Raw genomic sequence first — 115,565 nt, 5'->3', positions numbered from 1 at the left:
GTTTTGTTTTGTTTTGTTTTTCACAGAATACAATGAATAGACCTGTGGACCTCAGGAAGGTGTGGGGTTGTGTTTTCCTGTCACTATGGTCAACAAATGAAGGGACTTATTTTGTAATGATTTTCCCAGAAGTTGGTAAGGTTTCAAATGGCTTCTTTGTCCTTGCCACATCTTCCCCATCCCAAGACAGCAAAGGTTCTCAGATAAAAAATATGTGTTGATTCCTTGTACAGTAGCCTTGTTACTAAAGGAAGCCAAAGGACAAAACCCTGCAGGCCGCTCTGAGAGCTAAGCAGCTCGAGATCTATACTAGGTTATTGAGTTCAGCCTGGGGCTCAGAGGGCACACAGGATGGAGAAGATGGGAACTTAAACACAAAACTTTGCAACTGCATATCCTCAGAAGAACTGGTTTTCAACTACACAGAAAGTCAGCTCACATACCGTTAGCATTTCCTATAATATGCTATGTGCTCTGTCACATTTGATTGTTTCCCTGGGTTAAACCTACCCTCTCCCTCAAGTAGAAGGCTCAGAGGTGAAGACTAAACCACGTCTGATAAATATTCAGAAGAATTGGCCGAGTGTGTTCATTCCTAATCTCCTCTGAATTATCGGTGTTCTCTGAACTACATTCGTTGACACAATTAGCTTCCAGTCCACGGAAGTTGTTTAGCTCTGCTTTGGTGGCTGGGTTTTCAGTAACAATTGTGGTGAAGTAAGTCTCATTTGTCAGAGAGAGGCAAAAGACTTCCCCATTTAACTAACACATCTTTCTCTGTTTTCATATAATAATTATGTCCCTTTTATGCCCTTCTGAAGTTTGTCATTCGGAAGACATAATTAAATGAGCATCTGGCCTTTCCCATGGCAAAACCTAAGGAAGCTGTGAGGAAAAAAAGCCAGAGCAAACAGTGGGAGATAAAAGACTGCATGTGCTCACCTTCATGGTAGTTCACGTGCTGCATTTTGTGTGTGCCAGAATTCCTGCAGGGGCTTTCAGCTACAAGTAATAATGTAGCCGTTCTCTTCAGTGTGGCTTAAGAGCGCACTGGTTTAATGCTGTGGCGTGAATCATGCCCTCCTTCCTCCCATTTCTATATTACAGTTCAGTGTGACTGCATTAGGGGGAGTATTTTTTCTTTACAGAAATAATTAAAGTTTCATGAGATTAAAGCTGCTGGATTTGATCTTGGACTTCTCAGCTGCAGCACTGAGATACTAAATTCCTGGTGTTGTGGAGAACAAGCCTGTCCTTGGTCCGCTAGTGCTCTCATGGTGGACTCACACATTGCCACTTGGCCTCAAAAGAGGATGATATGCTGACCAGTGAAATTTTCCTATCATAGTAATATTTGCTTGATGAAACTACTTTTATATGAGTTAAAGTATCCAAAATAGTTTTAAAATACTTAGATATTTTAAGCTTTTAGAATTGAGTATTATGTGCGCACATTTAAAGTCACTGGCTTTTATAGAAGTCACATTAGCATAAGAAAGGCAAAATATTTCTTAAAATCTGAAAATAAGTCAAAGATGTCTAGGTTTGTGACATGAGTTTTCTATCCAAAGACAGCAGGTACAGCCTCTCTCATTGTGTGACCTTCCTCGTACCAAAGTGCAGTCACCTGGAGTAGAGTTACCCCAAATGATGGAAGTATATGCTATGCCTAGACTAACTGCTGAGGCCAGATTTTTGCAGATGCTGAAAACCACAGTAAACATGTAATTTGTCTTCAGTGCGGCCCAGGGCAGAAGATGCTTGAGGCCCGCCACTAGGCTCACATGTCCGGTATTATTTAGGTCACCTCACTTCAGCTTTTCACATATTTAGACAATCTGGTACATGTTCTACTAAGATCCACACAGCATAACTCTAACCTCATCCTCCTTTGGTTTCCTGAACTACTGATGTCCAACAAACTCACCCTCAGTTTCTCAACTTCCTTCAGTCGGGTTTCTGGATATGAGCTAATATGTAAGAGGAACTGTCATCTCATTCCAGTTTCATATATGCTGGAACATAATACATCATTAGCCAAACTTCCTGAATGAGCAACTGTAGTTAAATTTAAAAGTCCAAAAGTATGCCTAAGTGTCTGGTTGTCAAGATCATTTATTATATACCCCATAATTCATAAACTGTGGCTACACCGAAAAATAAGAACTTGACCCACCTTCCAGATGCTCTTTACTGGTCAACAAAGCTTTTGCTTAAAGATCTTAAACCCTAAGGCTTTCTTCCACTGGTGTGATCCATGCTCACTTCAGCATCTCATCATTTGTTACACCAGAGCATGCTCCAATGCATGTGACAGGGGATGTCAGAAGTGGCATCTGAGGTCTCTGTGACCCTGGTGCTCTAGATATTTTCTGCTCCGTATCTTAAAACCACTATCATATTGTTTTGGGTCAGCCTATTGTGTCTTATAAGTTTGAATGACAGGCCAAACTGGAAGCTTGTTCAAAGACCCTTGCACTTAGGTTCTGCCAGCCACATCCACCAGCAGGAGACCTGGAGGCTGAAGTGAGCACCAGGAGGCATGCCTGTGGGTAAAGCCAGCAAATCCTCTAGTAGACAGGATGGCAGAAGTATTTGGATTTTCTGGAATAATCTCAGTGTCTTTCTGCTATCTGGCCTCTAGCCTCATAGGTGTGATCAGCAAGCCAGCACAGGAAAGGATTCCCACTCCCCACCCCCGTGCCCTGCCCTTTATAGCCAGCTCTGTTACAGCAAGATGCAATACATGGAACGGTTTAAATGTTTGCTTTTGGTGTTGTAGATTCTGGAGGCCAACCAATCAAAAAGTTACATACTGCCTAACTTTGTTGAGGGGATTCTTTTCCTGCTGCTAACAGTCTTAATCAAAGCCAGGCAGTGGTGGTGGCGCACGCCTTTAATCCCAGCACTTGGGAGGCAGAGGCAGAAAGATATCTGTGAGTTCAAGACCAGCCTGGTTTCAAAGCAAGTCCCAGGACAGTGAGGGCAATACAGAGAAACCCTGTATCGAAAAAACGACCCCCTCCCCCCATAAAAGAATCTTGATCAATAGAGTTGGAACTTTTGCTCTTTCATATTGAAGCAACTGTTGCAAGAGTTTCTATAGTCTTAGTTTGGCTTTCCTGTCTGTGTAACGCTCTGCTGAAGCTAACTACCTAGGGACTACAAGGTATAAGATTTGTTTTTGCAGGCTGTTGCCTGAAAATCAAAAGCCCTAAAGGGCTGCCTAAAATGTGTTTATGATGCTGACATGTACATGCTAGTGATGAGACAGGAAAACCAGTGTTGGGGAGTGCTTCCTGTGCCATGCCAAAGTGAAAAGGTTTTACTCTGACTTATTGGCCACTGCATGTCACCTCAGCGGGGTATAGGCTCCAACACCCAATGGAGCAATTAACAGAAGTGTGTTTATGGACCAATATGTGTGTGTGTGCACTAAAACCTTGTGAAAAGTAAAGAGAAAGGATGTGGCCTCATCTGGGAGAAGACAGGGATGTAGGGGGCGTCATATAATCACGGGAGAAACAGGGTGAATGGACAAGCATAAGCCATAAGGAAACTGACAGCACTTACTTGCAGAAATAGTGGTGATTATATGGATAAAGCACAGATATGTACAGTGAAATATAAAAGGTCTTAAACAGAGACTCCTAATCTTTCATTCCACTATTGTTCTGCCAAATTTCTTCTGAACCAAAGAAAATCTGTAAAGCAATGACTAGAAAGTCTCTTCATTGTGCAGATGCCTACAGATGTCTCCTGAATTTAAACACTCAAATTATGTGGCTACAGATGTCTAAGAATAGTCTGTGAAGTCACAGCTGACAACAAAGAAAATGTGATATCAATAGAGGAAGGAGATTATAAACTAATTGCTTTGCAACCTGTTATAGAAGTAGTTACAGAAGAAAGAACACACACACACACACACACACACACACACACACACACACACACACACACACATTCTTCTTTGCCCATTCTTTAAATGAGTGTGCATCTCTCTGTATGTTTAAGTTTATTTTCCTCCCATCTTTCTCACTTCATGAAAATTTTGTCAGTGATATTTGTAATTTGGTCTTCAGATGACTAAATATTGAGCTGGAGCTATGACTGATTTTGATGAGTAATTATTATTGCACAGAGATACTTTGGTTGCTTATAAATGTTGGTGCATTTGTGGTTGGGATTTTGGAGTTTTCATTTTGAGAGAAGAATGAACACATGTTTGTGTGTATAAGGCAGAGCTGCATGTCTAGGTGAGCACATGAAGTCATATGTGTTGTGTTTAGCAGCCATGCATGTAGTAGTACATGTGAACATGAAGAGGAAGCAAAGGGGAGGACCCTGCCAATCACTCTAGCTCAGCTTCAGCTTCCCTTCTCCACACTGCTTTTCCATTCTCAGGCTGGGGTTCTTCACATCACATTTATGCATTGTCAAACAGTTTTGAAGGTTTTACTTTGTTTGGTTTGGTTGCTGTATTGGGGGAATGAACCTAGACCCCACACACGCTAGGCCAGCATTGCAGTCCTGGACATATCCCCCTGCCCTGTCAAATGGTTTCACTAGGCTCTGCCAACAAGAAGTGCTGAAGGAAAGCTATTGGCTGGAGGAGGAAGAGGCTGGCTCTTCCCATTATCATTTGTCTCTTACTCTCAATCAGCATCACCCAGTCTCACTTCTTTGTTCTACAAGTAGCAGCCCATTCTCGTAGCAAGTTTGAAGGAAACTTTCTATTATCACTTACAAAAGCAGTTCCATCATGGTCTACCAAAGAGATGCCTGTGTGAGCCATGCCCTGCCCTTCTCAGAGGGACACATTTCATCTGTGCCAGGCTTGATAAGCTTCACAAATTTAGTCATTTCAACACCTTCTATTTAGTTCCTCCACCCTTGAGCTGATGCTTCCTATAGTTGCTGGCCCTGTGGTCTCTCACGGTCCTTTTTTTTCTCTATCAAATTTTCAATTGTCAACTTTTTCATGCTAAATTCTGTTGGTTTTTGTCCTGTGACTGGACTCTACATGATAAAAAGCATGGACTGGATCATGGAGCATTTACAGTATCAATTAAGGGTTTGTATTTACCCCCCAAATAAGATAACATTGAAGGATTTTTAAAACAGAGAAGTAATCATATTCCAATTTAAATTTGAGAATTATTACCTCCATTGCCCTTTAGAGAATAGACTGGAGAGGTCAACAGCAGTGTCAATCAGGAAAGGACTGCCAAAATATGAATGATTCGTGCATAGGCTGGTGGCCGCTCTTCTTGCAGAGGACCTGTTCCAGCACAGTGGCAGCTCACAACTATAATCAATTTCAGTTCTGGGGTGTCCAAGTCCCTCTTATGGTGACCCCCAGGCACCACATGCACATGGTGCATATGCATACATGCAGGAAAAACTCTCATACACATAAATAAAATAAACGAATCTTATAAAAAAGGAAATACAAATGTGATAATAACATGAACAAAACAGGTGAAACTATAATAGAAAACCATATTAATAATAGCTACTAGAATCCACAGGACATGGGGGAGGGCTGCATAAAGGTAAAAAAGGCAAAGGACTTGTTTCACATGGAAAAGAGAAAGGGGTACTTTTCAAAGATGACACTTATCATCTGGGAATGTGTGGGGCGTTTACCCAACCACCCCCACAGTTCCCCAGAGTTTTCTTGAGTGCGAGCAGCAGGAAATATTAGATAGAAGGATTTATTGCGGAGAATATCGCGGAGATAAACAGATAGAAAATAAAGGATAGCCTCGAGAGGGCCTGGAACCTATTCCAACGGGCCCCGACTGTCTCTGCCCCAGGGTTTTTATAGAGACGCCAAGGGGTGGAGCAAAAGACCTCCTCCCCCAGCACAGCCAAGTGCAGACCATCTCAGACACCTGCACTCAGGCCCGTGGTCTAATCATTCTCTATGTGAACCTGCTGGGTAAAGCCACGAGGAACCCGAGAACGGGCTCCCACAGGTCCCCCTTTCTTAATATATAAAAAAAATAACTATTAATGGCTTACAGCAATCTCCATAGCTGTTATACCTCCCAATATGGGAGTAGAGGATGATAAAGATGGCATTTCTCTTTTGAATTAGGTTCAAGGTGACTACAGCAGTCTTAGCTGCCTCAAGCCCTTACTAAGCCAAAAACTCTTAAGGCGACTACAAAGTTAAAGAATCCCTTAGCTTCATCATTACCATTAACAGGTTAACATAAATATTGCTATACATAGTCACAATTCTCTCAATCTTACAACTCAAAGCAAACTCTTAACAGAACCATTTGAATTAGCATATATGGTGCTATATATAGTTAACAATTTTCTCCGTCTTACAACTTTAACTCAATCATTTGAATTTTCTTGTTAACAGAACATAGGAAAAACTTCGATGTGTTCACATCAAACTTAAATAATCCTTAACTCCACAAAACCAGGGTGCATTAATATCAATAGGGTAAATATAATTTCTGCAAACAATTCAACCTCATAACTCCTCCTTTTCTTTATAATTTTTTAAACAAAATCTCAAACCTAGTTAGAAGAAACTCATACAATTCCTACAAACCCATATTGAAAGGCAATCTTCTCAATCTAACCATTAACACTTTGAAAACTTAGCAAAACATCCAAAAGCAGTTTCTTAATAAAACTCTTTATACTTTAAAAGTAGTCTCTTAATATACCCCATTTGCATTTCTTACTAACAATAACATGACATTAATCCACTCAAACAACTTTTGAAATTAGACTAAGGAATATTAACTCTCCCCCTTTTCTTTATAATTTAAGCAAAATCTCAAGCCTCGTTAGAAAACCCAAACTTCTGTTTAAACAGTTCCGTTTGTAACACAAACCAGTTCCATAAGTAATTCCATTTTACATAAACAGTTCCACAAAACAATTCATGAATCACCAGTTAATAAAGCATATATGCATACACAAAACTGCATCTTGATTCTAGGTAGAAATAAATTTCTTCATTTAAACAGTTCCATTTTTAACCCAATTCCAGCAAACAGTTCTAGGTCATTACTATGAATAAACTCAAAATTGTCCCATTGCAATGAAATCTCTACTGTTCATTTCATTTCTTAAGTCCCAAAATTCACATGATAAATTCTGGTACGAGCCTTCCAAATATGAAGAAATCCATAACCAAAATCTTTGTAGTTTTATCTCATTTTAAGTTCAAAAAGTTCAAACAAGAAATAAATTCTAGTATCAGGCTTTCACTTCCAAATATGAAGAGATGGTTTTCAACCAAAACTTTTTGCCGTTAACAATTTTACTTCAAACAAGCGTCTCTGCAACTTTTGTTCTCACAGACAGAGATCTTTTTAGGTACAGTAGTATTCTAAACCGCACCGTTTTTGATGTTAGCTCAGGTTTTTCTGTGTTGCGTTGATTTTCCATGAATCTCAGCTGCGGATGCCTTGTGCTAGTTCTGGCGTCCGCCATTCTTAGCTTCTGGAGCTTTTGAAAAACCGCTCAGACTGCCTGCTTTGCAGTCTGCTAGGACACTAACTTCTGTATGTCTCAGGTTCTTTCACCATATACATTAAGAATAGACTCACACTTAACATTTACACTTTACAAACTCACATATAACCTTTTGCCTTGCAAAGCATTTAGACTCACATTCAACATCTACATTTTACAAACTCACATATAACGTATTAACATCTACTTATTTATACTCCTTAAGGAAACTATAGAACTACTTTAGCAAATATATTTCTTATTACTTATATATTTCTTATATTCATTCCATCTTATTCTTATTTAAACTTACATTTACAGCTAACATCTTTACTTCTTACAAGCTTATCACTACATGTCTTAAGACTACCTTAGATACTTCTTTCAAGCTTATATTCTTAAAAGATCTATAGATCTATTTTACAAACTTATATAGGGCTACCATTAGCATATATTTAACTTATCAAACACCTAAAGATTTTTTAACACAGATCTAACAAGAGAATTTTTATAAACTTACATATCTTATTTTCATCTTTTTCTATTTCTTACTCTTAATTATTATCACTATCTCTATTAGAAAGATTCTTAACTAGACAAGAAGTACGTACATCATTTCTAAAGTTTAGAGTTTATAGTCAGCTTTGTTATAAAACACTGGGATTTAGTGAGTGTTGTTGTTATAGAATTGTGATAGTTGTTGCTAGGGGACTGTAACCTTCCCAGGATGATGCCACACTCCAAAGTTGCCAGTTCTCTCAGCCGTTCCGGACCCAGCAGAGATGCACTGTCAGCGGTAGACGGTGTTTAACTAGAGGCTGTCCCTTCACCCAAATTCATAATAGTTCCCCTAAGTGCTTCAATTCAGACAAATGTTTCTATTACAGCAGTACTCTTGGTTTGTTCTACCGAAAAACTTCCCTTCACGCTGACGGTGAAATTACCGTATTTAGCTGCTGTAAGCTCTTTGCCAAATATCGCACAGTTATTAGGTGATATAAAGTATTTTCCCAAAGGAGCTAGTAAAGCCAAAAGCGGCACAGCTCCGAACTCTATTTCCTCACTGTTTGCATTAACCAGTGACAAAACCTCAGAAACACTAATTGAGCCACTTTCATTCTGGTTCCATTGTAGGAACATCATTGGAGCTGACCTTTCTTAGTTCCAAGCTCCTTACGAAACGCTCCGGTAATCACCGAGCTTCATTCTCCTCTTGTGAAAAAACACAAACATGTCCTCAACCCCATATTAACACAGGATCGGGACCCTTCCACAATCCCGAGCAGGGATCTTTCCATTTCGCATTACCCTCAGCTAAAGGACCAGGAAGATTGGAGTGAACTCTAATATGGCCCACAAAGCATGGCAGCTTTCTTTTGTAGATAGCATAAGTTTCCTTCATATCTAAGACAACGTTCAGTGTATAAACTGCTTTCCCTTGTTTTAAGGATTTTAAAGTGGCTTGTTTGCTCTTATAGGTAGCTTTCTGTCATCCAGCTACCGTAAAAACTTTGCACAGCTATTAGGGTAAATAAGGCATTTTACCAACGGAGCCCCAAACCGCGAAGCACCTAGTTCCATATCCTTTCAATTTTTCATTGGAACTGACACTTAAACTCTTAGACGATTTTCCTCCTTATTCTTTTAAAGGCTGTATTTTAAGTTTACCATGAACGTATTTTCGAGCTGACAAAAGTGTTTCAGGGCAATGTCGCCATCTTTAGTGGAAAAACTACCTTCCCCAGAATGCATTTCCCTTATATCAGTCCATAATAGTATCAGTCCCTTAAATCAGTCCTTTATATCATTTCCCTTATATCAGTCATTTCCCATAGTTCTTTTTGGGTCTGAGAGTCAACTTTTAAGTTCTTTTTTTTTACCAGACTTGCTTACAAATTCTTGCCCGGGAGGTTTGAAAAAGTTTTTTGCTTTTGCAACGGGAGATTTGAACAGGCATTTTACATTTTCAGTTATGGCACGTTGGGAGATTTCTATTCTCGCCTCAACTGGCTTTAACAGGTGTTTCTCCTTCATCCGACACTGGCCCCAAATCAGAACCACACTGCCTCGTTAGCCGGCATTGAGGCTGGCATTTCTGATAGCAACTTTCCTAGGGGCTTGTGTTTGTCTTAGCCAGTCAGTGAAAAACAAGATCATGCACTACAGCTTTTCCATAGCTCTTTCGGAGAGATTTTCTCCCACTGATCTATCTCATTTTGCTTGTTCCTTCCTTCCCCAGATGCAAAGCTTCAAGTATCTGCGGCTCTGTACCTCTGCTAGCTGCCCTTGGAAGTAGGGGCTTTTTTTTCTCCCCCCCCCCCCCCCCCCGAATCTGCCTCAAATTCTAGCAGCTTTTTCAGGTCATATTTTTCTGGGGAGGAATCGGTCCCTTCTGTTTCTTTAGAGTCTTTCTCCCAGACAGTTCCCAGTTTGGTCTCAATTTATCCCCTCTACCCCAGAAACAGTTTCCGACACTACAGCGGTGGCTTTCCCTGCTACTGAAGGTAGGGGCTTTTTGTCCGTTTGTTTTCTGGGTCTGTGTGGTTTGCGTACAGACTGAAAATCTAACAAGGGAGGTTTTTGCCATTTCTAAACTCCCATTAGGACAGGTGTTTTGCCTTATCAGACCTTCACCTGGCCCAGTCCCCCAGTGGGTTGCGTTTGCTTGTCTGGGTGCTCAAGGACAGAGCTTATGCCAGAGGCAATCACCCCTCAGGGCTACACTCCCTCATCTCAGGGAGTCAGTTGAAACAAAGCTTTTCTCTAAGAGGTGCTTTCTGACAGAAAAGAAAGCTGTACTAGTTCTGTTCTGCCCTGGCTGGGCTCTTTCCCCAGACAGCGTTCTGACTCAGCAGCACAACTGCTTCAGACACAGTTCAGCTTTACTGTTTTCCCAGAAAGGTCCTTACTCTGATAGGAAAGCTTTTTTCTCAGATGTCTTTTTGCAGCTGTGGACCTATCAACCCAGGACTTGTAGGAAAGTGGACAACTGTGCCATTCCCACTGGTTTTAGCTTTGTTCATTGGCAATCTTCCCCTGGGTCCTGCACCTTCCTGCCTCAGCTCTGTGCTCCAGGAAGTTTGAACCTGCAGGAACCCTAGTATCCCCGAAACGCACCCCAACTCAGAGACGCTGGCCAGTCGCCTCTGGGTTTTTGGTCAGAAGTGAGGATACAATGCTAACATTTTGCACTGCTTCAGGGGATCTTTGCATTAGGACGATTAGGAGCACCTTTTCATTCTGAAACGCTCAACTCAGAAACAAAACCCTTGATGCCTCAGCTCGGTTGTAACTGAAAAGCTTGGCTTTTTTGCTTTTCTCAGGTAAAGTTTCTGGCCCTTTTGGGCTCTCTGTAGCTCTTTACCCACACTCTCCCAAGCGTTTCCCTCAGGGTGCTCTGACCCACTGTCTTTTACTAGCTTGAAGAAACAGAGCTTAGAAGAGGTTTTTAGAACTTGTCCCTGCCTCCTGCATTGCAGGGAGGATTGTTAAAGCTTGAAAGAACTTAGGTTTTGCTGTCTTAAGAGGTTTGTTGTTTTCCCTTAGAGCTAATCACAGGTGGTCTCCATATTAATATCTTCAGGTGATTCTAATTTTTGTCCTTTTGAGAAAGTTAAAGGCTTTAGTTTTTAAGTTTAAGAGAGCTTTTGAGAAAGATTAAGGCTTTTTAGAGAGTTCCCAAGTTTTCCAAGAAAAGCTTTTAGTTTAAGAGAAAGATTTTTTTCCCCAGGAGAAAGACCAACTTTTCCCAAAACTTCCCAACTTTAAACTTTGACTTCTTACACCCCCATTTTTGCCTCAGGGAGAAATTACTTTCTCCTGCCGCTTGGACTTAGCATTTCAGCTGTCCCCAGGTCAAAAGCTTCCATAGGAAACTTTCTTCCCCATAAGCTCAAAGAGCTTTTTTACTACCCAAAAAGCCCAAAGATAGATTTTTTTTTCCCAGTTTGCGTTCATAACCCCCAAAGTTAGAAAATTGAAGAGTTTTTCTGTCTAGTTGCCTATTTTTTTTCCTACACAATCTTACACTTCTAAGTTTTTCCTACACTATTCTATTACCCTATGCCTTATTTTTCACAGATAGAAATTGAGAAAGGGATAGAAGATAGAAAATTTTGACAGAAGAGAATTTCGCTGCAGCATCGGACATCCTTCCAGTCCGCTTTCCTTTTCTCTCGAGGATAAAACCCCTGCCTCTCAAAAATATATATAAAAAATATATATTTTCCATAACACCGGCATGCCTCATCCACTAGCAGGGCTGAACTCAGCACTTTCGCCAAAAACTCTGTAATAAAACTATTATTTTCCTTTATTTTTAGTCCCTATTACTTTGTCTTTATTCCCTGTTCATTTGTCTTTAGTCCCCCCTTTTTTTAGTCCCCCTTTTTTTTCTTTAGTCCCTGTTCATGGCGCCATTCTGTGGGGCGTTTACCCAACCACCCCCACAGTTCCCCAGAGTTTTCTTGAGTGCGAGCAGCAGGAAATATTAGATAGAAGGATTTATTGCGGAGAATATCGCGGAGATAAACAGATAGAAAATAAAGGATAGCCTCGAGAGGGCCTGGAACCTATTCCAACGGGCCCCGACTGTCTCTGCCCCAGGGTTTTTATAGAGACGCCAAGGGGTGGAGCAAAAGACCTCCTCCCCCAGCACAGCCAAGTGCAGACCATCTCAGACACCTGCACTCAGGCCCGTGGTCTAATCACTCTCTATGTGAACCTGCTGGGTAAAGCCACGAGGAACCCGAGAACGGGCTCCCACAGGAATGATATCTGGGTCATCCAACACATGAAGAAAAGTCCAAACACCCAAGGATGATCAGAGTTAGAGCTCTTGGATGGACTGAGTATTAAACTGTGGTCTTTGGAGCTTGGGATAGCTTCCAGTAGATGTTCAATGGACAGATGGATTCACAGATGTAGAGCTTATAGGAAAGACTTTGGACCTAGAGACAGAGATCTGGGGACAGTGAAGATACATGTCACATCAGCCAAAGGAGCTTGAGGAGTATACAAAGGGAATGGAGTGAGAAGAGATCTGTGGGCAGAATCCTAAGAACAAAACAGGAGAGAGTGGACATAATTCTTTGTAACATGAGTGTATTTTTCTCTCTTTTTTTTTTGGTCCAGATTTAGGGTCCATTTCTATGATCTCAGGTCCTTAGGACCTTAGATTATCTAATAATCTCCTTCTTTTGAAAGAGTTGTTATCTATCATTTGCTAACTAGCCTTCTATGCCTCACTACACAGTAGACTCTGGTACAGATTTTCCTATCTGTAGGCATGACTATTTAGATGACAAGAAAGGGGTACTTCATGTAGAACTGAGGCAGAGGTACATAAGGGAATGCTGAGATGTGTATGAACTACATGGAAGCCTCTGAGTAGGGATGGGTTCTGCAAGCAAGTGTCTACAAAGCTGCGTGGTAGGATACAGGCAGTAGGCACTGACCAACTGATCATCTTTACTAATCCAGTTGCATTGTTCATTTGGGAAAAAGTATAATAGAATAACAAACCAAAAGAAGTGGAATCCCAGCTATTTAACTTATAACAAGTATTTCACTGCTCATTTATAAGGTAGAAAAATCTGTAGTGAACAAATCTTAGGAAGATGATATTAAGTAATCCACGTAGGGGCTGGAGAGATGGCTCAGAGGTTAAGAGCACTGGCTGCTCTTCCAGAGGTCCTGAGTTCAATTCCCAGCAATCACATGGTGGCTTACAATGATCCATAATGAGATCTGGTGCCCTCTTCTGGTGTGCAGACAGATACTGTATACATAATAAATACATCCTTTTTTTAAAGTAATCTATGTAAAATAATCTACGTAACAATGAAGTAGAAACTGTATAATAATTAGATGAATTCCAGTGACTGGAATATAAGCAATCGATGTTAGTTGTGTGCACTGGATATTGGCATATGGCTACTGCTCTCCAGTATCAGCATTTCTATGGTAATGGAGACTTCAACATTTCTGTTTTGGAATAAGCACACTATTAGACATTCTGTGGAGAGTGCTGGAAGGTCATTGCAAAGCAGAGTTACCTCTCTGATTCCTATGTGCTACTATTTCATGCTGTAGGATGTCTTTCTATACACTGTGAATATGTGTTGCTATGATTGGTTAATAAAGAAGCTGCTTTGGCCTATGGCAAGTCAGGTTATAGCCAGGCAGGAAATCCAAGAGAAAGACAGAAAGAAGGCAGAGGTGGAGGAGACGCCAGCCTGCTGCCCAAGGAGGAACATGCCAACAGACCGGTAATACCACAGCCACGTGGCAATACATAGATTAATAAAAATGCGTTAATCTAAGATGAAAGAGCTAGCTAGCAAGAATTCTTAGCCATAAGCCATACAGTTTGTAAATAATAGAAGCCTCTGTGTGTTTACTTGGGACCAAGCAGCTGTGGGATACAAGTGGGAGAGATTCATCCTGACTGTGGGGCCAGGCAGGACCAGAGAAACTTCCGGCTACAATTTCACTTCTTTTTTCTCCTGGTGCATTGTGTCCAAGAGCACATGTTAGGATGTTCTCTTCCCTGGCTGCACACGCGGAACGTACACTTGTTGCCTGACATGGATGAATGACCACAACCCTGCTGACATGGATAGTGAGTATCTCAGGCTTTGTGACATCCTAACCCACTTTTTGTATGAAACTACTACCAGCCTTTATCCATCTGCACCCCATAACTGACTCTGTAATCATATATATTTAGTTGGGGGTGGTGCAGAAATGTCACAGCATTTGTGGAGTGATCAGAGGACAACTTGAGGGACCCAATTCTCTCCTTCCCCTATGTGGATCCCAGCTTTTGAACTCAGGCTGCCAGGCTTGGCAGCAGGTACCCTCACCGGCTGAGCCATCTTGCCAACCCCCATGCTTCTTGTGTCCTCTGAATATAGACAACTTATACTCCAAACCACTCATTTCCTGAGGCCCTACCAGCCATAGCCCTGCAGACTTCATACTACTACTCCAGTCTGAAGACTGCCTCACCAGCAAGCAGGATCTCCAGGCCCAACTTCCTCTGTAAGCCTACCTGCCAATGCATTTGCCAGAGAAGGCATAACCTGGCATGCACAGCAAATGTCTCTGCTGGGTGCCACCCTGTCTCCACTAAGACCTTCACAAACTTGTTCTTCCTTGGCTGCTGTTCTAGTTTGCTCTCTGTTGCTGTCTTAGACACCACAACCCAAAGCAACTTGGGGATGAAAGGCATGGTCCATACGTGTTCCAATCACAGTTGGTCACTGAGGGAAGCCAAGCAAGAGCAGAGGCAGGAGCCACAGAGAAAGCTGCTTAGTGCCTTGCTTTCTTATACAACCCAGAACCACCTGCCAGGGGTCACATGACAAAGCTCATGGTGAGCTAACCTCCCACATCAATTACAAAGCAAGAAAAATGCCCCTCAGACTTGCCTTCAGACAGTCTGATGGAGGCAATACCTGGTGAGTTCTGCCTGACTGTTGAACAGTCTTGAAGGGAGGAGTGAAGATTAAGTAATAATAGGTATAAAGAATAGAGATGTAGACAGCGTAAAAGAAAAAGACAGAGACACAAAATAGCATCGGGAGGGCTCTGGGTCAATACTACAGTGGCTTCAAGTTTATTCTTCATTGGCTTTTTATACACCAGCAAGGGGAGAAGCAAAAGACCTCTCCCTCTCAAGGACACCATGGTTCAAGGTACAAAGTACAGACAAGAGTAAACACCTCCTTAATTCTCAAAAGGTCTAGTAGCCATGCCTTACGGCAAAGCATCCTGTAATTAGGCCTTGAAGTATAAGACACCTGGTAACTACACCTTTGGCCAAAACATCCTATTATGCAGCCTTGCAGGGCAAAACAAGCTCAGACTTTCTGACCTTGAGTTAACATGGAATAAGGCCACACTATGGAGTCTCTGTGGGCCCCCATAAACACCTCAGCTCAGAGTCTCTCTTCCCACATGTGTCTCCCTTTATGCCAAGTTGACAAAATTAGCAAGGACCAAGACCATCACCCTGAGAATGATATCCTGCACAGTTCTCTTGACATCTTTAGCCACTTTTCTACTTGAGACTTTCCAAATTATTCAATTTTCTATGATTCCTTTCCAATTCACAATTTTAGACATTATTTTATTAAACATATATTTATTGAGAACTTACAATGTGGTCAGTGAACAAATCAAAATTCTCACCTTTAAAGAACATGCCTTCTCTGTAGGAAAACTGAGACTGGACAACAATGAAATGATGTGGGGTATATCTTTGGCTCCAAAAGACACAAGGCTAAGCTTGAAGGTCAAACTCCCATCTTTTCTGCTCTAAAGAAATTTGGTTTTGTTTGCTTTTCTTTGGTTATTTTTGTTGTTGTTTTTATTGTGTGTGTGTGTGTGTGTGTGTGTGTTTGTATGGAGAGAGCAAGAGCACATGAAGTTGGGTGGACAGGGAGGTGGGAAGTATCTGAGAGGAGTGGAAGGAGGGAGAAAACATGATCAAAATGAATTGCATGAAAAATTAAATAAAAATAAAATAAATGGATAAGAAATTGGTATAAAATATCAACTAATCTAAATCTAATTCATTTAGATGTGCTTTTAGTTTGATGTTTAAATCAAATGGCATTTGAGCGAGCTTGTCTTACATGCTCATTATGACATACATTTTACATGTAAAATGGTATTGTTCGTGGAGCTCCATTTTTGATTTTCCAATGTGAGTATCAGCCTGAACTGGCTATGCATTACTGTGAACTTCATTATTTTCTTCAAGTTGCTTGGCAACAATTATTCAACTTTCATCTCTGTTCAGCTTTTAGGCTAAGATAATTTGAAACCCTTAAAGTGTACAATTTGCGGTATCTGACATTCAACCCTATTTTATTCCTACTAAACCAATACAAGTTAATCTTCTAATTTGTTCAACAACAAAATATTTCTTACAGGCTCATAATTATTTCTAACAGATCTCAAAGATTTCCAAATAAGAAATTAGGCAAAATGAATGAATTTTGTTTAAAATTCCATAATGTTGAGAGTCAGGATATGTTATTTGAATAGATGGCAATCTGAAAATGAAGGAATTGGAAATGTGGTGAGAGATACCTGTTTGTCTTCTTCATATAGACAACTCAGGAACTGTATATGAAGCTAATTCTCCTATAAAGGCTGTCTACTCTTTCTTCTACCAAGTCTCCCAAGAGAATAAATAGTGATTAGAAGGAAAATTTGAAAAGCCATCAAACATTTACTGAAAAACCAACTTACATTTTTTTCCTTTTATTGAAAATAGTTTGTTTTTTTTTTTTTTTTTTTTTTTTTTGGTTGTGAGCCTAAGCTTTAACAGCTGAACCATCTCTCCCTGGCAATAGGATCAGAATCCATCCCTGGTGCATGAGCGGGCTATTTGGAGCCCACTACCTATGATGGAACACCTTGTGCGGCCTTGAGGCAGGGCGGGGGGCTTGGACTTGCCTCTACTGGATGTGCCTCCCTATGGGATGCCTTGTCTTCTTGTGGGGAGGAGTGGGGGTGGGTTAGGAGGGGGATGATAGGGAGATGGGAGGAGGGAAGAGGGGCATCTTTGATTGGTGTGTAAAATGAATGGAAAAATTTTCTTAATAAAAAAATACTTTCAAAAAAAGAAAATAGTTTTTTCCTATCATAATATATCTTGATTATAGTTTTCCCTCCCTCTGCTACTCCCAGATCCTGTCCACCTACCCACCCATCCAGATCCACCTATTTTCTGTCTCTCAATAGAACACAAACAGGCATCTAAGGGACAATGAATATAATATAATGTAATATAATATAATAATATAAAGATAAAACAAACACTAACACATTAGAACTGGGTAAAACAAACAAACAGAGAGAAAGGAGCCTAAGGAAGGCCCAAGAGAGATGCACAGGTTCACACACTCAGGAATCCATAGAAACACTAAAATAAAGCTATGATGTACACACAAACGGACTGGTACAGACCCAGGCAGGCGCTGTGCACACTGTCACAGTCTCTGTGAGTTCAGATGTGTCGATAATGTTTATTTTCTTAGTGTCCTGCGTCCCCTCTCAATCTTACCCTTCCTGCATCCTCTTCTGGAAGACTCCCTGAGGCCTGAGGAGATGGACTTGATGGAGATGACATCCCATTTAGGGACGAGTGTCTCAAGGTCTCTCACTTTCTGTATAATGTCTGGCTGGGGGTCTCTGTATTTGTTCCCACCTGCTTCAAAAGGAAGCTTCTCTGGTGATGGCTGAGGAAGGCACTGAGTATAGCAGAATATCCTTAGGAGTCATTTTATTGCTATGTTTTTTGTTTGTTTTTGTTCTTAGAACAGTATTATTGGGCTTTACACAAAGTCCCTGGGCTATCTAGTCTCAGGTTCTTGGTCACCAAGCACTGTCAGGTATGGTTTCTATCTCCCAGAGCGGGGCTTAAGTCAAATTAAATATGCGTTGGTTACTCCCACAAGTTTGTGCCACCATTACCCTAGCATATCTCGCAGGCAAGATCTCACTCTAGGTCAAAGACTTTGTGGCTGTGTTGGTGTTCGTGTTTCTCTTTTTGTAACATGCAGAGCACCTTTCTGTACCAAAGAGGCTGGCATGTGGGGGTGAAGTCTCCATGTAGGTACCAGTCTATGTAGGCACACAGTCTCTATGTCAACTTCTCCATGTTTAATGGGTGGTGTAGGTGTTGTCCTCAGCAGTGGGGCCTTGCCTTTAGTTTGTGGAGAGCAGCCTATACTCTAGGCAACTGGCTGGGTGGCTTGGGGATTCCCATGGGACTCCTTTGGACAACAATTCAAGAAAATTGAAATAACACCCTGCATCCTATGTGAATAGAGCAGATTAAAGCTGGATATCAACAGCAACAAAAAGCTTACAAACTCACAGAAACTGAACAACTCACTATGGAATGAAAAAATGGGTCAAGAGAGAAATTAAAAATAAATTAAAAACTTTTCAAAACTGAATGAAAGTGAAAACACAACATAATCAAACTTATGGGACACAGTGAAGGGGGTTCTAAGAGGCAATATTCTATCACTAAGTGCCTACATAAAAAACTGGAGAGATGTTGTTCCAATAACTTAACAGCACACCTGAAAACTCTAGTACAACAACAATTTTAAAAAAAAGAAACCAGACCCAAAAGAAATAGATGGCAAGAAATAATCAAACTCAGAGCTAAAGTCAGTACACTAGAAACAAACAACAACAAAAACACAAAGAGTTGGTGAGTTGGTCCCTTACGAAAATCAAAAGATTGACAAACTTTTCACAAAGTACAAAAATAAAAGACTAACATGGGAACATAACAACAGATACCAAGGAGATTCACAGAATCAGAAGGAAACACTTTAAAACCTGTACTCCACCACATTGGAAAATCTAAAAGAAGTGGGAAATTTTCTCAATATATATAACCTACCACATTAAATCAAGATAAGATAAACAATTTAAACAGACCTATAACCCCTAATGAAATAAAAGCAGTCATTAAAAGTCTCACAGCCAAAAACATCCGAAAGCCAGATGGTTTTAGTACAGAATTCTACCAGACTTTCAGAGAAGAATTCATGCCAATACTCCTCATATTATTCCACAAAATAGAAATGAAGGAACATTGCCCAATTCATTTTCTGAGGCCACAGTTACCCTGATACTCAAACCACCTACAGACCCAACAAAGAAAGAGAATTATAGAACAATTTCCCTTATAAATGTTGATATAAAAATTCTCAATAAAATACTTGCAAACCAAATCCAAGAACACATCAAAGTATCATTTACAATGATTAATTTGGCTTTATCCCAGAGATGCATGGAAAGTTCAACATATGTAAATCAATAAATGTAATCCAACCTATAAACGGAAAGACAAAAACCACATGATCATCTCATTAGATGTAGAAAAAGCCTTTGACAAAATCCAACACCCCTCCATGATAAAAGTCCTGGAGAGATTAGGGATACAAGGGACATATCTAAACATAATACAAGAAATATACAGCAAGTCAATTGCCAACACCAAATTAAATGGGGAGAAACTCAAAGCAATTCCACTAAATTCAGGAACAAGACAAGGCTGTCCACTCTCTCCATACCTAGTCAATATAGTACTTGAGGTCTTAGAGCACCAAGACAATTGAAGGAGATCAAGAAGATATAAATAAGAAGGGAAAAAATCAAGTATCTTTATTTGCAGATGATATGATATTATACATGAGTGACCCTAAAAATTCAACCAGGAGACCCCTACTGCTGATAAAACACTTTCAGCACAGTAACTGGATGCAAAATTAATATATAAAATTTAAGTACCTTCTTATATACAAATGACAAATGTACTTAGAAAGAAATCAGGGAAACAACACCTTTCAAAATAGCCTCAAAGTTTTTAAATTATCTTGTAACTATTATATGGAAATACATATATTCATACACAAAAAGGATATGTAAAGCAATCCTGAATAATAAAAGAACTGTTGGGGGTGTCATCATCCTCGATTTCAAGATGTAATGCAGAACGTGTAAAAAAAAAAAAAAAGCATAATCAAGGGAAAAGAAATGAAGACCCAGAAATAAGTCCACACATTTATGGACACCTGATTTTTTATAAAGAAGCCAGAAATACACAATGGAAAAAGACAGCATCTTCAACAAATGGTGCTGGTCAAACTGGATGTCTGCATGTAGAAGAATGTAACTGGATGCATATTTATTACTGTGCAGAAAATTCATTGCAAATGGATCAAAGATTTCAACATAAACTAGATATACTAAGCCTGATAGAAGAGAAAGAAAGAATAGCCTTGAATTCATTGGCACAGGAAAAGACTTTCTGAACAGAATACTAATAGCATGGGCATTAAGATCAACAATTAATAAATGAGATCATATGAAACTGAGAAGCTTCTGTAAGGCAAAGGAAACCATCATTCAGACAAAGTGGCAGCCAACAGAATAGAAAAAGATTTTTACTAACTAAACATCCAATAGTGACTAATATCCAAAATACATACAAAATTAGAAAACTAAATATTAAAAAAACAAATAACCAAATTTAAAAATGGGGTACAGATCTAAATAGAGAATTCTCAAAAAAGGAAACGCAAATGCTTGAGAAATACTTACAAAGAAAGGTTCAACATCCTTAGTCATTAGGGAAGTGCAAATCAAAACTACTTTAAGACTTTATCTTACACCATTCATAATGGCAAAGATCAACAAAACAAATGACAGCTCATGCTGGCAAGGATGTGGAGAAAGCACATCCACCCATTGCTGGTGGACATGCTAACTTGTACAGTCACTATGGAAATCAGTGTGGGAGTCTCTCAGGAAGATGGGACTCAATATACCTCAAGATCCAGTTTTACTACTCTTGGGCATATACCCAAAGGATGTTTCATCTTACCACAGAGACATTTGTTCAATCATGTTCATTGATGCTCTACTCACAATAGCCAGAAACTGGAAACACCTAGATGTCTGTCAATGGGTGAATGGATTTAAAAAAAGTGAAATATTTACACAAGGGAATGTTACTCAGCTGTTAGAAAGGGGAATAGATATGAATGGATGAAGTGGAATAACAGGGACAGGAAAATCAAACTGGGTGGGGGGGAAGAGGGGAGGGAAGAGCAAGTAAATACAGGGAGAGATAGCTAAAATTAAGGGCCATTGGAAAGGTCATGTGGATATCTGATATAGTAGAAGCTTCCTAAAATGTATACATATATGAAGTCAATCTAAATGAAACCACCAAATAATGCAGAAGACAGAGTCCTAACTAAATGTCTCTCATCACCAAATGGAGTTTCCAATACCAGGATGGGTTACATCTAATTGAGCTGTTGGCCAAAGAAGTCCTAAAGGAATGCCCAAACAACCCAAGATTTTGCCAAAGCTGTTGGTTGATCCCCACCAGCTGACAGTGAAGCCTTATTACTGAAGACAACACTCACACAACTCATTAAACAGAGCAGTAGAGCTGGTGCCTACCTAGAGAGCCTTCACTACTACAGATAGTGTTCATCATGGTACTAGAAGGTACTCTGCAGTTTAGCAAAGGAGAAAGGTAAATACCAACCCATCTACAAACCCTTTGATCTACAATGATGACCTGCCTACAAGATATGTTTGGGCAATAGTGGCACAAGGCTTATGGGAGTAACCAACCACTATTGGATTTGACTTAAGGCCCACTGTAGGAATGGAACCCATACTTGACCCTGCTCCAGTGTCTCGTCCAGGAATCTGAGACTAGATAGGCCAGGAACCTACCAAATACTATTGTTCTGCTAAAGAAATGTAGTTATAAAATGACTTCCAAGGACATTCTGCTGTACTCATAGATCAGTGCCTTGCTCAGCCATCTTCAGAGTGCCTTCCTCCGGCAGCAGACAGGAACAAATACAGAGCCCCACAGCCAGACAATATGTAGAGAGTGAGAGGCCTTAGAACACTCAGCCCTAAATGGGATGTCTCCATCTAATCCCTTCCCTCATGTTTCAGGGAACCCTGCTGAAGAGATGCACAAAGTGTTAAGAGCCAGATGGGATGCAGGCCACCAAGGAAACAAAGCCTTCTACATACAGTGCAATGGATGCACATATGAACTCACAGAGACTGAGGCAGCATGCATAGGGCCTGCATGTGTCTGTCCCAGATAAGAACCTAGAGCTAAAAAGAGAATTGGACACATGCCCCATTCCTAACCTGGAAGTCATCTCCAATTGATAGTCATTTCAAAATGAAAAGTCAGTTTTCTCCAAGGGAGTCTCAGTGAGAACAAGCCAATCTTAAGGATATGCTCTGTGCCCAGTAGTAGATGGCCAACACAAAACTAACCCAAAGGCATATTTGGAGGCTCTTTGTCTCATAATGTCATGTCAGGGCATTTTTTTAATCTTACGGGTCCTTTGCATACGAATTACAGTTTCCAGCTTTTTTGTATGGGATTCTTGTGTGTGTGAATATATGTGTCTCTGCATCTCTATGTGTTTCTCATGATTTTTCTTTGGCTCTTTTTCTTCTGTTGTTTGTTTAGTCCTATTCTCATTTCTTTGGTTTCATTTTATCTGATTTTATTTTATTATTATTCCTTAAGGTGCCTGTTTGTTTTCTAAGGAGAGACAGAAAGGATGTGGATTCAGATGGGAGGGTCATTGAGGAGGAACTGGGAGGATTTGGAGGAGAAGAAACGATAATTAGAATGTATTTTATGAAAAATCTATTTTCAATTAAAAAAAATCTTATTTTTAAAAAATGACTTTGATATTCCTGGTACTTTATACTTTTATGTAAAATTTAAGGTAAAAATCAGTTAAGAATGAAAATGTTTGCACTTGTTGTAATTAATGTTTTGAAAGTATACAACATTTGCAGACAAATTGAGATGCTTGCAATGTTCAAACTTCTAATCTTGAGCACTGAGCACCTCCAAGTCTGCAGATCTTTAAAGAAACTTACACAATTTCCTCCAGAGTTTTGGATATCTTTTAGTCTATTTGTTGACAGAAATACTTTTCCATATTTGCTGCATTCTGGAGCAATGCAGTTGATTTTTGCAGAGCAATATTTGCATCTAGCAAACATTAGCGCCTTATTCATTCTAATAACTTGTAACTGTTTAATTTTCTACATTAAATCTCATGTTATCAGACAGTGCTAGTTTTTGACTTGAAAGTAATGATAAACATGCTTGCCTTTCCCTCAATCTCAAAAGTGGTGGCTGCCAATGACTCATGTTTGATACAGCTATCTGGAGAAATTCTCTAATTGGACTCAAGTGCCCTTCATACCCAATTTAAAAGATTTTTTTTATCATGTTTAACAAACGCTTTTTCTGTACCTCTCAACTGATCATGATTAACTAGCCTTTCATTATGTGGGATATGATAGTAATGATTTTCTAATGTAGGTACAGCTTTGGATTCTTGGCACAAACCTGACCAGGTGATGAGTTGTCATTTGCTGGATTCATCTCGATAATAGGATTTTTGCATCCATCTTCCTAGGTGAAATTGGCTGCTAGTTTTCCCTCCTCATTCTCACTGGGTGTGTGATAAAGTGAACCAGGGAGTCTGCCTCTCCTTCTGCTCAGTGAAAAAGCTTCAGTTTAGGATTGTTTCTTCATACTTGGCAGTGCTCATCCCAAAATTACTTAAGTGTGGATTTTTCTTCTGGGATCACTGTAAACTCTTGACTAAATGGCTTTCATTGCTGTAGCAACAATTTTTTTTTGTCTGTGTGTGTATCTATTTTAGTAGGTTGCTTTTAAAAGTTTGTCAATTTCTTCTAGATGTTACAAATACATTGCTTTTAAGTTCTTTATAATATCATACCAACAGAAATAGCTGTATCCTCCTTTGTTCCTGTATGAGTTACTTTTTCTTTCTGTTAACATTTCTAGGGGTCTACCAGGTGATATGATTAGTTGTAGATTGTTTTAAAAATCAATTTTTTAAATGTAAACCTTTTAGTTTAATCCTTATTTCCTTCTGACTTTGTGTTTTTCTAAATTACTAAGATAGTTATTTCCTTTTAGTTTTTTGAGACAGGGTCCCTCTCGTAGCCAAGGCTGGCCTCAAACTTACCTTTTAGCTGAGGATGACTTTGAACTCTTGATCTTCCTGCCTCCACCTCTTCCCAAGTGCTGGAACTACAGGTGTCTGCCACCCTGCCTGGCTGAGATACATACTTCTCATATACAACCTTTTTCTGTATCTGCTAGACACGCTGAAGTGGATCAGCTTACCCCAAGTGCTGTTTTAGCTGCAGCCCTTACATCTTATTGGGCATTTTCACTGGTAAAGAGTTCCAGTTACACTCCTGGTTTCTTCTTTGACACGTGAGTTATCTGGAATTGGGTTAACTTTCTAAAGTATGGTTGGTGCTGCTTAGTCATTCTCTTACCAAGTAAATGAAACTTTGCATTATCTTTCTAGTAAACTTGTAACAGTGTTTTTGCTATAACTTTTACCATACATATGTGCACACACACATATATATATGTACCCACATATGTGTGTGTACATGTGTATATTTGTACATATTTCAGTTTTCTTTTGGTTTGTATGATGTTCAATCTTCATATTATGCTTCTGATGCAATTTTCATAATAGGATAAATTGATTTCACTCTTGAACCACTTAAAAACTTCCTTTAACTGGATAATTTGTCCTTTACCTATAACAAACACAATTAATGACATCTTGAGTTGTATCGATCACTGTAGTCCTTTCCTGTGGCTAACATCACAGTATCAATGTGCTTATTTTTAGAGATTACTTTGGCTCACAGTCCTGGTCAGAGGTGGAGGGGCTGCATCTGATGGTGGATGGCCTTCTTACTAACAGAACCCAAGGCAGCTGAGGTTATCACAAGGAGGACGACGCCTCGTGTCCTGTCTCTGCCTCTTCTTATAGTCACCAATATTCAGTCATGGGAGCTCCATCCTGCTGATTCTGTCTAATCCTTGAGGCCCTCCCAAAGGCATACTTCTGGTTCTTTCTACCTTCCAGTATCTCACAAGAATCAGCCTCTAACATAAGTTTCAGAGGAGACAACCACTATCAAATCAGAGAATCTATTTACTCTTATTTTGTATTTTTACTATTTCATTTTCTCTGCTATTAGCTACAAATTTATATACTAATTTCTGAATGGCCATTTTAAATGGTTATGCTACAAGTCACACTCATACTTAAAATTAACCAATACTGTGGTGATATTTTATTTGTGCTGAAATGTGATTTTATTTGTATGTTAACAAAGTTTGCCTGGAGATCAGAGGTCACATAGCGAGCCATAAATAGAAGTCAGGTGTGGTAGCACATGCCCTTAATCCAATCACATGGAAGGCAGAGTTTCTGTGTGGTCAAGGACACAGCCAAGTGTGGTGACACACGCTTTTAATCCTAGTACCCAACCATAGAGACCTGGAAGTCTGTATAGACAGGCAGTGACAAAGAAGTCATGTGGCTAAGCTTAGAGCCAATGAGAAGGCAGAACAGGAAGGCAATAAAGGCACAGGTTGGACAGGAAGAAGCTCTCTCTTGGGAAGCTATAGCTTGGTGGTAAGTTAGGGTTAGTCAGTGGCTCTTTGCTATTTCTCTGATCTCTTCGCCTGTTACCCCTGTATTTGGCTCTGTGTTTCTTATTTACTAAGACTGTTTAGAATTTTGTCTACAAATACTAGTGCTCTCCTTTCAAATATCCAAATTTACACTGGCTGCATTGTTAACCTATGTGCTATTCTCCATGTCTATTCAAAGCCTGGAAGTGTGCCAGGCTTTAGGGTCTAGACCATACATCTGTTCTTTTGAGCAAATCAAGTTTCAGGGCCAGCTCAGGTAAATGTGGGAGGAAGGAGCTACAAAGTTACTTACAGACAGAGATGGCTATCAAGAGTGGCAGAGAACTAGGGCTACTTGGCAACCCTCCACATAGTGCCTCAGAATTCCTAATAAGCAAGAGAAGAAAAATAAGTTTAATTTTTAATATGATTGGAAATATCACATATAATTTGAAAAACAGACTTGAATTCTAGAAATAAGGTTTAGTTCTGTGTGAGAGGCATGGAGGTCCTTGTGCTCAGATAAGCACTAGGTGAACCTGGAATGTTAAACACACTGGGTTGTTCCTTCAAAGGAAGAGACACACAACCTGTTATCAGCCTAGAAGGCTGGGATCGGATGTGGTTAATAGCCTGGTGACCTAGACCACACCACATCCTCCCCCAGACACTTATCCTCTACAGAACCTATCTTACAAAGGTGTCACATGTAGTCAGTCTATAGAACCATCCTCCCCTTGATCTCTACTTTTTGAGAGAAGTCTCTCACTGAGCTGGAGCTCACTGATTCAGCTGTACTGACTGGCAAGCCACAGGGATGGGCCTGTCTGCCTTTTCATTCCTAAGATAACAGAGGGGCAGTACCATGCCTGCTCTTCACGTGGGTACCAGAGATCTGCACACAACAAACACTTTACCAATTGAGCTAGCTCCCTGGTCCAACTTCTGTCACTCCGGTATCCAATAGGTTGCCTAGTCTACATGCAGGTTTTGATAGGTTTGTAAGTTTATAAATCAACATAGTACTGTTCATCTCCCCAACCTTTAGGTAATAACTGAAATTCTCAAAAATTGAATCTTAAAGCTTTTCTTAAAAATTTCACTGTGAGTGACTCAAAAAGGATGTTCTGAGTGATAGCCAGGAGACATGGTGGGACTTTCAGAATGACAATATATCTAATATGAAACTTACTGGAATTCCACATCTATATTTATTTAACTGATAAAGCTAGAAACAAACCACAAGCTAATGCTTGATGGGAATAAAATTTAAAACAAATTCATATACAAAAAAGAAATTTTCAGTGCAATTCCAAAGTGTGTTCCTTTTTACATCTTTTAGTCCAAAAATTAAATTCCACAAAATTACATTCCATACAGCAAATATGTTATTCCAGTGATGGCACAGTGTGCCATTTGTGATCTTGATCCATATATCATTCCTACTGTCCAAAAATGAGGCTATACCATTAAAGCTGAAGGGATATATTTAAAGAGCCAATGATAGAAGAGGTAAGAAGTTATCAATTTTACATGCATTGTTAAGACTTATGAATCACAATTTTGGTGTTGTAGACTCAGTGATACTAAACTGCCGGTTGGGTTTAGTAGCTTCTTGCATCAGCTCTTGCAACTGTCCAATCTGCTCATCACGGAAGTCATTGAGTTTTTCTTCTGGGAGAGAGGTGCCAAAGCAAGCTTCTCCTGTTGAACTTTGTCTGCTGTCCTTAACTTGTTGCTGTAACAGCGCTGCATATGCCTAGTAAAGAGAGACAGGAGCGGTTAGAGACTGAAAACATGAAGGCTCACTGAGTCATGGATTACTGAAGTTTCTACATTCCAAATCACCAGTTGGGCTCCATCACTAAATTTTCTGCAGTTGATTAAAAAGATACAAAGTCATGGTTTTATTCTTCAGACATGATTTCAAATAGATCTTATTTTTAGCCTTCCAAAGGTTTTACAGACATTTAGGAGCATCCTTGATCTGCAAATCAATGACAGAGGTCTGCTGTAGAAGCATGCTTTGCTGCCTTCTGGCACATGCTTTTAATCCCAGCACTTGGGAGGCAGAGGCAGGTGGATCTCTGGGAGTTTGAGGCCAGCCTGATCTAAGAGCGAGTTCCAGGACAGCCAGGAAAATACAGAGCACCCCCCTCCAAAAAAAAAAAAAAAAGTATGCATTGCCATCAGCCAAGACCATGTACAACATCATGCACACCTAAGTACACATGTTTCTGGAGCCATAACATTTCTTCAGATTTCAAAGGGGCCGTAAAAGCTCAGAAGTGGGCCTTAAAATCCAGGGAGAAAGCTAGTCCTCTCTTTTCACCTAAACATTTTAAGCACTACACAAATAGAAACCTTTTAAACAAACTTTAAGTATTTAACATTCATCTTTATGGAGAATAATATCTTTACATCTCATGGTATAATTTTGCTTTTAGTGTCACTATCTGCAGTCTTTTTTAAAAAAGACTCTTCCTCCAAAGGGAGGCGGATGCACCGACATTTTCCAGTTCACAAAGTTAAGGATTTGGTGCTCACAATGGATAAGTAAAGGAACTGGTAAAATCTGCTGCTACAGCTGCTGCTGCTGCTACAGCTGCTGCTGCTGCTGCTGCTGCTCCTCAACCTGGATGAGACATTTGAGTTGTTCACAACTATTACATTGCCAGCATCACTGAAGGAACTTCGGTTTGCATTCCACACATCTCCTTACATTAGCAGTATTTTCTCCATACTTTACCAAAATTCACCTCATAAAATGCCACATAACATAAATGTCATCAACTCTACTAAACAGGGTTTCTCAATTTGGGCTCAACTAGGGCTTTTGGATAATTTGGTTAACTCTTTTGCTGTGCATGACAGCTTTTGTCTTATATTGTTGAATGTTTGGAACATCTCTGGCCTCTACCACTAAATGCTAGCAGCATTCATCCCCCTAATCAATAATGTCTGTGTCCCAGGCAGGTGAAACCCACCCATGGTTGAAAGGGATTCTGATGAAGCTTTCAGTCCTGTGAACAAACAGCACACACAAGAATGTTCAGAGAGACATCACTGGTTAAAGAAAAACACTAGAAACAGCCTTGCTCTATTTCACGAGGAGAAAGTGTATTCAAACAATGGACTGTGAAGAAGTAACACAATAAGGTAAGCAAAGAAGTACAGCTATTACAGGTAAGTTCTCTGTACCAACATGGATTAATCTCTTTTTAAAAAAGGGGGGAGGGAACTCTAAAGAGCACACTTAAGGAAACAGAAAAGGTTAAACTCACATGAAAGGGGCTTTGAATAGGCAAAAGAAACCTGAGCAAAAATTGGAAGACATCAATTTTCAAACTCATTACAAAATTACAGTAAATAAAACAGCATGGTATTGGCTTGAGAATAGACATGTCACACTAACGACAATAGAAATGAGATAACAGTCCATAAATAAACCTTTCAGACATGGCTCACTGGTTTCTGACAAAGGATTCAAGTCTATGCAGTCAAGTACTTAGGAGGAGGCAGTCACTTAGATTCTACATTTTCCAATTTTCTGTCTAAAGGAAGATCACGTTTGGTGCTGTAGGACTAGAATCTGGATAGTGACCTGCAGTGTCATCAAGGCATCAGAAGACAATTTGGGATGCCCACAGCAAGTGAGAGAGAGAAGGGGAAACAGTGGGGAGCAAAAAGGGCTACTGAAGGGCATGCTTAATCTGCAAGTAAACTTCAGAAGTCACTGGCTACATGTTAGCCATGCATGCTCGGGATGGAGATGAGCTGCCTGGCTAGAGCAAAGGGACACAACAGATGCTTCAGCTGTTGCTTGTCAAAGGGCAGAAGGAGTATGGAATTCGAGTTCTGCCATGTTAACAGCCTGGTAAAGTGAAATCAATAGGTATTAGTAAGACAGAGGAATGTTTTAACAATGCATTGCTTATAGTGTTGGGAGCACAAAAGGACACTAATGAACAGAAAAATGTGATTCAAACAACAGAAAAAAAGATCTTCTTACTTCTGCTTTCTGAGAGAGGGTCTCCTTCTGTAGCCCAGGCTGGCCTAAACTCCCTGGTTGCCTTGCATGGCCTTCAGCTCCTCATACCCCTGACTCTGTCTCCTGAGTACTGGGACAGAGGTATGTATGGCACACCAGTTGAGAAACAGATTTTAAAGGAGCTATTACAAGTATATAAAGGAGAATATGGTTTTAGTAAATAAGTGTGTAAGATCTCAGCAGACGAGAAACTAAAAGAATTCTAGATCTCCAATATAGCACCCAGTTTTTGAAATATATTTATAGCAAACAGGGAAATAAAGACTCATGATCTTGAAAATATATTAGTTATTACTCTGTTATAAAAAAAGGAAGAACTAATGCAAATGAATAAATGATATGTGGGGAAATGCCAAAAGATACACTTAATTGGAAATCCAAAAGAGAATGAGGCAGAAAAACGAACTTTTGAATGATGTATCAAAAATAAATAAATGCAGGGACCAAAGAGATGACTTAGCCATTCAGAGTGCTTCCTGCTTTTCCAGAGGACCCGAGTTTGGATCTCAGTACCTAGGTTGGGCATCTCACTAACTTCAGTGCCAGGAGGTATAACACCCTCTTCTCGAATTCTACATAGCCTCCCACATAATTAAAAATAAAATAGATATTAAAAACCCAACTTCCAAAACAGAGGAAAAGTAAAAAAAAATTATGCTTATGAAAACCGTATTCTAAATGTTGGAAAAGCAAAAATCTTGTAGAAAACAGTAGTTATTTACAATTATGAACACTTATACAATAAGCTGGGTGGTGATGGTGGTACATACCTTTAATCCCAGAACTTGGGAGGCAGGTGGATCTCTGTGAGTTCGAGGTCAGCCTGGTCCACAGAGTTCCAGGACAGTCAGAACTACACAACAAAACCCTATCTTGAATTTGCCCCCTCCAAATGTATAAAATAGAACAATAAACATGAGGGGGGGAAGATAGCAACACCAAGATACAACTGCCTTTGGAGGGACACAGGGGAAAAGACCAGAGTGGGAGTTCAGGTGCACTTTGAAGAGTGATCTAAAATGTACTGTAAAAGTCAACATCTTACTTGCTCTTTGATAGGTTTAAAATTTTCATAAGCTTATGAACTTAAGTACCTGTAATTTCAGAATATTTCACTTGATTTATACTTTATAATAACACTCTAATGTTTACATTTTTAAAGCATTATTCTTGGGGACACCAGAAATACATTTCACATATAATAAATATGAATTTTTTAGATTTATGTGAACATGTGTGTCAAAGTTCATGTGTGTGCACTACATGCATGCAGAGGCCAGAAGAGGGCATCAGAGGGATCCCCTAGAAATGGAGCTACAAACAATTGTGAGCTGCCTGACAGCTGCTGCAAACAGAACCCAGCCCAAGAGCACGCAGTAGGTAAAGTGTTATAAACCACTAAGCCATCTCCAGCCCCTCAGTCGAAATTTTAAGTAGAAAGGCTGTTTCCACCAACAAAAAAATCAGGACAGCAATTTAGAAGTATCCAGATACAGTTTTCAAGTATAAACTTTGTAAGCAGGTTACCACACCAGAGAAATCTACCTGAAGGGCAAGAAAAACCCTGCACATGAGCTACAATATCCTTTGGTCCTCAGCTCCAGTCATTCTAGAGTCTAAGAAAAAAGCTTACTGAACATTTAGATGACACCAATGACTGATATCTTGAACCAAAGAGAATCATAGTTCTTCCTCAGGTAGCAGAGCGATCACACACTGTTGACAAGAGTATAAACTAGTGCAGCTATTATAGAAGTCAGTGTGGAGGCTTCTCAAAGAACTCCAAGTAGAAGAAGTACATTACTCCTGAGCATATACCTGCTGTGGAATAATCCTCCTGTATTGGCCAGTAGCCAGGCAGGAAGTATAGGCTGGATGACCAAACTAAGGATGACAGGAAGGAGAAGGGCAGGGTCTGGAGTTGCCAGCCATATGCAATGGGAGTCAGAGAGTTGATGGCCAATGCAGAGAAACAAGATGAGCATGCCATACTGAGAAAGATACCAAGCCATACAGCTAAACATAGGTAAGAATTATGGGTTAATTCAAGTGCAAGAGCTAGTTAGTAATAAGCCTGAGCTGTCAGCCGAGCATTTAAAATTAATATAAGCCTCTGTGTGGTAATTTGGGAAGCAACTGCCAGGTATTTGGGAACAGGCAGTTGGGACAGGAAACATCCAACCACATATACCCAAAGTGCTCTACATCTGACTAAAGAGACACTTGCACATCCATATTCATCACTACGCTTATCACAATAGTAAAGAAAGGGAATCAGTATAAATGGCCATCAACTGATAAATGAATAAAGAAAATGTGATACACATACCATACATTGCTTTACCAACAAAAAAATCATGGCTCTCATGAGTACACATGTGTGCAAGGTTAAATCTAAATTAATTTCATGAATCAGTAAAGAAACAAGGCAGTATTTTGCTCAGCTTCAAATCTTGTCTGTTCTTGTCTCATCTTCTAAAATAACCCTCAGATAGTTTTTCTAGTGGGTTTATTAGGGTTCAAAGAAGAAAACTAGTTTTGTTGAGATCTCTTTTCTCAGCCACAAACCATTTATATTCTAATGAGAGCAGAATGACAGCCTGAGTGACAAACCTTTGTCCTTTACTAACTCTTGCTATTAATTAATCTTGTTTGGTTTTTTTGTTTTTTTGTTTTTTGCCCTCTAGTTAAGCATTTCACCGTTTCTTCCTAGCTTTCTGGCCAGTGCTCACCAGAGAAGACAGCAAGAACACCTGCATGTGCCAGTAGTTTTCTTCTTAAACACCTTAGCATAATTTCTTCTACCTCACACATTTTAAAACCTAAGTAAGACATTTTTAAAGCAGACTGAAGAGAAATTTCCTCAGTAGGGGCCCAAGATTCCAGATCTGTCACTTTAGCTGGTGAACTTTGATACTTTTTCACTCACTAAATTAGAACTTATATCCATAGTGTGAAGTACTAGGTGGATGCTGCCTTGCCCATAAGCTAGAAGCACAGAGACATAAAATTCCTCATAGACTTTCACAAACACCAAGACTGGTTCTGAAGAACAAAGCTGGGCCACAATTTTCTAAGATGCCAATAAGATCAGAGTTTAAGACAAGAAGACATTTGCGGGTGACAGACACCAAGCACAAGGGTCAAAGAGCAACAGACAGGTCCAAGAAAACAAATCCATGACACACGGTGAATAACACACCAGGGGGAAAAAAACTACTGGATTTTTTTATTTTTGTTCTTGTTTTTGTTTTTTGAGGCAGTGTGTTTCTTGAGGAGCAATGTCAACAGAAACACGCCCCCCTGGGAGAACCCGAAAGTTACAGACTAGAACTGCCTAACTACTCAAAGACACTTTCGGGATCTGAAGCTCCTCTGCCAAGTCACTAAGAAGGACCATTTCAGTTCCACACAGAGGATCATTTGTATCTGTGATAATAAATGTGAGTTCTGGTTCTTTTTCAAGTCCCCGACAGAATATTCTTTCTTTTTACAGCATGTGCTAGGATAAGATGATAACATACACCATTTCTTCCTTCCTAAACTGCACTGATTCACAGAACACAGGCCAGGATGTAACACCAGTATCACCATTGAGTGTGTTTTTCAGGCAGCCATGAAGCTGGGCCCCAGGGCCCTCTGTCCAGTGTAGTTACCCAATTCCAGACTCACAGCTGAGAAAGAGATGAGAACAAGAGCAAGAGCATGGGAAGTTCTTTGTCAACAGCATACGAAGGGAATGTTCGAGAAGAGATGGTTCATTCGTCTATCGTGAATTCTATGTCCGTGGCATTAGACATGTACAAATGAAAATGCTATAGCATCAGATACAGTGCATCAGAGCCAATGAGTCAGCATGTTCTTGTTTATGAAATTCACAGAGGTTCCCAGAAGCTTAATAACAACACTGTTCTTAAGGTAAATAACACACGTAAGAAAAATATGCTATGTAATTCATCTATAAATATAATCATAAGACTAATTTTGAAAATTCATCTTCTTGGTTATTTGAAAAAGCCATGGTGCTAAATGGATTATCTGTATGCTTTGTTTTATATAGCTACTTTTTCTTTTTTTAAAAAACTATTGCTACCAGACATCATGACACAGGCCTTATATTTATTCGTATTATTTTATGTGTATGGTTGGTTGGCCAGCATGTGTACCACTGTGTGCCTGGTGTGTGAGGAGCCCAGAGGAAGGCATCAGGTTCCCCGAAACTGTGGTTACAGACAGTCGATGGCTACCCTTTAGAAGAACAGTGGAGCCATCTCCCTAGCCCCAGAACTCTCTCTCCAATGGCACAACTTCATCAATAAATTTTGTAATATCTCATTACGTTATTCATACCTGTGTGAAATGGATCACAATGTTACTGAAAAGTCGTAAAACAAATAAAACATCAACCTGTTATTCAGCACTAATTATCAAATGATTAGGACATCTTTAATTAGAACTGTCAAATGTTTATAGCATGGTGATGACACCTGCACACTTACCTCCTGTGACTGTGATGAGAATTAAAATGGTAAATGGTCAATATTTTAACAGGCATTTGTATCCAGGCTGTAACAGTGTGGACTCCAATTCTCTGGGGTTGTGTCTTTGTAAGTACTCTCCCGCCTACACGGTTCCTCTTAAGCTGGTGGCTGCTCTCTCTGGGTATAGCATAAGCACCTTTCCCTTTTTCAAAGATTTGTTTATTGATTTATGTGTTTTATATATATGTGTGTTTTGTCTACAAGTATGTCTGCACACCAGAAGAGGGCATCGAATTCCATATTAGAGGGTTGTGAATCGCTGTGTAAGTGCTGGGAACTGAACTCAGGGCCTCTGGAATAGCAGCCATCTCTCCAGCCCCCATAAATGTCTTTCTTGAGGAGGCCTTCCTAACTTATGTAAGTCCTGTTACTCTGTCTGCCCTGCTCAGCACTTACCCAGATACAAAATATTCTATGTCCTCCACAGTAAAACATGGAAAACAACAGTTGGAACGAAGACATGGCTCAGGAGTGACTTTTTAATAATAAGGAAATAAATAGTAAGTGATTAACTCTTCTGGATTTTTACAAGGATCAACAAATTTAACATGATATTTTATTTGTAAAGCGTATAGAGCTGGAAATAAATTTTCCAAAATTCTGTTTTTTTTTGTCCAGATGAAATAAGAATTAAAGGACATTGTACATCAAACAGACTTAACAATTATCTGCAGAATACTCCCCCAAACAGCAAATACACACTCTACTTAGCAGCCCATGAAGTTTCTATAAAATGGACCACATGCTGGGGCATAAAACAAACCTTAACAAATATAAAAAAACATTAAATTGACAGTAAATAAAACTCGGAGTGTATAAACTCACGGAGACTAAACAGCTCATTACTAAATGATGAATGGGTTAGAAGAAATCAAGAAAGAAATCAAAATATTCATGGAAGTAAATGAAAATAAAACACAATACAACAAAACCCCCTGGGACACATTAAAAGCAGGCCTAAGTGAGATGTTTATAGCCCTAAGTGAGTGAAAAATCAAAAAGAAAACAAATAAATGACATACTGATATAACTCAAGAATTTGGAAAAAAAACAAAAACAAACCAAATCCAAACCCAGTGAATGGCAAGAAGTAATAAAAACCAAAACAGAAATTAATGAAATAGAAACAAAGAAAACAATAGAAAGAACAAATAAATCCACGGGCTGGTTCTTTGCAAAAGATAAGATAGCCAGACCTTTGGCCCAATAAATGAAAAGAAAAAGATGACCAACTCAAATTAACAGAATTAGAAATGAACAAGGAAACATTATAATAGACACCAAAGACATGCAGAAAGACATAAGGGAATAATTTTAAAACCTGTACTTCACTAAATTGAAAAATCTAAAAGAATGGATGAATTTTTGATTCATGCAAACTACCTATGTTAAATCAAGAAAAAAATCAACAACAAACAAGCCCATAACAAAGTAGGAGACTGAAACAAAACCACCTTCCGACTTAAAAAAAAAAAAAAAAAAATCCTGTCCAGATGGATTTATAGCAGAATTTTATCAGACTTTCAAAAACTCCAACCAATACTTTTTAAACTTTCTTTTAATTTATTCTTTGTGTCTTTCACATCATGCATCTCGATTCCATTCATCTCCCCATCCCTTCATTTCCACCCTCTGCCCTGGCAAACCACTCCCCCCCCAATAAAATAAAATTCAGAAGAAAAAGAAAAATCTCACCGTGGAAGCTGCAGTATGACACAGTGAGTCACGCAGTAAACCCTTTTGTCCATATATCTTTACTTGCAAACGTTCACTGCAAAGAGTCACTGGTCTGGCTAGAGGTCTCTGGTTTCTGCTAAACCATCAATACCAGGCCCTCACTGGGACTCCTCTTGGGACATCCCATTATTGCCCTGCAGCTTTAGATCTGTAGGACCTGCCCCCTCACATGCTCAAGCAGATCATTGATGGGGTAGATCAACTCATAATCCTGGTTCTAGGCCTGGGTAGTTGCAGGGTTGGTCAGCCCACCAGCTCTTCCCTGGCCCTGCCACCAGGGCGAGCTCTCCAGCATTGCTCCAGCTAGTTCAAATTATGGACCAAAGGGAGGGACCAGTTCTGCTTTCATGCCATCAGGGCCAGCTCATCCACACCTACACCACCAGGGCCAGCTCTACTGTGTTGCCCAGGTGAGGGGCAGGGCCCACTTTCCTGAGTGCTGCAGCTGGTAAAGGGGGAGGGTCAGCTCCCTAGCCTGCTGGCAGGTGGCAACAAAAGAACATAGAAAGACATCTGTCCCTTGCCCCTACCACCATGTGGCAGACAAGGGAGGCAGGACCAGCTATGCCACTCTCACACCCTCAGTGCCAGCTCACTCAACAACAGGTCAGCTCTACTGTGCTGCCCAAGCAAGGTGCAGGGCCTGCTTTCCCAAGTGCAGCTGCTAAGGGGGAGCATCTCCCTTGTCTACCACAGGCAGCCAGGGGCAAAAAGGGGGGCATCTCTCCCTTACCCACTCCACCACGTGATAGACAGTAGTAGGGCCATCTCTGAAGAGATTGAGAAAAACATTAGAAAACAGAAAGACCCCTCCCCATATAGAATATTGTGAAAATGACTACCGTACCAAAAGCAATTTACAGATTCAATGTAATCCCAATCAAAACACCTACAATATTCTTCACAGAAATAGAAAACAGCAAGAAAAAAAAAAAAAAATTTATATGGAACCCTAGATAGCAAAACCAAACCTGAGTGAAAAAAAAGTAATACTGAATGGATTATCATTCCAGACACCAAGATCTATTCCAGAGCTATAGTAATAAAAGCAATATGGTACTGGCACAAAAACAGATGAGTAAACAAATGGAATAAAATAGAAGGCTCAAACACAAGTACTCATGACTACAATCATCTGATATTTGAAAAAGAGGCAAAAAAGCATACACTAGAGAAAAAAAATCTTCAAAATTGGTGTTGGTAAAAACTCATGCAGAATGAAACTAGACCCATATTTATCACCCTGCACAAAAATTAGCTCCAAGTGGATCAAAGATCTCAATTTGAAACCTGAAACACTAAAAAACTACTAGTAGAGAACTCAGGCTACAAGGCACCACAAGGCAAAACACTGGCAACACTACAAGATTTAGGTGTATGAAAGGGTTTTCTGAATTGGACTCCATTTGCCGAGGAATTAAGGCCAACAATTGACAAGTAGGAAGTCACAAAATTGAAAAGTTCTGTAGAGCTAAGGAACTCATCAGTCTGGTAAAGAAGAAACCACAGAATGAGAGAGAACCTTTGCCAGTTACACAGCTGACACAGAATTAATAGTCAGAATACAAAGACCTTAAAGGCAGAGTCAAGGAAACAAATGATCCAACTAAAAATAGACTGGGAGAAACTGGAAACAGCCAAATGTCCATACACAGATGAATGGATATGAAAAGGTGTGGTACATCTACATAATGGAATATTACACAGATGTTAACAAACAAACATGACATTCACAGCTAAATGGACGGAGTAGAAAAGATTATCCTGAGTGAGGTAACCCAGACCCTAAAAGACAAACATGGTGTGTATTCTCTTATATGTGAAAGTTTAGCTTCAAGACTTTGATAGGCATTCTACAATCCATATACCCACAGAGGTTAGAGACAAAGGACTGGGGAGGAGTGAAGGATCTCTCAAGGAAGGGGAAACAGAATAGTTATGGAGACACAATGAGGGTGACTCTAACAGGAGGATTAAATGGATTTGGGGGACAGAAGAGGGGGTTAAGGGAGGAAATATGGGGAGGAACAGCTAAAGGTCAATTTGGGGAGTCATATGGAAATGTAATAAAGTGGGAGTTTCTTAAAATATATAAATATTTTAAAAAATCTAAATGAAATAACCAAATAACAGGAGAGACAAAGCTCCAACTAGACCATCTCTCAGTACCAAGTGAAACCTCCAGCACGAGAAATGGATTACATCTAATTGAGTTGTTAGCTAAAGGGGCTCCATGGAAACCCCCAAACAACTCAGGCAATTGGTTGCTCTCCACAAACTGAAGGTTAAGGCCCTACTGCTGAAAACATCTACACAACTCATTGAACATGGACCAGTCAAACTGGTGCCTACATAGAGCTTTCACTCCTGTGGACAGTGTTTATCATACTGAAAGGTATTCAGCAGGCTACCAAAGAAGAAAGGTAAATACCACCCCAGCTACAGATCCTTTGATGTACAATGGTGATCTGCCTGCAGATACACTGGTGCACCAGTGGCACCCAAGTTGTGGGAGTAACCAATCACTATGGATTTAAAGCCCACTCTACGAGATGTAACCCATGCCTGACACTGCTCAGGTAGCCAAGAACCTCAGACTAAATAGGTCATGGGCCTAAGAGAAAACCAAGTACTATTGTTCTTATAAAGTAATATAGCAATAAAATGACTTCTAACAATATTCTGCTATACCCTAGATCAGTGTCTCACTCAGCTAGCATCAGAGACGCTTCCTCCTGCAAGAGATGGGAACTAATATAGAGAAGTGGACAATGTGCAGAGAGTAAGAGACCTTGGGACATTCAGTCCTAAATGGGATATCTTCATCAAACCCCTCCTCTCAGGGATCAGGGAGCAATGCAGAAGAGGATGCAGAAAGACTGTAAAAGCAAGTGATGGAAGCCACCGAGGAAACAGTATCTTCCAGACACAGCAGGCCTAATGCACAAATGAGCTCACAGAAACCGGCAGCATGCACAGTCCCTGCAAGGTTCTAGGCCAGAGGGATCCCACTGCTAACAGGGGACGTAGACATGAGCTTCCATCAGTAACCCAGAAGCTATCTCCAACTGACAACCACTCACAAAGGAAAAACTTGTTTTCTCCAATGGAGTCTCACTGGGTATACAAACAACTCTTAAGGGAAAGCCCCGTGCCCAGCAGTAGATGGGCACGACAAAAGGAACTCAGTGCTATTTTTAGTCTCATAGAGCCTTGTTTGGGCATTGTTTTTTTAATCTTGCTAGTCTTTTACTTATATACTGTGGTTTGTGTTTTTTATGGGTTTGGTGTGTGTGTTTCTCATGCTTTTTGCTTGTTTTGTTTTAATCTGTTTTGTTTTGTTATTGCCTGTTTCCTAAAGAGAGAAAAAAAGAAGCCATGGAATGGGATAGGAGGGAAGGTTGGGAGGATCTGGGAGGAGATGTGGGAGGAAAAACAGTGATCAGAATATATTGTAGAAAAAATTATGTTCAATAGGAAATAAATTTAAAAATGGGCTAGGATCTAAACAGAGTTCCCAATAGAAGACATAAAAATGGCTAAAAAATACCTCAAAAAGTGCTCAACATCTTTAACAATTTAGGCAAATGCCAACTAAAACAACTCTGAGATTTCCTCTCACCTATTCAGAATGGCTAAGATCCACAAAACAACTGAGAACCAACACTGGTGAGGCTGTGGGGAAAGGGGAACCCTCATTCACTGCTGGTGGGAGTGCAAACTAGCACAGTTACTCTGGAAATCAGTATAGAGAAGAAAGTCAATCTGCCATGTGACCCAGCTCTACCACTCCTTGGCAAATGCCCCGAAGACTTGACACCCTACTCCACATCCTACTGCTTACTCAGCAATGTTTATTGTCACCCTATTCAAAACAGCTATGAAACTTAAGGATAATGAAAATGTGGTACATATATACCAAAGAATACTATTTAGCTATAAAAATTAAATCATGAGCTGTGCAGGTAAATGGATGGAACTAGAAAAGATCACACTGAGTGAGGTAACAGAGATCCAGAATGACAAATGGCTCTCTCCGGTCCCCTTAGACCCAATCCCCCAGTCTCATCCCCAGCTCTGCAGCAGAGCAGCTGTGACAGCCTTCCCTGTGCCCCTGTTCCATCTTCTGTGGATCCCACAGACCTTCCCTTCTAGTCTCCATAACCCCTTTTGTTGCTTTGGCCCAGCCCCCAACCACAGCAGGCACCCCCTGCTAACCCAAGAGCAGCTCCTGCCAGGGCAACAAGTAGGCTGATGGTGGATCACACCTCTCCTCTGCTCCTGCAGATCCAATCGCCTCAGGCTCATGCCCAGCTCTGCAGCAGAACGCCTGCTGCAGTCTCCCTTTTCTCTCTGACCTTATGCCCAACAGAATCAATCAAGAAAACACAAACTGAAAGAATTGTGGAAATGGAAAATCTGGGTAAGTGAACAGGAACTACAGAGGCAAGTTTCACCAACAGAACACAAGAGATGGAAGAAAGAAGCTCAGGCGTAGAAAATACAATAGAAGAAATCAATACATCTGTCAAAAAAATGTTAAATCTAAAAATTTCCTGACATAAAACATCCAGGAAATCTGGGACACTATGAAAAGACCAAACCTAAAAATAATAGAAATAGAAGAAGAAGAATCTCAGCTCAAAGACACAGAAAATATTTTCTTTTTTTTTGGGGGGGGGCGGTTCGAGACAGGGTTTCTCTGTGTAGTTTTGGTATCTGTCCTGGACCTCACTCTGTAGACCAGGCTGACCTTGAACTCACAGAGATCTGCCTGGCTCTGCCTCCCGACTGCTGGGGTTAAAGGCGTGCGCCACCACTGCCCAGCCTGGCAAAAAATATTTTCAATAAAATCATAAAGATTTCCCTAACCTAAAGAAGAAGATGACTATAAAGGTACAAGAAGCATACAGAAAACCAAATGTATTGGACCAGAAGAGAAAGTCCCCCCAACACATAATAATCACAATACTAAAAGTGTAGAACAAAGAAAGACTATTAAAAACCACAAGGAGAAAGACCAAGTAACAAATAAAGGCACACCTATAAGAATTACACCTGACTTCTCGTGGAGACTCTAAAATCCTAAGGGCCTAAACAAATGTGCTGCACACTCTACGAGAGCACAGACTACTATACCCAGCAAACTTTCAATCACCATAGGTGGAGAAAATAAGACATTCCGTGATAAAGCCAAATTTAAGCAATATTTATCTACAAATGCAGCCCTAGAGAGGGTGCTAGAAGGAAAACTCCAACCTAAGGAGGTTAACTACAACCATGAAATCACATAGAATAAATAATCTTAGACCACCAAAATCAAAGGGAAGCATGCATGTGCATACATACCCTCACTATCACCAACAACATTGAAAATAAAATAACAAGAATAAAAAAATCACTGGTTATTGGTATCTCTCAATATCAATGGACTTAATTACCCAAGAAAAAAGACACAAACTAAGAAAACGGATGTGAAACAGGACCCATCCTTCTGCTGCATACAAGAAGCATACCTCAATATCAAAGATAGACATTACTTCAGTGTAAAGGTTTGGAAAAAGATATTCCAAGCAAGTGGACCTAAGAAGCAAGCTGGTGTACCCATTTTAATAACTAACAAAATAGACTCCCAACCAAAATTAATCAAAAGAGATGGAGGAAGGACACTTCATACTCATCAAAGGAAAAATTCACCAAGATGACATTTCAGTTCTTACATCTATGCCCCAAAGACAAGGGCACCTGCATTTGTAACAGAAACACTGCTACAGCTTAAATCACACATTGACCCTCACACACTGATAGTGGGAGACTGCAATACCCCACTCTCACCAATAGACAGACCATCTAGACAAAAACTAAATAGAGAAATACTAGCACTAACAGATGTTATAAAAACAAATGGACCTCACAAATACTTATAGAACATTTCATTCATCCAAATACAAAAGAAAATACCTTCTCAGCACCTAATGGAAATTTCTCCAAAACTAACCATATATGCAGACACAAAAAAAAAGTCTCAACAGATACAAGAAAACTGAAATAACTCCCGCATCCTATTAGACCACCATGGGTTAAAGCAATAGAAACAACAGAAAGCTTACAAACTCATGGAATCTCTCCACTGAATGAAAAATGAGTCAAGACAGAAATTAAAGACATTGTAGAATCCAAGGAAAATGAATGCACAACATACCCAGACTTATGGGACACAATGAAAGTGGTTCTAAGGGGCAAATTCACAGTACTAAGTGCCTTCATTAAAAAAAAAAAATTCGAGAGATCTAGTACTAGCAACTTAACAACACACCTGAAAGCGCTAGAAAAAAAGAAGTAAGCACACCCAAGAGGAACAGATGACAAGACATAATCAAACTGTAGTTGCAATCAGTAAAGTTGGAAAAAAAAAGAACAGTACAAAAATCAATGGCACAAAGAGGAAGTTCTTTGAGAAAATCAGTAAGATCAACAAATCTTTATCCAGATTAACTAAAAAGGCAAAAGATGGAGAAAGAATATGCAAATTAACAAAATCAGAAATGAAAAGGGAGGACATAACAACAGACACCAAGGAAATCCAGAGAATCATAAGGCCATACATTAAAAAGCTGTACTCTACCAAATTGGAAAATTTAAAAGAAATGGCTAATTTTCTCAGTATATACCATTTATCAAAGTTAAATCAAGATCATATAAGCAATTTAAACAGACCTCTAGCCCTAGTGAAATAGAAGCTGTCATTAAAAGCCTCCCAACCAAAAATAGTCCAAGGTCCAATGGTTTCAGCACAGAACTGTACCAAACTTTCAAAGAAGAGTTAATGCCAATACTCCTCAAATTAGTCCACAAAACAGAAAAAGAAGGAACACTGCCAAATTCATTTCATGAGGCCACAGTCACCCTGATACCCAAACCACACAAAGACTTAACAAAGAAAGAGAATTACAGACCAATTTCCCTTATGAACATAGATGTAAAAATAATAAAATACTTGCAAACTGAATCCAAGAACCCATCAAAAAGATTATTCACCATGATCAAGTAGGCTTCATCCCAGAGATGCAGGGATGGGTTCAATATATGAAAATCAATAAATGTAACCCACTATATAAACAAACTGGAAAAAAAAAAAAGCCAAATGATCATCTTATTAGATACAGAAAGGCATTTGACAAAATTCAACACCCCTTCAAGATAAAAGTCCTAGGGGGCTCAGGGATACAAGAGACATACCTAAACATAATAAAGGCAGTTTATAGCAAGCCCGTATGTGATGATACCTAATAAAATTTGCCTGAAAATCAGAGAACAGAACAAGCCACTAGATTAAACATATAGGGCAGGCAGTGGTGGCACACACCTTTAATCTTAGCACTCAGGAGCAGAAATCCGTATGGATCTCATGAGTTCAAAGCCACCCTGGACTACATGAGAATGACTCAGTCTAAGAGAGAAAACAGAGCCAGGCAGTGGTGGTACACACCTTTAATCCCAGTACTAGGAAGCATACACGCCTTTAATCCCAGGAAGTGATGGCTGGACATTAGGTTATTTAATTGCTCTGAGAAGGAGTTTCTTCCACGATGATAGGAAAAGACTGGACGGAATTTGACATGGGGGCCCATAGCCAACATTAACTTAAATGTAAAGAAACTCAAAGCAATTCCACTAAAATCAGGAACAAGACAAGATTGTCCACTTTCTCCACACCTATTCAATGTAGTACTTGAAGTCTTAGCTAGAGCTATAAAGCAACTGAAGGACATCAAGGGGATACAAATTGGAAAGGAAGAAGTCAAAGTATCTTTATTTGCGGATGATATGATAGTACACATAAAAACTGACTCTAAAAAATCCACTGGGAAATTCTTACAGTTGATAAACACCTTTAACAAAGTAGATGAATACAAAATTAACACACAAAAATTAGTACCCCTCCTATATGCAAATAACAAGTGGGTTGAGAGAAAAATCAGGGAAATAATACCTTTCACAACAGCCTCAAATAATATAAAATATCTTGGATAACTCTAATCAAGCAAGTGAAAGATTTGTATCATAAAAACTTTAAGACACTGAAGAAACTGAAAATATCAGAAGATGAAAAGATATCACATATACATGCATCAATAGGATTAATATAGTAAAAATGGCCATCCTGCCAAAAGCAATCTACAGATTCAGTGCAATCCCCAACAAACTTCCAACACCATTTTTTTTTTTTTTTTTTTTTTGGTTTTTTGAGACAGGGTTTCTCTGTGTAGCTTTGCGCCAACATCATTCTTTATAGATCTTGAAAGGCTATTTTCAGATGAAAACACAAATAACCCAGGATAGCTAAAACAATTCTGAATAATAAAAGAACTGTGGGAAGTATCATTATCCCCGATTTCAAGTTGTACGACAGAGCTACAGAAATAAAAACAGCAAGACACCGGCACAAAAACAGACCTATGAAAAACTGAAGACCCAGACATAAACCCACACACATATGGACACTGGTTTTTGATAAAGAAGCCAGAAATACACAATGGAAAAGAAGACAGCATCTTCAATGAACGATGCTCGTCAAACTAGATGTCAGTGTGTATAAAGAATGCAAACAGATCCATATCTACCATCTTGTACAAAACTCAACTCCAAATGGATCAAAGCCCTCAACATAAAATCAGGTACACTGAACCTAGCAGAAGAGAAAGGAGGGAAGAGCCTTGAATGCATTGGCACAGGAAAAGACTTTCTGAACAGAACACCATTAATGAAGGCACTAAGACCAACAATTAATAAATGGGAACTCATAAAACTGAAAACCTTCTGTAAGGCAAAAGAAATCGCTAATCAGACAGAGTGGTAGCTTTAGGGTTGCTTTTATCTCCTTGCTTTTCAAAACTCTCAAGTTCATCACTAAGTTTTTTATTTGTGTTTTCTGACTTTTTTATGGAGTTTCTCTTTTTGGACTGCTTTCCTACCCCAGAGGTTTTGGTATGTTATATTTTCATTTAATTCCAAGAAATTTTTATTTCTGTCTTAATTTCTTCACTAGCACATTCCATCTCCATCACCCACTAGTATCTTTTTAATCTCCATGTGTTTGAACATTTTTATCTGTTTCGTTTGCTACTGATTTCAAGCTTTAAACTGTGATTAAATATAATACAATCAGATATAATAACTAAGATAATAAGATCAGTAACTTAAAATAGGTCTAGGATATAGAAGAATAAATAAATAAACAAACAAACAAATAAATAAACTCTTCCAACTGAAAACAAAAACAGACAGACAAAATAGCAGCTGAGCCCCAGATGCATTTACAGTAGAATTCTACCAGACTTTTGGAGATCTATAATCAACATTTCTTCAATTATTTTAAAATAGAAGGAACACTCCTAAACCCTTTCTATGAAGCCAGTACTACTTTAATATCAAAACTAGATAAACACACATACATACAACACAAAACAATAGAAAACTATAGATCCATGATGAACATAGATACAAAAATTCTCAACAAAATACTTGCAAACCAAATATAAGCACATCAAAAAGATCATTCACAGTTATTAAATTGGCTTTAATCTCAGAAATTTAGGATTGCTTCAACACATGCAAACAAATATAATAAATCATAGAATGAACAAAAATCACATGATCATCTCAATAGATACAGAGAAGGCCTTTAACAAAAAATCCATAATCTTCAGAAGCAGGGAGTTTTCTTTAAGGATATGGTCCTGGTAGATAGATCATGCTGTAATGGATGGCCCCACATACAAGAGTATAAGAACAATACAAATTGGACTTGCTGGGTTATTTTTTAAAAAGAAAGAGATGTGAAGTTGGTGGGAAGGAATGGGAGGTAAATATGATCAAAATACATTGCATGAAATTTTCAAGGAATCAATAAATATATTTTTAAAGCTAACATAGATCCTAGGCTATCAGTGGAATGTCTCTAAGGGAAAATAGTAACATAATTTAAAGGATTGTTGCTTAGTGCCAAAGTAAATTTCAATAGAGACAATGAGAATTTATGGGTAATTTTACCTTTAAAAAATTATCAGCAATAATTAAAATAACTATAAACTTCAGAGTTTTCTTAGCAAGTATTTTGTAATTTTATTCTATTTTTCTATATCTTTATTTTTATCCATAATTTAAGGATTTACTGTTTTTAATTTGGTGTATCTTAAACTTCAAAACTTTGTAAAAACATTTCATTTATTCTGTTATTATTAGTGTGTGTGGTGTATGTGTGGTGGTATGTGTGTCACTGTGTATGTGTGGAGGTCAGAGAACAACTTTGTGGAGTCAGGTCTCTCATTCCCTTTACATGTGTTCCAGGAATCAAACCCAGGCTGCAAGGCTTGTGTGGCAAGTGCTTTTACCTACGGAACCCTCTCACTGACCCCACACTGGTTAGTTTTGTTTTGCGTTTTTCTGGGTAATAGACCTAGATGGTATAAAGTACTTAGAGTGAGGTGGCTCTCCTCAATAAAGGACTTGAAGCTAGACTAGTGGCACAGACTATATTCCTAGCATTTGGAAGAGAGAGACAGGAGGAACAAGAATTCAAGGTCAACCTCCGGTACAAACAAGACCATTCAGGACTATGGGAAATCAAAAAGCAAAGAATTCAGTACCTTAGCTGAGTGTGGTGGTAGCACATGCTTGAAATCCCTGCACTTGGGAAGCAGAGGTGAGATGAAAGTTTGAGGCTAACCTGCACTACACCAGACCTAGTCTCAAAAACAAAACCCAAAAAAACTAAACAAAACAAGGGGCTGGAGAGATGGCTCACTGGTTACGAGCACTGGCTGCTCTTCCAGAGGACGTGGGTTTGATTCCCAGCACCTATGTGGTGACTCACAACTGTCTGTAACCCCAGTTCCAGGAGATCCAACACCCTTTTCTGGCTTCCACAGGAACCCTGCACGCACATGGTTCACACAGCTATACATGCAGGTAAGCACTCATACATTTAAAACAATAATTTTAAAGGCTAAAAAAAAACAAACAGGAGTCGAATATATTAAAATAGAAATTCAATGTATGTAGTATCTCAAGATAATGATAAACTACAATTTATTATCAGCTAAAGAAAATACATTCTGTGTATGTAGTTATGTAACTATTTGCTTATATTTATATATAACTATATATTTAGCATAGTAAAATTTTTAGGAAATTCATGTGGAGTTATACATTAGGTTTTAGTAAATAACTTCATTATAAATAAAAAGTGTAGGTGTTACATGCATTAAAGAAAAACTGGGCAGATTTCCATTGTGGTCAATTTCTGACCATAGATAATGCATGTGCCAAATGGAATACATCAAGCCCGCCTGTAAAGCACCAGTTTCTTTCTCATAAATGTGATACCATGCTTCAATATAATCAGCTACAGAAGATACATGTAGTTACAAGACTGCCATTTCACATTGAGCTCTATCCATTCTTTTAAAATATAGTAACTTTGCAGAATTTGGAGTATATTAAATGCTCTTAAATACAATTTAAAATCCTCTGATTAGAACATGAACATTAATTTCTACAAGTGCTCAGTTACCATCATAATGAGCACACATGGTTATAGCTACACACTCTACTCAGCTGAACTGGACCTTTGGATCTAGCTGCAAAAGTCCTCTTAACAGCTAGACTACAGGACTTAGGTTTTTTTCTTGTGTGTGTACAGCACATGAGACCTAATTGTACTATACAGTTTTAACTCTAGGTACAATGAGCTGCAGATCTCCAGTACATAGCCACACTGTTTCCCCTTACTCCATCATGACAACCATCATTCTGTGTTCCAGTTTTATGAGTTTAACTATTTTATACACCTTATGTAAAGGCTCAGGCAGTGCGTCTGTCACCTGTGCCTGGTCTTTTCATTTAGCACACTTCCTCCTGGGTCATCTATGTTGCTATTCATATCAGATTCTTCTTTGGAATGCTGAATACTGTGAGATTCTAAGCATTTTCTTATCTAGTCACGATTGTTACTACACCTTGGCTCTTCTGAATAGTCTGCAGTGGACACAGGACTGTTAACGTCTTTTCAAGAGCTTGCTATCAGTTCTGAATAAATGTCTATAACTGAGATTTCTGGATAGTGTAGCATTTTGCTTTTAATTTGGGGCACTGCTACATCATTTTCCACAGTGGCTATACTTTTTTGTCTTTGGAATAGTGTGTTCTGATTTTTGTCTTTGGAATCAAATGTTCTGATGACTTCACATTCTCACCACTATTTGCTATGCCTTCCTAATAATACCTGTCGTAACGGGTACAAAATGAGCTCTCACTGTGGCTGGGCTCACATTTCCTTAATGACCCTGATGCTGAGCTTCTTCTCTTACATCTGCCACTTGTGTATTTTCTTTACAGAAATGTTGACTCAAGACTTAGTCCTATATTTTTAATTGGGTGATTTGGCTTTTTTCTGAATTATAGGGGTTCCTTACATACTTTGAATATAAATCCTTTATGAGAGGAATGGTTTCTATGTTTTCTTCAACTCCTTGGGTAGTCTTACCATTTTATGACTGTTTTCTTTGCTCTTCAGAAAGAAGCTTTTGGTTTTATATTGTTCCACTTGCCCAATTTCAGATTTATTGTCTGCACTTTTAGTGTTATGGCCAAACGTTCTCACTACCTTTACTTCTAAAAGTATTACAGTGCCTGCTCTATTGAAGTGCCCAGGCTACTGCAGAGCCTAGTCTATTACAGGGCCTGGTCTACTACAGTGCCCAGTCTAGCTTGCAAGTCTTTAACCAATTTTGAGTTGGTATTTTTTGAATAGTGTAAGATACCAAGTTTCATTCTTTCCTATGTAGATACCCAGTGTTTCCCAACACCAGTTGCCGAAGACTAACCTCTTCTTCACTGCATGATAAATTAACTGCATGGTGGATTCATTTCTGGATTCGATTCTGTTCCTCTGGTCTGTCTTTATGCAGTACACACTATTTTAATTACTGTATCTTTGTAATGTATTTTGAAATCTGAAACTGTTATGTGTCTGGCTTTGTTCTTTTTCAAAAGTGGTTTTGGCTACTCAGGCCATTGTGATTCCATGAGTTTTATTATTTTTCTATAGCTGTAGAAAGTCATTTACAGTTTTAATGTTTTTATAGATTTATTTATGTATAAGAGTATTTTGCCTGTATGTGTGCCTAGCACCCTCAGAGGTCAGAAGAAGGCATCAGACCCCTTGGAACCAGAGTTACAAATGGTTGTGAGCCACCATTCAGTGCTTGGAATTGAACCTGGTAAAGTGCTCCTAACCACTTAGCCACGCGTCCAGCCCCATCACTGGGGTTTTAAGAGGAATCAGAGTGTAGCTTTGGGTAATAAGAACATTTTTCATATATTAATTTTTCTAGTCCATGAATGTAAAATCCCTTTCTGTTTATTTTTGCTTTCCATTTCTTTCATTATACTTTTGTTTTTCAGCACACAATTACTTCATCTTCTTAGTTTATCTTCAAGTATTTTCATTCTTTGCTGCTACTAAATGGGCTCAATTTCAGGCAGCTGTTAGTGCATAAAAATGTCTGGTTTTTGTATGTTCATTTTGTGTCCTATGACTCTGCTGAATTTGTTGATTAGTTCTAATAGCTTTTTGGTAGGGTGTTGAGAGTTTCTTACGGTCGAAGAACTTCATAGTTAGAACCACACAATACATACTCTCTTTTGTATGGCTTATTTCACTAAACAAAATGATTTTGTTTCACTCATACTGCTGTATGCATCAATTGTTATTTTTATTACCAAGCAGTGTGCCAACGTGTGTTAATATAGTCACATATTGGCTGCTAAATGCTTAACTTGCTTCCAGTTATTATCAATAAAGCCACCGTGAATTTTTTAAAAAATCATGTCATCCTTAAGTCAAAATGATGTTCCTTCTTCCATTCTGATTTGGCTGTCTTTTTCTTTGATTGTTCTGTCTAGGGGGTGAGAATGATCCTGTTCTTAGAGGAAGTACTCAGAGTTTTTCACTGAGAAGTATTCCTTGTTTCATACATTGCCTAATTTATCAAGGCAGACCTGCAGTTTTAAACCATTAAAATGATGCTGAGGAATGCTTTTGTACACTGGTTTAATAAAATACTGATTGGCCAGTAGCCAGGCAGGAAGTATAGGCAGAATAAGCAAACAAGGAGAATTATGGGAAGAGGAAGGCTGAGTCAGGAGACGTCAGCCTGCCGTCCAGGGAGCAGCATGTAATGGTACACAGGTAAAGCCACAGAACATGTGATGACATATAGATTAATAGGAATGGGCTGAGTTTAAGTGTAAGAGCTAGTCAGTGGTAAGCCTGAGCTAATGGCCAAGCAGTTATAATTAATATAAGCTTCTGAGCGATTATTTTATAAGCGGCCACAGGACTACAGGAGCTTGACAGGACCAGAGAAACTTCATGCTACAAAATGAGAACCACAACAGGCACCAAGTCTCATACAGGTCCCTCCAATAATGGTACAAATGCAGTACAAGCTGATGGTACACCAAGAACAGCCCCATCAGGACTCACGAGCCCACACCCTTCCTACTCCCTCATTTTTAAGGTCCTGTAAAGACAAGAGCATGCAGGAAGTAGAGTGCTAGAGTACATAAAGCTCATGGTGCTTACCCCATAGACGTTTCTCTATTTCACACAGTTTAATCTACAGTGTACACAGGTACTATGTTATACTAATAGTCGTAATAGCATAAGAATGTTTTAAATACTATTAAATATTGAATACTCAGATCTAAGTAGAGTTTCCTTAAAATCACCATACTTCTTAGTAGTCATACAAATCACTAACATTCTCTAAACCAACATGCTGGGAAGCATGCCTCCCACATCTTTCCTTGCAATGAGTAGTCTATACACTGTCCTCCTTTCACAATTAAAAAAAAGGAAAGTTACTTTGGTAAAATACTCTTAGGGAGCAATTAAGCTACTTTGATCATAACTTTCTTTTTCCAATCAATTATGTACAGATATTTAAAAAGATAATAATTTACACATCACTAGATGAAATATTTTCAAATTGCCTAGAGGGCTACATTTTTAAAATACACTTTTGAAATTGTATTTTAAAACATAGTGGGATTTTTCAGACTCCCAAATAATGAAAGCCTCTAGTATGGGAATTAGCAACATGCTTGGAAGTTTAGATACATTACACCTCACTGCCTGTCCTTAGTGTCTGCAAACCTGGACACACAGTGTTAAATGAGAGATGTGGTGATCAACGGGCAAGGGGAACGTGATCAGGAAGCGTCAGAGAGCGGGTAAGAGCAGCTTCTTCTAAGGCTCAGGACTTAGCAATGGAGAGGGAAACTAAAGGCCATGTTGACTACAGGCCCTACTCTTAGCGACAGAACACTTAGATGATTTCTATGTTGTTCAAAGACCACAGATGTACTCACACAAACTCATAGAGCTACATCACTAAGTAACATAATCTTATTGGCCCACTGTGACGTGTGTAGTTCTCTACTAACATGTCATAATGCAGTACATAATTACACTCGGTTCTTTTTCATTTCTTTACTACATATATACATATCCATTTGCATCCTATATTACATATGAAAATATGTTTTCAGATTCTTTTTTTTTAGACAGGGTCTCACTATGTAGCTCAGTATATAGACAAGGCTGGCCTTGAACTTACAGAGATCTGCCTGCCTCTGCCTCCTGAGTGCTGGGATTAAAGGCATGCGCCACATCTGGCCTCTCATTTACTTAGCACAATTAATAGTTCTCTAATACAACCTAAGCAAAAAAAAAAGTACTGTTTTAATTATTCCTTCCTCTAAGGCAGACCAAATGTGAGGTTGAGTCTCACAGACAACACTTGGGTCTCTTCCCTGAAGAAATCACAAATTCAGCTGAGGTTGCAGAAGACCACCCAGAATGTACCAGGCCCCGGGAGAGAGGAAAGATGGACAGGAGGGGAGAATAAAAAGGAGGACTGGAGGGAGGGAAGGAGGGAGGACAAACTGGAATCCCAGGAAGCAGCACTGTGTCTGACCCTTCTCCAAGGGCGGGCTGAGGAGAGCATCGTGACAGTGAGCTGGAATACAGAAGATCCCACTTCACAGCCACTGAGTGACCACCTGTGTCTGACCTAATCCTTACCACTAGGGTAGATTAACTCAACAGGCTCCTTGCCAACCCACAAACTAAGAGTATGTCAGCAGCCGAGGCCTACAGCAGACACTACCCCCATGCTGCAACCCCTCTATCTGACAAGTCAGTGTGTATGAAGTGTCTTGTTTCTTACTTTCTTTTTCTGTGTTCTAGGTTGCTTTTCTGTTGTGATAAAACACTAACCAGACTCAGAGCATCCTGACCTAAATGGAACACAGATAATACACTCCTTCCTCTAAAGCAGTAGCTCTAACTGTGGTGATATATTGTGTCCCCTAAAAAAATTGTGCACCCTAATAAAGCTTATCTGAGAATCAGAGGAAAAAGCCAGCCACTATATTAAACACAGAAGTCAGGCAATGGTAGCACACACCTTTAATCTTAGCATTTGTGAGGCAGATATCCATCCAGATCTCTGTGAGTTCAAGGCCACACTGGGAACAGAGTCAGGCATGGTGACACATGCCTTTAATCCCAGCACTAACCATAGAGGTCTGAAGGTTTGTACAGATAGACAGGAAGTAATGTATCTGGGCAGAGAGAGGAAATGAGATGCAGAACAGAAAGGCATATAGGCATGGATATACAGGAAGTAGGTCTCTTTGGAGGGTAAGGGTTGGTAAGGTGAGGTTGGCTGTGGCTTGTCCTATTCCTCTGATCTCTCAGTTTTAAGCCCAATATCTGGCTCTAGGTTTTTATTTATAAGACCATTTAGTAATCTTACACTCAATCTTTCTAATGCAGTTCCTCATGTTGGGCTGACTCCAACCATAAAATTATTTTTGTTGCTACTTCATAACTGTGATTTGCTACTGTAATGAATCATGATGGAAATATCTGTGTTTTCTAATGGTATTAAGCAACCTCTATGAAAGGGTTGTTCGACCCCCAGGTTGAGAACCACCTCCCTAAAGGCTCAGAGACCACTGCAGGAGGTGGAAAGAGTGTAAGAGCCACACGAGGTGGCTGACTACATGGGAACATTGTCTTCGGGGCACAGCTGGGCAGCTGTACTTAAGAACTCAGCAGCTGTGAAGCTGGCACAAGACCTGTGCAAACCTAAACCAGACTACATCCCAGCATGGAGAGGGGAATGGGACACAGTTCTGCCCTAGCTGAGGACCTACTGACAGGTCAGCTTCCTCTGAAAGTGGACCCAATACAGTGACCACACTCCAGTGGAAAGTCACACTTCCAAGACCATTTGGGCAGCATAAATTGGTCTTGACATGTGGGGAGGACACAAAGTTGGGTGGGAAGGGAAGTGGGGGTGAATCTAGGAAGATCTGGGGGAGGAAGGGTGAATATGATCAAAACATGTTGTACAAAATATTCAAAGAATTAAAAAAAAAAAAGTTAAAAAAAAAAAACAGTCTGACCAAAAGCAGTTTAGGGGAGGAAAGGGTTTCTTTCATCTTACCACCTCCGAGTAATAAATAACTCACTATCAAAGAAGCCAGGGCAGGAACTAAAGCAAAAACATGGAGGCATGTGGCTTGTGGCTTACTCTGTCTCACCATCAGCCAACTTTCGTAGAGCCCAGGCCCACCTGCACGGTGCTGCCTGAAAGGGCTGGGCCCTCCCACACCATCACCAAGACAGGCAGAGCCACAGGCAGGGCCACGGGCCAGTCCCTCAGATGAGCTTTTCTCTTCCCAGGTGACTCTAACTTGTATAAAGCTGACAAAAAAGCCAGGACATTCTTTTACTATAAAAACTTCATGAAATTAATATCATGTTGGAACATGAAATTGGGGGTGACCTACAGCTGTTTTGGGGCCATGGTCACCTCATATTTGGCTCCATAAAAAGCTCTCTCTTGGTCTCTTTGAGGCAAGAGCTGTGGGGTTTTATTTCATTTCTTTTGTGTTTGTTTGAGACAGGGTCTCTCTATGTAGCCCCAGCTTTTCTGGAACTGTCTATGTAGACCAGGCTGGCCTTAAACTCAGATCTGCCTGTCTCTGCCTCCTGAGTGCTGGGATTAAAGACACGTGCCACCAAAACTGGCTTTTTGTGTTTTCACATCATCAGAAGAGAAGAGAAGAGAAGGGGAAAGAGGATGAAGATTAAAAAGGAAGACTTAAAGCAAGCAGAAATTAATGTGTTAATCTACAGTAAATTACAAATACTTTTTTGCTTTAAAAAAAAAAAAAGGTCTTGTTGAGGTAGCAGAATAGGGCAGAAAGTGAGATACAGAGGGCCTGCTATAAACTCTTACAAAATTAGTATATGAAAAAAAATGCAGTTGGCAAAAAGCTGGAACCATCTCCCCATCCCTTACAGGAGGCTAGACCAGGCTGGAGGCACTGCACAGAGGCCCTCCAGAGTCTAAAGATGCCTGTGGCTCATTGCTCATTATATAGTAACACAAAATACACAGCCCTGAGTGAGGATTTAAGATGGTAATTAGTCATATGAAACATGAAGTTGCATGCAGAACTACATGTAACAGATATATACATGCAAGATAAAGCCCACACTATACAAATGAGCCCCAAAGCCCAAGCTATGTGGCATAAACCCAATCCTGTGTACAGTGGGGCTGCCTGGTTGCTAATTCTTTCTTCTGGGGCCTGCTCCTCCTTTAGAAACATACGTCCTGTCCCTGCTCAGTTCCTTGTTCCGAGACACAGGCACTTGGACAGTCATCTGGAAGTGCCCGGACACCAGCAGACACAACTATTTCACAAATTTCTTAATATTCCTTGACTATTCCTGTTTTCCAACACTCAGTTCACCCCACCCCTTGATTATTTGCTCCAGGAGACCACCTACAAATTCAAATGTCTATTCAAACACCTAATTTCAGAGCCAGAAACCTCCCTCCCTTTTCTCTCTAATATATTTACAATTGCCTACAATGACTCTCCATTGGATGCTTTTCCATTAGCCAACTTTTAGCATATCACCAAGACAGAACCATGCCCACACAAAACCTCAATACTAGATATCAGCAAAAATGGCAGGGTGGAGGATTTCACTGGGCTCTCTCCATAGAGCAACAAGTAAATTCACTTTCCCATAATTCTAGAAACTGATGGCCATAAACTGTCAAAATTCACTTTCCCATAGTTCTAGAAACTAATAGAAGCTAACCAAATCAAGTATTCAGTCAAGAGAAACAGCAGATTCTTGACCTGAGTGTTTTGCTACTCTAAGTCTCACTCCATCCCAGGCTCCCCAGAGAAGCAGAGAACTTCAAAGACCTCAGCCCAAAGTCCAAACACGGGTACCAAGCACCAGGGAAAATACAACAGACCTTACTCTTAAAGAACTGGAGTTGTCTGTTCTGACCAGTACAGTCGCTGCATGGGGGCAGCATAAAAGGACTGCCTTTCTCTTCCTTTCGTGGAACTTTCCCAATGCTGAGGGGAGCCACAGGGCAGTTTTGTGAGAAACATGTCAAGCATATAAAGGCCACTGCTACCTGCAGCAAGGGATAACTGCTGGGAGCCAGCCCCAGGCTAACCACGAATAATGACAAAAAGCCGCAGACCAGGAGGCATAGAGTATGGGCGTAGAATGCACCTATGTTTCTGCAATCTGATGTCATGCCGCGTAGAATGCACCTATATGTTTCTGCAATCTGATGTCATGCCGACATCTGTAAAAGGGCTTGAAGGAGTTGAGTCCAGTACCACTGCTTAGAAAGGATTCCTCACAGAAAGGCTACCTAAAAGGAACATTTACAACGTGCTTTTTAAGAGTAGATTAAGTCGGGCAGCGGTGGAGCGTGCCTTTAATCCCAGCACTTAGAAGGCAGAGCCAGGCGGATCTCTGTGAGTTCGAGGCCAGCCTGATCTACAGAGCGAGATCCAGGAGAGCCAGAACTACACAGAGAAACTCTATCTCGAAAAACAAACAAACAAACAAAAAAAGAGTAGATTAATTATTTATCATTGTAATCCACCCAGATATTGGGATGATTAAAGAAGCTGGAACAAACTACATAGTGTACAAGAAACTGAAGAACCTGGAAGACAGGCATGCTCTTTAGCTAAGAAAGAAACTTATTTAACGGAAAATGGGTGACTGCTATATACTATGTTCTGTTAGTACTTCAGCAAGCAGATTTCTTTATACTGCTGAATTAACAAAAACATTAAAGGAAAACCATATATATGGACTTCATTTTTCCAATGAATTATTTTTTTGCAATACATGTTGGCCATACCCCATCAAATCTTAAATTTTTAATATAAACCAAAAGGTAATGGAAGTATACATTCAAGTTTAAGTTTCCTAGAGTATGTTTATTTCACTAAGTCAAGAGTTTTAGTAGCATATATGAAAATTTACTGAAAAAAATAACTATGGAAGATTTTTAAACTACAAATAAACACACAAACCAGCCAATAGAAATCTATGCAAATTGTATCCAAGTCTATGCAATTATTCTTCTGAAGGCTAATGCCTCTAGTGGGGACTGTGAGATAAGAGAACAGCCTTGGACAATAAAGAGAGTCACTTAAAAAACTAGAAAGGTAATCGAAAGAAAAACATACCATTTTGAAAGCGTGAAGAACAATGGGGGAAGCCCTACACTTGCATAATACCTAGGCTTCCACAACCAAACAGCAGCCTCACAAAACGGCTAAAAGACCACATACACACACACACACCACAAAGAATCCAGGAAGCAAACATACCAAAATCTGTCAAACATAAAATACCAACTTTCTTGAACCATGTTGCCACGCCATACCATAAAATACAACATATTTCTTCACACACAGGCTTCATTAAAATGTCAGTTACTACACTAGCATTTAATAGGATTTAAGATGTTTTCAATTTTCAGAATGTTAAACAAGTAAGTCTATAGACACCCAAAGAAGTAAGGCAATGATAAAATAGAGCCTAAACACATACAGTGCATGTCTTCATTTAAAGATTATAGATCCCCACCCCTAAAACCACAACAAACCGGAGCTGAATCCCTATCACTAGTTACCACACACTTAAGTGTAGTAACACGTGAAAGCCCACACTATCCAAGCACTGCTTTATAAAAAATCCACTCACTAATATAGTAACACAGAAATCTGTCAAAAGCCTAGATACATGCCCCATTTATAACAATTTTCAGAAAATCCTATGAATCAAATCTCTACAAGTTTAAATAACACTGCAGAATAAAATAATTTATTCCTAAAAACTTTGTCAAAGTTAAAAAGCTCTGTGGAAAGGGGCCAAGGGAAAACCTTAGTGGAAATAAAACAATTGGTCTTAAAGGAGTCCAAATGGGTTAGGGTTAGGTCGCAATCTGTACACTGTTTCCTAACAGAAATCTCTTCATATGGGTAGCTGGACAAGTGTCTGTCTTCTGTTACTTTTTATTACTGCTTATATTAATTATAGCCATAGACATGGCAATGTGAATGTGTTATAAACTGGCAGTCAGTTAAATGACTTACAACTCATACTACCTAGGTTAATTAAACTAACAACAAAATGAATAAAAATCTTAAAAGATGCCTATCAGAACAATCTGCAGCACTAGAAAAGCCGAGACACACACACACACACACACACACACACACACACACACACACACAATCTTTTTGGTCAAAAATGATATGATTAATATAGGCACTAGATACCAATATAAGCTTATCAACCATTAACAAGGTAAAAACAATGGCAATAATTGTTCCTTGATATAATATGAAGAGAATGACACTTTGTATCTGTGGTCTCCTCAAAGACCACACTTCCTTATGATTATGACAAAAGATGTCAGAAAATGCCAACAAGGGGACAGTCTATAAAATATAACTGAATAGTACTCTTTGATATTATCAAAGTCATCAAACATGAAAAATCTGAAAAACTATCACAGTTCAGTGGAGGCTAAGGAGACACAGCAGCTAAATATCCTATGGTCTTCTAGATGGGATTATGAAGCAGAAAGAGGTCATCACATAAAAACCAGGCCAGTGTGAATAACAAACTTTAGTTAGGAGTAATGTATCAATGCTGCGTTAATACTCTTCACATGTGTACTGGCCTATTTCAAAAACGGCTACATAATTAGATCTTTAAAAGACTCCACGTGTCTCCTGGGGAGATGGCTCAGGTAGTAACGTGGGTTTTGCTCATGCATGAGGAACTAAGTTCTATCTTCCTCAAAATCCATGGAGGGAAAAAGCCAAGCAGAGCAGCACATAGCCAGGACACCAGTCCTGCAGAGGGAGAGGCAGGAGGATACCTGAAGCTCAAAGGCCAGCTAGTCCAGCTGAATGGTGAGCCCCAGGTTCAGTCAAGTCCTGTCGCAATAAAAGTGGTGGAGGGCTGCAGAGATGGATCGGTGGTGAAGAGCACTGGCTGCTCTTCCAGAGGACCTGGGAGATGGCGACCCACAACCATCTGTTTCAGAGGATCTGACGTACTCTTCTGGCCTCCAGAGGCACCACACATGAAAGTAGTACATAGACAGACATGGAGGAAAAACACCCATACGTGTAAATAATAAAAATCAAATTAAAAAACCAAGGTGGAGAAGTGGGAAAGGCATTGTGATACCCACTCTGCCCTCCAGACAGATGTGCATGTGCACTTGCATAAGCAAGTGCACACAAGCTACTATCCAGCTGTGTTTACTCAGCAGAAAATCAGCCCATTCTGAAACATTTGGTGTGCAAATTTACATTCACTATTGATAAGAACTCTTCCCTTAAGTGGATATTAATTTTTGACATTTCAGAATTTATAAAACAATAAATGTTCACATAAATGATATATGCTTCAAAAGTATGGAGATTATAACTCTAGAAAATAATATTAGTCACCATAAAATTGAAGAGTTATGATGCTTACTGTTCATACATCAGCAATTATTTACTGTGTGTACTCTCAATGTCAGATGTGAGGCATACAAAATGACCTCACAATTTCTGGCTCAAAGTAGCTTATAATTTATTGGTGCAGCAGACAAAAGGGAAAGTAATTACCACTGAGGAATAATGAAAAGAAATGAGTGTATAATAATTGCTATAAATAGAAATGAACATGGAGTTCAATGGGAACAGTTCAGCTGAGACATGAGACTTGGTGCAGGAAAGGTCTCCGGAACAAAGTACCATCTAACCTAAGTCTAAAGGGGTAAGGAGAGGGTAATAGAAGGAATCAGCGAGAGGGAGACAGTGGGCATGGGCTGGGGGAGTGTGGACTGGGAGGGAAGAGATGGTAACAAGGCATAATGACACATGTGAAGTGTCATAATGAAATACATCACTTCATATGCATGCATGCTAACCTAAAAATGAACTTAAAATTCAAAGATAAGGAGTGGACCTAAAACAGAGATCAGTACATAGAGGTGTTGCAAGCTACCTTGTCCAAGGGAGTGTCCACAACCAATGTGAGTACTGAGTACTTAACACACAATTACTGAGACAATTAGAGGAATAGGATTCCTTTTGCTTTGTCTTAATTTTACTTTAACTTTAAAACTGGAACATTTCGACATAGTAAACTTAGAAACACATCACAAATTGACTGAGCTTTCTACTAAGATACAAAAGCAATTCAATGCAAGAGAAATGCCTTCCAACAAGTGAGACTGAGGAACTGGACATCCAGAAGAGTAAAGCAAAAAAAAAAAAAAAAAACAAAACCTTGAACTAAACCCTGCACTGCACACACAAATTAATTCAAAATGAACTGCGTCAAATGTAAGCTAACATATCATCAAAAAAAAACAGCAGCAGCAAATCTTCAGGGCAGATGAAAAGTTGATACACTAGACACTAAAGCCTGATCCATAAAAGAAAAACCTGATAAACTAGACCATCAAAACTAAAAACTTTTGCTCCAAAAAGACGCTAAGAGGATGAAAAGCAAACTGTAGAAGAAGAGAAAACAATGCACACCACATACACAGCAGGACTGGAATCCAAAATGTAAAAACTGAAGAGTAGAAAAACAATCTAGAAAAGGGGATGAAAGATGGGAGCAGACACTTTACCAAAGAAAACATGCAGATGGCCAATGCATATAAAAACATGCTCATCGTTTTTAACGTTTGACACAGTGAGCAATACTCCTAAGGTAATTAATCTTGATTTTCAACTTGATGGGACTCAGAGTTATTTAAAGACAGACCTATATATAACAAAGGTACAGCCAACATTATAATTTAAAAAAAAACAAACAAACAATAACAAACAAAGAAAACTTGGAGCATTTCCATGGAAACCAGAAACAAGACAAGGGTAAGCATGTGAGATGCCCTGGGTCCAACACCTAGCACCACATACCAGTATTTCATTCATAAAACCACAGCACATTTCTCTCTTAAAAAATTACTGTTATCAAGTGTTACATTATATAACTATCATTCATATTCTGGTTTATAGAGAATTATTCACATCACATCCAGTTTAAAATGTGTCATGAATTTTTGTTTGAGGATTTTGAGGGTTTTTTCCCTTTTTTTTTTTTAAACTGGGCATTCACCTTTATTTATTTTTATTTTAAGTGTATGGGACGTTTTGGTTGCATGTCCACTGCCCAAAGAGGCCAGAAAAAGGAGTCGGATCATCTGGAGCTGGAATTACAGATGGTTGTGAGCCACCATGTGGGTGCTAGGAACTGAAACCTAGTCTTCTGCAAGAGCAGCCAGTGCTCTCAACAGTTTACCCACTCTAGTTGGTTTTTTCCAGTGCTGGGGTTCCAACAGGCCTCAAGCAAGCTGGATGAGTGATCCACCACTGAGTCAAGCCCCCATCCTGTGTTTCTTCATTTTGCCAAAGTGGTAATAATTTCCTAAGGCAGCTGAATTAGTGCTTTTGTCACAGTCTAGTCAGTAGGACATGAGACCCAGCATCCAAGATCTTGATTTAGTAATTCAGAAGATGACCACTGACAAGCCCCTCGTGGCTCCATGTAACTGGCACTGCTTTCTAAGACGGTATACAAGGCAGTGTTGATACAGCAGGTCCACTCAGCCACATGCAGCTCCAGGCACAGGGCACATGGTCTAAAATAACTCAAGTATCGGTCTTGACTGCTCTATCAGCTACTCAGGCTTCAGACCTTTGGGCTGTAATATGCAATATGTGTTGGCCTATAGAACATACAAAGCAGCCAGTCAGCGCACTGCATGGAAGCATGGGAAAGTACAGGTTAGGTACATGTGAAATATGTAAGGCAAATTGAGAATACACAAAGTACAATAAAGAGTTTGTTCCTGTGACAATAATTTTGTCATTTAATATATGATGCATTACAACTATTTACTTATTGTTTGATAATGCTTTTAATTTTGTAATTCTTTTGGGGCTCATAAGCTAACAAAAAAGGTATATCTTGAATGAAAAAGTACAAAATCTCCATTACTACATAATTTCCTGATAAATGTGAAATATACTACAAAATCACTAGCCACATACAAACAAATATACACATATCTACTAAGCATCAATATTTACTTTAAAGGTAACTTTTAAGGCTGTCCACAGTCAACATGTATAGCTACTGTTGTGTGACAATTTCCTGGGGAGATGCAACATTCATGTTTACTCATACCAGGTACAAACCAAAGTACAGACACTACCCAACTCCAGCTCTGAACCAACAGGTTTTATTGGGGTTACTTACAGGAATATGAGTGAGGGGCTGAAGGGCTCTAGCAGGCCCGAGCATGGCAAATATGGCTCTGGTAGGATTGCCCTTCTCCCCATTCCCTCTGCCTTACTTTACTAAAAACCGTTAGATTACATTCCTAAAGATAGCCACCAAGTCTATTCCCTTATTTGGCCTCTTCCTCTCCCTGAGGCTTACCATCAAGGTCCAGTATCAAAGTGTTGAAGTCCAGCAATCAAAAACCCCCTTTTGGCTGCCCTAACTAACACGTCCAATCAAAATTAATCAACTCATCCTAACATGGGGTTTCCTCCTATAACTTTATAAACTGCCATTTGCCTATGGGACACATCTGTCTCCCCTCTATCCAGAGGCAGTTCATTGTCCCTCAAGGCAAATATCCCTTCTTCCTTTCCCTTGTTCCTTCCCCCTTCTCCCGCATCCTCTATCTCCTGTCTTTGTCTCTTATTCCTTGCCCTTTACCTCTTTGGGACAAATAAATCTCCTTTGTGCTGAGAACTTGGTCTTGGGGTGTCTTGTGTTGATTCCAATCCTTTCAGGGATTACTTACAGGAGTAGAAAGACACTGGATCACCAAAGCTCACCTCAGCAGGAATGACAGCTCACAAAAGCTGGGAACCTGGAGCACACTGCACAGCCTGTAGACAGATCAACAGGTTGGAGAGTGTCCGTTCCAGGTGCCTCAGTTGGTCTAAACCTCTTCCAGGAAGCTCGTGTGGCTTCTGCTCCTTCCAGACAGCTGTTGTAGTCTTAGAATCCTCTTTGCTCTTAGCTTCACTTCACCTGAGATGGGCTCTCAGCTTTTATTGCTTACTCAGGCAGGGAGTAGCCTAGTGAATCTGGTCAGTTTCAGGGGCTTCCTGAAGCTATTTTGAGTTTTTTACCTTCCGGCTTGAGGAGCATTCCATTCCAAACAGGATGGAATGTTTCAGTCTCTTGGGACAAACTGTCATACTACAGCTAGAAATAGGACACTCCCACATTACACTGGGAAACACACTTTTTTTTTATTTTATTTTTTATTTTTTTTATTTTTTTTTATTTTGCAATACAATTCAGTTCTACATATCAGCCACAGATTCCCTTGTTCTCACCCTCCCGCCCCCCTCACCTTCCCCCCAGCCCGCCCCCCATTCCAATCTCCTCCAGGGCAAAGCCTTCCCCACAGACTGAGATCAACCTGGTGGACTCAGTCCAGGTAGGTCCAGTCCCCTCCTCCCATGCCGAGCCAAGGGACCCTGCATAGGCCCCAGGTTTCAAACAGCCAACTCATGCAATGAGCACAGGACCCGGTCCCACTGCCTGGATGCCTCCCAAACAGATCAGGCCAATCAACTGTCTCACCCACTCAGAGGGCCTGATCCAGTTGGTGACCCCTCAGCCATTGGTTCATATTTCATGTGTTTCCGTTTGTTTGGCTATTTGTCTCTGTGCTTTATCCGACCTTGGTCTCAACAATTCTCTCTCATATAAACCCTCCTCATTCTCGCTAATTGGACTCCCAGAGATCCACCTGGGGCCTAGTCATGGATCTCTGCATCCAGATCCATCAGTAGTTGGATGAGGTTTCTAGCACGACAATTAGGGTGTTTGGCCATCCTATCACCAGAGTAGGTCAGTTCGGACTGTCTCTCGACCATTGCCAGCAGTCTGTTGTGGGGGTATCTTTGTGGATTTCTGTGGGCCTCTCTAGCACTTTGTTTCTTCCTATTCTCATGTGGTCTTCATTTACCATGGTCTCCTATTCCTTGTTCTCCCTCTCTGTTTTTGATCCAGCTGGGATCTTCCACTCACCCAAGCTCTCTTTCCCTCGACCCTCGCCCTTCACTACCCCCACTCATGTCCAGGCTGTTCATGTAGATCTCATTCCATTTCTCTGTCGTTGGGCGATCCCTGTGTCTTTCTTGGGGTCCTGTTTTCCAGGTAGCCTGCCTGGTGATGTGAGTAGCAGTCCAGTCATCCTTGTTCCACATCTAGTATCCTGTTATGAGTGAGTACATACCATGTTTGTCTTTCTGAGTCTGGGATACCTCACTCAGGATGATTTTTTCTAGATCCATCCATTTGTCTGCAAACCTCATGATGTCATTGTTTTTCTCTGCTGAGTAGTATTCCATTGTGTATATGTACCACATTTTGTTTATCCATTCTTCAGTTGAAGGGCATCTAGGTTGTTTCCATGTTCTGGCTATTACAAACAACGCTGATATGAACATAGCTGAACAAGTGCTCTTGTGGTGTGGTTGAGCATTCCTTGGGTATATGCCCAAGAGTGGTATAGCTGGATCTTGGGGGAGATGGATTCCCAATTTTCTAAGAAATCGTTTAAGAATCAGATCAACTTACTAGCTTGGCTTCTAAGTTAATTTCATTTTATCCTTGGGCTTTTTTGTATGTACATATAAAAAATCAGTAATTGCAAAAAGAGTCACTTGGCAAATATTTAAATGATATACTGTATTAGCAATACAAAATGCTTTAAATAAAAAACCGGTGGCGCACGCCTTTAATCCCAGCACTCGGGAGGCAGAGCCAGGCGGATCTCTGTGAGTTCGAGGCCAGCCTGGTCTCCAAAGCGAGTTCCAGGAAAGGCGCAAAGCTACACAGAGAAACCCTGTCTCGAAAAACCAAAAAAAAAAAAAAAAAAAAAAAAAAAAAAACCAATTAATTAGCTCTAATAATATCTTGATTTATTTTATCAAACTCATGGAGTTGAAGTAAGGCTGTTGGAAATAGTATTGTTAATGCTGCTGTAAATTGAGTTTTTATAAGTTTAGCGGTGAAGACAAAATTATTTGGTGTTAAAGTGATAAAAACAAGACACATTAAAAGCAGAATGCCAGAAGAAGTAACAATGTTCCTACTAAATTGAGAGTGGTTAGAGAGGAATGTATTTCATCGGAGTTGCAGTGTATGTATAATTCCTACTGTGCCCAAACTGTCCCAGATCCAAACAATCTATTGTCAAATTGACACTTCCCTAAAAATCTGTCCTCTGTTACAGCACAAGTAATCTGTCAATATTTTGCACCAAGGCTGCAGTGGTATGTCAGCTCTTCAGCATGGCAGCAGATCCTACAATATCTGCAGAACTCATATGCAGACCAACCTAAATGACCTACAGCAAGACTGGGTGTTAGGGTCCATGAGAAGTTCCATGGAAGACCACCAGACCTGTATGCAATCAACAAGAACATTTAATTTTTGAGAGCAAAAATTCCAGCACGTGGGAGTCAAACCATCTGACAGTGGCAAAATGGAGACCCAAGAGATGCTCGCAGGCTCCTTTTAAGCACAGCTAGGGGAATTCCACTGTGGTTAAGTCTACTTTAAAGTGATTGACTACAGACCCTGAGAAGACCAGGCAAACACCATGATAGGCTCCTAATAACTCAGTTAAAAACTAGGCCTCAGTTCCTGCCTCTTGAAACTGAACAGGCAGTTTCTGACAGGGCCATGAACAAAGGACAATCGATCTTCAATGTCCCTAACAGCAGGGATGAGGGAGATCAGTGCATAAGAGGCCTGAGCCAGCCCCACAGTGAATAGCTCAAGCTAATAACTAAATAAGGACAGAACCTGGGACTTGTCCAGACTTGCCTCAAAATGGTAAAACTGTATCCTTAACCAGCCCCTGCTAGCCCTACACAATTGGAATGTAGTAATATGATTGCCACTCGCCTAAGCCAATCATATCTGAGACTCCCCTTAGCTGTGCTGAAAAGGAGCCTGCCGGCTTCTCTCGGGGTTGCCATCTTGCCTGTGTGTCAGATGGGCAGCCCCAACATGCTGGTACCTTTATTCTTGGGATAAAAAATGCTCTTGTTGATTGCGTATGTGGATTGTGGTCTTCTGTGGGGTTTCTCCAAGACCCTAACAACCCTTACTGGTATAGGAATCATTTTATGATTGGCTCATGACATCTAGTCACCAACTGTGGTTGTAGAGTCAGGGGTCTGTTTGACCGAAAATAGCAAGAACAGTTCCTGCTTGTGGCCAGGTAGGACCCTGATTAGCTACCAGACGGGACGTAATTCCTAAGGGTCTGACTGAAGCCAGATATGAGTCAGCATAGGATGGTGGGGTAATATGGAGCAGAGGTCTTAGCAAACTGACCCCTGGGGGTAAAAAACAAACAAAAAAAAAAACTGGCCCTGTTAGGGTCAATCCTGTTATAAGAGGAGGTGGCCACTTCACTGGGTATTTTGTAATCTAGCACCCTAAATTTTAGTTGCATTTTGTTCAAATCAGTGGCCACTACTTAACCAAAGTATTGGACAAATACAGAAACAAAAAGATGATGATTCCAACAGCCGGTGTTTAAGAGAAAGTTTATAAGCTGCAGACTGAGTCACCACCATGAACCAACCAGTTATGAAAGCACCGTTTATGAGACTTAATCTTGAAAAATTCTATAACTGCACATCCAGCCTCTGGGAACAGTATAGGGGATGGGAGTCAGGCTCCTGTTTAAGACGGGACATGCTCACACAGACGCCAAAATAGAAGAAAACTGAAAAGGCATGTGATTTGGAGCACATGACTCTGGCAAAGCAGTCATAAAAATCCTAAATAGAGACAACTGATCAGACAAATTGTTTTGCAAAATTTCCAAAGAAAGCTCATCAAATTGGAGACAAAAAGATAATGCCTGTAAAAATATTTAAGTTTGGGCTGGAGAGATGGCTCAGGAGTTAAGAGCTCTCACTGCTCTTCTAAAGATCCTGAGTTCAATTCCCAGCACTCACACAGCAACTCATAACTGTCTGATGCCCTCTTCTGGTGTACAGATGTCCATGCAAAGTACCCATATACATAAAATGCTGTGGAATAATACTCTTGTACACTGTAAAAATCTGTCACTCAAATTGCTTTAATAAAACGCTGATTGGCCAGCAGCCAGACAGGAAGTATAGGCAGGGTGACCAAACTAAGATTGCTGAGGAGAGGAAGGATGAGTCATGAGTTGCCAGCCAGACAAAGAGGAAGCAAGATGAGAATGCCACACAGAAAAAAAGTTACCAAGTCACATGGTTAAACATAGATAAGAATTATGGGTTAAGTGTAAGAGCTAGTTAGTAATAAGCCTGAGCTACAGGCTGAGCATTTAGAATTAATATAAGCCTCTGTGTGGTAAATTGGGAAGCGGCTGCTGGGTATTTGAGAGTTGCTGGCAGGACAGAAACTTCCACCTACAATGAAATACATAAATAAAGACATCTTTAAAAAATATTTAGGTTTAAATGCTTAATACTTAAACACACCAAAGAAGCTGATACGAAAACATCTTCTATTGATGCAGAATTTGCCTGAGCTTCTCTGCCTTTCCCGGTAGCCTCATGGAAGACAATTTTCCATCACTCATAAAATGTACCTTCAAAAATAGCTACAGGAAATTTTAAGAAATTTTTAAAATAAAACCATATTGAAAAATGTATATTCTTCAAGTGGAAAAAAGAACAGTATTATAGGAGTAGCTAAAAGTACATAGGTGTGGCCTATGAATAATTATTTTATGATTTTTTCCATGATCATGTAATCATAAATTTTTACCACAAAGTACCCAGTTATGTTTTCATAACTTGAAATTTTACTTTCAGTAATAATCATCCTAATTAATTACATTATAGTTCTAGCAACAAAGCTGTTTTCTAAGCCAATTGATATGTATTTCAAACGTAGGTAAATGATGTTTTTGTGCTTGTTTCCTTCCCTATGTGCATCCCAATCTGATAACAAATTATGCAGAAAAAATGATGGAAGAGGGAGACAGAAGACATGTCAAGGAGGGAAGGGATGGGAGGGCGGTAGAGCAGATGGTTATGACAGCAGTTGGAGGGGTGGTTTGAATAAGAATGGCCTCCATACGCTCATACAAATAAAAACAAATCAAAAACAAACAAACAAAAAACCCTATCCTGTTAGGGTTTGCTTTTCTTGTATTGTTAATTAATTATTAATTAATGTGTACATACATATCTGTATGTGTGTGTGTGTGTGTGTGTGGATCCAAGACTAAACACAGTCTGTCAGTCCTGACCACAAGTGCCTTGGTCTGCTGAGCAACTCTGCCATCCTTTTCTTAGTATTTCTGTTGTTGTTGTATGTTTGATTTTTACTACCTACAGTCATCAGTGTCTAGGGTGGTACCTCAAATGTAGTAAGCATTTATATAAAAATATACTGAATGAATTAGTTTTTTCAATTAAGACCAGGAAAAATATAAATAAGACTTTGACACCAGTACAAGAGAAAGAAGGCAAAAATCAAAGTAGTAATGAAACCATAGAATGGCTATGCAAAATTCTACGTAACTTAACACTAAAGATCATGTTGAACCAATTATTAATTTTTAAAATAAAATCATTTCACACACTAGTTTTTTCACAATTATCTAGAGATAACAAGTAACTCTTCTCAATTTCTCTAAGAAAAAATGATTTACCAAAACAGTTACATAAAATGCTATTCAAGGATACTCATGAACCCTTTAAAATTGATTAAAAATAAAAAGACAAAGAAAGAGCAACTTCATTTTAAAGTCAGTAAATGCACGTAAGATATGTAAAATAGCAACAATATATGTAACTTAAATAATTCAGGAATACTGGTACTTGGAATAGGAGAGATAAATATTACAGATAAAAACTGAAACAGTTTACTGACGTTCAGGCTGTAAGTCTTTCTATACATAAGGATTTTCTGCCACCGTGTGGAAGGCTGTGACATTACACATAACTTAAAAATTATACTTTATCTGCCTAGAGCTATTAGTTTATCCCCATGTTCAAATATTTGAGTAGCTAAATCCAGTTGTAAACTACTTCAAAGCAAATGTTAAATTCTATGTAAACCTGTGTACAGGCTTCATTACTCTTTTTTCTGAAGAAAACAGTGCTGACTGTAACATAAGGATACTGTGTGCCCAACACTCAATTTTAGGTTTTCTCCGTGTTGCTTTTTTTGGGGGGGGGGGGGTAAACAGGGAGGGGAGGCGTCTCTGTGTAATGCTCTGGCTGTCCTGAAACTCGCTTTGTAGACCAGGCTGGCCTTGAACTCACAGAGATATGCTTACCTCTGCCCAGGATTAAAAGCATGCACCATCACTGCCCAGCTCCCATATTCCTCTTTAAATACTCTTATTTCTCCCTACATCGGGCACTTAAAATACTAAATTAGACAAAAAAAAAAAAATTCTATACTACTCAAACCTATCTTGAATATATATATATATGTATGTGTATATATGTATATGTACACATACATATATATAGGCATGTGTATATATATGTATATATACATACATATATATATATATATGCATGCTCATCATGTGTTTCTGGTGCCCTTAAATATCAGAAGAAACATCATATCACTAGAACTGGAGTTAAAGATGGTTGAGAGCCACCATTTTGGTGCTGGAAATTGAAACCGGGTCCTTTGGAAAAGCAACCAGTGCTCTTAACCACTAAGCCATCTCTGCAGCCCCCTTGGTACCAGTTTTTATAAAGACTACGTATGTATTAATTGCCACATAGCAAGAGACTAAACACTGACCAAGCTAGGAATTGAAGTGTTTGGGGAAAGCCCAGTATTATGCAAAACATAACTCTGTGTTCTCATACTTATGAAGAACAGTTTAAGGAATCAAGCCTTGACATACGTTCTCAATCTTTCTAAACGCTACAGTAAACACAATTGATTAGTTAGCTTTTGTGCAACTGTAGATGTTAGCATGGTCACAGGCTTTTCCCCTAAGGGAAGAAAGATTTTTTGCTGAACCTATTGTGTAGATAAATCTGTTCCTAGTCGTTTTAAAGGACAAACACAAGCCAGGCACTGTTCTTGTCCTCATGAAACGACCATGTACTGATGACAAAGTGTACACACAACTGCAACACAATGTCTGAAGCTGTGAAGACCAAAGGAAAGCAGTGCTTCAGGAAATGAGAAGACAAGGACATCTGCTTGTCACTGGTAGACGTAAGAAGACAGCACAGGACTATAGGACTGATGCTGTTCTGAAACCATTTTAGACTCTGACTATGCAGAAAAATCAAACCATTTGAGCCAACTGATTTGTGAGAAACAAAACTACTGGGTCAATTACCGAGCAAGATTCTCAAATGAATAACTAAAACAGAATTTATAGCAGCAAGCACTCATTGACAGGAGGGAAATGCATTCGGGTAAGACTTCATACTTTCAAACTCCAGGATCAAGAGAGGTCAATAGGAAAACAGAAACCTGTTGAGATCAACCCACATGAGTCTGTTTAATGGGTAATTGGGATTTATTAACATAAATTAGGAAAATACAGTCATGGATACAGAACTGAGTAAACAGCTGAAGTCGTCCTCTGTTCTGCTGGGAGCAAATGCACCTGGCCAACTGGTGTCCGATCACATCAAGAAGAAGAATGTGATCCCTCCCTTTTTCCTTTTAAGAGGTCACATACTCAGGCAAGAGGTCACTTACCAGACAAGAAGCACCGCCTCTTTCAGGCTGGATAGCCCAAGGTTATGGGCGGAGCAAATACCACTACAGAAACCAATTTTCAAAGAGGGAGTAACATGATCAAAGTCACAGTTAATGACAGGTAAAAGAAAGTATTGTAAGATATTTATAAACTTATATTTAAGATACTTATAAACTGACCACAGACGTTTGGAGGTAACAGCAATTGGGATGCTAACGAAAGGTCAGAATTCTGAAACCATAAAGGAAAAGGAATCAACAAGATTTCACTATTTGGATATGGAAGAGAAGGAAACATGAGTAATAAAACTGATAATGTGCTTCCCTTTCAGGACCCTCAAATCTCTTTTTTGTCAATTCCACCTTCTTATTAACCCTCTTCCTACTCCACATAAGAGACAAAAATCACTAATGCTCACTAGACACTGTCCGCAGGGCACTGACCAACTAGCATGCAAATACTATCTTATTTGATCCTTACCCTTGAATGTCATATTGATAGTAATAATGCGCCTTGAAATGGTCTGATTATCCAACAACACATTCAGTGACTACCTGTTAACCATTATCAAATAACCACTGACCTTGAGATTCTCCAACTCAGTATCACAAGTGGCTAGAAGAATAGGCTACCAAAATATACATAAAAATACAAAGTATATGTCAATGGACTGATCATGCTATTTTAAGACTTCTAGTCAAAAGCAAATCATTAGTAATTTAATTTGAGGAAATCCCAAAGTTCTATGTGGATTTTTGACTAGAGGAGGATAATGCCCCTAGAAGCCTACCTTGTTCAAGAATTATTTATACTTCTAAAAGGAAGCAAGAGATAATGGAGTCCAAAATCCAAAAGGTAAGAAATAGTAGGTTCCTAGACAAGCTTACAAAAAATAAGACAACAACAACAACAATAAAAAAAAACTTCCACTTAACCCACAGCACAATTAAATTTACCATGACAATCATATTTTATCTTTTTTCATTATAATCTATCATACTTACACTATATTAACAAATAGTTATCATGGTGGTATATACCTTAATCCCAGCACTTGGGAGGCAAGGACAGGCTGATCTCTCCAAGTTCAAGCTCAGCCAGTCTTATACATCAAGTTCCAGGTTAACCAGAGCTACATAAAGAAACCCTGTCTTTAAAAAAAAAAAAAAGAAAGAAAGAAAGAAAGAAAGAAAGAAAGAAAGAAAGAAAGAAAGAACAGAGAGAGAGAAGAAAGAAGGCTGTGCTGAGTGTGGTGGTGTAGTGGTGCATATCTTTAACTCCAGCACTCAGGAGACTTAGGTAAGCATAGCTCCATGAGTTTGAGGCCAGCTGGTTTATTACATAGTGAGGCCCTATCTTTAAAAATAAAGCCAGGTGATGTAGCTCACGCCTTTAGGAGCCAGAAGCAGATCTCAGGAGATCTGGTCTACAGAGCGAGTTCCAGGACAGCCAGAGCTATACAGAGAAGCCCTGTCTCAAAAAAAAAAAAAAAAAAGTCATTTAAATGTTATTTTAAAAAATTTTAAGAAAGGAAGGAAGAAAATAGTTGTTCATGACTAATTATATTTCTATATTCAAACTAAGAGAAGGGTAAAATTATCATTTACATCTTCTAAATATTAAAAAAAACAATAAACTCTTGGATATAACCAAACTACTTTTAGTAAACTTAGATACATATTCAAAAGTACCATATATATCCAATTCTGTAACTGCAGACTATACACAAAATTTTAAAGAAAAAGAAATTATTGAGATACAGGAATCCTGTTGTTTTCTAAAGACAAAACATAAAACCCCTAATCAACACTTCACACTCTGTACAATTTCACCCTCACCCCTGCTACTATTAAAATAGATACAGTTTTAAAATATACTGGAATAAATAGTCTTGATGTTCCTTTAACTCAGGCTCATGAAAATATTTCCATAGCATTCAGGTTAAAAGGAATGGAGTTGAAATAATGTGGTATATCTAAATTATCAAATGTCGAATCTTAACTTGTTCCTTACATCAAACAGAAATTAAATGTTCTTCTTTCTAGACACATGCATCAGCATTTGTAGACATACCTTCTTTAAAACATAGATGATTTATGCAAATGACTTTACACAAAGAAACAAAGTATGGGTTGATTATTCATTTGAAAAATGATTCACAGAAGAACTTGTTTAAATAGAGGTGTGCCAGAATACCTAAAACAGTTCTATTTTCCAGAAAAGTCAATTTATAATCAACTTTTCAGAAATATACTCCAGTTTAAGTTATTTATATGAATATCAAGTTTCAAAAGGTCCTACTCAGTCTTTGTCCTGATATGGTGACAAGGGTAGCAGGGGAAATGAATGGATTAAATACAATGGCTGAAACTGACATAGAAATGTGTGTTTAGAATGGTCTGAGCCACACTCACATGACTATACTAATAACCATCAACCTACAAAATTCACCCTTAAAAATATAGTAGGAGTACCAAAGAGTGGAGTCAATGTTGAAAGGTGACCCCATTCGAGAAGGAAATACAGAAAAAAGAAACCCAGAGATCTTCATTTATCTTTGTTTCTAAGAAAAACTCTTAAGAGGTATGAAGAGACATCATGAACATAGCAACTCTTATACAGGAAAACACTTAATTGGTGCTGGCTTACAGTTTCAGAGGTTTAGTACATTATCATTATGGCAGGGAAAATGGCGGCAGCAGGCAGGCATGGTGCTGGAGAAGGAGGTGAGGATTCTACATCTTGATCCTCAGGCAGCAGGGAGTGAATTGTAACACTGGGTGTGGCTTGAGCATATATGAATCCTCAAAGTCTGCCTCCAGTGACACACACTTCCTCCAATAAGGTTACACCTACTCCAACAAGGCCACACCTCCTAATAGTACCACTCCTATGGGCCAAGCATTCAAGCATACGAGTCTTTAGGGGCAATAACTACTCAAACTACCACATTCCACTCTCAGACCTCCATAGGCTTCTAGCCATAACATAACGCAAAATGCATTTAGTTTAATTCCAAAAGTCCCCACAATCTTACACAGACTCAACAATGTTTAAAAGTCCAAAGTTCAAAACCTCTTCTGAGATTCATGCAATGTCTTAACTGTAATCCCCCTATAAAATCAAAATCAAAAAACAGATCACATACTTCCAACATACAATGGCACAGGATATACATTACCATTTCAAATGGAGGAAAGGGAAGAGAGTAAGGAAATACTGGACTAAAGCAAGATCTAAAACCAGATGAGAAAACTCCAAGTTCTGCATCTCCACGTCTGATATCAAAACGTTCTTCAGATCTCCAACTCCTTTAAGCTTTGTTGAACGCAAAACACTTCTTTCTCTACTCTGTAAGCAACTCTCCTTGGCAGGTATCCCATGACTCTAGCATCTCCAACATCTTGGGGTTTCCAAGGCAAGTCAGGCTTCAACTTCACAGCTTCACACAATGGTCTCTCTAAACCTCCATGCAGGGACACTCCTGACACATACCTGGCCTCAGTGGCTTTTCTTAGTCGCAGAGGGAGATTCCATAACCCCTTTCTTCTATCCTTGACTCTAAAGCCAGAACCACATGGTTAAAGCTGCTAAGTTCTGCTACTTGCTGGGGCTGAAACATGGCTCCCTTGTTCAATTAAATCCTCACCAGCTTTCTGTTTTCCATGGTTTCCTTTACTGCCTGAGCTTGGCTATCCTGGAACTTGCTCTGTAGACCAGACTGGCCTTGAACTCGGAGATCTGCATGTCTTTGTCTCCTAAGTGCAAGAGTTAAAGGCATGTACCATCACACATGGATCTCAGCTATTAAAATTCCTTTTCAAAGATGGAAACTTAGCTGGGTGGGGGGTCTTGTCCTGAGCTCTTAATCTCCTTGAACACAGGACTTAGCTCCATTGCACATCCTGGTGCCTATTTCTTCCTCAAATTGTACATTATATATTTTTCCTTTCTCAGCTTGCTCCTTTTCATTATAGATCTTCTTAAGAGTGACCACTAATAACCACACGATAGTCTATACTAGGCTGTTTTGAGATTTCTTCTGCCAATGCAATTAATCTAAAACTCTTCACTTTAACCTCAGGCAGACTGTTAGAGCAAGAGCAAAAAGCAGTCACATTCTTCACCAAAACATCACAAGAATGATCTGTAGGCAACGTACTTTAATTCTCCTCTGAAACCTTTTCAGCCAGGCCCCGAGTTCAAATCACCCTCGGCACCACTGTCTTCCATGCTTCTACTAGTATGGCTCATTAAGCAGTGCTTAAAGCATTACACTGCTTTCCTAACCCAAAGTCCCCAAAACATGGTCAGGCCTATCACAGCAATACCCCAGGAATTTTAATAGCTGAGGTCCATGTGTGGTGGTACGTGCCTTTAACTCCTGCACTTAGGAGACAAAGACATGCAGATCTCTGAGTTTCTATTGCTGTCTAGAGATACCATGACCACACCTAGTCCAACAAGGCCATACCTCCTAACAGGGCCACTTCCTAAGAGCCAAGAGTTCAAACACATTGAGTTTATGGGGTCCTATATATTCAAACCACCACAAAGGCTATGCCTAGAAAAACAACCTAAATTTGATGATGCAAAAATGAAGTATTTTGGACCAATTAGCTAAAGAGAGACAAGAAGAAAGATCCTGAAGACCCCAAATCATCACTTCTGGCTTCTTCCTGTTCTTTTCAGAGTGTCATCCTAAGAACAATTCCACAATCCCTGCATCTCCAATGTACACCAAAAAGCTAGCAATATGAATGATAGGGAAAAGCAGCCTTACGATAACAAAGAGGTGAAGTTGACAAAAAATTATGACAAGGACATAGCTGCTGCAAGCATAGATATGAGGACAAGGATTCAGCAAAAACCATGGCTACCGTAGCCTGAAAAACCACGATGACAATAACAAAGAGAATGACAAGAAGAAAGAGCTGAGGAAGTAATTACTAAGAAATAAAACTGAATTTCCTGTTTCCACATTCGTCTCAGGGTAAACCTTTTGATAGTGTTTCTGCTGACCTTAACTACATCATTAAAGTATGATCCCACTGTAGTTTCTATAAGTACTCTAGAAACCAGCAATTTGCATAAAATGTACCAGATGTTATGAGCACCCACAACTACGCTCAAAGATGCACATCTTTCCAAACATTTCATAGTAAGTAGTTCTTCTGGCTTTGTGTGGCTTTCTCTTACCCTTCCAAAGGCACTGGAAGACCAGCACAAAACCACTTTATTTTTTTATTTTTTTTTAATTTGAACATTAAGAAAACCACTTTAAAACAACAGTAACCACTGTTACTGTCTACAAGTTCTGAAGTCCCCAATGCAGTGCATGTGTCTTCAGCTAAAGCAGTGTTAATTGTTGCTGCTGGAGTTCTGAAGTTATCGATTGCGCATGTGTATCTGCAGCTTATCTAATGAGTAAGTGCAACAACAAATTCTCTAGGCTGTGCTTTGCACAGGTCACTAAACGAGGTCTTTTAGAGAGTTCTCAGCTCAAATGCTGTCTAAAGCCACAAAAGTAGCTGTGTCTGGAAATATGTGTTAGCCATGCCATCTACCACCATTCTGAGTGTGGTATACAAAGGCAGTATACAAAGTATACACATTTTTTTATTATTACGTGGGATAGTTTTTAAGTAAACTACAGACCTGTTCATGGACAGCAAAATGAAGTGTCACTGCACCAAAGTCCTGAAATGACTAGCATTTTTAAAACCAAGTCAAATAAAACATAAACACTTCAGTATTTTAGAACTTAAAAAAAGCAAAGCATACCTTTTCCTTTAGGCATGCCTCAATTACAGTGATTTAGGAGTAAGGAAGAGCAAAAACTTGTAAACAAGGAAAATATGATTCCCCCCTTGGGAAATAAGCTAATTAAATCTGCACAAAAGGAGAATAAGCTGATGTCTCTCAGGCCCAGAAGGTTGAGTTAATCAGCTTAATCTATTAACAGACATAACAATAATGTCAAGCAAAAGTGGGTAACATTAAAATACAGGATTGAGAGAAAATATTAGTATGCGTCCATAACTATCTAGAAAAACACACGAGCAATGCAGCTGCAGGATCCTTTGCTACTGCAGATGCAGTGAAGCCTGACGAAAACACTCTTCTGCCTGCTCCACTCCTCCTCATTTTAATGTAATGTTCACTAGGCAACCATGTAAACATGAATCCAGTCTCCCAGGAAGGTTAAGAGAGGTCCACAACCCCTCCTTTTCAAGTTTAAAGTTTAAAAGAAATCCTGAAAAGATAAAAAATACTTTTAGATCTGGCAGTCAATTCTGACATAACTGAACATTAAGTCTTTATTTACTACACTTATTGTGAATGGTCAATTTTTTTTCAGCAAACAAATTAATGTATTTGATTACAGGTAACAGGTACCATCCCAGATCCCAATGGGATATTTTTGTAATGTTCACTGTAAATTCCTTATTAGTTTTTAGAAAATCTAAAATAATTCTTTGTTCTGAGATACAACTGAGAAAGGGTCCCCTGGAAGTGAAGGCAAATATTCTGACTTCTAGAAAAGGAAATGCTCTTCATTAGTTCCCAGCAGAAAGAGCCAATTGATAATTTGGTTTATCACTACTGTATAAGCAGTCTGAGACCAACAATCTGATGTCTTTGAGTATCTTGGTAAAGTCCGGTCCATCATGCAAGATCATTACTGAGCCTTGTAACCAGTTCTCAGGCATGGTATATGCTCACCTTAAGTCTCTTCCTTAAGCCTACTACCAATTTCCAAGCCACAAAGGGAACATGTTAACACATCTTCACAAGACAAAACACATATTAATGAATACCCCCCATTTAACCTCACTGTTAACCTATAAAATTTTTAAATAACGCTGGGCGGTGGTGGCACACGCCTTTAATCCCAGCACTCGGGAGGCAGAGCCAGGCGGATCTCCTGTGAGTTCGAGGCCAGCCTGGGCTACCAAGTGAGTTCCAGGAAAAGGCGCAAAGCTACACAGAGAAACCCTGTCTCAAAAAACCAAAAAAAAAAAAAATTTAAATAGTAAAAAAAACTAAATCCATTAAATTATTAAATAGCATCTTAATTTTTACCAAATTAAGTTATTGGAACATTGTGGAATATTTGAATAATATCTATACATTCAAATACTTATTCTGATTAGGTAAAGAGTAAAATACTTTAATGTGAAGTTACACATACTTAGAATTCCATTTCACTTCTAAAACTCAGCAAGAAAACATAAAACTACGTAGCTGGCAACAAGGAGGACCCTAAGAGGGACACATGGATTGCCCTGGGAAGGGAAAATAGATGAGATATCCTGAGTAAACTGGGAGTGAGAGGGGGCAATAAATGGTAGGGGATGGGGGATAAGAACATAAGGCAACGGGATGGTTGAGCTGGAAGAGGGATGGAGTGGGACAGCAATTAAAGAGAAACCATGATAGAGGGAGACATCATGGGGACAGGGAGAAACCTGTCTGGTGCTAGGGAAGTTCCCAGGAATCCACAAGGATGACCCTAGCTTAGACTACTAGCAATAGTGGAGAGGGTGCCTGAGCAGGCCCTACCCTGGTAATCAGATTGGTGAATACCATAACTGTCATCATAGCGCCTTCCTTTATCCAGTAACTGATGGAAGCAGATGCAGAGATCCACAGCCAAGCACCAGGCTGAGCTCCAGGAGTTCAGCTGAGAGAGGGAAGAGGGATTCTATGAGCAAGGGGCGTCAAGATCATGATGGAGAAACCTACAGAGACAACTGAACCAAGCTAGTGGGAACTCACTAACTTTGGACCAACAGCTGTGAAGCTTGCATAGGACTAGGCCCTCTACATAAGCAAGACAGTTGTGTAGCTTGGTCTGTCTGAGGGACCCCTGGCAGTCAAATCAGGATCTCTCCCTAGCGCATGAGCTGGTTTTTTTGGAGCCCATTGCCTATGGTGGGACACCTTGCACAGCCTTGATGCAGTGGGAGAGGTTTTGTCCTTCCTCAGCTGAAAGTACCAGGTTTTGCTGACTCCCCATGGGAGGCCTTACCTTTTTGGAGGAGGGGATGGGGGGCGTGCATTGAGGGGGAAGGCTTGGGGGGTGAGCAGGAGGAGGGATGAGAGGGGAATCTGTGGTTGGTATGTAAAACGAATAAAAAAAATTCTTAATAAAGAAAAAATTAAAATATTTTAAAAACTATGTAGCTGGCATCACTGTTTCTACAAAATATGAAAACTCCAAGATTTAGCATACAAAATCAGAAGATAAAGGCAAGAAATTTTTATAAAGTGCTGGTATTTAGTTCTTTGAACGTTCATGACTGAAGGTTTAGAGAAACAGAATTGGTTACAAAATTATTGAGTATATTTGATTGCATTTTAAAGTAACATTTTCTTATAATTACTAAAGAAATATAATATATGGAGATACTCTGATAAATCTGAAGTTCAAAGAAAAAAATTAAAACATTCTTCATCTTATCAACCAAATAAACATTGTTTTCATCTAATTACATCATGAGCAGTTGCCACTCATTCTTCTAAAACCCTTCCCAATAATTGCCTTCCAACCCACCTACTTATCATATATCTCTGTTAGAATTCTTTTCTACTGCTGGGCAGCTGCACTGCTTTCAATGTCTTACTTGTACTATATCTCAGCAATAAAACCATTTACATTACTCATATGTAAATCAAAAAAGGTCTGTTAAACTCCGTTTGCCCATCTTTGTTTTGTTTTGTTTGTTTGAGACAAGGTTTTTCTGTGTAGGCCTGGCTGTCCTGAAACTTAGTCAGTAGACCAGGCTGGCCTCAAACTCACAGAAATTCTGAGAGCAGGGATTAAAGTCATGCCGCACCATCCCACCCATCTTTTAAATTTGAACTGTTAGTGTTTTTCTACCAAGTTAAATAAGCTTTTTTAAATATTAATGCCATCAACCACCTATTTTTGTAATTCCCATCAGCTACATATTATATTAACTTCAACTACTTTCCATTTGCCTTTTAAACATTTTTAAATTCAAAAGTTATGAAATTTTATGTTAATATGTTTAATAACCTAAGGCTTTTCATGACAGTGAGACACATGGCTCCTGGCAGCACCAATCTATTTCAGAGAAGACGTTGGGCATCAAAGAAACTCCATATGGGATTTGTTCTCTTTATGGCAAAAGGTAGCCATGTGGGCAAAGAAACTGCTCTTGCCTCAATTGCTGACAGTTACTATCCAAACTGGACCAACAAGATGAAAGAAAGGGGACTGCCAAACTTTGTCAAAACAAGGTAGGACAGTCTTTCAAAATTCCCTGCTTCACAGGGAAATCTGTCAGATATGTAGGCCTGTAGGCCAGAATTGGACGCCCCAACATTACAGAGGAACTTTGAGTTTGCAGCAATTTGTCCCTGTCATTAGGTAACATTTCACCCTTCTAGGGTCTTTGATGGAGTTGAAAACTAGACAGTCATAGCTAAAGTTTTCCTTAGTTATGATAAAAGGTAAATTGGATATAAAACTTTAGAGTCACAAAGATAAGATAAAAAATAGAATATTTCCTCTAAATTTACCAAATACAAATGGACTGGATATTGTAACTGTTATTCTTACTTAGTAACTGTTTTGTTGTATATAATTTTACTATGTTCAAGTTAAAACCTTTCTTTTAATTAGACAAAAAGGAGGAATTGTGAAATATTCCTTTATACTGTGTTGGGGAATATTATTTTAAGGTGTTACTTTTGTTTATGTTGCATTTGTTTAACTCTGTGAAGGTGTGTTAATTATGCCTGTCTAAAACACCTGATAGTCTAATAAAGAACTGAACGGCCAACAGCAAGGCAGGAAAAAGGATAGGCAGTGTCAGAATGGCTAAGATCAAAAACACTGAAGACACCTTATGCTGGAGAGGATGTGGAGCTAGGGGAACTCTCCTCCACTGCTGGTGGGAATGCAAGCTTGTACAACCACTTTGGAAATCAATATGGTGCTTTCTTAGAAAATTGGGAATCCATCTCCCCCAAGATCCAGCTATACCACTCTTGGGCATATACCCAAGGAATGCTCAACCACACCACAAGAGCGCTTGCTCAGCTATGTTCATATCAGCGTTGTTTGTAATAGCCAGAACATGGAAACAACCTAGATGCCCTTCAACTGAAGAATGGATAAACAAAATGTGGTACATATACACAATGGAATACTACTCAGCAGAGAAAAACAATGACATCATGAGGTTTGCAGACAAATGGATGGATCTAGAAAAAAATCATCCTGAGTGAGGTAACCCAGACTCAGAAAGACAAACACGGTATGTACTCACTCATAGGAGGATACTAGATGTGGAACAAGAATGACTGGACTGCTACTCACATCACCAGGGAGGCTACCTGGAAAACAGGACCCCAAGAAAGACATGGGGATCGCCCAATGACTGAGAAATGGACAGCCTGGACATGAGTGAGGGTAATGAAGGGCGAGGGTTGAGGGAAAGAGAGCTTGGGGGAGCGGGAGATCCCAGCTGGATCAACAACAGAGAGGGAGAACAAGGAATAGGAGACCATAGTAAATGAAGACCACGTGAGAATAGGAAGAAGCAAAGTGCTAGAGAGGCCCACAGAAATCCACAAAGATACCCCCACAATAGACTGCTGGCAATGGTCGAGAGACAGACCGAACTGACCTACTCTGGTGATGGGATGGCTAAACACCCTAATTGTCGTGCTAGAAACCCCATCCAACTACTGAGGGATCTGGATGCAGAGATCCATGGCTAGGCCCCAGGTGGATCTCTGGGAGTCCAATTAGCGAGAATGAGGAGGGTTTATATGAGCAAGAATTGTTGAGACCAAGGTTGGATAAGGCACAGGGACAAATAGCCAAACGAATGGAAACACAAGAACTATGAGCCAATGGCTGAGGGGCCTCCAACTGGATCAGGCCCTCTGAATGGGTGAGACAGTTGATTGGCTTGATCTGTCTGGGAGGCATCCAGGCAGTGGGACCAGGTCCTGTGCTCATTGCATGAGTTGGCTGTTTGAAACCTGGGGCCTATGCAGGGTCGCTTGTCTCTGCCTGGGAGGAAGGGACTGGACCTGCCTGCACTGAGTCTACCAGCTTGATCTCAGTCTGCGGGGGAGGCTTTGCCCTGGAGGAGGTGGGAATGGGGGTGGGTTGGGGGGAAGGTGAGGCAGGCGGGAGGGGGGAGAACAAGGGAATCCATGGCTGATATGTAGAACTGAATTGTATTGCAAAATAAAAATAAAAAATAAATTAAAAAAAATGATAGGCGGGGCTGGCAGGCATAATATATTGAAGAAGAAATCTGGGAGGAGAAAAGATCAAGGAGTGAGAGAGGAAGGAGAAGGACATCAGGGTCCAGCCACCCAGCTACACAACCAGCAACAGAGTAAGACACAAAGAAAGGTATACAAAAATAGACAAAAGCCCAGAGGCAAAAGACAGATGGGTTAATATAAAATTAAGAAAAGCTGGCAAGAAACAAACCAAGCTAAGGTTAGGCATTTATAATTAAGAATAAGCCTCTATGTTTGATTTATTTAGGAGCTGGGTGGCAGGCCCCCCAAAGAGCCAAAGAGTAAAAAAATAAACAACAACACTATATGAATATATGTCGTTGTGGTTGGTTTAATAAAGAAGCTGACTGGCCAATAGCTGGACAAGATAAGGTTAGGGGGAAAGCCAAACAGAATTCTGTGAAGAAGGGCAGAATCAGAGGAGTTGCAAGCAGATGCAGAGAGAAGCAAGATGGACATGCTATACTGAGAAAGGGTACCAAGCCACGTGCCAAAGAATAGATAAATATAAATAGGTTAATTTAAGTTGTAAGAGTTAGCTAGTAACAAGCCTGCGCTATTGGCTGAGCATTTATAATTAATAATAAGCCTCTTTGTAGTTATTTGGGAGCGGTTTACAGGACAGAAACTTCCGCCAACAGGTCTTCAAACTAGGTGAGGCATGAAATTATTAAAAATTGCAAAATTCCATCAACTCTATACTAAATTAAATTTAAATATATATAACATGCAACTTAGACATTTATTTTTACTTTATGATCCATTTAAAAGTCACAAATAAAAAATTATACCTCAGATGAGTTAAAAAGGTTACATGAACTCTTGATAGTGAAATACTAGGTTTAAACTTCTGCTGATTCATCAACTACAGGATTTCCCCCTCCTCCCGCCCCCCACATACCACAAAACACTTTTTCTTTAATCCAAAAAAGATATAAAACTATTAGACCAATGGAGAAGATGAGCCATTTCTTCCCTACAAAAGCTTTTCAACTAATGCATTCAGAAGAATATTGGGAACAGAAAATTAGCACTGGAACACAACCATAGCATATAGTCATGAGTGCTGAATTAGGCAAAGTTTAAGGAGAAACAGGACACTTGTGTAGCCTCAGATTCTTGGCCCAAAATGTTTTAATTTCAAAAGGAAAAATATTGATCTTTTGTAGTATATAAAGACATTTACTTAACTCACAGATTGGAATTCCAAGACCATGGCACTAGCAACTATTTGGCACTGGTGGAAGTCTTTTGACTGCATCGTAGTGGGAGTGTATGTAAGAGGGAAGGATCATACATCACATGGCTAGGCAGGAAGTAAGAAAGATTCAGAGATGAAGTATAGGGGTGTGTGTGTGTGTGTAGCTGGAAAATGAATTCAGGGCTTGGCACATACTAGGTAAGTACTCTATCACTGAACTACACCCCAGCCTCTTATGTTCTTATTTTGAGATGAGGTCTTGCTAAATTACATGGGCTAGCCTTAAGCTTTCAACTCTCTTGCCCTTGGCCCTGGGGTAGACAGGATTACAAGCACTCATTACCACACTGAGCTCAGGCTGCTGTTTTTCTTTGTTTTTATTATTTTTATATATAACGACCAGCTCCAACAGGAATTTCCAAGATTCCTGAAACTACATCAATCTCTCCCATCGGTGATGCCCAGTGCTCCAGTGTGAGCTTATGGCCTCCAGTGTGAGCTTATGGCCTCACACTGGAGTCTCACCTCTTAAAGTTTCCACTCACTCTCAATATGCCACATTGGGGATCAGACTGTCAGCACATTATGAACATCTCTCATCGATAAACTTTCCCTAAACTACAGCATTGACTTAACAGTAAAAACACCTGGCACGTATCACCTTAATCAAACTCCCATCACATTTACTATGACATAATGTGTTGAATAATACATAATAATAAACTATCATAATGTGTGAGTTTACCTCATAATAATCTTTCAAGAATGCACAACATTAATCTAACCATGAGTAAAGATCAAATAAACCCAAATGGAATCCTCTAAGTAACGGAAAAGCACTTTTCAAAAAAACGTGTCAAAATAAGGAATGAACAGCTGTCAACAAGCTCCAGGAGATTAAAGAGGGGGAAAAATGCCTACATGCAGAGTGGAATCCAGTCCCGGTCCTGAAACAGAGTAGGGATATTCTTGAAAGGAGTGGTACAGTGTGAATAAGCCCTGTAGTTAAGAGTTCCCCAGCAATATTAGTTTCTATGTTTTGATCAATGTCCTGGTTATATGTTGTCACAAAGGGAAGCAGGGTGGCAGATTTTTGTGAACTCTACACTGTCTTTCTATCTCTTCTGTAACTCTAAATTACTTTAAAATATTTTTTAAAAACAGTGAAATTACTGTCATCAAGCCTCCTGTGAGGACCAACACACTTACCCAGTTATCTTACACCCTTTCCTTCAGCTTTCTGCCAACTTATTCTAAGTTCTACCCTTCCCTACATTTTCCGTAAACATTCCAAGTTCTTAAACTTTAGGACTTCTCAAAGTAGACTCATTTCTTCTCAACACAGTCTTCCTGTCGGGCTTCAAAGTAACTCAATAGAGGGGACTTTACAAACACCTTAACATAGTATATCTTCAACGTAATTTAACAATATACAAAGTACTTTTTAAACACACTAGCTTTAGCAGGGCTTGGTGGCACATGCTTTTAATCCCATCACTCAGGAGGCAGAGGCAGGGCGATCTCTGAGTTCAGGGTCAGCCTGGTCAACAGAGAAAGTTCCAGGCAAGCCAGGGCTACACAGAGAAACCCTGTCTCAAACAAATGAAACAAACCAAAATAATAATAAACTAGCTTTGAGATGCTTGTTGTAAATACTGCTATTTTACAGATAAGACTGTAAGACTAGAAAAATTAACTGATGTGACATTTAAATGTTGAGGTCTGAATTTAAATCTAGTTTTTCTGACTCCAAGACCAATTACATATTTAAAGAAAGAGCTTTACACTTAAGATTAAACCTCCATTTAAACCTTACATTTAAGATTAAACCAAATCACATCTAATAAACCAAGACTTTTAAGAAAGTTCTAAATTTCTCTCTTGATTCTGCAGTCAAGAACTATAGGATTCAATGAAAATGTTTACCCTAGCATAATCTTTATGTTGTTTTAATGGTAAACATAACTCATCTCTTCAGCCACTATCAGTATGAAAACTCTTTCTCCTACTTTATCATAGCAGTGTCTTTAAAATACCTAGAAGCACTCTGCTCCCAATTCCTTTCACCTCCTGATATTTACAAGGCGGTAAGGAATCCTGCAATACTGTCATCTTTTTCTCCCTTCATTCTTAAAAAAGATTCCGAGCTAGGAGGTGGTGGCGCAGCATGCCCATAATCCTAGCACTCACTCAGGAGGCAGAAGCAGATGGATCTCTGTGAGTTCGAGCCCAGCCTGGTCTACAGAGCAAGTTCCAGGACAGGTTCCAAAGCTACACAGAGAAACCCTGTCTCCAATAAAAGATTATTAGGGCCGCAGAAATGGCTCAGTGCAAGGCGCCTGCCGCCAAGCCACACAACCTGAGTTTTGATCCCCAGGACCCATGTGGTGAAAGGAGAGAACAGACTCCCTTGGGTTATTATCTGATCTCATGTCCCTCCCCCATACACACAAATAAATATGTAATTAAAAAGAAAATAAGAAAGAAAAGCGAAAAGTCAAACAACTAAATCCAAATGTGTGCATCTCCTTAAGAATTATCCAACAGCGCAATGTTTAGTTACCAGGATTTGAGAGACTAAAGAAAATAACTTTCAGCGAGGCGTGGTAGTGCACGCCATTAATCCCAGCACTCCAGAGGCAGAGGCAAGCAGATCTCTATGAGTTCGAGTCTAGCTTGATCTACAAAGAGAGTTCCAGGACAGCTAGGGCTGTTAACACAGAGACCCTATCTTGAGAGAGAGAGGAAAAAAAAAAAAAAGCTTATCTTTGGAAACTAGGTAACGGCATAGTGTTAATTACACGGACTGTCATGTACAAGGGCAACCAAAAGGACAAAAGCCGGCGAACTTGTGCGTGATGTAGTAAGTTCTGAGACACCCCACCCTCATCTCTCCAACACCTGACAACTTCAGACTCTCCCAAAGTTGATCTGATCACCGGAGAAAACTTTGTGTGCTTTAGCGGAGAGCCTGTGGGAGAAGCTGAGGGGGCTCACGACGACACTCGGTAAAGCGTTGCTTGGCCAGCTTTAAGCTATTTAATTCAAATGCCCTGTTTGGCCGTGCATGGACAATGGGGAGCAGCTGGGAAGGCGGTCTCTGAACCGAATACCCCTGAGAAACCCCAAAAGCCTGGGATAAGGGGGCGGGGAGGGGGCATCACTTGCCTCCCATTCCTGCAAGAAACGCTGGGCCTCGCCAGAACCAACAGTCTTATGCCTCCTAAATTCGTCCTTCACGTACTGGTCGCCCAGAGCTTTGAGGTCCGGGGGCAGAGCCCGGTGGAGCTGCAAGATACGCTTATACAAACATCGGACTCGCGAAACATGCCTCGCCGGCATTGCGCCGCGCGCGCTGGACCTACCGCGCCTGCGCAGAAGGTCAGCGCGCCTCTGCCCCACCGGGAAGTCGCCGAAGGCGGAAAAGGGCGCGCGACCTTTATCCGGTTTGGTCCGTCATCGAATCTTGTCCTTCCGGAAGCTCGAATTTTGGTGCCGACAGAAAAGCACCCCGTCTCTCTCTGCTAGAAGTGTGGCATTTGAGGAGTCGCTGCAATTTCTCGGGTTTCCTGGAGAGATGCTATATAACTCGAAAGTCTTGAGTGAGCGAGTTGTTACCTTTCAGAGCTAATTCATCGTCGTTTCCATTCATCTTCGTCAGGTCCTTCTTATTAAAGATTTGAGAAACACTTCATCAAAATCCAAACTGTTTGAGGCTTCTGGGAGTTTTCTTGGGAGGGAGGTATGGATCAGTGTGGATTCATCGCTCCTTCCAATAGCGCACCCTCATCTCACAGTGCTGTACTTGGAGTTTATGTCCTCCAAGCATAGCTTCTCCCAGGTAACTAACACAAGTGAGCGCCAGCTGGTAGACTTTGTTCGTCCAGGTCAAGTAGGCTATGGAAGAATCACGGGAGGTGTTTTTTTCCAAGTGTATTTTTCCAAGGGCACAATCATGGGGATTCTTATAAATAATGTGAGATGAAACCCGGGAATCTCTATGTTCCCAAGTCTTAACTTGTGTAGAGATGGGTAACTTTCCAGAGCCAGTAGCTCTTTATCCTTATTTTTTTCATTCCCACTACATTTTTTTTTTTAATTTTTATTTTGCAATACAATTCAGTTCTACATATCAGCCACAGATTCCCTTGTTCTCCCCCCTCCCGCCCCCCTCACCTTCCCCCCAGCCCGCCCCCCACTCCAATCTCCTCCAGGGCAAAGCCTTCCCCACAGACTGAGATCAACCTGGTGGACTCAGTCCAGGTAGGTCCAGTCCCCTCCTCCCATGCTGAGCCAAGGGACCCTGCATAGGCCCCAGGTTTCAAACAGCCAACTCATGCAATGAGCACAGGACCCGGTCCCACTGCCTGGATGCCTCCCAAACAGATCAGGCCAATCAACTGTCTCACCCACTCAGAGGGCCTGATCCAGTTGGTGACCCCTCAGCCATTGGTTCATATTTCATGTGTTTCCGTTTGTTTGGCTATCTGTCTCTGTGCTCCATCCGACCCTGGTCTCAACAATTCTCTCTCATATAAACCCTCCTCATTCTCGCTAATTGGACTCCCAGAGATCCACCTGGGGCCTAGTCATGGATCTCCGCCTCCAGGTCCATCAGTAGTTGGATGAGGTTTCTAGCACGACAATTAGGGTGTTTGGCCATCCCAACACCAGAGTAGGTCAGTTCGGATTGTCGCTCGACCATTGCCAGCAGTCTGTTGTGGGGGTATCTTTGTGGATTTCTGTGGGCCTCTCTAGCACTTTGTTTCTTCCTATTCTCATGTGGTCTTCATTTACCATGGTCTCCTATTCCTTGTTCTCCCTCTCTGTTTTTGATCCAGCTGGGATCTCCCACTCACCCAAGCTCTCTTTCCCTCGACCCTCGCCCTTCACTACCCCCACTCCTGTCCAGGCTGTTCATGTAGATCTCATTCCATTTCTCTGTCGTTGGGCGATCCCTGTGTCTTTCTTGGGGTCCTGTTTTCCAGGTAGCCTGCCTGGTGATGTGAGTAGCAGTCCAGTCATCCTTGTTCCACATCTAGTATCCTGTTATGAGTGAGTACATACCATGTTTGTCTTTCTGAGTCTTATTCCCACTACATTTTTAATCCTCCAGCAAATCCTATTGGCTCCACACCAAACTCATGCAGAAATCAAGCATTATTTCCACCACACCCTGTACCATAAATATCCCTTTCCACTGGAGAGCTTCCTGTACCATAATCATCTCTTTCCATTGGATAGCTTCCTTATTTGTGTTCCTGCCTTTGGCCATGTTGAACCTCAGTTATGATCTACCTAGGTGGAAATTAGAAAATATCATTCCTCTGCTTGACAAATCCTCAATGGCATTTCATTAATGTATAACCCAAAGTCTCTCGACCTCTAGAATTTAACTTTTCTGTATACTCACTCTCTAGTTAGTGAGTTCGAGCCACACTGGCCTTCGGGTTCTTTATCCTAAGAAGGTCAGGCATTTGACAAACATTTGCTTGTAACCTTCTCTCATATGCATTCTCTTAGCTTATTTACTCTGCCCAACTCATGGTTTGGGAACCCTGCAAATCAGACCCGTCTGACAGCCTTGTTTGAAACTAACATAACCAAGCCAAAATTCTCATGCTATTCCTGCCTTTTTTTTTCTTGTCCATAATATTTAGTACACAGAATTTAGTTAGTTACTTGCTCCTGTTTCTCACTAGACTACTCAAAGAAGGAATTTTTCAAGAGGGGTGTTTCCCACTGATACATCTGTGCTCTAAACCTGTAATAAGCACACAATAAATATTTGTTGCATTGATGTATGAAGTTTATTAATGGTGCTGAGCATCTCAGGGTTTGCATGTAGGTAAAACACAAGAATGTAAGATCTTGGGTGGTTCTTTCACAGACACTGAATTTCTGTCTATGTAACTACTAGGAAATACAAAAAGACAATATCCTCAGAGATTTGCTCATTTCCAGGGCTCTCTATGGTGCATCACAAAGAGGAAGTACTCCATGTTTATTGTCTTGATTAAAGTTTTTCTTTCTACTTAACTATAAGAAAAATATTTGCCTAAAAGAATACAGGATATTTTTAATGGATTTAATTTGGTATTGTGACAAACCACATTAATGGTGAGGATTGAAGAGCAGTGTCATTTTATTTCAGGAAATTTTTCTAGCCCTATTTCATTTGTTAATATCCCTATAAATTTAAAATTAGTTTTTCATTCTAGTTTACTTTTTTCTAGTTTCCCTTTAGGTTAAATTACAGGTACAACAAATATTTCTTTCAGAGCCAAAGCTCTTTATAAAAATGTGGAAAAATATTCTGTTAATGAACTAATAAAAGAATTGATTCAGCCTAAAGGGAACAGAAAAGATCCACTAAGCTTCTGTAAACCAATAATCAGAAATGGTCATGATGGCCAGAAAGAGTCTAAGACAGTAGTAGTTCTCAACTTTCCTAATTCTGTGATCCTTTAACACAGTTCCTCATGTTGTGGTGACCCCCAACTGTAAAATTCTTTTGTTACTACTTCATAACTGTAATTTTGCTACTGTTGTGAATTGTAATGTAACTATATGATGTGCAGGATATCTGACTGTTCTAAGATGTGGTGGTATAGCTAGACCTTGAGAAAAGGAATCAAGAAGAAAGAATGAGTACACTAACAGGTGAACTTTTTTTTTGCACAATGAGTGAGGCAGTGCACTATTTTAAGGATGAAGCTTTCTGTTTCTCTGACCATTCAACTGAGTTTTCCTCTTATGGTCAAAGAATCCATATATGGAAAATAAAATTTGAGTTGAATTACTGGGTATTAATCCAGATTAGTACACTTCATTTTGACCACAAGAGGAAAATTGTAATAGGAAGGTCATGGAGACAGTAAGAGTTTATATAGATCGCCTCCCACAAAATAGAGATGGAAGAAGCAGGTAGAAATGGTGTTTGACAAGCAGAGAGGAGTGTTGACTGAAAAGATAGAAATGGTGAACAAGGAAAAAAACAGAAAGAGAACATCTGCCTGGGGCCTGCTGCATTGATACTTCATGGCATACTCTGGTCTTTACATTAAAGTGTAGAATGTTGGCAATCTCGAGCTCCTCCCTTTCCAAACCCTGCCCAAAGAAAGCCCGCCAATCGACAGCTTCTCCCCGGGAGCTCCTCTAGACTGTCCCTACATGATATTTAAGTTGCAGCCCATAGTCTTGCCATGTGATTTCTTCTCTTCCCCTGAGATCACCTGGGGATGCTTGGCTCATTAAATCCGGACTGTTAATTTGGCTTGATTTGGCTTATTGTATCCTTGAAGTTACCCACTGCTGGAGGCTATTTTCATAATATTGATCATAGAAAATAAGTCTTACTATCAGATAATACTAAAAACATGTTCCAGGCCTAGAGAGATGGCTCGGCAGTCAAGAGCACTTGCTGCTCTTGCACAGAACCTGGATTCAGTTCCCAGCATCCACATAGCAACTTGTAACCATCTGCAACTGCAATTTCAGGGATTCCAACTCTCTCTCCTGTCCTCCATGAGCACCCGTCATACACATAGTGCACAGGTTTGCATGCAGCCAAACACTCAAGCAAGTAAAATAAAAGTCTGTAGCAGTATTTTTTTTCTGTACTAAGGATCAAATTCAGGGCCTCCTACTAAGCAAGCGCTCTTCCACTAGCTACATTGTTTCTCCATTTTAAAAAATGTTATATTCTGAAACAAGGTTTCACTAAATTGCCCTCGTCATGCCTTCAGTCCTCTATATGTTCCAGTCTGGCCTTGAACATCTACCTCTGCTCATAAATATCTGGGATTACAGATGTGTGGTTAGTGGCAGCTAAATCTTTCATGAACTTAAAGATCAGAGAGATGATTGAGGCTGGACTAATCATAGGGACTACTTAGAGTCACCTCAGTCAACACCAGAAATAGTACATCCCTACCTTGAATGTTGTTTATCTTCACACTGAGGTGGCAGACATGGTAAAGGAATGAATTCTTAGATACTTTTACTTGGCATCTGAATATTTATAGTTATTTAAGGACAATGGTGAGGAAGTAAATAAAATTTCAAGTTAAGCATGAAGTTCAAAGAATGAAAGAAACAAATTAATTCATGAAAAATCTCTTCTATGAGCCAGGTGGCAGTGGCGTACACCTTTAATCCAGCACAAGGGAAGCAGAGGCAGGAGGATCTCCAAGTTTGAGGCCATAATGAGTTCCAGGATGGCCAAGACTACACAGAGAAACCCTGTCTCAGAAAAAGAAAATCTATTCTATAAAAATAAATTTAGACAACAGTCTGTTTAGTGTATTCCTGAATCTCTAAAACATATTACATAAATAATAGCAAAGAGAATTACATGCAATTATATCTGGATGGAAAGACTCTAAGTCTGTAAGTGATGTTTTGAAAATTTTACAGTTGTTTATGAATTGGGATGAGGAAATCAGCCAAAAATCTAGATAAATTTTTATTTTTAATAATTTAATAACATATGATAAACTCTAAGGATGAAATCATCATTGCATAGATGCTGATAAAAAAATTGGCAAGCTCAAAACACATTCCTGATAACAATAATAATTTTTAATGGAAACCAGTGGATTCTGTAGCACGAATGTCTTAGTTAATGGGAAAGCACCTGATGTGCAAGATTTTGTACAAAAAAAGAGTGAAAAATAACGTTTTTAATTTCTTAGTTGTGCAAAAGGGATGAACAAAAAGATGGTTTTTTTAAGTTTTCAATGAAGATAAAAGGGGTAAGATGGAAAGAAAGTAATGAAATGAGATGTTTCTGAGTTTGCACTTTAATTTTTACTTACGAGTAAAAAATGTTTATTATTAAAATAAACTTATTTCTTTAACTAATTAATTAACTTTGGTTTTTCAAGACAGGATTTCTCTGTGTAGCCCTGGATGTCCTGGAACTCACTCTGTAGACCTGGCCTTGAACTCAGAGATCTGCCTGCCTCTGCCTCCCAAATGCTGGAATCAAAGGCTTTCACCACCACAGCTGGCTTAAATTTATTTTTAAAGCTTACATTAATATTGGAAGCAGAGCTCTAGAACTATTTCTGCCTGTTACTTTGGCCATATAATGCAAACTTTGTACTGAATTTTCCCGTTTGCACCTGTTTTCTCTTTACCCAAAATTTATTTAGGTAGATGAAAATGGATTTTTTTTGCTTTCATATTTTCTAATTTTATGGAATGATAAATGTGTTGGCTTGAATAGGTATGGCCCCCATGAACTCATGTGTTTGAACGCTTGGCCCATAAGGAGTGGCACTATTAGGAGGTGTGGCCTTATTGACATAAGTGTGGTCTTATTGGAGGAAGTGGGTCACTGTGAGTGCAGGCTTTGAGGTCTCATGGGTGTTCAAGCTACACGAAGCACACAATTTCCTTCCTGTTGCTTGCAGATCAAGATGTAGAACTCTCAGCTCCTTCTCCAGCACCATGTCTGCCTGTATGCCACCATGTCCCTCCATGATGATGATAGACTAAACCTCTGGCATTATAAGCCACCCCCAATTAAATGTTTTCCTTTATAAAAGTTGCCATGGTCATGGTGTCTTTTTGCAGCAATAGAAACTATGTCATGTAATATTTGAACTTGTAAGGTAAATGGAATTCCTTCAGATTCCTGTTGAAGTCTATTTCACAAATACATGGGCTTCTGAAGAAGTTTTAAATATGATGTCTCTATTTTGGGTGTGCAAAGTATATCAGTAAAATATGCTATAGAGCAAGCTTAATATATTATTTAAATAGTCTCTCTGCCTTTTTGACCTACTTTTCTTCATTTTACAAAGCAGAGTTCTGTGTAGTTGTGGATTTGTCCATCACATCTGTTTTTGTTTTGTGTGTTTTGAAACTATGATTTGAGTTCATTCTTGTACCTTTCAGCAACTGGGAACAATTCTAACCCATATCAGTGTCTTTAGTTTTATTTTATCACATATTTTATCACAGTTCACAATTGCTTTTGTTTGGTCAGGAGCCTTTCTATGTCCAATCGTCATAGGTCATCTTATTTTTTTTCTCCTCTTCGTTATCTACATCTGAATTTTATCCAGCCTTTCAGTAGAAGAATTTAACCTATTTGTATTTATCGTTTAATGGCCTCTTTAAGCTTCCATTGATATCGCAATTCTGTTTTCTACTTATTAACTTTTCTGTAATATTTTATAAATTATTGGCTTTATAATAGTTGGAAAGTTTCACATTCTACTCCTGTTTTTCTGGCATTGCCCTTACATTTTTATATGTACTAATATGATATTGCTCCAAAACATCTAAAGATAATCAGTTATTTGGCCCTCTTCAAAATAAGAAAGCATTAGCAAAACTCTCCCCTTTGCTAACCTCTACAATAAGCTTTTGTTGATATCACTTAGAATTGCAGAAATTACTGCACTAAAGTACACTTCCTTAGCAATCAACACTTCTGGATACTTAATGTTGTTTCTTACTGTCCATGCTCTTGTATTCCATTTCTTTATCCTGGATTCATGGCAGGGTTTGGGTAGGTTTCATTTGTTTTATTTGGTTCAAATCTATTTCAAACAGAAGACACCAGACTTTTAGGTCTAGGAAATGCTACTCTTTATTTTTTGTCTTCCTCTCCTTGTTTTGTTTGCTTTCTTGCTTTGTTGTTGCTGTTGTTTTAAATTTCATTTTTATCTTTATGCATCTGTGTGATTGTATGCCCCATGTGTGTGGGTGCTGAAGTGGCCAGGAGAGACTACTGAATCCCTTGGAACTGGAGTTACAGGAAGTTGTGTCCCCTGATGCTGGCAGCCACATGACTTCTTTGGTGGACAAAGCCTGAGAATAGCACAAACAAATTCTCCTTGCGGCAAGACCCTGGAGAATCTGACCATTTTGGCAAGACTGACAGATTAGTTCACTGCAGGAGCATGTGTGCTACCTGCTCTCCTTGCTCTTTATACAAACCATAGTGCTGGCTGCCTCTAGTTTCACTTTCTCAGAGCTACAGATAAAATAGCTATTACACTAGGAAAACTTCACCCTGATGACTCTCCTCTGGGTAAGCCAGAGGGGAGCTTGTTAAAAATATACAGTGGACCTGATTCAGCACCTAAAGCCTTTGATGTTTCAAGTGTGGCCATGAATTCAGGATTCTCAAGAACAGGATGTTGCTTTTCCAACGCACCCTTTGACTAGCTTGAAAGAGTCACAGTAGTTCATGATTATATTACAAATTTGCCTAACTGTTCTGGAGAGAATGATTTTAACCACAAGAGTCTAAGAGAAATGCAATAAGGCCACAGGCCTCACCACCACTGACTGGAGGAAGAGGTGAGTGTCTGAGCTCCCAGGTGGACAGCCCTGATGTCTAGACCCTAGCCCCTAGGGTCACATCCCCTGCCCCTCCCCCACCTGCCACAGCCTCAGTGACCAGGCAGCAGCATCCTCTCCCTGCCAAAAGTCCCCCTAGGCATCAATGACCCCTGGAGCCACAGGTCCTACCTTCATTGATTGGAGGGAGAGGGACTCCCTCCGCATAAGCTCCCCCTGCGCAGATTGGAGGAAGAGATGGGTGGGCAGCAGTATAAGAATACATCCAACAACATAGAGAGTAGTATGGCACCACCAGAAACTAGTGGTTTTAAAACAGCAATACCTGAACATCCCAACCCAGATGAAACAGAAGAAAATGACCTGAAAATAACTTTATGAAGATGATAGAAGCCCTTAAAAAGGAAATGAAAAATTCCCTTAAAGAAATGGAGGAAAAGACAAACAAAAAATTGGAAGAAATCAAAAAATCACTTTAAAAAGCCAAGAAAAAACAACCAAACAGGTAAAGAAAATAGTTCAAGACTTAAAAATTGAAATAGAGGCAATAAAGAAAACACAAACTGAGGGAATTCCGGAAACGGAAAATCTAGGTAAACAAACTGGAACTACAAATGCAAGCCTAACTAACAGAATATAAGAGATGAAAGAGAGAATCTCAGGAGTTGAGGATATGATAGAAAAAAATAGATTCATCAGTCAAAGAAAATGTTAAATCCAGCATATTTTTAACACAAAACATCTAGGAAATCTGGAACACCATGAGAAGTCCAAACCTAGGAATAATAGGGATAGAAGAAGAATTCCACTCAAAGGCACAGAAAATACATTCAACAAAACCATAGAAGAAAACTTTCCCAACCTAAAGAAGGACATGCCTATAAAGGTAAAATAAGCTTAAAGAACACCAAATAGACTGGACCATAAAAAAGTTCCTTCACCACATAATAATCAAAACTAAACATACAGAATAAAGAAAGAATATTAAGAGCTGCAAAGAAAAAAGGCTAAGTATCATATAAAGGTAGACCTATCAGAATTACACCCAACTTCTCAATGGAAATTCTGAAAGCCAGAAGGTCTTGGATAGACATTCTGGAGACCCTGAGAGACCACAGATGCTAGCCCAGACTACTACACCCAACAAAATTTTTAATCACCACAGATGGAGAAAACAAGATATTACATTACAAAACCAGATTTAAACAATGCCTATCCACAAATCCAGCCCTACAGACAGCACTAGAAGGAAAACTCCAACCCAACAAAGTTAGCTGCACCCACAAAAACACAGGCAATAGATAACCTCACACCAGCAAATACCAAAGGAGGAAAACACACACACACACACACACACACACACACACACACACACATACTACCAACAACAACAACAAAACCAAAAATAAAGAATTAGCAATCACTGGTCATTCATATCTCTTAATATCAATGGATTCAATTTGCCTATAAAAGACACAGGTTAAATCCCAGACTCAGAAAGACAAACATGGTATGTACTCACTCATAACAGGATACTAGATGTGGAACAAGGATGACTGGACTGCTACTCACATCACCAGGCAGGCTACCTGGAAAACAGGACCCCAAGAAAGACACAGGGATCGCCCAACGACAGAGAAATGGAATGAGATCTACATGAACAGCCTGGACAGGAGTGGGGGTAGTGAAGGGCGAGGGTCGAGGGAAAGAGAGCTTGGGTGAGTGGGAGATCCCAGCTGGATCAAAAACAGAGAGGGAGAACAAGGAATAGGAGACCATGGTAAATGAAGACCACATGAGAATAGGAAGAAACAAAGTGCTAGAGAGGCCCACAGAAATCCACAAAGATACCCCCACAACAGACTGCTGGCAATGGTCGAGAGACAATCCGAACTGACCTACTCTGGTGATGGGATGGCCAAACACCCTAATTGTCGTGCTAGAAACCTCATCCAACTACTGATGGATCTGGAGGCAGAGATCCATGACTAGGCCCCAGGTGGATCTCTGGGAGTCCAATTAGCGAGAATGAGGAGGGTTTATATGAGAGAGAATTGTTGAGACCAAGGTCGGATAAAGCACAGAGACAAATAGCCAAACAAACGGAAACACATGAAATATGAACCAATGGCTGAGGGGTCACCAACTGGATCAGGCCCTCTGAGTGGGTGAGACAGTTGATTGGCCTGATCTGTTTGGGAGGCATCCAGGCAGTGGGACCGGGTCCTGTGCTCATTGCATGAGTTGGCTGTTTGAAACCTGGGGCCTATGCAGGGTCCCTTGGCTCAGCATGGGAGGAGGGGACTGGACCTACCTGGACTGAGTCCACCAGGTTGATCTCAGTCTGTGGGGAAGGCTTTGCCCTGGAGGAGATTGGAATGGGGGGCGGGCTGGGGGGAAGGTGAGGGGGGCGGGAGGGGGGAGAACAAGGGAATCTGTGGCTGATATGTAGAACTGAATTGTATTGCAAAATAAAAATTAAAAAAAAAAAAAAGACACAGGTTAATAGAATGGCTATGAAAACAGGATCTACCCTTCTGCTGCATATAAGAAACACACCTCACCCTCAAAGACAGACATTACCTAAGAATAAAGGGTTAGGAAAATATTTTCCAATCAAATGGACCTAAGAAACAAGCTGGTGTAGTTATCCTAATATCTAACAAAATAGATTTCAAACTAAAATTAATCAAAAGAGATGGAGAGGGACATTTCCTATTCATCATAGGAAAAACCCATCAAGATGAAGTCTCAATTCTGAACATCTACGTGCCAAATACCGGGGTACTCACATTTGTAAAAGAAACATTACTAAAGCTTAAAGTCCACATCAAACCCCACACTCTAATAATATTGGGTGACTTCAACACCGCACTCTCAACACTGAACAGGTCTGCCAGACAGAAACTTAACAGAGAAATGAGGGAAATGACAGACATTATGACTCAAATGGACTTAATGGATGTCTATAGAACATTTCACCCAAACACAGAAGAATATACCTTCTTCTCAGCACCTCGTGGAACCTTCTCTAAAACTGGCCACATACTCAGTCACAAAGCAAATCTCAACAGATACAAAAAAAATTGGAATAACCCTCTGTATGTTACCAGAGCACCATGGCATAAAGTTAGAATTCAACAACAACACAAATTGCAGAAAGCCTACAATTTCCTGGAAACTGAACAATGCTCAACTGAATCATCACTGGGTCAAGGAAGAAGAAAAGAAAGAAATTAAAGACTTCCTAGAATTCAATGAAAATGAATGTACTACATACCCAAACTTATGGGACACTATGAAAGCAGTGCCAAGAAGAAAGTTCATAGCACTAAGTGCCCACATAAAAAAATTAGAGATTATAAATCTTATACTAGCAACTTAACAGCACACCTGAAAGCTCTAGAACAAAAAGAAGCAAGCCCACTCAAGAGAAGTAGACAAAAGAAAATAATCAAATTGTGTGCTAAAATCAGTAAAATAGAAACAAAGAGACCAATACAAAAAAAATCAAAAAAACAAAGAGTTGGTTCTTCAAGAAAATCAACAAGATAGACAAACCCTTATCCAAACTAACCAAAAGACAGAGAGAGAAAATATCCAAATCAACAAAACCAGAAATGAAAAGGGGGAAATAACAACAGACATTGAGGAAATCAAGAGAATCATCGGGTCATACTTCAAAAACATGCACTCCACAAAATTGGAAAATGCAAAAGAAATGGACAATTTTCTGGATAGGTACCACATACCAAAATTAAATCAAGACCAGATAAACAGTTTAAATAGACCTATAACCCCAAAAGAAATAGAAGCAGTCATTAAAAGTCTCCCAACCAAAAAAAGCCCGGGCCTGATGATTTCAGCGCAGAATTCTATCAGAATTTCAAAGAAGAGCTAATACCAATACTCCTCAAATTGTTCCACACAGTAGAAACAGAAAGAGCATCGCCTAACTCTTTTTAAAAAGCTACAGTTATTCTGATACCCAAACCACACAAAGATGTAACTAAGAAAGAGAATCACAGACCAGTCTCCCTCATGAACATTGATGCAAAGTACTCAATAAAATACTGGCAAACCAAATCAAAGAACACGTCGAAAAAATCATCCACTATGATCAAGTAGGCATTCAAGATGCAGGAATGGTTCAACATATGAAAAAAATCTGTCAATGTAATCCACCATATAAACAAATTGAAAGAAAAAAACATGATCATCTCATTAGATTCTTGAAAAGCTTTTGACAAAATCCAACACCCCTTCATGATAAAGGTCTTGGAGAGATCAGGGATACAAGGAACATACCTAAACATAATAAAGGCAATATACACCAAGTCAACAATTAACATCAAACTAAATGGAGAGAAACTCAAAGTGATTGCACTAAAATCAGGAACAAGACAAGGCTGTCTACTCTCTTCATACCTACTCAATATAGTACTCGAAGTTCTAGCCAGACCAATAAGACAACAAAAGGAGATCAAGGGGATACAAAGGGAAAGGAAGGAGTCAAATTTTCACTATTTGCAGATGATATGATAGTATACATAACTGACCCCAAAAATTCTACCATGGAACTCCAACAGCTAATAAACACCTTCAATAATGTGGCAGGATACAAGATTAACTCAAAAAAATCAGTAGCCCTCCTGTATACAAATGACAAACAGACTGAGAAAGAAATTAGAGAAACATCATCACAAATAGCCAAAAATAACATAAAATATCTTGGGGTAACTCTAACAAAACAAGTGAAAGACCTGTATGACAAGAACTTTAAGTCTTTTAAGGAAGAAACTGAAGAAGATTTCAAAAAAATGGAAAGATCTCCCATGCTCATAGATAGGTAGGGTCAACATAGTAAAAATGACAATTTTATCAAGAAGCAATCTACAGATTCAATGCAATCCCCATCAAAATCCCAACACAATTCTTCACAGACCTCAAAAGAGCAATACTCCTGTATAATAAAGGAACCTCCGGAGGCATCACCATCCCTGACTTCAAGCTTTATTCTAGAGCTATAGTAATAAAAAAAACAGAGAGGCCGGCCCTCAGCTCCCATCTTGCCCCGGACTTCCTTCTGAAGCACAGCTCCCATCTTGCCCCGGATTTCCCGTCTGGAGGAGAGAGAGAGAGAGAGAGAGAGAGAGAGAGAGAGAGAGAGAGAGAAGAGCACCCATCCTCCCCCGGACTTCCCTTCTGAACAAGAGCTCCCATCCTGCCCCGGACTTCCAATTTGGACAAGAGAGCTCCCATCTGGACAAGAGAGAGAGACTTCCTGAATCTGTCAGCTCTGTCTGAACCAAGTGTACGGATAAGGCCAAGAACGAACCACAAGGAGATGGGCAGACGTCAAGGCAGAAACACATACAACAAAATGAATAGCAATACACCATCACCAGGCCCTAGCCCTCCTCCAACACCTAGACCTGAACATCAGAAATTGGAAGAAGCAGAAGAAAATAGCCTTATGAATGTCATCATGAAGAAGCTAGAGGCTCGTGTAGAGGAAAAGACAAAAAAATGTGAAGAACGCTGTAAACAACTAGAGGAAAGGGCAAACAAATTAGAAGAAATCAAAAAAGTCCTGGAAGAGAACAATAAAATACTGAAAGAAAATCAAGAAAAATCAATGAAACAAATGAAGGAAACAGTCCAAGACCTGAAAAGGGAAATAGAAAAAATGAAGAAGACACAAACAGAGGGAATGCTGGAAATAGAAAATCTGAGAAAACGATTGGGAACTTCAGATGCAAGTATAGTCAACAGAATGCAAGAGATGGAAGAGAGAATCTCTAGCGTTGAAGATACAATAGAAGAAATAGATTCATCAGTCAAAGAAAACACTAAAGTCAACAAAGTCATGAACCAAAATGTCCAAGAAATTTGGGACACCATGAAAAGACCAAACCTACGAATAATAGGGGTAGAAGAAGGAGAAGAATAACAACTCAAGGGCACAGAAAATATATTCAACAAGATCATAGAAGAAAACTTTCCCAACTTAAAGAAGGAAATGCCTATGAAGATACAGGAAGCCTATAGAACACCAAACAGACTAGACCCCCCAAAAAAGTCCCCTCGCCACATAATAATTAAACAATTAAACGTACAGAATAAAGAAAGAATATTAAGAGCAGCAAAGGAAAAAGGCCAAGTGACATATAAAGGCAAACCTATCAGAATAACACCCGATTTCTCAATGGAGACTTTGAAAGCCAGAAGGTCCTGGACAGATGTAATGCAGACACTAAGAGACCATGGATGTCAGCCTAGGCTAATATACCCAGCAAAACGTTCAATCATCATAGATGGAGTGAACAAGACATTCCATGACAAAGCCAGATTTAAACAATATTTATCCACAAACCCAGGCCTACAGAAAGCACTAGAAGGAAAATTCCAACCTAAGGAAGTCAGATACACCCTCGAAAACACAGGCAATAGATAAAGCCACAGCAGTAAACCCCAACGAAGAAAAGTACACACACATCACCACCAAAAAATAACAGGAATGAACAATCACTGGACATTAATATCCCTCAATATCAATGGACTTAATTCACCTATAAAAAGACATAGGCTTACAGAATGGATACGAAAGCAGGACCCATCTTTCTGCTGCATACAAGAAACAAATCTCAAATTCAAAGATAGACACTACCTAAAAATAAAAGGCTGGAAAAAGACTTTCCAATCAAACGGTCTTAAGAAACAAGCGGGTGTAGCCATCCTGATATCCAGCAAAATAGACTTCAAACTAAAATCAATCAAAAGAGATCAAGAAGGGCATTACATACTCATCACAGGAAAGATCCACCAAGATGAAGTCTCAATTCTGAACATTTATGCCCCAAACACAAGGGCACCCACATATGTAAAAGAAACACTATTAAAGCTTAAATCACATATAAAACCCCACACATTAATAGTGGAAGACCTCAACACCCCACTTTCACCACTTGACAGATCCCCCAAATCGAAACTTAACAGAGAAATAAAGGACTTAACTGATGTCATGACTCAAATGGACTTAATCGACATCTACAGAACATTCCATCCTAACAAAAAAGAATATACCTTCTTCTCAGCACCCCATGGAACCTTCTCTAAAATCGACCACATACTTGGTCACAAAACAAATCTCAACAGATACAAAACAATTGGAATAACCTCCTGTGTTCTATCAGACCACCATGGTCTAAAGTTGGATTTCAACAACAACAAAATCTACAGAAAACCTACAATCTCATGGAAACTGAACAATACCCAACTGAATCACCAATGGGTTAAGGAAGAAATAAAGAAAGAAATTAAAGACTTCCTAGAGATCAACGAAAATGAAGACACCACATATCCAAACCTATGGGACACTATGAAAGCAGTACTAAGAGGGAAATTCATAGCACTAAACGCCCACATAAATAAGCTGGAGAAATCTCACACTAGTGACTTAACAGCACACCTGAAAGTTCTAGAACAGGAAAAAGCAAAGTCTCCCAGGAAAAAATAGATGCCAGGAAATTATCAAAGTGAGAGCTGAAATCAATAAAATAGAAACAAAGAGAACAATACAAAAGATTAATGAAACAAAGAGTTGGTTCTTTGAGAAAATCAACAAGATAGACAAGCCCTTATCCAAACTAACCAAAAGACAGAGAGAGAGCAACAAAATCAGAAATGAAAAGGGGGACATAACAACAGACATTGAGGAAATCCAGAGAATCATCAGGTCATACTTCAAAAACCTCTATTCCACAAAACTGGAAAACCTAAAAGAAATGGATAATTATCTGGATAGTTACCACATACCTAAATTAAATCAAGACCAGATAAACTATTTAAATAGTCCAATAACCCCTAACGAAATAGAAACAGTCATTAAAAGTCTCCCAACCAAAAAAAGCCTAGGACCAGATGGTTTCAGTGCAGAATTCTACCAGATCTTCAAAGAAGAGTTAATACCAATACTCTCTAAATTGTTCCATACATTAGAAACAGAAGGAACATTACCAAACTCCTTCTATGAGGCTACAATTACCCTGATTCCCAAACCAAACAAGGATACAACAAAGAAAGAGAACTACAGACCGATCTCCCTCATGAACATTGATGCAAAAATACTCAATAAAATACTGGCAAACAGACTCCAAGAACACATCAAAACAATTATCCACCATGATCAAGTAGGATTCATTCCAGGGATGCAAGGATGGTTCAACATACGAAAGTCTGTCAATGTGATACACCATATAAACAAACTCAAAGAAAAAAACCACATGATCATCTCACTAGATGCTGAAAAGGCATTTGACAAAATCCAACACCCCTTCATGATAAAGGTCTTGGAGCGATCAGGAATACAGGGAACACACCTAAACATAATAAAGGCAATTTACAGCAAGCCAACAGCCAACATCAAATTAAATGGAGAGAAACTCAAAGCAATTCCACTAAAATCAGGAACGAGGCAAGGCTGTCCGCTCTCCCCATACTTATTCAATATAGTACTTGAAGTTCTAGCCAGAGCAATAAGACAACATAAGGAGATTAAGGGGATACAAATTGGAAAGGAAGAAGTCAAGCTTTCCCTATTTGCAGATGACATGATAGTATACTTGAGCAACCCCAAAGATTCCACCAAGGAACTGATACAACTTATAAACACCTTCAGCAACATAGCAGGATACAAGATCAACTCAAAAAAATCAGTAGCCCTCCTATATACAATGGACAAAAAAGCAGAGAAGGAAATCAGAGATACATCACCCTTTACTATAGCCACAAATGACATAAAATACCTTGGGGTAACACTAACCAAGCAAGTGAAGGACATATATGACAAGAACTTTAAGTCCCTGAAAAAAGAAATTGAAGAAGATGTCAGAAAATGGAAAGATCTCCCATGCTCATGGATAGGCAGAACTAACATAGTAAAAATGGCAATCTTACCAAAAGCAATCTACAGATTCAATGCAATCCCCATCAAAATACCAACACAATTCTTCACAGACCTGGAAAGAATAATACTCAACTTCATATGGAAAAACAAAAAACCCAGGATAGCCAAAAGATTCCTGTACAATAAAACAACCTCTGGAGGGTTCACGATCCCTGACTTCAAGCTGTACTATAGAGCTACAGTAATAAAAACAGCTTGGTACTGGCATAAAAACCGACATGTGGACCAATAGAATCGAATTGAAGACCCTGACATTAATCCGCACACCTATGAACAAATAATTTTTGACAAAGAAGCCAAAAGTGCACAATGGAAAAAAGAAAGCATCTTCAACAAATGGTGCTGGCAAAACTGGATATCAACATGTAGAAGACTGAAAATAGATCCATATCTATCACCGTGCACAAAACTTAAGTCCAAGTGGATCAAGGACCTCAACATAAATCCAGCTACTCTGAACCTGCTAGAAGAGAAAGTAGGAAGTAGTCTTGAACGCATTGGCATAGGAGACCACTTTCTAAATAGAACACCAGTAGACACTGAGAGAAACAATCAATCAATGGGACCTCTTGAAACTGAGAAGCTTTTGTAGGGCAAAGGATACGGTCAACAAAACAAAGCGACAGCCTACAGAATGGGAAAAGATCTTCACCAATCCCACATCTGACAGAGGACTGATATCCAGAATATATAAGGAACTCAAGAAATTAGACATCAAAATGCCCAACAGTCCAATTAAGAAATGGGCTATAGAACTAAACAGAGAATTCTCAACAGAGGAAACTCAAATGGCTGAAAGACATTTAAGGAATTGCTCAACATCCCTAATCATCAGGGAAATGCAAATCAAAACAACTCTGAGATACCACCTTACGCCTGTCAGAATGGCTAAGATCAAAAACACTGAAGACACCTTATGCTGGAGAGGATGTGGAGCTAGGGGAACTCTCCTCCACTGCTGGTGGGAATGCAAGCTTGTACAACCACTTTGGAAATCAATATGGCGATTTCCTAGAAAATTGGGAATCCATCTCCCCCAAGATCCAGCTATACCACTCTTGGGCATATACCCAAGGAATGCTCAACCACACCACAAGAGCACTTGTTCAGCTATGTTCATATCAGCATTGTTTGTAATAGCCAGAACATGAAAACAACCTAGATGCCCTTCAACTGAAGAATGGATAAACAAAATGGGGTACATATACACAATGGAATACTACTCAGCAGAGAAAAACAATGACATCATGAGGTTTGCAGACAAATGGATGGATCTAGAAAAAATCATCCTGAGTGAGGTATCCCAGACTCAGAAAGACAAACATGGTATGTACTCACTCATAGCAGGATACTAGATGTGGAACAAGGATGACTGGACTGCTACTCACATCACCAGGCAGGCTACCTGGAAAATAGGACCCCAAGAAAGACACAGGGATCACCCAATGACAGAGAAATGGAATGAGATCTACATGAACAGCCTGGACATGAGTGGGGGTAGTGAAGGGCGAGGGTCGAGGGAAAGAGAGCTTGGGTGAGTGGGAGATCCCAGCTGGATCAACAACAGAGAGGGAGAACAAGGAATAGGAGACCATGGTAAATGAAGACCACATGAGAATAGGAAGAAACAAAGTGCTAGAGAGGCCCACAGAAATCCACAAAGATACCCCCACAATAGACTGCTGGCAATGGTCGAGAGACAGTCCGAACTGACCTACTCTGGTGATGGGATGGCCAAACACCCTAATTGTCGTGCTAGAAACCTCATCCAACTACTGAGGGATCTGGATGCAGAGATTCATGACTAGGCCCCAGGTGGATCTCTGGGAGTCCAGTTAGCGAGAATGAGGAGGGTTTATATGAGCGAGAATTGTTGAGACCAAGGTCGGATAAAGCACAGAGACAAATAACCAAACAAACGGAAACACATGAAATATGAACCAATGGCTGAGGGGTCACCAACTGGATCAGGCCCTCTGAGTGGGTGAGACAGTTGATTGGCCTGATCTGTTTGGGAGGCATCCAGGCAGTGGGACCAGGTCCTGTGCTCATTGCATGAGTCGGCTGTTTGAAACCTGGGGCCTATGCAGGGTCCCTTGGCTTGGCCTGGGAGGAGGGGACTGGACCTACCTGGACTGAGTCCACCAGGTTGATCTCAGTCTGTAGGGAAGGCTTTGCCCTGGAGGAGATTGGAATGGGGGGCGGGCTGGGGGGAAGGTGAGGGGGGCGGGAGGGGGGAGAACAAGGGAATCTGTGGCTGATATGTAGAACTGAATTGTATTGCAAAATAAAAATTTAAAAAAAAAACAGCTTGGTATTGGCATAGAAACATCAGGTGGATCAATGGAATTGAATCGAAGGTCCTAACATTAATCCACACACCTATGAACACCTGATTTTTGACAAAGTAGCCAAAACTGTATAATGAAAAAAACAAAGCATCTTCAACAAATGGTGCTGGCATAACTGGATGTCAACATGTAGAATGCAAATAGATCCATATCTATTGCCATGCACAAAACTCAAATCCAAATGGATCGAAGACCTCAACATATGTCTAGTTATACTGAACCTGATAGAAGAGAAAGTGGGAAGTAGGCTTGAACACATTGGCATATGAGGCCACTTCCTAAATATAATACCAATAGCACAGACACTGAGAGCAACAATTAATAAATGGGACCTCCTGAAACTGAGAAGCTTCTGTAAGGCAAAGGACATAGCCAATAAGACAAAATGGCAACCTATGGGAAAATATCTTTACCATCTCCACATCTGACAAAGGGCTGATCTCCAGAATATATAAACAACTCAAGAAACTAGACATTAAAACACCAAACAATTCAATTAAAAAATGGGATACAGAGCTAAACAGAGAATTCTCAACAGAAGAATATCAAATGGCTGAAAGACATTCAAGAAATTGCTCAACATCCTTAGCCATTAGGGAAATGCAAATTAAAACATCTCTGAGATAGCAATTTACACCTATCAGAATGGCTAAGATCAGAAACACTGGTGACAGCTTATGTTGGAGATGCGGAGCAAGGAGAACACTCCTCAACTGCTGATGGGAGTGCAAATTTGTACAGCCACTCTGGAAATCAGTATGGTGGTTTCTCAGAAAATTGGGAATGAACCTACCTCAAGACCCATCTATACCAATCTTGGGCATATACCCAAAAGACTCTCAACCATACTCTGTGTTCACAGTGGCATTATTCATAATAGCCAGAACCTGGAAACAATCTAGATGCCCATGAATCAAAGACTGGATAAAGAAAATGTGATACATTTATGCAATGAAGTATTACTCAGTGGTGAAAAACAATGGCATCCTGAAACTTTCAGGCAAATGGGTGAAACTAGAAAAAAATCACCCTGAGTGAGGATGATAACCCAGGCCCAGAAAGTCAAACATGGTATAAGTGAGTAGTAGATGTAAAGCAAAGGATAACTAGGCTACAATTCACAACCCCAGAGAAGCTAGGTAAAAAGGAGGACCCTAAGAGGAACACGCATGGAGGGCCCCAGGAAGGGGAAATAGTTGAGATCTCCTGGGTAAACTGGGGGTCGGGGGTGGGGAGGAGATGAGGGATGGGAACATGAGAGAGATCAAGATGGCTGAGTTGGGGGAAGGATGGAGAAGGAGAGCAATGAAAGAGATACCTTGATAGAGGGAGCCGTTGTGGGGTTAGGGAGAAACCTGATACTAGGGAAATTCCCAGGAACCCACAAGGATGACCCCAGCAAAGGCTCTTAGCAATAGTGTAGAAGGTGCCTGAACTAGCCTTTCCTGGTAATCAGATTAGTGACTACCCTAACTGTCATCATAGAACCTTCATCCAGTAACTGATGGAAGCAGATACAGACAAGCACTGGGCTGAGCTCTTGTAACTCCGTTGAAGAGCGGAAGGAGGGATTATAGGAGCAAGGGGAGGTCAAGATCAAGATGGGGAAAACCATAGAGACAGCTGACCCGAGATAGTGGGAGCTCACGGAATCTGGACGGACAGCTGCGAGCCTGCATGGGACAGAACTAGACCCTCTGAATGTGGGTGACAGTTGTGTGGCTTGATCTGTTTGTGGGGCCCCTGGCAGTGGGACCAAGACTTATTCCAGGTGCATGAACTGGCTTTTTGGAGCCCATTCCCTATGGTGGGATACCTTGCTCAGCCTTCATGTAGAGGGGAGGGGCTTGGTCCTGTCTCAACTTGGTGTGCCAGCCTGTGTTGACTCCCCAAAGGAGGCCTTACCCCCTCTGAGGATAGGGCACCGAGGAGGAAGTGGCGGGGAGAGGGAGAAGGGGAAGGAGGGAACTGTGGTTGGTATGTAAAATGAAAAAAAATTTAAAAAAAGAAAGAAATGTGAATAATAGATAACAAGAGGTAAGGGGGATGGATAGTCTAGGAACAGGGAATGAAGCAGAATCACAGAAACCCACAATGCCCTCATTTCTAGTGAAATGTTGAAAACGTGAGAAAAAGGGATAAACAATACCGACTATTGAGAGTAAGCTTTTAACTTATGTTGCTTACAGAATGATAGGGGGGAACCTGGTATATCCCCCATAAGAGATAAAATAGTACAGAATGAAAAATGAATTGATTCAGCCTTGGCTGATGAGTTGACTGAGAGAATTTAGATTTTACCAGAGGTAAACATTAACCACTAAAGACAAAACTATCTTTCACGTTACATGATGCTGTAACCACAAATTCTGCCAACTGGGCACACTGTTCTACCTATAAATGTGCCTAGTTAGGCAACTTCCTTTGTTATGCTTCTAACATTAGAGCGATGAATCAAATAGGTAACGGTTACCAGTGGGAAAGCTGGGGCACTAAAGGGAAATGAGGTAAAGAAACAAACTGGCAATTATTGTGACCATTATTAAAAACATAAGGAAACAAATTTGATTGTAAAAGCTGTTCATACAATCCATTAAAACTGTATAAATAAAAATGGCCCAGGCTATCCAGGACCACTTGTTTAAAACAGGTGGTCACAGTTTCTCTGCTGCACCAACTTCACACATCCATCCCAGGTCATCGGACCCATCTGGAGTTAGGATTCCAGCACCCTGGAACTGGACTTACAGGTGGTTGTTCCAGTGTGGCTGCTGGGAACCAAACTCAGGTCCTCTGGAAGAGCAGGGAGCACTCTCAACTGCTTAGCCATCTCCACAGCCCCAGCTTCCTTGATTTTTGAGACAGTACCTTGCTAAATAACCCGGAGACATGTTTTTGTTTGTATCTAAAAATAGTCTTGCATAACTAGACATAGATCACAAAAAGAATCTATAAATCCATGAGAACAGAACATATGCATGCATACATTAAATAAGTGATAAACACAGACAGATCGAGTGTAATTTTAACAGGCAGTGAAACTGGAGCAAGAGATGCAAATTGACCTCCTAATTGAGTGAGTTTAGACTATAGGGAGCTCTAAAGGACACACATGCAAGAATGAGCCTGGGGGACATCGTGATGGCAACCTCTGAAAAGAATAATCTGATATTTATGTGCAGAAGAGGCTATTAAAGGGCTGAACAAATACATACTTTCATAAAGGCTTTGCGTGAACCCATGATGGCCGCACACTGTGCCCTGAAGAGCATGGTTCACTCAACTGTCTGTGGTTTAACTAAAAGGGAGAAAGAGATTTCCAGGGGTTGATGACCACTTGGAGGTAGGCAGCGCTCTTAGAGAATAGAGAGGAGGCTATGAAGGACACTATTTTTAAGAATAAACCAGATATGGGAGAATGGAGGAGGGAAGCAAATCAAAATCATTTCCACTAGTGGAAAAATTACCAACATACAGAAAAGTTAGGAAGAAAACTCGCTTATGAAAATGTGTTCCATTTTGGTGATGAAGAGTTGGAGGGGGCACCCTACACCACATGAGCTGGTGAAAGGTTGACTGATGTTGTCAATGCTATTCCCTAGTGGTCTAAATAAGTGGTTCTCAATGTTCACTGAGAATTATAATTACTTGGAAAATTGATTTTTAAAAATGGGCCTCCCTCTAAGCCACTTGAATTAGGCTTCTCTCTGAACCTCCAATGGTGAGGCTAGGGCATTGATATTCCTTAAAAGCTCCTCCAAGCTGATTCTAATGTGCAGCCAAAATTAAGAACCGGTGGTTAAATCTCCATCTTGGAAATACTTGGGTCCTAGGAAAGATGCCTGCTATGGTCTGAATCTGGTACATCCCTCACAGCTTCCCGGTCTGAGTGCTTGTTTTTTCATCTGGTAGAGTATTAGGGGAGGCTATGGAACCTGTATGAGATGGGATCTGCCTGACAGAAGCAGATTGTCTTCAAAGTTATACCTACCTCACGAGTACTGGCCTGCACCCTGTTCCCAGGTCTCCTACCCTGTGTGGAGACTCCTCCACTAAACACCAGTACTGTTGTGGACTCCCATGTGTTCCTGCCACAATGGACCAATCTCTCTCTGTCTCTGTGTCTCTGTCTGTCTATATCTCTTTCTCTCAAACTGTGAGAAAAAATAAATCTTTCCTTTTTTAAGTATTTTTTTTCATTATAATTGTCTTAATTACTTTTCTGTTGCTGTGACAAAATATCATGACCAAAGCAGTGTAGCAATCCATCTCCATCATGTCTGGGAGTATGACAATACTCAGGTGGGCAGGCATGACACTGGAGCGGCAGCTGAGAACTGACATTTTGATCCACAAACAGGAATCAGAGAGAGAACACTGGGAATAGAAGTCTTTAGAAACCTCAGAACCTGCCCCGCCCCACTACATGCCTCCTCCAGCAAGGCCACCCCTCCTAATCCTTCCCAAACAGTTCTACCAACTGGGGACCAAGTACTCAAACACATGAGCCTGCATTGGGGAGGGTAGTCCTCATTCAGCAGTGAAAAAAGTGTCTAAAACAATACCCAAAAAACTAACATGCTGCTTAAAACTAATTATTAGGTGTCCAGCATTTTTGAGTCTAAAGAATTCTTACAACAAAGGAAATAAGTGTTTTATATAATTAATAATATTTTAAGTGGTAAAGGGATCATGTTTTATTACACAAACCTGTAATTCTAGCTACTTGGAAGACTGAGGCAGAAGGACCACATTTCAAAGCTAGCCCAGGAAACTTTCACGACCCTTTTTCAGGAGGCAGAGGCAGGCAGATTTCTGGGAGTTTGAGGCCAGCCTGGTCTACAGAGCGAGTTCCAGGACAGGCTCCAAAGCTATACAGAGAAACCCTGTCTCGAAAAAACAGCAACAACAACGACAAAAACTGTCTGGGGAGATAACTCAATGGTAGAGCATTTGCATAGCACACACGAGGCTCAGGTTCAATCCTCAGGACTTAAAATTTTATACACAAGCAAAAGATAAAAGTAACACATGTCTGAGGAAGAGAATCCAAAGTGAAAACAGCTGAGACTGTAACTCTGAGATGCACGCTCACTTATAAGATGAAATGATCAGAACTTTAGGGGTTCTCCTGAGAGCTCACCTCATTATCTTTGTACATACCACATACTCAATACCACATGTGCCTTGGAAAATGATTTAAGCTTTCCAAGTAACAATGAACATTAATCTATGAATCTAATGACGTTTAATCTATCCAGGACTGGCACTCTTTTTTTTAGACCAGAATAAATCTATTGAGTAAGTGCAAGGAGTAGAAGACTGAACACAAATTGGTAGTTCGGGCCTATGAGCTAAACGTGGTACTCTTATTTATTTATTTGTTTGTTTGCTTATTGTATGTGTCTTTCACACCCATATCTTGATTCCATTCATTCCCTGTCCCTTCATATCTGCCCTCTGTCTCTGCATCCTTCCCCCAAACAAAACAAAATTCAAGAGAAAAAAAGGAAAAAAAATAAAAAGAAAAAAATAAAAACGGGAAAAAAAATAAAAAATCTTGTCACAGAAGCTGCAATGCAACCCAACAAGTCACACCGTATACCCCTTTGTCCATACATCTCTACTTGCAAGTGTTCATGGCAAAGGACCTGGTTTGAGACCCCTGTTGTGCACTACATGATCGATGCTGGGCCCCCACTAGGACTCTTCCTGGACATCCCGCTGCCACCCTAAATTTGGTACTGCTAAAAAAGACTCACAGAGTCTCTATCATCTGTATCTTTCTTCTTGTCCTACATACCTCCTAGCAGTAGCCTTGATCATATCCTGACCCCTCAGAGAAACACCCTTCCACCTCTGTAACCTTCCTGTATTCTCCTCAGGGTATTATTCCATTGAACTCACATTTATGAGAACGCTTAAGGTTAAAAAATAATATCTCAATCTACGCCATTAATCTCAGCCCTGGGGAGCTTGGGAGGCAGAGGCAGGTGAACCTCTGAGCTCGTGGCCTAGAGTGAGTTCCGGGACAGCCAGGGCTACACAGAGAAACTCTGTCACCGGCAGGGGTTAGGGGGTGAAGGGAGGTCTCAATCTATTTCACCTTCCTATCGTTGGCTTCTTTCCATTGTCATGCCTGAAATTATATATCCCTACTTCTTCGACCTCCGTGCCCGTTCCCACATTTAACCCCACACACTGCTCCTCTGCATCATTTTCTCCAAAATCCCCAGTGCTTCGGTTCTATTCACTCATCTGCTTGTCCCTGGCTGTCTAGAAACCTTTGCATCGTTGACTTCCATACATTTGGGCAGTCGAGGTGACCCCACTTCCAAGACCTCACTGCTTATGACTCCTTAGTTGGCTACAATTCCTCCACCTCTCCCTCCGGTGTGAACACCCAATGATTCAACCCAACCCCAGCAGTTGATGATTCTCTGCTGCCCCCACCTGGCCAAGTTTGCACTAAATCACTGCAGGGCCTCACTGGACCCTTACCTGGAAAACAACTCCGCTGTTTTCAAAAGCTCTCACGGGCTTCTGACCTCACCTCTCAGCTTTCCTCTCCAGCCAGAGGGTTAGTCCAAACAGACTGGCCTGTCATTTCTTCAGAGCTTCTAGCCCATGACACACTCATGTTCCTCCTGTGATCTTTTTCTCTTCCCTGTCCCTCAGCTTCCCTCAATCCAAAACTTGGACAGCTTCCATGACATCTTTTTCTTATTATTTGTTGCTGAGGAATAAAATTTTCTTTGTAAACCAGTAAACTTTCAAACTTCTTTACTCCACCTGTTTGTATTCTATCCATCCTTTAAAAGATACTAGTATTCTTCAGATTGGATCTTTCTTTGATTTTTTTTTTCCTGTCTCTAAATAATGAGGTCTATAATAGTTAAATTCATCTATTTGAAAAATGGTCTCTCTTGACATCGAGATGTGCCATCTTGGTGGAGGCATGGCATGGGTAAAAATAAAACTGATTTACTTAACTTGCCTTTATGTCTATTTCTTTTTCCATTCACTAATAAGATGTAACATCTCTGCTAGACTCCCAGACTCCCATTTATGGGACTTGTCAAAGTTTGATGCTTCTCCAGAGAAACGACTATAGGAAACTCCCCTTTAGCCATCTTGCTAGTGGACTTTGCACCTGGATTCTTAAGCAAGAGTTAGACCCAAGCCCCAAGCACAATGGTTTTTCTTCCTGAATCCGGAAGATTTGGTTTTGAAATGACAACCCCATGCAAACCGCTGAACTTACTGGATCAAGATAAATCCTACAGTATCTAATTGACTCTCAGCATCAACAAGGGATTGGAATTTTTTGAGTCAGAATGGTTTTATGAAAATATTTTCATTGTTATTACTCATATTGGCTGAGAAAAATTACTAAAAAATTAAATGAAATTGTTTTTAGTTTGTATGTGATAAAATCTGGAGTCAGGTAGGTTACTGATGGTGTGGCACCAAGTACCATGTCAACCAAGAGCCTCACTGTATTTATTAGGTACAGCACTCACGGGGCAGGGTTAGCTAGTCACTGTAGGAGGTCTCTCTGGGAGAGTCATCTCTAGCTATAAATATCCTCTAGGAGGAAGCTGCCATAGATAGTTTTTGCACACACTGGGCAATCATTTACAAACATTAGAACTTGGACCAGAGGAAGGCTTTGCCTTTCAGATCCTGCCCTGGGGGAAAGCGTTTGCCAATTTCCCATGGGTCTCAGGCCTTGGTCCTTAACATATCTGGCTCATTTTAAACAATACATATTCACTTAGAACTTCATCCTCTCTTTGCACATTCACTCAAATCTTCCTCGGCTCCTTGTAATTTAGAAACAGTGAATTTCTAATGCTATATTAAGAACATTTAAACAGGACTACAGAGATAGCTCAGTGGTTAAGAGAGGACCGGGGTTCAATTACCAGTACCCACAACCCATCTGCCACTCCAGAGGATTCAGCATCCTTCTTTGGCCTCTGCTGGCACTGTATGCACTTGGTGCACAGACAAACATTCAGGCAAAACACACACACACACACACACACACACACACACACACACACACATGCACGCGCGCACTCTAGAAATGTGAAGGCCACTCCAGCCAGGGAAGCAGGTAGGCTAACGGCAGATCTTCACCTCTCCCTCTTCTCCTCCAAATCCATTTCCCAGTCTTATCCCCAGCTCTGTACAGACCATCTGCTGCAGCCTCCTTCCTCCCCCACCTCCATCTCCAGTGGATCACACAGATTTTCCCCTCCAAACTTCATTCTCCCTACTCACTACTTTATCTAAGCCCCAATTCCAATAAACATTCCTTGGAGACCTATAGACCTCTAGGGCCAGCAAAGCAGGTAGGCTAACTGCAGATCTTCACCTCTCCCTCCATTTCTTCAAGTCCAGTCCCCCAGCCTCATCCGCAGCTCTGCAGCAGATGACTTGCTGTAGGGGTTGTCCTCACTCTCTGCCCCCATTCCCAGGGACTAAGCAGATCATGGTGGAACACTCTGCTTTCCTCTTGTCTGTATAGGCCCTCAGCCCTAGCCCTCCTAATCCATCCCCATTCCTAAGTGTCAGCTCCCAATACCTAGAAACACGTTTTACCTGAAAGGCCCAGTGGCCACACCTATAAGGAGCCTAGAAGAATTTGCTACCAGGCAACACATAGCCACACACTCTCCTAAGAACCAGAGAGGGCAGCAGAAACAGAACACCCACCCAGCAAAAACAAGATATCAGCACCTAGGATTATAATCTTCCCAAGATTATATTATTTTATGCCTAGATGACAGCATAAAAACAAAATCAGTGACAGCCAGGACAGTATGTCCCCACTATACCAGCAACCCTACCACAGCCAACCTGAGTATTGTAACATAGCCGAAGTACAAGATAAAGACCTTAAAATGAATATTTTGTGTATATGATGTATGATACGGGCCATTAAAGAGAAAATTAATAAATTCCTTTAAAAAAATCTATGAAAACACAAACAAACAGCGGAAAGAAAAGAATAAAACAGTTCAAGACCTGAAAGCAGAAATAGAATTTTAAAAAAAATAGCCCAGCCGGGTGGTGGTGGCACACGCCTTTAATCCCAGCACTCAGGAGGCAGAGGCAGGTGGATCTTTGTGAGTTTGAGGCCAGCCTGGTCTACAGAGAGAGATCCAGGAAAGGCGCAAAGCTACACAGAGAAACCCTGTCTCGAAAAACCAAAAAAAAAAAAAAAAAAAAATAGCCCAAACTGAGGGAAATTTGGAAATGAAAAATTTAGGAACTCAAACAGGAACCTCGGAGGCCAGCCTCGCCAACAGAATTTAAGAAATGGAAGAAAGAATCTCAAACATTGAAGACTTGATAGAACAAATGAGTATCTCCGTCAAAGAAAATGTTAAATTAAAACACTTCTTTCACAATAGATCCAGGAAATCTGGAACACTGTGAAAAGACCAAATCTAAGAGTAATGGGACTAGGGGAAGAAAAAGCCAAGGTCAAAGGGGGAAAATTCCCCTCATCTTAAGAAAGAGATGCCTATCAAGGTACAAGAAGCTTACAGAACACCAAACAGACTAGACCAGAAAAGAAGTTCCCGTTGGCACATAAAAACCAAAACACTGAACATGCAGGAGAAAGTATATTAAAAGCCGCAACAGAAAAAGACCCTGTAACATACAAAGGCAGATTTAGTAGAATAACATCTGACTTTTCAATGGGGACTTCAAGTCTTAGCTAGAGCAATAAGACAACTAAAGGAGATCAAAAGGATACAAATAGGAGAGGAAGAAGTCAAAGTATCTTTATTTCCAGGTAATATGATAGTGACCCTAAAACTTCCACTGGGAAACTCCTACAGCTGATAAACACTTTCAGCAAAGTAGATGGTTACAAAATTAACTCACAAAAATCAGTAACCCTTCTATATACAAATGACAAATAAGTTGATAAAGAAATTATGGAAATAATACTTTTCACAATAGCCTCAAATAATATAAAATCTTGGGGTAACTGTAACCAAGAAAGTGAAAGACTTGTATGATAAAAACTTCAAGTCTTTGAAGACAAAAATTGAAGAAGATATCAGAAGATGGAAAGATTTCTCATGATCATGGATTAGTAGGATTAATATAGTAAAAAATGGCCACCCTACCAATGCAATCTATAGATTCAAAGCACTCCCCATAAAAATTCCAACACAATTACTCACATAGATCTTGAAAGAAAAATGTTCACCTTCATACAGGAGCACAAAAAAAC

General features: G+C 39.9%; 1 protein-coding gene across 1 annotated transcript; it reads right to left on the bottom strand.

The window, feature by feature from the left end:
* Positions 1-26,770: 26,770 nt before the first annotated feature.
* Sdhaf3 (succinate dehydrogenase complex assembly factor 3) lies at positions 26,771-86,065 on the bottom strand. The gene is made up of 2 exons (XM_059256508.1): positions 85,832-86,065; positions 26,771-27,341 (listed from the first exon to the last, which is right to left on the bottom strand). Exons 1-2 carry the CDS (start codon positions 86,003-86,005, stop codon positions 27,138-27,140), a joined length of 378 nt encoding a protein of 125 aa, XP_059112491.1. The 5' UTR covers positions 86,006-86,065; the 3' UTR covers positions 26,771-27,137.
* Positions 86,066-115,565: the final 29,500 nt, after the last annotated feature.

Source organism: Peromyscus eremicus, chromosome 3 (genome assembly GCF_949786415.1).
Source record: "Peromyscus eremicus chromosome 3, PerEre_H2_v1, whole genome shotgun sequence".
Classification (NCBI taxonomy): Eukaryota; Metazoa; Chordata; class Mammalia; order Rodentia; family Cricetidae; genus Peromyscus; species Peromyscus eremicus.
This window is presented reverse-complemented; position numbering and strand designations above follow the sequence as displayed.

Coding starts and splice junctions, on each gene's coding strand:
- Sdhaf3 (XM_059256508.1), bottom strand. CDS start 86,005: ATGCCGGCGAGGCATGTTTCGCGAGTCCGATGTTTGTATAAGCGTATC. Junction 27,342..85,831: donor GTTTCTTGCAGGAATGGGAG/GCAAGTGATGCC, acceptor TCTCTTTACTAG/GCATATGCAGCGCTGTTACA.